Genomic DNA, 144,179 nt, shown 5'->3' on the forward strand with positions numbered 1-144,179 from the left:
CATCAATATGTTGGGACCAGGTTAGATCTTCAGAGATCTTGACACCCAGGAACTTGAAACTGTTCACTCTCTCCACTTCTGATCCCTCTATGAGGATTGGTATGTGTTCCTTTGTCTTACCCTTCCTGAAGTCCACAATCAGCTCTTTCGTCTTACTGACGTTGAGTGCCAGCTTGTTGCTGCGGCACCACTCCACTAGTTGGCATATCTCACTCCTGTACACCCTCTCATCACCACCTGAGATTCTACCAAGAATGGTTGTATTGTCAGCAAATTTATAGATGGTAGTTGAACTATGCCTAGCCACACAGTCATAAAGAGTAGAGCAGTGGGCTAAGCACACACCCCTGAGGTGCACCAGTGTTGATAGTCAGTGAGGAGGATATGTTATCACCAATCCGCACAGATTGTGGTCTTCCGGTGAGGAAGTTGAGGATCCAATTGCTGAGGGAGGTACAGAGGCCCAATTGCTGAGGGAAGTACAGAGGCCCAGGTTCTACAACTTCTCAATCAGGATTGTGGGAACGATGGTATTAAATGATGGTATTAAATAGCCGATGGACAGCATCCTGACATAGGTGTTTGTGTTGTCCAGGTGGTCTAAAGCCATGTGGAGAGCCGTTGAGATTGTGTCTGTCGTTGACCTATTGTGGCGATAGGCAAATTGCAATGGGTCCAGGTCCTTGCTGAGGCAGGAGTTCAGTCTAGTCTTGACCAACCTCTCAAAGCATTTCATCACTGTCGGTGTGAGTGTTACCGGGTGATAGTCATTAAGACAGCCCACATCATTCTTCTTAGGCACTGGTATAATTGTTGCTTTTTTGAAGCAGTGAGAGGTTGAAAATGCCCTTGAATACTCCCACTAGTTGGTTGGCACAGTTTTTCAGAGCCTTACCAGGTAATCCATTAGGACAGCCTAACATTGGCCTCGGAACCATTCATGCTATTGGGTTTTGCTTTGTTGGAAGTAATGTCTGTTGTAACATGACCATTGTAACATTGTCCTTTTGGCATGCATTTTCTATCTCCCATTGTAGTTTGTAGGCCACAACCTTACTATTGTTTGGGAGTCTGTATACAAATACTATCAGGGTCTTTTTATACTTGCAGTTCCTTAGCTCTATCCACAATGACTGAACGACTTCCAACCCTATGTTATCTCTTTCTGCTGATTTGATTTCATTTCTTACCAACAGAGAAAAGCTGCCTCTCTGCCTTCCTGCCCCTTCTTTCGATTCATTGGACATTAAGCTCCCAATCTTTCACCCATGTTTCCGTGATGCCTACAGCACCATACCTGCCCATCTTCAACTGTGCTGCAAGTTCATCTACCTATTCCTTATACTTCGTGTAAGTTCATCTACCTATTCCTTATACTGCGTGTGTTCAGATACAGCACCTGCAGTCCTGTATTCGCCCTTTTCGATTTTGTCGCACCCCACTCAACCTTTCGATTCTTAACTTTGTCTGAGGTCTTACCAACATCTGCCTCCATAAACTCTCCACTAACTACTCTGGCACTCTGGTTCCTATCCCCTTGCAACTCTAGTTTAAACCCCACTCTGCATAATTAATAAACCCTCCCACTGGGATATTAGACCCTCTCCAGTTCAGGTGCAAACCGTCCCTTCTGTACAGGTTCCACCTTTCCTGGAAGACAGACCAATGATCCAAAAATCTTATGCCCTCCCTCCTACACCAACTCCTTAGCCACGTATTAAACTGTATAATCTTCCTAGTTCTAGCCTCACTGGCTGCACATGGCACAAGTAGCAATCCTGAGATCACAACCCTGGAGGTCGTGCCCTTTAACCTAGCACCTAACTCCCTGAATTCTCTGTGCGGAACCTCGTCACTCATCCTACGACTTCTGGCTGTTCACCCTTCCACTTAAGAATGCTGAGGACTTGATCCAAGATATCCCAGACCCTGGCACCCAGGAGGCAACTTACCATCCGAATATCTCATTCTTGCCCACAGAACCTCCTGTCTGTTCTCCTAAATAATGAATCCCCTATCACCACAGCATGCCTCTTCTTCTCCCTTCCCTTCTCAGTCACGGAGCTGGACTCAGTGCCAGGGACCCAAACACTGTGATTTTCCTCTGTTGGGTCATGTACCCTGACCGTATCCAAAGTGATACCTGTTGTTGAGAGGGATGTCTCACAGGTACTCTGCACTGGCTCCTTAACCCCTTTCCCCATCCTGACTGCCACCCAGTTTTCTATGTCCTGTATCTTGGGTGTAAAATACCCTTCTATCACCCCTTCAGCCTCCCAAATGATCCAGAATTCATCCAGTTCCAGCCCCAACTCCTTAATGCAGTTTGTTAGAAGCTGCAGCTGGATGCACTTCTTACAGTTGTAGTGGTCAGGGATACTGGAGGTCTCCCTGCCTTCCCACATCCCACAAGAGGAGCACTGCAGCATCCTGCCTGTCATCTCTACCTAGCTGAACAGATATCAAAAAAGAGGAAAAAAAATTGAGCTGTTCTTTCCTTTGCTTTCTCTGAGTTAAGCCTCTCTTCATTGAAGCCTTGAAGAGCTAAAGCCTCAAGACCACCACTCTGACTATGTTCACTCGGACGATGGCCGCTGCACTTGCCCTGCCTTCCTTTAATTTGGTTTTATTAATTAATCCCAAATGCCGTTTGGCCGCTGGTCAAAGCTGCTGCGAACCGCTCCTACCCTTTATCCTTGGGTGGTGGACCTGATTGAAGTCCCCTCCTCTCCGAGCTTCCGATGTCCGGAATGGTGTAACATGCATTGTTCCCTTTGTCTCTGTGAAGTGCCTTTAGATTCTTTCTCTATGTTTAAAAATAAGATTTTTATTAAAGTGATTCTAATGAATGGGGAAAAAAACATAATCAAGGAAAGGAGTACAAATCTCATCATTTCACTATTGTTTTTAGTTTTTTTACATTAATTTGCGATAGCCAGTATTTATTCTCATCCTTGTGAACATAATAGTGGACCACATATTTGGACCGCAGCAGTTGTGAACATACTTAACTGATTTGAACAGTGACAATAATTATGACTTTATTGAAGAGTTTCCTGTATTTCGTTATGTCTTATATATCTGTTCCCTGTAAGTGGAAATGACATCATGAATGACTGTGCTCTAACTTCGTTATCAGCCTGCCCTTGGCAGGAGCTGGCATCTGCACAGTAACAGATCTTGCCCTCGTGACAAAATCAAACAAAAAGCAAAATGATTGCAATAGTGAGTGCATGCCCTTGGACACACCCTGACAACATTTGAGTTATCCCACAGAAGAAAGTGAACAGTCGCATATCTTATCTCAGGTCTGGTACAAATGGGTGTACCAGACACAACCCAGATGCCTCCAGTCTCAGTCGTCTTCTTTCAGCCGCAGTAAGTTAAAAATGAGAGCTGAATTGCTATTAGCTAGAAGAGAGCCATTTTGTATTAGTCACACATACTTGCTGGAACACATAATTCTAAAGCATGTTGGCAGCTTTCCAAGATGTGGAGTGAAACATATGTCTAAGGCTCTCTTACTCATCTGGAATTGTAGCAGAAATATTCTGCCTGGGTAATATGTTAAATTATGTCCCATGTTTTTCAGGGAACACAGTTGCTGCTGTAAGGTTAACTTATGGGAGTAATGTTTGACAAATGGATTAATTGAAGCAGATGACAGACTGCTGCACCCTATAGAGCAGACATATTTGCAGTGCCTTTAAAAGCTGGACTTGCTGACACATGCCAGGCCTGTGTTGGCCACAAAAGGAAAATCATAAGGTGAGTCAAAAGATGACACAGTTGAACACAAGCTTCCTGTGTAAATGAATGACTGATCCAACTCAGACCAAACAGCATTGTTCTTATCTAAAGCTGCCAAATAAATATAAGGTACCATCAATTCTGAAGCTGGTACTGAAGTGTGATTCACTACTTAAAAGTTGTTCTTTTGGCATAGGCAATGCTAAATGTAGTGGAATTTCATATCCTACCTGCCCTGGAAAAGTAATGAATTTTCTCTTTAATGATAAAACATTATCAGAAGCATTGACAGAGCAGACAGAATCAGAATCAAATTTATTATCACTGACGTATGTTGTGAAATTTGTCATTTTGCAGTAGCAGTACATAAAAATGCTATAAATTACAATTAGAATAAATAAATAGAGCAATCCATAGAGCTCAGAAAAATAGAGGGCTATGGGTAGCCCTAGATAATTTCTAAGGTAAGGACATGTTCGGCACAGCATTGTGGGCTGAAGGGCCTCTATTATACTATAGGTTTTCTCTGTTTCTGTATTCTCGATAGAGCGGAGGCTAGTGCCTGTGATGGAGCTGGCTGAGTTTACAACCCTGTGAAGCTTCTTGCAATCCTCTGTATTGAAATGTGTACAATTAAAGTTTTTTTTAATACAGTGAGTTGTAGGTGTCTGGTTTGGGCTGCTAGGGGGAGTGGTAGATACAGTAAAGGTGTTACAAGGCTGTTGGACAGATACAGTACATGAATTTGCAGGGAAAAGAATTAGTTTAATTCAGCATCATGTTTGACACAGGCATAGTGGGCTGTAGAGCTAATTCTAGGGCAGTATGGATCTAGAAAGCTGAAGTCAAAGTAAAATTTATTACTGTATCATGTCTCTGTATACTACATTGAGGATTGATTTTCTTGCAGGCACTTACAGAAATATATAGAAACACAACAGAATTTATGAAAGCAATACATAAACAATGACTGACAAACGACCAATGTGCAAAAGAAGACAAGTTGTGCAAATATAAAAAATAATACTGAGGACATGAGTTGTTGAGCTCTTGAAAATGAGTCTGTAGGTTGTGGAATCAGTTCAGAGTTGTGGTGAGTGAAGTTCTCTATGCCGGTATACACTCTACAATAGAATCTTCAGGCTGGTATTAGGCTGGGATTTCTGGGAATTTGATACATCAATAGAGATGAATGACAGTGGCTGTCCAAGGTAGGCTGGTGTGTAACTTGCTGGAAAGTTTACAAGGCTAGTTTTTTTTTTACACAAAGTGGCACGTGCTTGGAGCATGCAGCTGGTGGAGATGATAGAAACAGGTACAATAGTAAATTTTATGAGTTATTTAGACAGGTACATGACTAGTCAGGGGATTGAAGAACACAGATATATGCAGGCAAATGGGATTAGTTAAACTGGCATCATGGTTGGCGTAGACAATGGGTTAATCTTGTGCTGGACTTTTCCATGTCTCTCTGCTCGATAAACTGAAGCAAAGTACTTGCGTTCATATTTGTGGTTTTCAATTTACACCCTCCCTTGTTAAGCCTGGTAGTTAACAAGAATCATTGCAGGAATGACTTCAGTGGATGCAAACCTTGGAAGCTGTACACAATGTTACAGCCATTGCTACATCACACAGTTTGCAAAGGGACTGATCTCTAACCCTTACTGTTTGCTGATGCTAATTCAGAAAACCGCAGGTTAACTTTTCTCTTCATTAACTTTCTTCCATGAATACTGTGACTCACCAAGTAGTTGGAAGGTTATTAAGAACAATTTAGTGTTATGAAGAATGGTCTGGAATCTTTATAACGGATTTCAGAGGATTCAGAGGGCTTCACAATGTCTCCAGGGCAATAAATGTTGGGTTTGCTGGCATTATTCATATCTACTTCTAACAACAGCAAATCCTAACATTATCTTTACTATCAGTGTGGAAATCCTGGATTCCCTGAGAATTTGTGCCCCTGAGCACTTCCTGGAAAATTATTGTCATGTACTGTATTTAACATTTTAAAAAAACACTGATGCTCCATCTGTTGTTCAAGTGGGGGAACTGTATCTTGAGTTTTAGCAATTGCACTAATATGTGTGTGCACCACCACTAGGCAGAATTTACAGGAATCTTTGACATGAAAGATTATTAGCATATGAATAGCATTCTAACACGCAACTGTTTGGCTGTCTAAGTCTATGCTTCATAAACCTGAGGTCACTGAGAACTCTGATAACTGCTGCTTGTCTTGTCCACTCATCTCCTGCTCACTCTTGGTTGATTTAAAGTTTTTTATCCTTGTTTATCCAAATGCCCCAGGGCCTTGCTCCTCCTTAATTACATAATCTCTTTCAGCTATGCAGTGTTCCTTTGTACCTGGCCTTCAGATCATTTTATCACTCCACCATTATTGGCTGTGCCTTCAGCTGCCAAGTTCTGAAATTTCCTCCTCATAACTCTCTACTTTAAAATTAAACGTTCACCTTTGCCTGCCTGCCCGAACATCTTTAATTTGGCTCAGTGAAGACTGCAGTGAAATACCTTGGGAGGGTTTTGCTTATTCAAGTGCATGTAAACACAAGCTGTAATCAGAAGTTGCTGTTGAAACAAGGGCAAGGATTATAAAGAAAACAAATGAGTACCAGGTGATGGGGAGGGCTGGGTGAGAAGGGATGAGCTGACTAGGGAATTTCTAAGACAGGGAAGATGTAATGAGTGGTGGGTTTACATTAAACCTGATGAAAATGGTGAAGGATGATATGTTGAATGCGGAGGCTGGTTGGGTGAGAACCAAGAGATCAATTACTGCTCTGGGAGGAGGGAGATGAGATATGATGTGTAAAACATGGAGGAAGGGCCTGTGAAGGGTCCATCAACTATGACAGAGGGAAAGTCATGTTTCTAGAAGAGCAACATTTCAGAAACGCTGGAGCAGAAGGCCCTATTTTGAGAACAGGTGTGGTAGAGACAGTGAAATTGAAGAAAAGAGATAGCCTCCTACAGGAGGCAAGGTGAGAGGGGGTAGCGAAGGTTGCTGTGGAAGGTATGTCAGAGAAGGTCTAGGTGAGCGTGAGTGCAAGGGGGAAGGTCGGTAGCAAACATAATGAAGCTGAAGAGTTCTGCATGAACCCAGGAAGCAGAATCACCACAAGCGTCAGCCATGTATCAAAGTAAGACTTTTCTGAGGGGGAGAGGTTGAGAGTGTGGTGGAATAGGCTTAGAACAAGTGTTATTCTGGTAGACAGCAAAAAGACAGGCAGAGCTGTGCACATGGCTACAGCTTTGATCTGCAGAAAGTTGGAGGAATTGAAAACGAAGTCGTTGACGGTACAGCAAGACCTGCCAAGCAGATGAGAGTGTTCATAAAGAGGATTGTCTTGGGTCTTTTTAGAAGAAGGTTACAGAGTCAGGGATGTGGGCGGAGTTAATATGGCGCCAAGTGGCTGCCTCTTTGAGCTCATCTGCGGAAACAGCTTAAACTCCTGTCTTTAAATCTCTTTTATTCCCTTTTCATGGTGGCTGGGGTTTTATCAAGGTTCTGATCTTCAATGACACTCAAACTGTGGTTATTTTATGGTGGATGAACTCCCACTCCTGGAGCTCACCAGCCGACTGTTTTCCGGCATTCTCCAGGTGCGGCTTGGAAGAAGGTGCCTCTGGGGTGCGGGGATGACAGATCCCAGGCCGGTGTTGCTGATTGAGGCACCGTGGGAGAAGGAACATCAGGATTTTGCTGCAGTGGATGTACAGACGGAGATCTCTGTAGTCAAGCAATCACACTTTCTCTCTCTTTCTCGCGCTGGTGGGGAGAGTTTGCTGCTGATTCTTGAGTCAGAGAATCTCAGAATGAAAAGTGACACAGCAGACTGTAATGCTGTAATATTATAGTGGTTGTTAGTCCCCCCTTTTGCTGTGAAATGGGTGACATCTCTCTGTCGCTTGTTAGTGAGAGAGAGAGCCTATGGCATGTCAAACTGTCAGGTAAGCTATAGCAACACACACAAAATGCTGGTGGAACGCAGCAGACCAGGCAGCATCTATAGAAAGAGGTACAGTCGGCGTTTCAGGTCGAGACCCTTCGTCAGGACTAATGGAAAAAAGAGATAGTAAGAGATTTGAAAGTGGGAGGGGGAGGGGGAGACCCGAAATGATAGGAGAAGACAGGAGGGGGAGGGATGGAGCCAAGAGCTGGACAGTTGATTGGCAAAAGGGATACAAGGCTGGAGAAGGGAGGGGATCATGGGACGGAAGGCCTTGGAAGAAAGAACTGGGGAGGGGAGCACCAGAGGAAGATGGAGAACAAGCAGGGAGTTATTGTGAGAGGGAAAGAGAGAAAAATAAATAAATAAATAAATTAGGGATGGGGTAACAATGGGAAGAGGTAAGCAATAGTTTTGTTGACTGCAGATCATGGTCTTTCTTCGGATGCTTTGCTGTTGCTTGGTAGGTGGTGGAGGCTAACGCTTTTTCGCTGAAACGGGTGGGGGGGGAGGTTGATGCCTTGATGTTTGCTTGTGCTTGTGCAGTAGAGGCGGGAGAGGGGGCTTTGGGGTTCTAAAGTTCTTCTGTCGTTCATTCTTTTAGGGATCTTCTGTTTTTCATGGATGTCCATTCTCTGACAATAAACAGAACCATTTGAAGACCATCTTGGTTGAGAGAGACTTGACATTCAGGTTAAAGATGAGTTGGTTGGAAATTATGCAAGCATAGCATCATAGAGTAACACAGCATCGAACCAGGCCCTTCAGCCTAACTCATCTCTGATGAACATGATGCCCTATGTTAGCTCCATTTGTCTACATTTGGCCCATATTCCTTTAAGTCTTCCCTACACATTTGTGGAAGGAAATTATTAAGGAACTAAGGGAAAAAAACAAACAAGGAGATGGATCTAAAATAATATAACACAGTACATGCTTTTATATGGCTGGTAGTATTGTTACAATACTTATGAACAAAATTCAAAATTCAAAATTTCACTGCTTAATTCTACATCCTCAACACTGACTGCTTTCTCCCTTGTCTTAGCCCTTAGCTCCCTTGTCTTAGTCATAGAACCATAGAATCTTACAGCATGGAAACCGGCCCTTCAACCCACCAAGTCCATGCTATCCTTATAACCATATAACAATTACAGCACAGAAACAGGCCATCTCGGCCCTTCTAGTCCGTGCCGAACGCTTACTCTCACCTGGTCCCATCTACCTGCACTCAGTCCATAACCCTCCATTCCTTTCCTGTACATATACCTATCCAATTTTTTTTTAAATGACAAAATCGAACCTGCCTCTACCACTTCTACTGGAAGCTCGTTCCACACAGCTACCACTCTCTGAGTAAAGAAGTTCCCCCTCGTGTTACCTGTAAACTTTTGCCCCTTAACTCTCAGCTCATGTCCTCTTGTTTGAATCTCACCTACTCTTAATGGAAAAAGCCTATCCACGTCAACTCTGTCTATCCCCCTCATAATTTTAAACACCTCTGTCAAGTCCCCCCTCAACCTTCTATGCTCCAAAGAATAAAGACCCAACTTGTTCAACCTTTCTCTGTAACTTAGGTGCTGAACCCCAGGTAAAATTCTAGTAAACCTCCTCTGTACTCTCACTATTTTGTTGACATCTTTCCTATAATTTGGTGACCAGAACAGTACACAATACTCCAAATTTGGCCTCACCAATGCCTTGTACAATTTCAACATTACATCCCAACTCCTATACTCAATGCTTTGATTTATAAAGGCCAGCATACCAAAAGCTTTCTTCACCACCCTATCCACATGAGATTCCACCTTCAGGGAACTATACACCATTATTCCAAGATCACTTTGTTCCACCGCATTCCTCAATGCCCTACCATTTACCATGTATGTCCTACTTTGATTAGTCCTGCCAAAATGTAGCACCTCACACTTATCAGCATTAAACTCCATCTGCCATCTTTCAGCTCACTCTTCTAACTGGCCTAAATCTCTCTGCAAACTTTGAAAACCTACTTCATTATCCACAACGCCACCTATCTTAGTATCATCTGCACACTTACTAATCCAATTTACCACTCCATCATCCAGATCATTAATGTATATGACAAACAACATTGGACCCAGTACAGAACACTGAGGCACACCACTAGTCACCGGTCTCCAACCTGACAAACAGTTATCCATCGCTACTCTCTGGCATCTCCCATCCAGCCACTGTTGAATCCATTTTACTACTTCAATATTAATACCTAACGATTGATTAGATTAGATTATGAGGACACGCAGTCCTCCTTTATTGTGATTTAGTAATGCATGCATTAAGAAATGATACAATGGTTTTCCAGAATGATATCACAGAAACACATGACAAACTGACTTAAAAACTTGAGAAAAACCACATAATTATAACATATAGTTACAACAGTGCAAAGCAATACAGTAATTTGATAAGAACAGTCCGTGGGCACGGTAAAAGTCTCAAAGTCCCATCATCTCACGCAGACGGTGAACCTCCAGCGCCGCAAATTTTCCGATGCAGCATCCTGGAAGCATCCGACCACAGTCCGACTCCGAGTCCGTCTGAAAACTCCGAGCCTCTGACACCGAGCACCATCTCTGCCAAGTGCTTCGACCCCAGCCCTGGCAACAGGCAGTAGGCAAAGCCGAGGATTTGGGGCCTTCCCCTCTGGAGATTCTCGATCGCACAGTAGCAGCAGCAGCGAAGTGGGCATTTCAGAAGTTTCTCCAGGTGTTCCTCTGTGCTTCTCACGGCTGTCTCCATCAAATCAGGATTGTGCACGGCCCCCTAGTTAACACATATCGATATCATTCGGAATGGCCGCACGTGCTGCGTCGTGCCGCCATCTTCTCCTCCCTCCCTATTGATTGAAACTTCCTAACTAACCTTCTGTGTGGAACCTTGTCAAAGGCCTTACTGAAGTCCATATAGACAGCATCCATGGCTTTACCCTCATCAATTTTCCTAGTAACCTCTTCAAAAAATTCAATAAGATTTGTCAAACATGACCTTCCACGCACAAATCCATGTTGACTGTTCCTAATCAGACCCTGTCTATCCAGATAATTATATATACCATCTCTAAGAATACTTTCCATTAACTTACCCACCACTGACATCAAACTTACAGGCCAATAATTGCTAGGTTTACTCTTAGAACCCTTGTTAAACAATGGAACCACATGAGCAGTATGCCAATCCTCCGGCACCATCCCTGTTTCTAATGACATTAGAAATATTTCTGTCAGAGCCCCTGCTATTTCTATACTAACTTCCCTCAAGGTCCTAGGGAATATCCTGTAAGGACCTGGAGACTTATCCACTTTTGTATTCCTTAAAAGAGCCAGTACTTCCTCTTCATTAATCATCATAGTTTCCATATCTACCCTACTTGTTTCCCTTACCTTACACAATTCAATATCATTCTCCTTAGTGAATACCGAAGAAAATAAATTGTTCAAAATCTCCATCTCTTTTATCTATCTCTGCACATAGCCGTCCACTCTGATTTTCTAAGGGACCAATTTTATCCCTCACTATCCTTTTGCTATTAATATAACTGTAGAAACCTTCTGGATTTATTTTCACCTTGCTTGCCAAAGCAACCTCATATCTTCTTTTAGCTTTTCTAGTTTCTTTCTTAAGATTCTTTTTACATTCTTTATATTCCTCGAGCACCTCATTTACTCCAAGCTGTCTATATTTATTGTAGATCTCTCTCTTTTTCCAAACCAAGTTTCCAATATCCCTTGAAAACCATGGCTCTCTCAAACTTTTAACTTTTCCTTTCAACCTAACAGGAACATAAAGATTCTGTACCCTCAGAATTTCACCTTTAAATGACCTCCATTTCTCTATTACATCCTTCCCATAAAACAAATTGTCCCAATCCACTCCTTCTAAATCCTTTCACATCTCCTCAAAGTTAGCCTTTCTCCAATCAAAAATCTCAACCCTGGGTCCAGACCTATCCTTCTCCATATTTATAGTGAAACTAATGGCATTGTGATCACTGGACCCATAGTGCTCCCCAACACATACCTCTGTCACCTGACAAATCTCATTCCCTAACAGGAGTGTGATAGGGTCCTGAATTACCCCTATGAACTGTGCTTTTGACGAGAGAGAGAGTTATCTAACACCAACATGTCGTTTTGAAAAGAGAGAGAGAGAGAGAGTTATTTAACACCGACATGTTGTTTTGAAAAGAGGGAGAGGAAGAAAGAGAGAGAGAGAGACAAAGACTAACTTTTGGACTATCACTTTAAGGCACTGGGAGTAACTTTTGGATTTCTGCTGAGTTGGAGAGAGACAGCACCGAGCAGCTTGTAAGTTGTTATGGTGACCGAGGGCGGCGTTATTTGATGGACAATCGATGTTATGATTTTTCGGCAGCATGTTGATACTTCCCAAGGACTTGGCATGCTGGTGCATTTCTTACACAGTCAAAGGAAGGAGGAGTTATTTGAATGACAGTTGGTACCCAGTACAGTGAGATAAATATCAGATGATATAGACCTCAGACACATGCTTTGGGACACTGAATGAGCTTTGTTGTGCCCATAGAAAAAATGGGTGTTTGGAGGATTGCTTAGTCGCTCTTGCAGTGAGAAAAGGGATTGACCAGTGGGGAGTTGTCCATGTGTCCACCCTTGCCTGGGTTGATAGCTCCACCACAGAGAACCGGTCCCCTTTGTTGTGGTCACAGTCAGTGACTTCCAAAGTTTTTCGGAGGACAACGAGAAGATCGATGGTGTCAGCTCACCTGAAGACTCAAATCTCTCCCTCTCTCTCTCTCCATCACTAATCAACTCAACACCACAAACTGAACTGAACTTTACTCATCATTGTAAGATTGTATCTTTTTACCCCTAGACTTGAAGAAGCTTGATTTTCATATATTTTTCCACACTTACTTATATGTAATCATTGCTAACCTGTTTGATTTATCTACATTTATATTACTGTATTGCATAGTTACTACAGTAATAAATATTATTATTTGTTAGCAATACCGGACTCCACAGTGTTTTCTATTTCTGCTGATTCTTTATTCCCGTCACGGGGTACGTGACAGGAGATCCAACACTGCCCCTTCTCTATTTGGTACCTCTATGTATTGCTGCAAAAAACTATCCTGCACATATTTTACAAACTCCAAACCATCCAGCTCTTTTACAGAATGGGCTTCCCAGTCTATGTGTGGAAAATTAAAATCTCCCACAATCACAACCTAGTGCTTACTACAAATATCTGCTATCTCCTTACAAATTTGCTCCTCCAATTCTCGCTCCCCATTAGGTGGTTTATAATACACCACTATAAACGTTACTACACCTTTCCCATTCTTCAATTCCACCCAAATGCCCTCCCTAGATGAGCCCTCTAATCTATCCTGCCAAAGCACTGCTGTAATATTTTCTCTAACAAGCAATGCAACATTTCCCCCTCTTGTCCCTCCGATTCTATCACACCTGAAGCAATGAAGTCCAGGAATAATTAGTTGCCAATCACACCCCTCCTGCAACCATGTTTCACTAATAGCTACAACATCATATTTCCAGGTATCAATCCATGCTCTAAGCTCATCCACCTTTTTTACAATGCTCCTAGCATTAAAATAGATGCATTTAAGAAACTCTCCACCTCTTACTCTCTGTTTATCCCAAATGGTGCAAACAACTTTATTATCTTTTTCTTCCTTCTCCCCTACAACTTCAGTCTGAGTGCTTCCCTTCTCTGTCACCTGCCTATCCTCCCTCACACACTGTCTACTAGCTTTCTCTATTTGTGAACTAACCTCCTCTCTCTTAGTCTCTTCAATTTGATTCCCACCCCCCCAACCATTCTAGTTTAAAGTCTCCCCAGTAGCCTTTGCAAATCTCCCCGCCTTGGAGAATCTATTTATAATAATCCAATATTATTCTTTCCACACTCCCATCAGCTCTACTCAGATTCTATCCTTCACTTATATATTATTAGCAAATGGATAGTAACCAATTAACCTACCAACCTGCATGTCTTTGGGATGTGGGAAGAAACTAAAAGAGACACAGGATGAACTCCACATGAAAAGTCAGGATCAAACGCTGGTCCCTGGAGTGTGAATCAGAATTAGAATCAGGTTTATTATCACTGGCATGTGATGTGAAATTTGTTAACTTAGCAGCAGTTTAATGCAATACATAATCTAGCAGAGAAAGGAAAAAAATAAATAAAATAAAAAAATAATAAATAAACAAGTAATTCAATTACATATATTGAATAGATTAAAAAAACATGCAAAAATCAGAAATACTGTATATTAAAAAAAGTGAGGTAGTGTCCAAAGATTCAATGTACATTTAGGAATCAGATGACAGAGGGCAGGAAGTTGTTCCTGAATTGCTGAGTGTGTGCCTTCAGGTTTCTGTACCTTCTACCTGACGGTAACAGTGAGAAAAGGGCATGCCCTGGGTGCTGGAGGTCCTTAATAATGAACGCTGCCTTTCTGAGACACCGCTCACGTGCGTGACTGCCGAATTCTTTCAGCTACTTGCCTGCAAGAGCACCCTGACTCTGCGCCAGTGTCCGTGGTTGTGACGTATGTATCGATTGATAATTAGCATATTCATAATAATACAATATGAGAAGGGATTTTGTGAAGGACATATCTTAAACTGAGGAGAAGAACACAAGAAATTAATGCAAGACTTAACATTTCTCTGTGATGGCTAGAAAAGTAAACAGAAAATTAGTAATCGATGAGTAATATTGTTAATAGGAAATTGAGAAACATAGAAAATCATAAATCCTAAGATTCTCATGGGAACTTAAAATAATTAGCAGAAAAGTATTTGTAAGTTTTTGTGCTTTTGATAAAATGTTAAGATTTTACTTTCCTGTGATTAACTGCAAAACTGATAGTGATAATGTTACGCATGGTCTGAGAGGCAAAAGAGCCTAAAAGTAGCCAAGTCACTTCTGCACTAAGGACTCTCTATCAATACAGTTCATAAATAAATATTTCTATCAGATCCATTATTATATTGCTGTTCTGTTTGCCAATGAAAAGTGCAGCATGAAGTCAGAATCAAATATTTGATGTATTTCATATTCAGTTACAGTGTTGAAAAGGAAACTGGGTCTGTCAGAGAGTCTGTGTAGCGGGGCTGCCTGTGGGGCCTGGTATTGGATGGGAAGGTTGAGGTGGGAGATGTTGGGCTCACTGCTGCTTCCTGGCTGGCAGACTGAGTGCTGGCCTTTGCTGGGGTCTGATAGTATTTGTCTGTGTTTTGACAAACCACACTGACTCTCTTATTCTCTCATCCTGTTGGATGTGTTGGAACCTGCTGCCTTGCCTCCTGTTGCTTGGCTGCACAGACCTCCCCACACCCAGTGATGTCTATACTAACAAGATTTACAGTGATCATTGTTGATAGATTGTGTTACCATCAAGATATGTCTCGGCCAGGAAGGGACGTGCAGCTTCTTACAGCTCCAAAAGGCCCGTGGTCACCGTGCCAGCTTACTGCATGAACCCTTGGCCCCTCACCTTGGAACACATAACAGCAGCCTTCACAGAGAGAAAAAAGAGGCTCCCGATGCTGGAATCTGGAACAATAATCCATCAGCAGGAGGAAATCCACAGATCAAGCAGCAGCTGTGGAGAAAAAGGAATTATCAACATTTCCGGTTGAAACAGTGCATCAGGGACTGAGAGTGGAGGGTGGAGGTAGCCAGTATAAAGTGGAGAGGTGGAATGTTGAGGCAGCAGCCCAAGGTGATTGGTGGACTGAGGACCAGTGAATTGTGATGGACAGGCAAAGGGGAGAGGGTGTGTTTGGTGCTGGGAGACAGAGGCATGTGGATGTTAGATGGAGACAGTCAAAGGGAGAGAGAGAAAAAAAATGAAACAAGGTGGTTCGACCCGAAATGCTAACAATTCTTTTCCCCACAAATGCAGCTCCACGTGCTGAGTTCCTCCAGTGGTTTGACTGTTGTTTTGCAGAGAGCCTCTCTGCGCCAGAGCACAGAAAATTATTTGCTTTGTGATAGTTAACAGAGGGCAGGGGTTCTCACCAGAGTCCTGACACAGTAGCTCACAGGAAGAGCTGTTGTCTAAGTAAAGTACATAACTGTGTAGTGGAGTGGAGGACTAAGGGCATTACAACAACCCAGCAGTGTGTGGAGTACAGCTTAGGCGAGCCCCAATATATACATATAACAAACTGAGCCTAGGAAGTTAAATTAATTAAAATAAGACATTAATGAAAAATGAAAGGAGAATTAAAGACATACAGAGGGAATTTTACATTTAAAAATGTTAAAATGATTGCTTTGAACAAAATGAAAGGGGGGAAAATAAAAGATAACTTGATGTAGAAAGGAATAAAACATGATCTATCTGTGTAAGAGAAAAACCAGACGAGCTGTTGCCTGAGATGTACTTCAGATTAATTACCTATGATGCTTCAGAATCCTCTAATTGGTTATCATCGTAAGAAAGTCTCTTGGATTTGCAAACCTGATCTGATCAGTGAACCCACCATCTAGTGGCCAAATCATGACACCGCATGGCAAACGCATTCACTGAGAGGCAACATTTATTTGTCTTTTGTGTTTTTAAAGTCTTTTCTTTTGGCTGGATCCTTAACCTTCCAAATAGGATGCTGAAATATGACTTTGAAAAAAACGATAATTTATATTAGGAAAATATTCAGAGGATAATTGCTTCAAGCTACTTGCAAAGCTCAGACACACACAGAGGCCCTTTAAATAACAGACTGTAAGATGTGAAGTTTTTCCAGATTTGGCAACTGTACTGGTAAAGAATGTCTTTGAGATCATGGAGAAAGCAACAGTAATCCATCATATGGTGATTTCAAAACTAAAGGCTACACTGTAGATTCATAAGATACTTGCATTAGCTGGAATGTAACTAATCTTACGAATGAAGTGGAGACAGATGTGGGAAAACTGACTGACATTAGCAGTTCAGTGGCTGGAGGTGAGCCTGGAATGTTTTGTGCAATGTTAGACAGTATTATTGCCTTGGGTCTGGTGTCCAGGTCCAGGATGAAAGCAGATCTTTCGCTAAGTGTCCCAAGTTAACAACTTCATCATGCATGCTAGCTGAGCCAACTTGGACGGTCAGTGTGGTTAATCTAGAGACAGCACTGAGAACAAAGAAGAGAGAGAAATATAAAGTTTTGAATAACTTCAAAAGCATTTCCTCACCACCACCTGTTATTTGGCTATTTCATAAAACATTGGCATAGTCTGTGCTATCAAAATAACAGTGCACTCTTAAAACATGCTATTATTAAATCAAATATCAACAGTGCAACAATATTTTGACTTCAACCCCACATGCTCTTATATATTTTGACTTCAATCCCACATGCTCTTATCTTGTGCAGTAATCTTTTATGTGGCTCCTTACTGAATGCCTTTAGGAAATCTAAATACACTATATTTACTGGATCCCCTATGCCCACCATGTTGCATACTCAAAGAACTCCAGCAAATTAAAAAAAAACATTTTCATTCTTTAGAACCATGATGATTTTGTTTTGTTACTTTATGGTTTTCTAAGTATTCTGTCTCTTCCTTAATAATGGATGCAGGATTTCCCCAAAGATGGAAAGGAATGAAGGCATGCTCGATCCATGAAATCTAATAACATTAGGTTAGAGACAGGTAAATGATATCCTGCATATTGTTTGGACGTCTAGTATCCTCACAGCTCCATTTCACCTCATCTCTATAGCCTAGAGATGGAGTATTCTCATAAAGTCACCTTTCCCAACATTAGGATGTACTATTCCTCCGATCTTACCACCTCCTCTTCCAGATGTTCTTCCAAGTCTGGTGACACCAGACTAGGCCACGTCTGCAACCAGCTGCCCATCCACATTTTAGATGGGAAATACAACATAATGTAGAATGGTTCAGTATCTAAGCAGGAGCAATGCTAGTCAATGACTCATGGCCTCTTTAAACTTTTTGTGCAGTTTGATTTAGATATTGGTTTAAATGGAGATGTTAGGACATGTTGGATTCCATTAGAGAGAAGGATTGTGACAGACAGTATCTATGGAGAGGAATATTGCAGAGTTCCTCCAGCATTTTGTGTGTGTTGCCCAAGATTTGCAACATTGCAGAATTCTCGTATGTTTCTGACAGGTAGTGCCGACTTGTCGCATATCGGAAACCAATTGTTCAGGGATGTCATGTCACATAATCGGACCTCAGGAGCTCTATGTTCCACTCTATAAAGATACACTGCCCAAATAGTAACCATTTCCTGCTCTAAGATAGAAGAAGATGGACAGTCAAAGTTTTGCAATGGAGAAGCAGGAAGAGGTGGCCTGCAGTACAGATACACTGAGCAGGACTTCACCAGAGCTTCTATATCTTGCTCAATCCTAGACCCAGGCACAATGTAGAAACAGGGTCTGATTTTGGGCAGTCAGCACAGCTTTGTGCATGGGAAGTCTTGTCTGTTAAATTCCTTTGAATTATTCAAAGAGGTAACCAGGAGGGTAGATGGGGGTAGGGGGTAGATGTTGTCTTTGTCGACTTTAGCAAGGCCTTTGATAAGGTCCCTCATGGTAGGCTAGTCTGGAAGGTTTGATCGCATGGGGTCCAGTGGGAGATACCAGATTGGATTCATTATTGGCTCAGTGGTAGGAAGCAGAGGGTTGTTTCTCAGACTGGTGTGCCACAGGGGTCAGTGCTGAGGCCTTTGTTGTTTGCAACTTGGATAAACAATTTGGATGTGAATGTACAAGTCATGGTTTGTACATTTGTGGGTGAAACTAAAATAGGGGATGTTGTAGGCAATGTAGAAAGTTATGAAATATTAGAGATTGACCTTGATCAGCTAGAGATGTGGACTGAAGATTTGCAAATGGCATTCAGTCCAGATATATGTGAGGTATTGCATTTTGAAAGATCAAGTAAGGGTAGGACTTGTGCAGTGAATGGTAGGACCCTAGGGAGTAGTTTGAAACAGAGGGACCAAGGAGTGCCAGTGCATAGTTTGCTGAAAGTGATGTCACAGGTAGATAGATAGTGAAATGGGTGTTTACTATGCTGACCTTCATCCCTTGGGGCCATTGAGTGTAGAAATTAGGAGGTCATGTTGCAGTTGTATAAAACTTTGTTGAGACCTGACTTGGAGTACTGTTGGTGGGGGGGGGGGTGTCACCCTTTTATAGGAAAGATCTTAATAAACTAGAAAGAGTGCAGAATTCACTTATCAGGCTAATGCCTGGACTTGAGAGCCCAAGTTGCAAGGAAAAGTTATGCAGATTAGAGCGTTATGCCTTGGAACACCAGAGATTGAGGGATGATCTGAAAGAGGTATATAATACCATAGACAGAGTGAAAGCACGTAGTCTTTTTCTCAGTGAGGTGTGTTAAAAACAAGGTCAGTGGTGGGAGGTTTAAAAGGAACATCAGGGGCAGCTTCTTTGCACAAAGGTTGATACATATTTGGAATGAGCTGCCAGAAATAGTGGTTGAGGTGAGAATATTAGTAACATTTCAAAGTCATTTAGTTAAGTACATGGATAGGAATGGTTTAGAGGGCTATGGTCCAAATGCAGGCAGATATGACTAGTTTACTGGGCGACATATGAACAAATTTTGCAGAATGGCCTGTTTTCATACTTTGTGACTCTATATTTATTATATATCAGAGAAAAATGCATTGGGTGGCCTCATGGTGGATCCAGGCTAGCTATTCCTGAGACCTTGATCTTTAATGAATTTTGCTAGTGTTGGATGACAAGTAAATAGTGAACAGACGTCGCACCAATATTTTAAGCAAATGCTTGTCTGTGCTCTTTAATAAAGACCAATCTCTCCTTTCATGCAGAGGAACCAAATTTGAATGAGTACCGGGGCCTGGTTGGGGGGGAGGTATCTGGAGTTTGAATGGGCATTCTAGAGTGATTATTGTTGTTTTATCACCCTCCCAGGAAGGCAGTGGTGCATAGGGCAGTGTACTGGAGAATAAGACAATGAAAATAATAGTGAAATAACTAGCTTTGTTAAAATAAAGAATAAAATAAATGTTTAAGTACAGTACCCAAGGTTAGGCATTGGGTCCCATATTTTATAAAAGAATTGATCATTATTGTGAAAGGTTACAGGGAGAAGGCACGAAAATGGGATTGAGAAGGATAATGAATCAGCCATGATGGAATGATGGAGCAGACACAATGGGTCAAATGTCCTAATTCTGCTCTTATGTCTTATGTTCTTATTTAAAATGTAGTGTTGCTATTTTGATATGGCGATATTACCTGTAGTTGCAAAACATTTGCTATCTAAATGCATTTGTTCACTTGACTTAAACAAATACATGTAAAAATAGGTTCAGTTTGGCCAAGAATGAGTGGCAATCACCGGTGTTGGCTGGCAATTCCCAGTACTAGAATGTCACTGTTTTCTGAGAGCGAGGGTTAGGGTACTGCTATTTTTCAGAGGGAAGGTAGGATTTCTTCCAGATGTAGATCTGGTTTGTTCTCTGAGAAAGCAATATGAGATAATCTAGTCCGTTGAGGACATAGATTTAAATATTCCTGGCAGTTAGCGCACATTGAACAGTTTCATGTAACGATTTTACTGTCAATGTCCACACACTGTACAAAGATTCCAAAGTTACACATACAAGAGGTGGAGTTGGGATCGGGGTTACTTTATCATTCATTAACTAAATAAACAGAGATTGAACTGAACCAAAGCCGTAGAGTGACAGTGTGTGTGCTTGTGTCTGCGTATGTTCATGTGAATCCAGGTCCACAGAGAAGCTCGAGTTCCACTAAAAATTGACAACCAGTCACAACACAGCCAAACACGGTACAGGTGGCTACACTGACGGTAAGGTGGGGAGTATATCACTTCTTTGATTGCCTTTGCTATGTATTCTGTTGCACCTCTTCTGACTTCTATAATAGCAATTGAATCTAGAAATACTCCTATAGCAACCATTTGCTTTGCTGTTCATTTGGTTTCAACATGGAGGATTTGAGCTTTTTACATCTGTCATTACTGGTCAATCCAGCCAGCTGACACTGAATCCAAAAATTGTTATTTTTCTAATTGAATCTGGCTGAAGGTGACAGAGATGTGTGCTGAAGAGCAGCAATTGGTTTGTATTTAAATATCTCCAAAATCTTGTCCTTTCCACCTTCTTCAGCTTTAAGTCTCATTCCATGATATGCCCTCTTTGAATCTGGTATATTTTCTTACTTTGGTTGCTGTGCCTTCAGCTAACCAAAGTAAAGGTGCAGCAATGATTTATCTGTTTACTTCAATCTCTGTGAGACTCTCATAAAAACCCAACCTCTTTGCATCAATAACTTTCACCTAATGCTTTGCTGGCATCCATTTATTTTTATACTTCTATGCCTCAGGATAGTTTTCTACATTTGAAGTATTGTGTACAGGCAAATTATCGATGATGTAATCTACATGATTGTAGTCAATGGCTTTCAAACTGTTCTTCTGAAGAACATTCTGCAAATGGAAGCCATGCCTGCTAATGACAGTTGTTCTACTTGTCCAACGCCTGTCTCAGAATGTCAATTTTGGAAACTAGAAACAATTTTCAATCTTTCAACCCAGGTATAGAAAGCATTGGATGTAGAGTGGAGTGCCTCCATTGAGCCTTTCACCTCATGCTGGATTACCACGAAGATAGAGTGGTGGAGGAGTGTTGTTTTCTGACTGGGGGGTCCGTGACCAGAGGCAGTCTGCAAGGATTGGTGCTGGGACCTCTGTTGTCTGTAATATATGAAAATGATTTGGATGAAAGTGAGGGTGGGCCAATTAATATATTTGCAGATGACAGAGCAATTTGTGGGGTTGCAGACAGTGAGAAAGGTTGTCAAAGGACTCGGTAGGAAATCTATCAGTTGAGAATTTGGGTAGAGAAATAGTAGAGTGTAATTTGGGTATGAGTGCCATGCTGCATTTTGGGAGGTCAAATGCAAGAGGGAAAGCAGGACCTTCAGGATCATTGATGTATGGAGGGATCTTGAGGTTCAAGTCCATACCTCCCTGTAAGTGGCAACACAAAGAAAAGTTGATAATGTGTGAAGGGAAAATTGTAATGTGAAGCTCTGAATGAACTGGTTCTATATTGTGAATTCCTTTGATTTTAATGTACTTTAAGAAGACCCAAATATCACCTCATAGAATAACCATCAACGGCTGATAATTGAGATCATACCAACATCAACTGCATTTCGAAAGTAAGTGGGTAAATTGAATTGAATTGACTTTATTTCTTACATCCTTCACATACATGAAGAGTAAAAATCTTTGTTACGTCTCCATCTAAATGTGCAATGTGCGATCATAGTAAATTATAATAATTTATAATAAATAGAACAGTCAATGTAATATAGAGTACACTCAAGTCAGCCCGAGTTCATCAGTCTGATGGCCTGTTGGAAGAAGCTGCACCAGAGCCTGCTAGTCCTGGCTTTTATGCTGCAGTACTGCTTCACGAATGAAATAGGTTCAGCTGGAATAGATTGTGGTTGGGATGGCTTGGGTCCCCAATGATCCTACGGGCCCCTTTTACACACCTGTCCTTGTAAATGTCCTGAATCATGGGGAGTTCACAACTACAGATGCGCTTCTCTGCAGAGTCCTGCGATTAAGGGAGGTACAGTTCCCAAACCAGACAGTGATGCAGCCAGTCAGGATGCTCTCAATTGTGCCCCTGTAGAAAGTTCTTAGCATTTGAGGGTCCATACCAAACTTCCTCAACCATCTGACGTGAAAGAGGCGCTGTTGTACGGGAGAGGTTGTTTTCTTGACACCACTGTGTTAGAGAGATGACTTCTTCCCTGTAGGCCACCTCATTGTTGTTTGAGATGAGGCCAATCAATGTATGTCGTCGGCAAATTTAATTAGCAGATTGGAGCTCTGGGTGGAGATACAATCATGGGTATACAGGGAGTAAATGAGGGGACTCAGTACGCAGCCCGGAGGGGCTCCTGTGTTGAGAGTCAGAGGGTTGGAGGTGAGGGAGCCCATTTTTACTACCTTCTGGCGATCTGACAGGAAGTCCAGGATCCAGCTGCACAACACTGGGTCAAGGCTGAGGTCTCTGAGCTTCTTGTCGAGCCTAGATGGAACTATAGTGTTGAATGCTGAACTGTTGTCCAAGAACAGCATTCTCCAATAAGAATCCTTCTTCTCTAGATGTGTAAGGACGGAGGAAGGATGCGTATGGCGTCATCTGCTGATTGGTTGTGTCGGTAGGTGAATTGTAGGGGGTCCAGTTTGGGTGGTAGCAAGCTGCAGATGTAGTCCTTGACCAGCCTCTCAAAGCATTTGCTTATTATTGAGGTGAGTGCAACAGGACACCAGTCGTTCAGGCAAGTTAGCTTGGTCTTTTTTGGTACAGGGTCAATGGTGGATAATTTGAAGCAGGAGGGCACTCTACTCTGGGAGAGGGAGAGATTAAAAGTGTTGGTCAACACACCTGCCAGTTGTGCTGCGCACATCCTGAGTACTCGCCCTGGGATGCCGTCTGGTCCTGCAGACTTGCGACTGTCCACTGTTGGAAACATCTGCATTCCTCAGCCTCAGAGATGACCAGGTTGCAGGTTGTAGTGGTGGCTTTCCTCAAAGGCTCAGAGTTAGTGACATCAAACCGAGCATAAAATAGATTGAGCTCATCTGGGAGAGAGGCTGTGATGTTGGTGGCACCACAATGTTTGGCTTTGAAGTTTGTGATGGTGTGTAGCCCTCTCCACAACTCACGTGTGCTATTCGTTGTGAATCTTGACTCAATCTTCTCCCTATATTGTTGTTTCGCAGCCTTGATAACAAGTAATACACTAATCAAAATGAAGTTCTTTATATTTGCCTATCTCATTGTAACAATTTCAAGAAGCGTCTTCTGGTATGTATTAAATAGACTGTGGTCTGGTGAATATGACATTGTACATATCCTTATTCCTATGCATTCATTCTATATGGATAATTGGAAGTTAGAATTCAGGAAGAAAATAAAGAACATAAAGATGATATACTGTAACTCTATCAAATATCTACAAAACTCTTTATGAAACACTTCCAGTATATGGACTGCTGTAGTTCAAGGTGAATGTCAAATTTCAAAGCAGCAAGGATAAATGAACAATGAATGTCGACCTTGCCAATGAAGCCCACATTTGAAAAATGAATAGCAAGTGAGAAATTATTCCATCAGGATAAGTTATTAATAATTTGAACGTATAACACCTTGATACCTTTGACTTTTGCTTGCTGCATTCTAACTACCATTTGAAGACAGAGGCATCAAAATGTATGTGGTCTGACACGAATAATTACAAATCATCTCCGTAATAATTAATAGCTACTATTTATTATGAGTATTGAAGACAGACTGACATCATCCAAGTTCTAACGTAAGAATATAGAAAAAAATTGGAGCAAGATCCTTTGAACCTACTTTACCATTCATTGAGATCATGGATAATCTTCTATATTGCTGCCATTTTCACGCTTCCCCTCTACCACAGATGATGGAGCCCTTCACCATAACTCTAATTCCTGTGCCTTTGCTCTCACCATCTTGACTCCTGGCAGAGCAAGAACTGTATTCTCTTGGTCCTCACCTTTTGCTACACCAGCCTCAGTTGATCAATCTTCCCAATTTCTGCCAACTTCAACAAGATTCCATCACTGGGTACATTAGGGAGTATTCTGAAGTTAGGTGAATATAGCAGGTATTAATTCAAACAAGAGTAAGTCTTAAATTCTTAATGTAAATTGTAAATTACAAATAGTAAATTGAAGTTAAAAGTGCAGGTTGGCCCACAGACTAAGTATGGCTTACAAACTGGTGACCACAAGACCTTTGAATATGCATCAGCCAAACATTAAGACAATAGAGTTATGTTAAGTGGTTTGCATCAATCCAGGCAGCTATAGATTTAGGTAATTTCCACCACTGTAAACAAGTTCAAGGAAGCTTGCAGACCAGACTGAATATATTAATTAGTATATCAAAAAGCTGATCTATTGTGTACTCAAAGAGTGAGCTCACACAAACACCAATCTTGGGGTCTAGCTCTCTGTCTTCAGAAGGGTTTAGAACATCTGTATCAATTAGTTTGTTCCTACAAGTTTGAAAATTCAGAAATGCCTCCCACTATAGATATGTAATTCAAAGGAAGTATTGTCAACCCAAATATTGAAGTAAACCATGTGTTACATACCCCGTAACTGGGTTGCCAAACCAGCAGCAATGGACCACTTAGTTGGAGTCTGGATTACTGGAACTAAGAAAGTTTTATTAAAGAAATAGGTAACACAGTACTCTAATAGTAAGGATATAAATGCAACAGGTTAGCAATGGTAAAACCCACATGTACACAGAACTAGGATAATAGGATCAATCAAGCTCTATCGCAGTCTAAGGGTAAAATGATCAGTCTCAAGTGACGCAGAGTTCAGTTCAGCTTAGTATAGTTCGCAGTAATTGCTGTTGTGCCATTGGGGGCGGGGGGGAGAGAGAGAGAGAGGGAGAGAGAGCGCGCGCAAATGATGATATTCAAATCGGATTCAAACAGACCTCTGATATTCCTCACAGTTAGCTTTTGGGTGAGCCCTTTGTAATGTCTTCTGAGGTCACCGACTGTGACCCCTCCTTTCCGGATATGATCATTCTTCTGCGGTGAACCCGGCACCCAGGCAAGGGCGGACACACACACCAGGTTCCCGCTGATCGTACCCTTTTCACCCTGTGTGTCTATGGTCGGTCCTGCGACCAGACCTCCAAAACTCCCAACAACTTGTGGGGGGGCACCGCACTTCCAGGGTCTCGTTATCTCGTGGTGTCGTGGTGTCGTGCCTTAGCGAACCTGTCTCTTTTATCCCCCTGCTGGGGTATCGCCTGTCCATCAAACGTCAAACAGTTTAGGTTCAAAGCAACCGGTCTGACAATACTCGGAACTGTGTCTCTTTTCGTTAATCTCTCTCATCTCTCATTAACATTTGGAATGTTTCTCTCTTTGTCTCTCTTATCAGCATCAATCTTCTGATAACTTGGTCTTTTGTCACACGTCATTGTAACTATTGCAATTGTATTGAATCACCTACTGTTACCTTTAATCTTAAGGGTATAAAATACATAGAGGGTCACAGAAGAATGTCTGCTTGTTTAGATGAATAAAGACTTCTATATCACCAGTTTCAGTGTCTCTCCAGCAACTTAGATTGTAGTTACAATATAATACATCTTTCCCTTCCTTCTCTTTCAGTATTTTGAAGGAACCCTTCCCTTTGTGAATCCTTGGTCCACTCTTCCATCTAACAACCCATTCCCCTTCCTGCAGGACTTCCCAAGACATCAGCAGCAGACGTATCACCTATTTTACCTCTTCCCTTCCCACTATCCAGGGACCCAAATGTTTCTTCCTGGTGTAACAGTGATTCACTTGTGCTGTTTCCGATTTAGTGTACAACTTTTGAGGTTCATAATGTGGTGTCCTCTCAGTTGGAGGAACCAAACCCAGATTGTGGAGCAAGGGTGATTATGAGCTTCCCTTTGCTTTCATTTTGATTTTTCATCTCTGTTCCACTCTGACCAATCTCTATGTAAGCCATACACTGTCATAACAGAGCCAATGTATATTTGAGGAACAGCACTTCATAAGAACATAAGAAATAGGAGCAGGAGTAGACCATTCGGCCCATCGAGCCTGCCCCACCATTCAATAAGATCATTGCTGATCTGTCCGTAAACTCAGCTCCATCTACGTGCCTTTTCCCCATAGCCCTTAATTCCCCTACTATGTAAAAATCTACCCTACTGAATCTTAAATATATTTAGTGAAGGAGCCTCAACTGCTTCCCTGGGCAGAGAATTCCACAGATTCACCACTCTCTGGGAAAAACAGTTTCTCCTCATCTCCATCCTAAATCTCCTCCCCTGAATCTTGAGGCAATGTTCCCTAGTTCTTATCTCACCTACCAATGGAAACAACTTTCCTACTTCTATCTTATCTATTCCTTTCAAAGTTTTGTATGTTTCTATAAGACCCCCTCTCATTCTTCTGAATTCCAGAGAGTCTTGTCCCAGGTGAATCAATCTCCCCTGATAGGTTAACCCCTTCATCTCTGGAATCAACCTGGTGAACCTCCCACTGCCTCCAAAGGCAGTATACCCTTCCTCAAGTATGGAGACCAGAACTGCACACAGTTATTCCAGGTGCGGCCTCACCTGTACCCTGTATAGTTGCAGCATGACATTCCTGCTCTTGAATTCAACCCCTCTAGCAATGCAAGCCAACATTCCGTTTGCCTTTTTAATAACCTGTTGTACCTGCAGGCCAACTTTTTGCGATTCATGAACAAGCATTCCCAAGCCCCTCTGCACAACAGCATGCTGCAATCTTTCACCGTTGAAATAATAATCTGCTCTTCTATTTTTTTCTTCCAAAGTGGATGATCGCGCATTTACCAACATTGTATTCCATCTGCCAGATCTTGGCCCACTCACTTAATCTACCCCTATTCCTCTGCAGACTCTCCACATCCTCTGTACAATTTGCTTTTCCACTCAGTTTAGTGTCATCAGCAAATTTTGCTACGCTACGCTCAGTCCCCTCTTCCAAACCATCAGTGTAAATGGTAAACAGCTGCAGGCCCTGCACTGACCCCTGCGGCACCCCACTCACCACTGACTGCCAACTGGAGAAACAACCATTCATACCAACTCTCTGCCTTCTATTGGTTAACCAATCCACTATCCATGCGAATACACTTCCTCCAACTCCATGCATCTGTATCTTATTTATAAGTCTCTTGTTCGGCACCTTATCGAACGCCTTCTAGAAATCCAAGAATACGACATTCACCTGTTTCCCTCTATCCACTGCACTCATTATGTCCTCAAAGAACTTCATCTTTCTTTTTGACACGTTGCAGACTTCTGGACTCAATTTGCATTCTGTAATTTTAATCATCTTGTTTTCTCTGATTGTGTCAGATTTGGCCATTTTTGCTGCATCATTCACCTGTGATAATGGATCATTTATCTTTCAATGAATGTAATGAAGTAATATTGAAGCTCTGTAAAACTGATTAGACCGTACCTGGAATTTTGTGTTCAGTTCTGTTTGCCTCATTAAAGGAAGGATGTGAAAGCTTTGGTGGCAATGTGGGGTACTATTGGGCAGCCCTACGATTGGATATCTAATATAACATGCATGTGGCTTTGTCAAAGACCGTCCCACAGATTAAAGTTCTTATTCAAACTAAGCAACAGCAGCCTTCACACAAATACGTCTTTAAGAAAATAAAATTAAATTTTCCTATCTTTTAAATGTATAGTCTAGCTTTTTAATGAGTTATAAAGAAGCACACTTATTACTACATCAGAAGTTTGTTTCTAAAAAATATTTTGATAATAGTTTTCAAAACAATTGTCTTATTTTGTAATCAAATTATTTTATTTTATGTATTTAAATATATTATTCAGAGATGGGTCCATAGGCTTCACCGGACTACCAAAGGTGTCCATGGCATAAAAAGCAGGTTAAGAACCCCTGGGCTGGATTGATCTTGGAGTAGGTTACAAAGTTAATCATCATTGTGGGCCAGGGGCCTGTACTGTGTGTATGGCTCTTTGTTCTATGTTCTAGAGCAATTAGATGGCATCTTACAGCTTATGTCATTCTCTTTCCGATCAGCCGTCCTCATGGAAATTCTGAGACTCTTCTGCTCATGCTCTGGTCATACAGTATGTGTTGGAATGTCTTGATACACTGCCAGCTATGGCAAATAGCTTCCATGCTTTTAGCATGTGTTATTCAAGTCTGACTGTTTGGGTTGACAGATGATCTTGCACTCTATTGCTCGTCTCCTCCTTCATGCACTATGCTCACTCTACATGAAGTTAAGAACCCATTATGGCACAGTCCACAGATCCTGCAAACATCTTGACCATTTTGGTGAATACTTAAATGCAAGAAACTCAATGACTTCCTGACCAACCTCTTTCAATGGGACGGACATTAACCCAACAAAGTGGGTGGTTGCCCAAATTCATGATCCATCATCATGGGCATACATACCCAAGCATAAATGTCACAAAAGTTAGCTTTTTGCAGTAGCACTACAGTACATGAATAACAAAAAATAGACATAAATTAACATAAGTTATGCATAACTTACATGAGAATAGGGATTGCCTACCGGAGTCTCTGTGGGGGGTGGAAGTTAGGAACAGGAAGGGGTCAATAACTCTACTGGGTGTTTTTTATAGACCACTTAATTGGAAAAGAGACATCAAGGAGCAGATAGGGAGACAGATTCTGGAAAGGTGTAACAATAACAGGGTTGTCGTGGTGGGTGATTTTAATTTCCCAAATATCGATCAGCATCCCCCTAGAGCGAGGGGATCAGATGGGGTGGAGTTTGTTAGGTGTGTTCAAGAAGGTTTCTTGGCACAATATGTAGATAAGCCTACAAGAGGAGAGGCTGTACTTGATATGGTATTGGGAAATGAACCTGATCAGGTGCCAGGTCTCTCAGTGGGAGAGTATTTTGGAGATAGTGATCACAATTCTATCTCCTTTACCATAGCATTGGAGAGAGATAGGAACAGACAAGTTAGGAAAGTGTTTAATTGGAGTAAGGGGAAATATGAAGCTATCAGGCAGGAACTTGGAAGCATAAATTGGGAACAGATGTTCTCAGGGAAATGTACGGAAGAAATGTGGCAAGTGTTCAGGGGATATTTGCGTGGAGTTCTGCATACGTACGTTCCAATGAGACAGGGAAAGGATGGCAGGGTACAGGAACCGTGGTGTACAAAGGCTATTGTAAATCTAGTCAAGAGGAAAAGAAGAGCTTACAAAAGGTTCAAAAAGCGAGGTAATGATAGAGATCTAGAAGATTATAAGGCTAGCAAGAAGGAGCTTAAGAAAGAAATTAGGAGAGCCAGACGGAGCCATGAGAAGGCCTTGGTGGACAGGATTAAGGAAGACCCCAAGGCATTCTACAAGTATGTGAAGAGCAAGAGGATAAAACATGAGAGAATAGGACCAATCAAGTGTGACAGTGGAGAAGTGTGTACGGAACTGGAGGAGATAGCAGAGGTACTTAATGAGTACTTTGCTTCAGTATTCACTACAGAAAGGGATCTTGGCGATTGTAGGGATGGCTTACAGTGGACTGAAAAGCTTTAGCATGTAGATATTAAGAAAGAGGATGAGCAGGAGCTTTTGGAAAGCATCAAGTTGGATAAGTCACTGGGACCGGAAGAGATGTACCCCAGGCTACTGTGGGAGGCGAGGGAGGAGATTGCTGAGCCTCTGGCGATGATCTTTGCATCATCAACGGGGACGGGAGAGGTTCTAGAGGATTGGAGGGTTGTGGATGTTGTTCCATTATTCAAGAAAGAGAGTAGAGATAGCTCAGGAAATTATAGACCATTGAGTCTTACTTCAGTGGTCGGAAGTTGATGGAGAAGATCCTGAGAGGCAGGATTTATGAACATTTGGAGAGGCATAGTATGATTAGGAATAGTCAGCATGGCTTTATGAAAAGCAGGTCGTGCCTTACGAGCCTGACTGAATTTTTGGAGGATGTGACTAAACACATTGACGAAGGTAGAGCGGCAGATGTAGTGTATATGGCTTTCAGCAAGGCATTTGATAAGGTACCCCATGCAAGGCTTATTGAGAAAGTAAGGAGGCATGGGATCCAAGGGGACATTGCTTTGTGGATCCAGAACTGGCTTGCCCACAGAAGGCAAAGTGTGGTTGTAGACGGGTCATATTCTGCATGGAGGTTGGTGACTAGTGGTGTGCCTCAGGGATCTGTTCTGGGACCTCTACTCCTCGTGATTTTTATAAATGACCTGGTTGAGGAAGTGGAGGGATGGGTCAGTAAATTTGTTGATGACACAAAGGTTAGAGTTGCTGTGGATAGTGTGGACGGCTGTCAGAGGTTACAGCGGGACATTGATAGGATGCAAAACTGGGCTGAGAAGTGGCAGATGGAGGTCAACCCAGATAAGTGTGAGGTGGTTCATTTTGGTAGGTCAAATATGATGTCAGAATATAGTATTAAAGGAAGGACTCTTCGCAGTGTGGAAGATCAGAGGGATCTTGGGGTCTGAGTCCATAGGTCACTCAAAGCAGCTGCGCAGGTTAACTCTGTGGTTAAGAAAGCATACAGTGCATTGGCCTTCATCAATCGTGGGATTGAGTTTAGGAGCCGAGAGGTAATGTTGCAGCTATTTAGGACCCTGGTCAGACCCCACTTGGAGTACTGTGCTCAATTCTGGTCGCCTCACTACAGGAAGGATGTGGAAACCATAGAAAGAGTGCAGAGGAGATTTACAAGGATGTTGCCTGGATTGGGGAGCATGCCTTATGAGAATAGGTTGAGTGAACTTGGCCTAATTTCCTTGGAGCGACGGAGGTTAAGAGGTGACTTGATAGAGGTGTATAAGGTTATGAGAGGCATTGATTGTGTGGATAGTCAGAGGCTTTTTCCCAGGGCTGAAATGGCTAGTATGAGAGGGCACAGTTTTAAGGTACTTGGAAGTAGGTACAGTGGAGATGTCAGGGGTAAGTTTTTTACGCAGAGAGTGGTGAGTGCGTGGAATGGGCTGCCGGCAATGGTGGTGGAGGCGGATATGATAGGGTCTTTTAAGAGACTCCTGGACAGGTATATGGAGCTCAGAAAAATAGAGGGCTATAGGTAACCCTAGGTAATTTCTAAGGTAAAGAGATGTTTAGCACAGCTTTGTGGGCTGAAGGGCCTGTATTGTGCTGTAGGTTTTCTATGTTTCCACAATAAACAAAAGTGAATTTTATGCCATTAGTGAAACTTGTGGGAAATATAGTCTGAGGTAGAATTAGGATGCTTTAGGGCAATTCAAGAACCTAATGGCAGCAGGGAAGAAACTGTTGTTGAACGTTGAAGTGTTGATCTTCAGGCTCCTGTACCTCCTACCTGATGCCAATAACAAGAAGAGGTTATGGACCTGGTGGTGGGGGTCGTTAATGGTTGATATCACTTATGTGAGACATTGCTCAGGTATGCCCTTGGTGGAAATGACAGATCAATCTATATCAGCTGATTCAGTTCAAATCAATATTGTTTACTATCATTTCCAGTACACAAGTGCAAAGGAAAATGAAATAATTGTTAATCTGGATTTGTGGCAGCACACAAAACCACAATAAGAACATAATAATAGAAACACAATAAATATATACACATGATATAACATATATAGGTAAATAGATTGATTTGTGTCCATAAGATGATGGTAGGCACAGGAGTCTCTGTACATAAGGACAGGAAATGATAAAGTAGTGGTGGAATGGGACCGTGGAGGGGTGCCGATGGAGGTGTTGATCAGCCTTACTGCACGGGGCAAGTACCTGTCTGAGTCTGGTGGTCTGGTGGATGCTTCGTAGCGTCCTCCCTAATGGGAGTAGGACAAACATTATTAAGCAGGGTGGGTGGGATCCTTCATGATGTTACTGGCACTTTTCCAGCTAGTTTCTGTACACATGTCCTTGATGGTGGGTAGGTTGATGCTGGCTGATGCATTGGGCAGGTTTTGACTGCCTGTGCACTAGCAAAGCAATAACTGGAGTGATCACTTGTACCATCAGATTACTTTAAAATACTACACAATAGCATGCTCACTGACATTTCCTACTATACCTGAAAGCTGAGTTGTGAGGGAGCTGTTGACATCGAGACAAAAGTTAACTGAACGGGGTACCAGTGAGTTATACAGTTCAACAAGCAGTCTGCTGGAATTATCGATGATTTGGGTTAAAAGCCTGCATCAGGACTGTCAGAGTTCAGATGCAGGGCTTTGGCCCAAAACATCAACAGTTCCTTTCCTCCCACAGCTGCTGCTTGACCCGCTGAGTTCCTCCTTCAGCAGATCGCTGGTTGGTCCATAATGCGACATCTGGCGGTCTCCAGTGTCTCCAATGGAGTTCCCCATACAGGAAGGAAATAACAAATTCCAAACAAGGTCACAGACATTTAAGGGATTCTGCAAATGCTGCAAATCTGAGCAAATCTCACAAATGCTGGAGGAACTCAGCAGGATAGGCAGCATCAGTGGAGGGAAATGAGCACGTTTTGGGTCGAGACACTTAATGGTACTGTGTTAGACAATATAAAATATAAAAAAAAACATAGATGTTGGAAGGCAGCGTTTACTGGCTATGATACTGCCGCTCAGTGAGCAGTCTAGGTCTAATCTGTATCATCTGCTATCATAATTATATGTGTTTATCATGAGAAGTTTGGATTTTTTGCTAATTGCAGTCTTCTGTAGCAGGAACAACTACTCTGATAAATAAGCATCATACTGGATGTCAGCTACAGAGAATTCAGGGAGTATTTAATTAACAAAAGAATCTGTTCATTATTCCCAAAAACTCATCAGAACCAGAGTAAATGAATCTCACATCAGTACTGTCAGATGTTAAATCAGACTTTTTACATCAACGTGGAAATTGCAGGACTGCAAGGCACAGGCTGGGTAACGTTTAGTGATGGTCTAACTCTTGTCTCCGTACCATTTACAAGATACAGATCAATCATGGGATGAAACATTCATCATTCAGTGAGCTGGAGTTACGGATAAGAAGCCCCGTGTTAGCCAGGAAGGGTTTTTTTTTATTAGTGCACTTGTCACTGAATGCATTATGAAGTCAGAGAAAGTAGCAGGAAGGTAATTCCACTGACAAAGCCCCAAGCAATCTGTCCCTCCGTGACTGATGTACCTTGACTGCAGCATTTGCAATTATTTTCTGAGGCTACTCCATCGCCATTTCTCAGACCCAAGCTCTGTATCAGTAGGAAGGACAGGGACAACAGGTCTAAGCGGAACCCACTATCTGCTGCCCTTTAAGGCTCACACCATTCCATTATAGTTCCCTCTTTTCTGCCAGAGCTACACCATCGCAGTAAGTAGATATCGAGAATGGTGGCCTGAATGTGGTTGTGAATACTTCAGCCTTGTCTCTAGCACTCGTGCGCTAGGGTCCCCCGATGCTGAGTAATGGATGTTTTTGCATCCTCCGCCCATCAGCAATTTTGTCCAAGTTTCCTGCCTAGTCTGTTCCATCTCAGTTTCAGTATTGTAGTTACAGTACAACTGGATGTCTTGCTTGGCCATTTTAGAGTTAAACACGACAAAGGATAGCACATGTAAAATATATTAGTGGATCAGGCAGGCTTTAGTGGTTATCATCATTAATAATGCCTTAGTTTTCATTAAATGTTTCCAGATTATCAATTGAATTTAAACTCCATAGTGGCCATTGTGAGATTGAACTCAAGTCTCAGATATCGGTAGTTTAAGTTTCTTGGCTCAATAGGCAAATATCTTCATTGCTTCATTGCAACCATAGGTTACCTGTAGCTAACAAGTCTGTTCCCGTTGCAAAAGCAAACTGCATCTGTGGAAGGAAATGGACTGTCGACAGAAATGGACAGTCTCCAATCTGCTTCTGTTGCTGGGAGAGGCCAGTTTATCAAAGACAGAGGTTGAGGGAAAACATCAACAGGAAATGACTAACATTCTTTCTGAAAATCTGTTGAAACTCAACTGTAACAATAACAAGCTGTGTCATTCTGTATCACATGCTCAATGCATTTTTTCTATATATTGCATACTGCATTCACCTAATGAACATGTACACTGCCCTCCAGCAGGTTTGCCTGTAATATCAATATTGTTGCAAGCTGAAGGGGATTGTACAGAATGACCCTTGAACAGGTCGCATAGTTCTGACCTTATATGGAAATAATTTCACTGTTTGGTGATCGAGTGTTATGCATTTTCTGTGCCAGGAAAACTCTTTGTGTGCTGTACTCTCTCTCCTTCAGCAAACTGCTGCCATACTGAGACATATTTTGTTCATTTGTTTGGTTCTGTTTCTTACTCAGTATTTTGAAATGACTTTTAGTCAGCAGGCAGCAATTATTAATCATATTTTAATCCAATTTTTTAAAGTTTTGAAAGCACGCCATGGCATGCTATGTTCATTCTTACTCAGTAAATCACAGTTGGGATTGTTCTACCAATTGCATAATACCTTTATATCCTGTGGACCTTGTAACTCCAGAAATGACAACAACTATAATCCCCATCTCACTTTAGTGGGCTTTACAGCGTAGAAATTACTGCTTGAAATGTTCAAAATGGTCATTTGCTCCAGCTGCTGCTTTTCTTTTTAAATAACATGTTATTTTCTAAAGCCTTTCTTTAATGATTTCATATTGAGTAATTTATCAATGGAGAATTAATTAGTGTCATTGAGACGTGCAATATGGAAACAGGCCTTACAGTCCGCCAGGCCTGCACTGTCTGTCAAGTACCCATTTGTACTAATCTTAAATGAATCTCCATCAACTGCCCTCAGATTCTACCACTCACTCACACTCTAAGGGAAATTTACATTGGACGTTAACTGATGAAGGGAAACCAGATCACCCTAAGGAAATACGAACAGTCACTGCAAGAATAGGTGAACTCCACACAGACTGTACCAGAGGCAGACATCCCACCTCTCCTGGAAGTTCCGGGAGTCTCCCGCATATTAATAGCGGCTCCCTGATGCCCGCAAATTATATACAATATCACGGAAATCAATTTTTTGAGAGCGAGTGAGTGAGAGAGAGAGAGAGAGAGAGAGCGCGCGTGAGAGAGAGCGCGAGTGCAAGAGAGAGAGAGAGAGCGACCACGAGAGAGAGAGCGTGACCATGAGAGCGAGCGCGAGAGAGAGAGCAAGGGAGAGCGCGAGAGAGAGCAAGAGAGAGAGCAAGAGAGAGAGAGCGACCACAAGAGAGATCGAGTGTGAGAGAGAGAAAGAGAGAGCGAGAGAGAGAGCGTGTGAGAGAGAGCAAGAGAGGGAGAGAGAGCGACCACGAGAGAGAGAGAGACCGAGAGAGCGAGAGCAAGAGAGAGCGAGAGCAAGAGAGAGAGCGCGCGAGAGAGAGCAAGAGAGAGCGAGTGAGTGCGAGAGAGCAAGAGAGAGAGAGAGAGAGAGAGAGAGCGACCACGAGAGAGAGAGAGAGCGAGAGAGTGAGAGCGAGAGAGAGCGCAAGAGAGAGAGAGAGATCGAGAGAACGCCATGGGAGAGTGTTCCAAAAACAGAAAATATAAAACGCACATCACCCCAGACTACACTAAAGTGTACCCCTGCCTAATAGGGGTGAAAAATAATGACAGTGATGCTCGCTGCACTGTTTGCAACAGTGACTTTTCTATTGCCCGTGGTGGGTTAAGACTGTAAAAGACATGCTGAGGTGAGTTTAACAGATGTCATTCATTCATTAGCATAGCTAACATTATTTAAACTAGCTGGCCAGCTGCTCAGGAGCTACTGTATTGCAGACATCCCACCCCTCCCGGAAATTGATGGTGCTACCTCCCTGAAATGAGTTTTTGCAGGGTGGGATGTCTGCAGAGGTCAGGGGTGAACTTGGGTGATGGGAGCTGTGAGGCAGCAGTTCTGCTAGCTGTACCACTCTGCTGCACAAGTGATTCAATGCTGGAATAACGCCCTGTTTCAGGTGGCTCAGCTGGGATCAGGCTGGGAGGTGGTGAGGGGGGGAAATAAAGTCAACAACTGCTTTTATTGACCACATTTTATTCCCTCCCTCTTTCCTGGGTGCAAGCAGCATGTTTCATTTCCAGCTTCAGGCTCCCTCTCACATCACATGATGTCCTGCCCTGGACATGCTTTATTAATGATGGCCTTCTACCACCCTGGACATGCTCTGTTCTCATTACAATCAGCAGATTGATTCCTGAAATGGCAGGACTTTCATATGATGAAAGACTGGATCGACTAGGCTTATACTGGCTGGAATTTAGAAGATTGAGGGGGGATCTTATTGAAACGTATAAAATCCTCAAGGGATTGGACAGGCTCGATGCAGGAAGATTGTTCCCGATGTTGGGGAAGTCCAGAACGAGGGGTCACAGTTTAAGGATAAAGGGGAAGCCTTTTAGGACCGAGATTAGGAAAAACTTCTTCACACAGAGAGTGGTGAATCTGTGGAATTCTCTGCCGCAGGAAACAGTTGAGGCCAGTTCTTTGGCTATATTTAAGAGGGAATTAGATATGGCCCTTGTGGCTAAAGGGATCAGGGGGTATGGAGGGAAGGCTGGTACAGGGTTCTGAGTTGGATGATCAGCCATGATCATAATAAATGGCGGTGCAGGCTCGAAGGGCCGAATAGCCTACTCCTGCACCTATTTTCTATGTTTCTCTTTTTCTATTACAATCACCAGGGACTGGGTACAGCAGCCTGAAGACCTGTACTCAATCGTTTAGGAACTGTTTCTTCTCCTTTACATTAGGTTTCTGAACCCATGGACATTGCCTTATTATTCCTTTATTTTCATTGCAACTTGTAGTAATATTTATGTATTGCACTGTACCGCTACCAGAAAACAACAAATTTCACATTATACGCCAGTGATAATAAGCTTGATTCTGATTCTTTTATCATTGCTGGGTCAAAATCTCACAGTTAGCAGCAGCGATACACAGGCTGCAGCAGTTGATTATAAAGGTTTGCAGCAAGCTTCCACTACCAGGCCTTCCATTATTGCGCAGCCTGAGAAGGAATTTCTAAAAATATCACCCTTTGGGTTTTGTTTGTGCAAGAGTTTTACTCTAAAAATGCTGGCAGGATTTATGTTTCTGGGAGCTGTACAATCTGATTGTCTCTTTATCGGAAAACCCATCATCCAGCCAGGGAAGGTTGGATTGTGACCACTGATTACTTTAAAAACATTTTCAGACATTCTGCCCAATCTCCATTTTGGCTGAGGAAATGCCATTCACTTCAGGCCAGGATTAAACTAGGTTCCTTCCTGATCTTTATGGGTCAGTCCATCAGATACTCACTGCCACTCACCAGTGCTGTGAAATCGTTCATAGGGAAACCCCGCAGCCCTCACTGCGACTTTAGTCTGTACCCAGTTTAAAGGACGGCTCAGCCCTGCTCTGCACCTCAGGAGAAATACTTGGTTTCTTTCCACTTGGTCATGATTTTTGTCTGGAGAATGAGATTTCAACTGGATGCTGATTCCCCCAGTTGTGTACATTCTCCGCTCTTCAGACTTACTGAATTGCACACCCACACTCAATTTTGCTGTCCACCCTTCCTGTTTATGGCTTATTACATTCTGAGCATGGTTTATTTGATCTTTCCTAATTTTAGAGACACATTCTCAGAAATTTCTGTTCACCATGCTCCAATCTCATTGGCAGACATTATACCTGCAGGGGAGTTGCATATAGAATAGAACTTTGACACCGGCAGGTTGACCAAACACACATAAATAAACTCAATGAGCTCGAAAGACAATCTCTTATCAAGTATGGACTGTGCCATGCTGTTCATGTATTCTTTAACGCAGTACGGCGATCTATGAGGTAACTTCCTTGAAGTTAGTTCTAATCACATACCTGGAGTTTGAGACAAAATTTCCTTCTTTTACCAACAGAAACAAAATATTATGCATGATTTTTGAGGAAATTATACTAAAATGTGGGTGTCGGTACAGTTCAAATTATTTCAGGCAACATTAACCTGCCTTTACACAATAGGTGCCTTAATTTTTATTTTGAAAAATCTTCAAATCTTGCTAAGTTATATAGTGACCTCATCATGATTCAAATTGGCATGTATTGAAGTCCTGTGGAAGTGATGTCTGGTTAGGTCGGAAGTCCAGCTACCAAATATGCTTTTCTTTAGTCTGATAGACAACACTTAAATTAGATACTTAAATGTTTTATTTTTAATTTCAAAATGTTTGTATCTGGTGTAGTAGGATTCTGAAACCATGATATCTATAATGTTATTAATATAGCTGTTTGTTGAAATGACTGATAGAGCTGCCAAGATCAGAATGTGTCTCTTATATTTCTTTGGACAAGGTGCTTCCTCCTTTATCCAGACAAGAACCATCATAAGACAATGCAAACTGAATTCCAAATTAAGATAATGTAAAAATTGTTGAAAACTCTTAATTTTTACTTATATATTAGTTTCGGAAAATAAATGGATGCAACAAACCTTTGAAGATAAAATATTAGCAGGTGCACTTCATAAAGATTCCCAGTAATTTTGGGCTTGAGAGTGTTTGATAAGGGAAATTTATAAACATCTTTAATGCTTTTAGAATGCATTGGCCTTCATCAACCATGGGATTGAGATTAAGAGCCGAGAAGTAATGTTACAGTTTTATAGGACCCCGGTCAGATCCCACTTGGAGTTCTGTACTCAGTTCTGGTCACCTCACCACAGGAAGGATGTGGAAACTATAGAAAGGGTGCAGAGGAGATTTACAAGGATGTTGCCTGGATTGGGGAGCATGCCTTACAAGAATAGGTTGAGTGAACTCGGCCTTTTCTCCTTGGAGCGACGGAGGATGAGAGGTGACCTGATAGAGGTGTATAAGATGATGAGAGGCATTGATCGTGTGGATAGTCAGAGGCTTTTTCCCAGGGCTGAAATGGCTAACATGAGAGGGCATAGTTTTAAAGTGCTTGGAGTAGGTACAGAGGAGATGTCAGGGACAAGCTTTTTAATGCAGAGCGTGGTGAACATGTGGAATGCGTTGCTGGCGACGGTGGTGGAGGCGGATACAATAGGGTCTTTTAAGAGACTCCTGGATAGGCATATGGAGCTTAGAAAAATAGAGGACGATGGGTAACCCTAGGTCATTTCTAAAATAAGTACATTTTCACCACGGCATCGGAGCCGAAGGGCCTGTATTGTGCTGTAGGTTTTCTTTGTTTCTAACGCAACAAAGAGCTCTAGAGTTAATATGCTCATTATAAATGTGCAGGAGAAGCATCAGTTAAATTGTGTTCTAGGACACTCTCATAGACAGCAGTGTTAAAAATATACTCAGAGGCAATGAAAAATGCACTAACATTATGATGAAGTGTGCTTACTCGTTTCTAACGGGTTGAGGGGATGAACTTCAAGATAGATCAGCTTTTTAGGGATATTGACAGCAGGATAATAATCTGATTAGTTGGTAGTATTAACTCCTTTGGTCTTCTTTGAAATATTACCACAGGTTCCTTTATATGTCCTCAAGAGGTTCAACATCTCAACCAAATGCAAAGAATGGAACTTGGGTCATGTGACAAACCTGTCGTAATCAGTATTGAACATTCACAAATATATATATATAAACAGCAGAGCCAAAATAAACTGTAACAAGGAGTGGATGCCAGGCCTAAGTTTGAACCTGGACTGTTCTGGTGAAGTTCTGTATCTCTAACCAACGGACTACCAAGAGAGACTTACATTAGGTGGACCAAGTTGCAGAGGAGACTAGACACGAGGATAGAATTGAACAAAGATCTTTTCTTGTGAATTAGTTAGCAGAGAACACAGGCCAGGACTTGGAAATCACTGCATACAGGATACGTAAGCTCAAGTTGGAGTAAAGACAAACAAAATAAATAGAGAAATAAATAATTGAAATAGAGGAACAAAATATTGCAAGGGGGCACTGATAACTAAAATGAGATACAAGTGGAAATAATCAAGGGAGCATGAACATTGGAGCTTGGCGGACTCTGGCACCCCCTAGTGATCAGATCGAAGCATGACAGGAATCCCTCCAACAGCCAGCACCTAATGGCCCAGGACAATTGGGTGGCAACAGTGGAAGCCTCTGATCAGGTCTGTGTCAAGGACGTCACAGGAGGGAACTCACAACCTTTCCTCTGGTCATAACCCTCCCAATCCATCAAGTACTGGAGCCGGCCACAGATCACATGGGAGTCTAGAGGCTGATGGATAGTGTATGCCGACTGACTGTTGATAATGCAAGGTGCTGGGAGGCAGTCTTGGGACTGGCACCAGTGTACTGCACAGAAGGGGCCTCAGAAACGAGACATGGAAGGTGCAGATGATACGCATGGCGTGTGGCAACCGCAGATGGTAAGTTACTGGGTTGATCTGATGGAGACCCCTGAACTCTCTGATGTAGCATGGTGCCATTTTCTGAGACTCAACCTGGACAGCAAGGTCTTTGGTGAAGATCCAGACTCTTTGACCAGGATGGAACAAAGGCCCCAGCCACCTTCAGCAGTTGGCATGCCGCTGTTGTTGTGGAGAGAACTCTGCAGGGCTGACAAGCTTTCTTCCACTTTTGCAGGCAACAACAGGCCAGCTGTTCAGCAGGTGGGACTCTCACCTCAGACTCCTGTCTGAGAATCAAAGGACGGGGATAACCTAAATGACACTCAAAGGGAGACATTCCCATAGAAAAGCAGTGCAGAGTGTTATGAGCAAACTCTGCCAGGTGGTTGGGTTGCCTGACACAAGGCACTTCAGGGTCTTCTCCAAGTGCTGGTTGGTTCTCTCCATTCTCCCATTGGACTGGGGGTGAAATCCCAATGGGAGACTGACCATGGGCTGACAGGGAGGTAAATTGAGGGCCTTGATCAGAAACTATGTCCCAGAGGAAGCTGTACACTCTAACCACAGGTTGCAGCATAAGGCTGGCCCTCTCCCAAGCTGAGTGAAGCTTGGATAGGGGCACAAAAGGGCAGGCCTTGGAGAACGTGGAACTCAATCTTCTCCAGTTTGATGGATAGTTAGTTCTGGAGTAAACAATGAAGGACCCGTTGAACATGTTGGATGTGTTCATGTTGGATCTTGGAGAAGATGAGTTTATCATCCAAGTACACAAAGGCAAAATGATGTAGCATCTTTTGGAGAACATCATTGATAAGGGCCCAGAAGTCCGTCGGAGCTTTGACTAAACCGAATGGTATCAGGAAATACACGTAGTGGCGGTTGGGTGTATCAAAGGTGTTCGTCCTTTCATCACTCTCCTGAAAGTAGACCAGCTTGTTTGCATTTTGGGGGTCCAGTTTGATAGAATGGTTGTCCCTTGCAGCAACACAAAATCTGTGGGCATTAGTGGCAAGCAGTATCAGTTCTTCACTGTGATGTTATTGAGACCTCGATAACCGATACTGTACATGGTTGGAGTCCACCATCCTTTCTCGCCACAAAGCAGGAGCCTGCTCCAGCAGAGGATGTGGAGGGGTGGATGAACCGGATGCCAAGTCATCATGGATGTGCTTCTCAATGGACACCCTTTCTGGAGCCGATAGGGAGTAGAATCTTCTTCGGGGTGGACAGAATCCAGGCAACTATTCAATGGCACAGTAGCAGGTTCAATGAGGTGGGAGTGTTGTGTCCCTTTTTGACTAAAAACCTCTAGCAAGTCTGCGTACTTGGGTGGAACTGAGGGCAGCTTGGGACAGGTAGGAGGCAGCCCGGTAGAGGTGGGTAGGCAGGCAGCCTGGTAGTGAGAAGACAATCCATGGAGTGCACTGGTGGACCAGTCAATTAGTGGGTAGTGGATGGCTTACCAGAGGCAAGGAAAATGGCTGGGTGATCAAACACCCTCTTGTCTCCCTGGTGAAGAGGGATACATCTGTACAACTTGCAGAGTTCTTTCACCGGAGTGCCATAGCCCAGATGAAAGGTTTGCCAGAGAGAAGAGAAATAATATAGGCCACTTTGTAGTAGTTGGAGGGGAACGTGGTGGGTTGCAGCTCGAAAGCCAGAGAACACTGGGTTAGAAACCTGCTGCGTGTTTCAAGGTTGCCATGAAATTGCTCAGGTACCAGCAGGTTTGGAGCACCATCATGAGAACAAGTGGGTGATGCCTCTGTGTTGCCTGGAGACTTGGGAGATAGGATGGCAGCAGGGGTTTCCTGGCTCAGCCAGATGATGGCAATGAGCAGTTAGTATCTGTGAACACTTGGATGCTCAGACTCTGCTGGGTCCATGAATAGCTCAGGCTTGTTGTAACGAGGCGTGGTAGCCAGGGTGTGTTTGAATTGGGTTTGTTGTGGTGACGTTCCATATCTTTAGCCAGTGACTACCAGGAGAGACTTAGACCAGCTGGGCCCAAGTGCAGAGACGAGGATGGAATTGAGAAAAGAATCTTCTCTTGTGGATTGGTGAGTAGAGAACACAGGCTAGGACTCAGGAATCACTGCACACAGGGTAGGTAAGCTCAAGACCGAGCAAAGACAAACAAAACAGAGAATAGAGAAAAAAAACAAGTGTTAATGCATAAATGCAACATAGCAATTTACATTGTTGTTTCTTTTTATCAGATGGATTTGAAGCTTTACATAAGTACAATGCTGATTTGTTTCTGGATGTGGCAAGATCTTGCTTATTCAGGTAAAACTTTATTATTTCCTGACTATCTTGTACACAATTAGAAGTGTTGCCAGTTTTCAACCTTGCTTGTAAATTAGAAGCTCATGCGTTTAGATCTCAGCGCAGGATCTGAGCTGATAATCCAGTTTGATACATCATTGCAGAGTATTTGAGGTGTTTCTATTGTTAAGGATGTTTCTTTTCAGATCAGCTGTAAACTAAGTAGGAATTTGAACATCATTTAAACAAGCAAAGCAGAGTTCTCTTGACATCCTGACCAATTATTTCTCAAACAGTGTCAAATGACATGGGATTTGGAAGTTGTTTTACTTCCCTATGGATCAACAGTAACTACAACTTGAAGCAATTATTTGGTTGCCAAGTGCTTTGGAATCATGTAAGGATGTGATGAAATATTTTCAAATACATGTTCAAATGCACGTCAAGAATCATCTCATTCTCCAAATTCTGCTTTCCTGATGGTTCAAATGATCAGAGACCTTATATCTATATAAAACCTGCTTGTCTATATTAACTCCATTTCCTCTATGCCTTGCTCATTCAAGTACCTGTTCAGGTGCCTTTTAAACATTGTTACTATTCTTGTCTCCATCATATTGTTTGACAGCTTATTATAGATACAAAATAATCTGCAGATGCTGGGATCAAAGCAAAACTCACAACACGCTGGAGGAACTCAGCAGGTCGGGCAGCATCAGTGGAAATGATGAGTCAAGGTTTCGGGCTGGAACCCTTCGTCAGGACTGAAGAGAGAAGGGGCAGAAGCCCTATAAAGAAGTGGGGGAGGGGTGGAAGGAGAAGGCTGGTAGGTTCAGTTGAAAAACCAGTAATCTGAAAGACAAAGGGGTGGCGGAAGGGAAGCAGGGAGGTGATAGGCAGGAAAACAATGGGTAGTAGAAGGGTGGTTCCGCCTCCTTCTACTACCCATTGTTTTCCTGCCTATCACCTCCCTACTTCCCCTCCCCCACCCCGTTGTCTTTCAGATTACTGGTTTTTCAACTGAACCTACCAGCCTTCTCCTTCCACCCCTCCCCCACCTTCTCTGTGGGGCCTCTGCCCCTTCCCTCTTCAGTCCTGACGAAGGGTTCCAGCCCGAAATGTCGACTCATCGTTTCCACTGATGCTGCCCGACCTGCTGAGTTCCTCCAGCATATTGTGAGCTTATTATAGATACCGGCTACGATTTGTGAGAAAACTTTACCCCTTGGATCCCCTTTAAACCTTCTCCCTCCCAACTTAAATCAATGCTTTAAATCTCCAGCCTTGTATCCCTTTTGCCAATCAACTTCCCAGCTCTTAGCTTCATCCCCTCCCCCTCCTGTCTTCTCCTATCATTTTGGGTCTCCCCCTCCCCCTCCCACTTTCAAATCTCTTACTATCTCTTTTTTCCGTTAGTCTTGACGAAGGGTCTTGACCCGAAACGTTGACTGTACCTCTTCCTATAGATGCTGCCTGGCCTGCTGCGTTCACCAGCATTTTGTGTGTGTTGCTTAAGTCAATGCTCTCTAATTTTTGATACCCCTGCCATTTTAATGAAATTCTGTCTATCTTCTTTATCTGTGCCTCTCATAATTTTATCTACCTCTGTTATGTCACCTTCCAGCCTTCTTTGTTCTTCGGAAAACAGACCCAGTCTCTCCTTGTAGCTTAAACTCTTCAATCAAAGCAACATCCTTGTGAAACTTTTCAGCAGCCACTCTAGCTTGATCACATCCTTTCTATAGAGTGGTGAAGAGAACTTCCCGGGATACTCCATGTTCAAACTAGCCAATGTTTTGTGTAAATGTAACATGACATCCTAATGCCTATACTCACTACCTCAACAAATGAAAGGAAATACGTCATTTGCTGTCTACCTTATGGCCTCTTTCAGGAATTCTTTAATTGTATCCCAGGATCTCCTAGTTCAGCAACACTCCCTGGGGCCTTGATATTCACTGTGTATATCCTGTCTTGGTATAACTTTGTCACTTTGAATTTGTCTAAATTAAATTCCATCTGCTGTTTCCTTTTCCATTTTTACAATTGATCTATATCCTGCTGTAACCTTTGGTGTTATCTTCAGATTTACTAATCATGTCACCTATATTCTCATCCAAATCATTAGTATACATTCAAACAACAGAGGACCAGCACAGACCTCCAATCCTAAAGACAACTCTCCACTACCACTCTCATCCTCCTACTAAGTGATCTAACCTTCTGGACAAGTTTACCATGTAGGACCTTGTCAAAGATCTTGCTAAGGTCTATGTAGATAATTTTACCACTCTGCTCTCATCAATTCTCTTGGTCGCTTCAAAAAAGCTCAATCAAATTTGTGAGATGCGACTTCCCATGCACATAGCTATGCTGATTGTTGCTAATGTTACGAGAATACACATAAAATTAAGATGTTTGCTGGCCTGGGCTAGCATCAGTGGCATCAGCAGTTGGTCTGCCACCTGCCCTCAGGGGAAGGAGAGATAAGGAACAATGGAGCAGCGTCTGGAGATGTGTAATGAAGGGATGTGGGAGAGAGAGCTGTCTGGAGCGGCTCCCCCCTTTGAACCCTGAACTGTTTGAAGTGATGGACAGGCGATACCCCAGCAGGGGGATAAAAAGGGACAGGTTTGCTAAGGCAGGACACACACGCCACCCGAGGTAACGAGACCCTGGAAGCGGTGCGCCTCTCACGAGTGGGTGAGAAGTACCAGACAACGACAAGGGTGGAAAGGTACGATCAGCGGGAACCCGGTGTGTGTCCGCCCTTGCCTGGGTGCCGGGTTCACTGCAGAGGATCGACCGCATCTGGAGGAGGGGTCACGGTCGGTGACCTCAGGTGACATCACCAAGGACCCGCCCAAAAGCTGTTTGTGAGCCATCTCGCTGGTCTGTGAGTGAAGCAGTGTTCTGAATGATGAGTTGTTCCTGTTCTCTCTGTCTCTCTTCCCGCACGTTGTCCATCGCCATGGCAACGATTACTGCGAACTGAACTACTAACTGGACTGAACTTTGAGTCATTTTGAAATTTGGTCATTTACCCCTAGACAACGATAGAGCTTGATTGATGCTGTTATCTTAATGCTGTGCACATGTGTGTTTATCATCACTGAACTGTTGCATTTATTATCCTTTTGATTACTGTGTTGCTTGTTTCTTTAATAAAACTTTCTTAGTTCTAGTACTCCAGACTCCAACTGAGTGATCCATTTCTGCTGGTTTGGCAACCCAGTTACGGGGTACGTAACACTAAGCAGTGCTTGTCTTTCCAACAGCAAATCCTGTTCCTCAGATTCCCTGCCGATAATTCCCACCACTGAAGTAAAACTCACCAACTTGTGGTTCTCTGGCTTCAGATCAAATGAACTTTAATTATCATTCGACTATAATAGATACAGCAAATGAAACAGCGTACCTCTGGGGCCAAAGTGCAAAACAAACAAAATAACGAGCAAAGAAGCATATCGACATGAAATAAAACATATATATCTCCTGTAATTGATGGCACAGTCTCCAGCCTGTCATTCCACCACTCAAATACGGGAGGCAGCACCAATGGGAGAGGCCAGCCACCCACTCCCCCGCCGCTGCTTGTGGATGCCACGCTGCACCGCCTCTGGCATTTCCTCATTTGGTCTGCAGCAGTAGGCAAACACGCGGCTGGAGGCCTTGTCCTTGCTACAACCGAGGCTACACAGCTTCTATGTTGTCTGTCTTCCACAGACAAAAGAAAGTTCAAAGTAAAATTTATTATAAGAGTACATATATGTCACCACGTACAACCCTGCGATTCTTTTTTCTGCTGGCATACTTAGCAAATCTATAGAACAGTAACTGCAAACAGGATCAATGGACAACAAACTGCAAATGCAAATATAAATAAATAGCAGTAAATAATGAGTATGAAGTAACAAGATAAAGAGTCCTTAAAGTGAGACCATCGGTTGTGGGAACACCAGAAGTAGAAAGAGTGTAATTATCCCCTTTTGTTCAAGAGCCTGGCTGAGGGTTAGCAATTGCTCTTGAACCTGGTGGTGTGAGTCCTGAGGCACTTGTACCTTCTACCTGATGGCAGCAGCGAGAAAACTATGGTCTAGGTGGTGAGGAGCTTTGATGATGGATGTTGCTTTTCTGTGGCAAGGTTTCATATAGATGTGTTCAATGGTGGGAGTGTTTTACCCATGATGTCCCAGGTCGAATCCAATACCTTTTGTAGGATTTTCTGCTCAAAGGCTTTAGTGTTCCCATATCAGGCCGTAATGCAGCCAGTCAACACACTTTCCACCACACATCTATAGAAGGATGCCACGGATTTTAATGACGTGCTGAACCTCTGTAGACTCCTGAGGAAGTAGAGGTGCTTTCGTCCTTTCTTTGCAATCATATTTATATGATGGGTCCAGGACAGGTCCTTTGAGATAGTGACACCCAGGAATTTAAAGTTACTGACCCTCTCCACCTCTGATCCTCCAATGATTACTGGCTCATGGACCTCTGGTTTCTCTCTCCTGAAGTCCATAATCTGTTCATAGGTCTTACTGACATTGAGTGAGAGGTTGTTGTTATGACACCACTCAATCAAATTCTCAATCTCCCTCCTGGGTGCTGATTCATCACCACCTTTGATACCGCCCACAATGGTGGTGTCATCAGCAAACTTATATATGGTAACACACACAAAAATGGTGGACAAACTCAACAGGCCAGGCAGCATCTATGGAAAAGAGTACAGTTGACGTTTCGGGCTGAGACCCTTCAGCAGGACTGGAGAGAAAAAGATGAGGAGTCAGAGTTAGAAAGTGGAGGGAGGGGGAGGAAGAAACACAAGGTGGAGGATGAAACTGGGAGGGGGAGTGGTGAAGTAAAGAGCTGGGAAGTTGATTGGTGAAAGAGATACAGGGGGAATCTGATAGGAGAGGACAGAAGGCCATGGAATAAAGAAAAGGAAGAGGAGCACCAGAGGGAATGTGGTGTTCCTGTGCTGATGGAATTTCTGGGGAAGATGTTTTTGCCAATCTGAACTGACTGGGGTCTTAAAATGAGGAAATCCGGGATCCATTTGCACAAGGGGGAATTGAGGCCTAGCCCTTGGAGTTTACTTAATTAGTTTTGAGGGAATGAGGTTGTATAAGGCATTGGTGAGGCCGAATCTGGAGTATTGTGTTCAGTTTTGGTCACCAAATTACAGGAAGGATATAAATAAGGTTGAAAGAGTGCAGAGAAGGTTTACAAGGATGTTGCTGGGACTTGAGAAACTCAGTTACAGAGAAAGGTTGAATAGGTTAGGACTTTATTCCCTGGAGCGTAGAAGAATGAGGGGAGATTTGATAGAGGTATATAAAATTATGATGGGTATAGATAGAGTGAATGCAATCAGGCTTTTTCCACTGAGGCAAGGGGAGAAAAAAACCAGAGGACATGGGTTAAGGGTGAGGGGGGAAAAGTTTAAAGGGAACATTAGGTGGGGCTTCTTCACACAGAGAGTGGTGGGAGTGTGGAATGAGCTGCCAGACGAGGTGGTAAATGCACGTTCTTTTTTAACATTTAAGAATAAATTGGACAGATACATGGATGGGAGGTGTATGGAGGGATATGGTCCGTGTGCAGGTCAGTGGGACTAGGCAGAAAATGGTTCAGCACAGCCAAGAAGGGCCAAAAGGCCTGTTTCTGTGCTGTAGTTTCTATGGTTTCTATGAAATGATGGTATTAAATGCTGAGCTGTAATTAATAGAGAGCATCATGATGTATGCATCTTTGCTATCCAGATGTTCCAGGGTTGTGTGAAGAGACAATGAGATGGCATCTGCTGTGGACCTGTTGCTTTGTTAGGGGAATTGGGATGAATCCAATCACCATTGAGGCAAGAGCTGATATGCTTCAACACAAGCCTCAGAAAACACTTCATCACTGTGGAAGTAAGTGCCACTGGTGATAGTCATTCAGACAGGTTACAACACTCTTCTTGAGCACTGGCGTGGTTGAAGCCTGCTTGAAGCAGGTGGGTACCACACAATGCCAGAGCGAGAGGTTGAAGATATCCATGAATACACCAGCCAATTGGCCAGCACAGTTCTTTAGTACTTGGCCAGGACTCTGTACGGACTGGATACTTTCTTTTTAGATTCACTGTCCTTGAAGACAGCCCACATGTCGTCTTCAGACACTGAGACCAAAGGATCATTAGGAGACATTTGGGTGAGCACGATACTTCCTCCCTGTCCTGGTGATCAAAGCGAGCGTAGAAGGCATTGAGCTCATCTGGAAGCGAAGCTCTGCTGTCCTCCATGTCGCTAGATTTAAATTTGTAGAAGGTTATGGCATTCAAACCCTGTCACAGCTGTCGAGCGTCCCTCTTTGATTCCAGTCTAGTCTGGAATCTCCACTTTCGCCGGAGAGATGCCTTTCTGGAGACCATATCTGTACCTCCTGCGGCTCTTCTTAAATAAAAGCACAGGACTGATTGTTTCCACAGATGCTGCCTGACCTGCTGAGTTCCTCCAGCGTGTTGTAGGTGTTTCTCAAGATGATCAAACCTTTAGAATAAAGGCCCGACATTAGCTACCATCCAGGTCGTTTTCTCTCTTTCCCCTTTTTAAAAGTAGTGGGGTAACAATAGGTAGTCTCCAATCCGTAGCAGCTCCATAGTAACAATTCCAGAATGTATCAATGTGATAACCCAGTTCATCCACCATCTCTAAAGCCACATCTTTCAATACTCAGGATGCCAGTCATCAGGTCATTTTGATCCGTTATCATTGAATCTTACCAACTTCTCTGATTCCATCAATGTCATTCACAAGAGCCTTTATCCTCTGTATGGCAAGCTTTGTGCCTTTTCAGATGAACTGTAATTGTTTACTTACTCTGCTATTTCTTTATTCGTTGTTATAAATTCTTCTATTTCTGTCTGCTAGAGGCCCAACCTTACCCTGGTTTGTCTTTTCCTCTTAAAAATCTAAAAAAGTTTACAGTCCATTTTTATGTTTCTCACCAGACAGTTCTGATGATTTATTGTGCCTTTTTAAATAAATTTCTTTATCCTCCTTTGTTGAGACAAATTTTTTTCCTGTCAGGCTGCTGCTATTTCTGGCAACTTTATAAGCCTCTTGCTTGCATTTAATTCGACCTTTATTTTTTTCTTCTCAGCCATGAATGAATAGCTGTTTCTGGAAAATTACAAATGTTACTCCATTATTTAAGAAGGGTGGGAGGCAGCAGAAAGGAAACTATAGACCTATCAGCCTGACATCAGTGCTTGGGAAGTTGTTGGAATCTATTGTTAAGGATGAGATTACCTGAAGGCACATGACAAAATAGGCCAAAGCCAGCATGGTTTCCTGTTGCCTGACTAACCTACTGCAATTTTTTGAGGAAATTACAAACAGGGTAGGCAAAGGAGACGCAGTAGTTGTGGGGTACTTGGATTTTTCAGGCGGCCTTTGATAAAGTGCTGCACATAAGGCTGCGTAGCAAGATAAGAGCCCATGGAATTACAGGCGAGTTACTAGCATGGGTGGAGCATTGGCTGGCCGGCAGAAAACAGAGAGTGGGAATAAAGGGATCCTATTCTGGCTGGCTGCCAGTTACCAGTGGAGTTCCACAGGGATCAGTGTCGGGACTGCTGCTTTTTATGATGTATGTCAATGATTTGGACTATGGGATTAATGGATTTGTGGCTAAATTTGCTGATGATACAAAGATAGGTGGAGGAGTGGGTAGTGTTGAGGAAGCAGAGAGCCTGCAGAGAGACTTAGATAGTTTAGGGGAATGGGCAAAGAAGTGGCAAATGAAATACAATGTTGGAAAGTGTATGGTCTTGCACTTTGGTGGAAGAAATAAACTGGTAGACTATTACTTAGATTGCCAGAGAATTCAAAATGCAGAGATGCAAAGGGACTTGGGGGTCCTTGTGCAGGATACCCTAAGGGTTAACCTCCATGATGAGTTGGTGGTGAAGAAGACGAATGCAATGTGGCATTCATTTCTAGAGGTATAGAATATAAGAGCAGGGGTTTGATGTTGAGGCTCTATAGGCACTTGTGAGACCACACTTGGAGTATTGTATGCAGTTTTGGGCTCCTTATTTTAGTAAGGATATACTGACATTGGAGAGGGTTCAGAGAAGATTCACGAGGATGATTCCAGGAATGAGAGGGTTACCGTATGAGGAATGTCTGGCAGCTCTTGGGCTGTATTCCCTGGAGTTCAGGAGAATAAGCTGGGGGGGGGGGGGATCTCATAGAAACATTCTGAATATTAAAAGGCCTGAGCAGATTAGATATGGCAAAGTTATTTCCCATGGTAGGGGAGTCTAGGACAAAGAGGGCATGACTTCAGGATTGAAGTACGTCCTTTTAGAACAGAGATGCGGAGAAATTACTTTAGTCAGAGGGTGGTAAATCTGTGGAACTTGTTGCCACAAGTGGCTGTGGAGGCCAAGTCATTGGGTGCATTTAAGGCAGAGATAGATAAGATTTTGATTAGCCAGGGCATCAAAGGGTATGGGGAGAAGGCAGGGGAGTAAGGATGACTGGAAGAATTGGACCAGCCCATGATTGAATGGTAGAGCAGACTCGATGGGCCAAATGGCCCATTTCTGCTCCTATATCTTATGATCTTATGGTCTTATGATCCCCTTCATCAGCATACCTTCCAATGTGTTCTAATCAGCCACAGGATTTCTCCCCTCACAGGTTTGGAACCACAGGCTCTTCCACAGCTGGAGCAAGCGCAGTTTATGTCATGGTTTCCTTTGTTCAGATTTATGATCCCAGTCTCACGGTGAATCATATCACTTTCAAACTGAACGTCAAATTCAATCATATTAAGATCATTTTATCCCAAAGGCTCCAAGACAACAGGACATCAATCACTCTTTCTCATTGCACAAAATGAAATTCAAAATAGCCTTTGTGTGTAATATGCACCGTAGTGGTCTTAATTTTCCTTTCATCTTACAGACGCCAGTGAGTGTTTAAGAGCCAAAGCATGGTCATGTGGACAATGCATACAAAGTGGGAGAAATTGTGGATGGTGCACAAAAGATGTAAGTTATTTAATCTATCCTATGAAAACTAAAGATAGTTCCACTTATTACTTCTGTTGGGACTTCATTAGCACAGTCTGCTTAAATAAAGGGCAGGAAAATCATGGTACTTCTTTCAGAAAAATTGATGTACACTGACACCAGACTCCTTAAGCAGATGCTTTGTTCTGAGCTGTAAGAAATTAGCAGAGAAAAAGATTCAAGGATGTGTTCAAACAATCCTTCAAGAAATGCATCATGCCCACTGACTCCTGTGCAATGGAGGCACAAGATACTGCAGATGCTGGAATCTGGAGTAACAAGCGATGTGTTCTGGGGCTTTGACCCGAAACATTGTCAGTTCCTTTCCACCAGCAGATTGTCTGTGATTCCCGGGAATTGCTGGCTTGTAATCACTCAAAGCAGAAAAGCAACATTGCAATGGTATTGCCATGCAGCCTGAGAAGTCCTGTATGAGTAGTGGAAGGAATGAACTGACTTGCATGCTTCCCACTGTCCATCCCGTAAACTTACTTGCCTCCACTGTGGAAGAGCCCATAGTTCCAAACCTGGCTTTATCAGAACCCACCAAACCAGAGTGGGAGTCATCCTTTACCCTGAGGGACTACCTGAGGCAGGAGGAAAGGATAACTCTTATAATAAGCCACAAACTAACACTCAAGAGGATAAAACCCTTTGAAACGATGCATCTGAAATAATCAAACATTTTGTATTCAAGTCTGGGTTAAGTGTTCAAAACTAACTTGTTGCGAACTCTATTTCGAATTGTGAAAGTGTTTCAAGTAAAGCTAACATTTATACTGCCCTTCCCAGCTCGTGAGGCTGTGGAAATAATTAAAATAAATGAATACTGCGCCAGCTATGTGCACAGTGAAAATGTTCCAGGTATTGGACAAATTGCATGGACATTTAATAACTGGCAACGTTCAATCTTTAGTATTGTTACAAGATATTCCCTCAAGTGTCGAAGTACTTCTCATTTCAGCATCTTTCATTCAGGATGTAATACCCAATATCTAATGTCATGTCCCAGGATGTAACTATAGTACCCCCTTGTGATCCGAATCGGATATGGTGTATTTTGCCTGTGCCCTTGTGTTGGTTTCTACATTTCTTTCGAAGCAGACTGAAACATGTCAGAGAAACAAAAGCCACGGTCGAGTCATTAAACTGCTTTAGTTACAGACAACAAGTGGTCATGCAAACTAATAGATGTAATGCAATCTCAGTTCACGTCAACTAATTGCAGAGAGTCCAACAAAAACAAAAAAAAAATCTAATTTCAAAAAAGTCACGCTGCACCTATTTAAGTATTCCCAATCTGCATTTTTCTGATTCTGGAGCAAATTTCCCCTTGTTAGGCCTGAATACCCAGCCAGCGAAAGGGTGGCAGAATGGGGCAGCTAGTAGAGATTCATAAACACGAGAAAGTCTGCAGACGCTGGAAATCTGAAGCCACACACACAAAATGCTGGGGGAACTCAGCAGGTCAGGTAGCATCTTTGGAAATGAATAGATAGTAGATGGTTTGGGCTGAGTCCCTTCTTCGGGACTGAGAAGGAAGGGGGAAGATGCCAGAATAAATAGGTGGGGGGGGGGAGAGTGGAAGTAGACTAGCTGGAAAGTGATAGGTGAAGGCAGGTTGGCAGGAAAGGTCAAGGGCCGGCGAAGAGGAATGTGACAGGAGAGGAGAGTGGACCATAGGAGAAAGGGAAGGAGTATATTGAGGGGGAAGTAATAGGCAGGTGAGAAGACGTAAAAGGTTTAGTGAGGGAAATAGAGGAAGTGGGGAAAATATGTTTACCATAAGGAGAAATCAATATTCATGCCGCACTCAGATGGAATATAAGGAGATACACCTCCGCCCTGAGGGAGGCCTCATCATGGCACAAGAGGAGGCTATGGACCAACACATTGGAATGGGAATGGGAATAGGAATTAAACATTTGTCCACCGGGAAGTCCTACTTGAGGCAGATGATGCAGAGGAGCTCGACGAACCGGTCGCCCAGTTTACAGCAGGTCTCACCAATGTAGGGGAGGCTGTATTGGGAGCACTGGACATAATAGACTCACAGCTGAAGTGTTGCCTCAACTGGAAGGACTGTTTGGGGCCCTGAATGGAGGTGAGGGAGCTATTGTCTCACAGCTCTGGTGACTTGGGTTCAGTCTTGTCCTCTGTGGTTTCCTTGTGGCATTTGCACTTCTCCATTTGATTGTAAAGGTTTCCTTTGGGTTACTGACTGGAATGTGCTTATGGGGAGGACACTAACGGACTTGCTGATTGCATCTCTGGCTACATCAGCTTCTGGGTGGACACTGTAATACCATCAAGGGCTGTTTGCTGCTTCCCTACCAACAAACCATGGGTCACCAGAGATCTAAAGGCTCTTCGTTTTTTTTTTGCGTGTGCGTGCGTGTGCGATGTTGGTGGGACGATATCTTTTTTCATGCCTTTACAAGGTGCGGAGCGTGAGAGAGAGCCTGTGTGGCGCGCCACTCCTTGCACGGGCATTTCACAGTATTTTTCCCCTTTTTTTTATTTTACGAAGTCAAGTTGCGATCTCGACACTCAACCCGGCACGGATGGAAAGCGTACTCGGGAGCGGCTCCGACTGGATTCGAACCCGGGAACCTTCATTCCAGAGTCCGGTGCTGATGTCATTGCGCCACCAGCCGGCCCTTAAGGGCTCTTCTCAACCCCACAGAAAGAGAGCCTTTAGATCAGGAGACAGGGAGGAACTGAAACCTGCGCAGAGGGAGCTAAAGGAGAAGATCGAGGTGGCTAAAGAGGAACACAGGAGAGAGCTGCAGAACATGCTTGACCAGAGTAGCTCACGGGAAGTGTGGAGAGGCATGAAGAACATCACTGGCTTCAATCAGCTTAGCTGTAGAGGCTCAGAATGCAGCCATGAATAGGCTAGTGAGTTAAACCAATTCTTCAATAGGTTTGACAATTGACCTCCTGTTCACACACCCCCCCCCCCCCGTCAGCACACCAGCCCAGGTGCAGAGATATCCAATGCTCCCTCAGCACCATCACTTTCCCTGCACCCTCCTCCCCCCTCCAATTCACCACGTGCTTGAGCAACACAGGCTACCACTGTCTACACCCATTCCTTGCCCTGCACCTACCACCCACACCTCCACATACCAACTACTATCGTCCCAATCTTCACCTCCCCCAGCCCCCACCTTCCACCAACTCCCCAGTCATCCTGGACTCACCTTCCCTCCTGAGCAGGTGAGAAGGGCTCTGGGGAAGCTCAGACACCCCAAATCACTGGGGCCATATGGTGTGAACCCCAAAGGTCCTGAAGGAGTGAGCTGAGCAGCTGTGTGGAGTCCTCCAGTGCATTTTCAGTCTGAGTCTCGGCCTGGAAAGGGTCCTGACTGTGTGGAAAACATCATGTGTGGTCCCAGGGCCAACAAAAAGTCCTGGATGACTACCGTCTAGTGGTCCTGACCTCACACATCATGAAGACCCAAGAGAGGCTGGTCCTGGCTCACCTCCAACCCCTGTTCAGATCAGCCCTCAATCCCCTGCAGTTTGCTTACCAGGAGTACAATGGAGCCAATGATGTTGTCATCTACCTGCTGAACAGGGCCTACTCACATTTGGATAAAAACATCCAGCGAGTGGATTTAACAAGATGTTTTTGCTCACAGAACAGCCACTCGCTGGAGGTTTTTTTCATTTTTGGCACCATTCTTTGTAAACTCCAGAGTCTGTTGTATGTAAAAGTCCCAGGAGATCAGCAGTTTCTGAGATACTCAAATCACCCTGGGCGGCACCTAATTAATTAGCTTGTTTATTTCAGCTTTTTTCTTAAAGAGGACTGCAGTGCTAGCACTGCACCCCTGTGCATACTGGATAATGGACTACCTGACTAGCAGACCACATTATGTGTGGCTTTAGAGCTGTGTGCGAGACATGGTCATAAGCAGCACTGGGGCCCCACAGGGGACTGTATTGGCTCCCTTCCTGTTTACCCTGTATACCTTGGACTTCAGCTACAACACTGAGTTGTGTCATCTGCAGAAATTCTCTGATGACTCAGCAATAGTTGGGTGTATAAAGGGAGGACAGGAGAATGAATACAGGTCCCTGGTGGAGGACTTTGTCAAATGGTGCAAGCTGAATCATCTGCAGCTCAACATCAGTAAGACAATAGAGATGGTAATGGACTTTAGGAGGACTAAACCTGCATTGCTCCCTGTTGCTATTGATGGTGAGAACATGGATGTGGTGAGGATCTATAAGTACCTAGGGGTGCACCTGGATGACAGACTTGAGTGGAGCACCAACATAGAAGCCTCTACTTTCTGAGGAGGATAAGGTCCTTTGGAGTACGCAGGCCTCTCTTTCACATGTTCTACCAGTCTGTTGTCGCCAGTACAATCTTCTCTGTGGTGGTGTGCTGGGGCAATGGCATCAACATGGATGATGCCAACAAGCTCGCTAAACTGATTAGAAAGGCCAGCTCTGTTATAGGGCTCAAACTGGACACACTGGAGGCTCTGGTAGAACAAAGGACCCTACAGAAAATCCTAGAAATTCTGGTCAACGTTTCTTACCCTCTGCATGCCACCTTGGCTGAACAAAGGAGCACTTTTAGTAATAGACTAAGAAAATAGCGCTGCTTCAAAAAGCACGATCCTTTGGGATCAATAATGTATCTATCTACTGTATGTGTATCTTCCTCATACATCCTAGTGATGAGTGGGTTGGTAGGTTAATTGGCCACTGTAAATTTCCCTCAGTGTGTAGTAAGAGGTAGAAACTTGAGGTGGTGTTGGTGGGGGGGGGGAGTTGAAGGGAATATAATTCCTGTAAATGAGTGTATATGAGTGTAAATAGTCATTGTGGATTTTGTGGGTCAAAGGGCTTGTTTTCTGTTCTTTATGATTCCGTGAATACAGACAAGTTAAGTAAAGAGGCAAAGATATGATTGATGCACGTTGAAGAAAAGCAAGGTTATCCACTTTAATAAGAAAATTACAAAGTCAGAGAGCACTACCTGGTATGCAAAGGATTTACAGCTGTACAATGCTTTAATGAAACCCGACTGGGAATAGTGTACAGTTTCGGTCTCCCTATTTAAGAAAAAATAAATAGTAGAACTCTGATATTACTGTACTCTCAGAACTTTAGTAGCCCATAATCCAGATGATTAGATGCTATTCCATTATTAGATCTAAATTCTTCCACTTTTTTTGAAACACAGTATTATAACACATTGTCCAGTGAACCCTTTAAGTTGTTCACAGTTTACAGGGTCTTGTGTGTTTAAAGTGAGTCTGGGAAACAAAGCTCTGTTCAGGTTACAGTGGAAAGTGGGAAACAGATCCCCAGTCGGTATAAACAGAGGTCAAGAGTGAGGGCTATGAAAGGGTGAAAGGGTGTGTGAAGACTGGGGCCTAGTGAGCTCAAGGGGATCGCAGCAACCAGGACCCAGGTAGTTTAAAAGGGATGCAGCAAAACTCATCTTGCCAACTAGATACTGAACCTAGATACTAGGATTTCTACATCTTCATTATTGGATTACTGGAGTTTTATGTGAGCGTGCTCACCTCTAAAGTGGTACAATGAAGGTTTACTAGGCTGATGTGAAGATACTTCCCATGATGGGAGAAGTGCAGAACTGCGGCCGCAATGCCGGCAGAAAGGATTGTCAACTTAAATTCCGGTCGAGAAAGGGAATTCCTTCTCACAGATGGCTAAGAATATTTGAAATACTCTCTCCTCCTCTCATCGACCCCACCCCCCTCACCACCACCTGGCTGTGAATGCTGATTCTTTAAATCATTGAACTTAGTCATGAGTGAGATAGATTTTTTTGGAGCATAAGCTGATTAAATGTTATTGGAAAAAAGGAGTATGGAGATACAACCAAAGAACAGCTGAGCAGTCATTTTGTTGAATTTTATGAACAAGTTTCAGTTGTTTCTTATGCTATTGAGTACAGATGTATTGTAGTTGGTTGACATAGCTCTGCTGGCTTTCCCCTCTAAGTTCTGAGTTAGAATGGAGTGGTTTTCTGCTCTATCTTGGAAGCCATATACAAACGTTTGTAAATTTCCAGTAGCTTTGCCAATGAAATAGACTGATCACTTGTGCAGTGGATGTGAAACAAGAATATCTTAGTGTTCTATGAAACAACAAGATGTTCTGCTGAATGGCAAGTCCTTGGTAGTGGGAAATAGCTATGACAGAGTTTTTCCCTCTTATAGAATCCGTGTTTATTTCAGATGACATAAGGAAAGACAGTGGGACGCTCAGACGTATTGGCCATTCTGGGTCCAATCAAAGGTGTATTTGTTCGTGTTGTACATCTTTTTTATGGTTGCAAGTCACTGCTGGATACGAAGAACATCAGATACTGCTGTACTGTCTCATTAGTGAGTTGCTCAATAGCAACAGAGCTGCTGTTGCCTGGACTTGTTGCGTACCATTGGACGGTGCCCAGTGTGAGTGAATGCCTTGGACATTTTTATTGTGGTCACAAGACCCCGTTGGACCTTGGTAATGTACAAGTCCAGTTCACTGGTTCATTAACGAGACTGACGGTTTGGGAGCTGCCTTGCCTCTGTTATGGCGAGGATTAGGTCAAGGCTGTGGTGTTGCCTGTGCAGCCGACCAAGAGAGGAGATACTGTGGGCGCTCAGGAACCTGCTGGCAGCTGGCCCCTCTCATCAGTGCTGCTATTCTGTGTTCCCTTGTTGCTGCCTTCCAGTGTTCATTTCGTGGAAAAACAAGCTGGACCAGGCCAACTTACAGTCTACAATTCTACATTCATGCCTCTCAGGGACTTGGGCTGCATATTTTTTATGACTATGTTTTTCTGAAATTGTAACCATATGTGCTATTTGTGCTATGTGCAGTGTGCTGTGGTGATATGTTTCGCTCTTTGACCCTGGAGGAATGCTGTTTCATTTGGCTATATTCATGTATGGTTAATTAAACTTAATTAAACTTGAACCTGAAAGATTAGGATAAGGGGAGTAGATCTGTTTCATTCTAACTAATATTGGGAGCAGGTATCATGGACAGAGCAGTTCCTAACAAAAGGAAAGTTCTTTTGAAGTCCTGACGAATGGCCTCGGCCTGAAACGTCGACTGTACCTCTTCCAAGAGATGCTGCCTGGCCTGCTGCGTTCACCAGCAACTTTGATGTGTGTTGCTTGAATTTCCAGCATCTGCAGAGTTCCTCGTGTTGAGGTTTATTGCTGTTTAACCACATACATCAATCTAAATGGTCCATTTTTATTTATAGGATTTCTTGCAGCCAGGAGAGTCATCAGTGACACGCTGTGATGATATAGAAGAACTAAAAAGGAGAGGATGTACGATGGAATATATTGAAAATCCCGAAGGTTCATTGAGAGTAAATACCAATAAAAGCCTAACTGGCCATGTAAGTGATGTGAAGAAGCTGGAAGACATCATACAAATTCAACCACAGAGTCTAACCCTAAAATTACGATCAGGTAACTCAACCATATGACACGAGAGCGTCTGTTGTGAGTGAGTGTTAGTCATTATTAAGTATGAATGATTGTCAATTCTGCACCTTATAATATATTGGAAATTCTAAATGCTTTTTTATAAATGCTGACAAGAACTATTCTAACAATGAGTTAAAGCAAAGCTTTTAATCTATTATTCTCACTGAGGAAGTTGATCTGTAACATTTTATGCTATCATTTCAGTACCCGATGTTCACCGGATTTCCTTTCATGTTTATCTCTATGAAATTCCTTAGGTTACATTTCAACCTTCTGAATTAGGGGTTGTGCACTTACTGCTCCATTCAAGTAAGGTGACCCCACACTGACCCTATAAAGTCCAACAGGTCAGCACTGGAGGGCGTTATGGAGGGTGACCCGGCAGGGTTACGTCCAATGGAATTTCAGAGTTGTGAATCTGGTCAGTTATTAAGAATGCCAGGCAGACGTGATAGCTGTGGTTTCACAGTGCTGCAATATTAATTCCTAGACAATTTCAGTTCATGACCTCATTACTACAGCTCAAGAACCATGGTATAAAGGCATTTAAAGCTGCCTGTATGAAGCTTGATGACCTCTATGGTTAATAGTATATTTTCAGCTGTTCCTGCCTTTCCATGATGTCCATTATTGCCCAAGAATCAAACAGCACAGTTACAGCTGGGATCGGTCACTCAGTTGAATTATATCTATGGCAAGAGATAAAAAGAGTTTTAATATGTGAGATGATTCTTCTCTTACCTCAGTTTTCTAGATCTTTCTTTCCCATGCAGATATCTTTGCCTAATTCTGTTTGTTCTTTAACCTTCACATTTTTCAGTTTTCTTTGAGACAGCGCTTTCTGATATGTTCCAATTTATCTTGTGTTATTTTCTGTCTCAGCTTACATCGTAGGATGGTGGCACAGTGGTGGAACTCTTTGCAGCACCGGCCGCAAACTTGAGCTTCCATTTCCGCTGCTGTCTGTAAGAAGTTAGCAAGCTCTCCCCGTGATTGCGCTCATTTCCTCTGGGTGCTCCAGTTTCCCCCCAGTTCCAAGACAGAGGGGTTTGGGTGAGGAAGTTGTGGGCATACTATGCTGGTGCTGGAAGTGTGGTGACACTTATGGGCTGCCCCCGGCACATCTTGGACTGTGTTAGTCGTTGGCGCAAATGACACATTTCTCTGTACGTTTCGATGTGCGTGTGACAAATAAAGCTAATCTTTAGCTGTGCTGGCTTTGCATTCTCATTTAAAACTCTGGAATGATGATAGTCAACAACATCAAGAGCATTAATATAGATCCCTGATTGGGATCTAAAGAATTGTTCATTCAGAGCTGGTGAGCTAGGAAAGAAATTCAAATAAACATTGAGAGTTTCACAGTATACTCCGCCTTTCCCTTCCTCTGCTTAAGGAGAGGCAGTGCTCAGTAATCAAACTGCCAGTCCTTCCAGGATTTCAAGAGCTGCCTGATGTCAACATTGGCCCGCTATCTGCCTGTCATTGGCATCTCAGCAACATAACATCTGGAAATCAGGGGAATCAAGGGATACATAAATGCAGACAGATGGGATTAGCTTCAACGGGGCGGCACGATAGCGTAGCTGCTAGCTCCAGTGCATCCTGAGTATGTTGGTCGTTGACGCAAATGATGCGTGTCACTATTTCAAAGTACATGTGACAAAACAAATCTTAATCTTAGATTGGAATCATTGTCAGTGCAGACATGGTGGGGCAAAGGCCCTGTGCCTGTACTGTTTTGTGTGTTACGTTTTATGTTCTACCTGTTCCCCACTGAAACCTTCAGTGCGGCTTCCAATCTTCCCTACGATTTCTCTGGTGCTATTTCAATTCCAAATGGCACTCATCTCGAACAGTATGTACCAAGTGTGCATGACAGCAGGTTAAATATGTGTCCTACTCATTATGCTGTACGCACCAGAGCTTGTTCTTTATATCCAGCATCATTTATCAGGCCTGCAAAACAGCTTCACTTGTCTTTATTGGAGACAGAGTCCTCTTCAAAACTCCATTACGGTTTCTTGGGTCCTGCAGATTCTTAGTTTGTCATTGAAGTCAACATAAGACAAACTGGATACCAGGGAGTAGGGATATCTATTGGTAATACAAGTCTTTGCCTTCATGTATGTGACTCTTGCTTGCGTATACATTGCAGTTTCACACACAAAGTACTGGAGGAACTCTGCAGATCAGGCAGCTTTGAAAGAACAAAGTAAACAGTCGATGCTTCGGGCTGAGACCCTCCATCAGGGTCCAAATCCTCGGTTGTTTATTTCCCTCCATAGGTGCTGCCTGATCTGCTAAGTTCCTCCAGCATTCAGTGAAAAACATTGATTTGTGGCTGAAATGACTGCTTGTAATGAAGTAAACTTCATGATCCTGCAGTTATACATTCATCAGAACCATCCGATGATCTGTGCACATTCAAAACAATAGGTGTAACATCTTCTTCTCCACCACCTCAGAAGTGTCTGGACTCTTTGGATTCATCACCTTCAGGAAGAATCTCCGAGCTGGTTGCAGCGTAGCCTTGTGGTACACCGGCACCACAAAATCTGTTGGTTTCAGCCGCACTGCCTCAAGATCGACGGTTCGCTTTGTACAAAACCCGAGCATAGGTCGGTCTAATGAATGTTCCTTCCACTGACCTGAACTCATCTGGCATTTCAAATGGTGCTCTGAGTCTTTTACCCTGACTCTATGTCTGTATAGACTCCTGCAGTGCCTCCTCGGGGCCACACATGGAAACTGGGTAGCTTACGGCCGCAGGCTAAACTACAGGGGATCTCGGAGTAGCAGTGGGCCCTAGAGACGTGGCGTGCAGGCCCACCACTGTGTGGACACGCCCTGGCGCCCGTCAACCACTGTCCCAGCTATGGGAAAATAGCCCCACTGCCTTGTGGTAAGGCTAAGGGAGCACACCCCGACAGAAAAGCAATGTGCTGGAGGCATGCAGTAGGCGGGCCTTAACAGACAAAGGACCTGGCAGCCTTCTGCAGCCAAGATGTGGGACCAGTTGTCCTGGGATCACCCCTGCCACCGAGATTTACCTCATCATGGTGAAGATAGTGCTACTGGGGATGGCACACCCCCTGTGGCACTTTAAAATCTTCCTTGCACAGGTCTCCACCTCTGACCACAGTGAACAATACCTGGAATCAAGAGAGCCAGGAGAAATGCAGCCCTGGTTGCCACCGCTACCACCACCACTACTACATATACATGTCCCACCTGCAATAGAGCTTGTGGGTTCAGGATAGGACTGTATAGTCATCAAAGATCTCACCATTAAAGGAGTGGACGTTGCCATCGGATTTCGATGGACAACCGAAGAAGAAGAGATGTCCGCGTACTTCGCCTCAATGTCCTTTTCACTGTTAGAACGCAGAATCAGAATCAGGTTTAATATCATTGGCACGCTTTGTGAACTCTACTGTTCTGCAGCAGCAGCACAATGCAATACATAATAATAAACTACAAATTACAATTGAAAGTATATATTCAGTATACACTAAAAGTAGTGTAGTGTAAAAAGACAGCTAAGAAAAAGAAAAAAAAATGAGGTAGTATATATGGGTTCATTGTCCATTCAGAAATCTGGTGGTGGTATGGGAGAAGCTGTTCCTAAAATATTCAGTGTGTGTCTTCAGGTGGCTCCACCTTGATGGTAGCAATGAGTAGAAGGTATGTACTGAGTGATAGAGGTCATTAATGATGGATGCCGACATTTTGAGGCATCGCCTTTTGAAAATGGTCTCAATACTGGAGAGGCTAGTGCCCGTGATGGAGCTGGCTGAGATCGCTACCTTCTGCATTTTTTTCCGATCTTGTGCCGGGGCCCCTCCATATCAGACAATGATGCAACCAGTTAGAATGCTCTTCATGGTACATCTGTAGGAATTTGAGAGTGTCTTTGGTGATATACCAAGTCTCCTCGAACTCCTAATAAAATAAAACCACTGTCATGGCTTCTTTGTAGTTACATCAATATGTTAGGCTCAAGATAGATCTTCAGAGATGTTGACACCCAGAAACTTGAAACTGCTCACCCTTGATGAGGACTGGTGTGTATTCCCTTGACTTCTCCTTCCTGAAGTCCAAATTCAATTCCTTGGTTTTACTGACGTTGAGTGCATGGTTGCTTTCTGCAACCACTCAACCAGCTGATCTATCTTGCTCCTGTGTGCCTCTTCATCGCCATCTGAAATTCTGCCAACAGTAATTGTGTCATCGACAAATTTCTAGATGGTGTTTGAACTGTGCCTAGCCACACAATCATGGGTGTAGAGAGAGTAGATAGTGGGCTGAGCACTCATTCTTGAGCTGCACCAGTGTTGATTGTCAGCAAGGAGGAGAGGATATTTCTGATCCGCACTGACTATGATCTCCTGATGAGGAAGTCAAGGATCCAGTTGCAATGGGTGGTGCAGAGACCCAACCACTGCAGTTGATTGGTACTGAGGGTATGATTGTGTTGAACACCGATCTGTAATCAATAAGCAGCAAGTTGACGTAGGTGTTGCTATTGTCCAGGTGATCCAAGGCTGTGTGGAGAGCCAGTGAGACTGCATCTGTTGTAGACCTGTTGTGGCAATAGGCAAATTGCAGTGGGTTCAGGTCCTTGCTTAGGCAGTTGATTCTTGCCATGGCCAACCTCTCAAAGCACTTCATCACAGTACACGTGAGTGCATCTGGGTGATAGTCATTGAGGCAGCTCATCCTGCTATCCTTGGGCACTGGCATGATTGTCAGAACAGTACAGCACCAGGAGAGGCCCTCCACTCCATGACTAGTAATTAAATGCCTAACTAAACGAATCCCTTCTGCCTTCACAAGCTCCATATCTGCCCAGTAATGTGCCTATCTATGAGCCTTTTTAATGCCTCTATCATACTTGCCTCCTCTACCAAACACGGGCAGCATATTCCAGGAAACCACCACTCTCTCTGTAAAGAAACCTGCCCCACAATCCATCTTTTCTCTTCAACCACAATACTTACAACCTTTGGTCAAACTCTCTGATTTCTTCCTGTATCTTACGGTTCACTGTATAAACTGCCGCCGTTGGCATTTCCAGCCTGCCTTTGGATAGTTTGCACCTTTGTATTAATTAATTTGGCCTAAAATGGAAATTTTTCCCAGATTCAATATGTATCTAATCTCTGATAGCCAAACCTTTCAAATCTATGAACCATCAGTTATCTGCTTAATATGCTGAGACACACCAAAATGTGTGATTCATTTGGGAGAGGGCATGGCAGAATAAGTGACTTGTCATTGGATTTGCCAACAAGTCATTTGTCTAAAGAATAAATACAGTGGAAGGAAGTCCAAACTCTGTAAATAAAGTAGGAAAGGACTCATCCTGCTGCTCGCTATACGTGAAAGAAGAACTGCTTCACTTCCAGGCAGGTTGCGATGTGATTGCAACATAACTAATACATCCTCTAAAGTGTCATTTGAGGGCTTTTCCCTATAGTGCAATTCTCTTCCTTATAACTAACAAATTACAACTTTTGTCTGTTCTATGGTTAATCTACTATAGACGGCTCGATGTAGACTGTAAACTCTTCCTTCCATTGTCTTTATTCTTTAGACAAATTACTTGTCAGGAAATTCAATGTCTCGGACAGCTCAGTTTGCTCCATTATACCCTCTCCCAATTGACTCACACAGTCATAGATTCACAGAGTCACACAGCATGGAAATAGACCTTTTACTGTGCCAGTGCCAGCCATCATATACCTGCTCTTAGTTTCACATGAACCATCTCTGAATCTCCCCTTCCTGCTCTGAATCCCTCTGTCTCCACCTCAGCAGTCAGGTTAGCTGCTATCATCTATTTCAAGGCACTAAGATGCACAATTCCTCTTCCTTTTTAAGGGAAACATTCGAGAAACTTTGGCCTAGACTCTCCTATTAATGGAAGCATCATCTCTATGCCTACTTTTTCCAGGCCTTTCCGTATCTGCAGGTTTCATTGTCTTGGTATCTCTCTCTAAGAGAATTTAAGATAACAATACAGTACAAGCTAATAAATGAAGTAATAGCACACAAAATCAGAAGAGTATTCTTACTGGATGTGTTACGTACCCCGTAACTGGGTTGCCAAACCAGCAGAAATGGACCACTTAGTTGGAGTCTGGTTAACAGAAACTAATAAAGTTTTATTAAAGAAATAAGCAACACAGCATTCTAATCGTAAGGATATAAGTGCAACAGGTTAGCAATGATAAAACACACATGTACACAGAACTAGGGTAATAGGAATCAACCAAGCTCTATCGCAGTCTAGGGGTAAAATGATCAGTCTCAAGTGACGCAGAGTTCAGTTAAGCTTAGTACAGTTTGCAGTAATCGCTGTTGTGCCATTGGAGAGAGAGAGAGAAAGAATATGCAAATCTGATTCAGACAGACCTTTGATGTTCTTCGCAGTTGGCTTTCGGGCGAACCCTTTTAATGTCTTCTGTGGTCACCGACTGTGACCCCTCTGCTCCGGATACGACCGTTCTTCCGCGGTGAACCCGGCACCCAGGCAAGGGCGGACACACACACCAGGTTCCCGCCGATCGTACCCTTTCACCCTGTGCGTCTATGGTCGGTCCCGCGACCAGTCCTCCAAACTCATCACCAACTTGTGGGGGCACACCGCTCTTCCAGGGTCTCGTTATCTCGTGATCTCATGGTGTGTGTTGTGCCTTAGCGAATCTGTTCTTTTTATCCCCCTGCTGGGGTATCACCTGTCCATCAAACTTCAAACAGTTCAGGTTCAAAGCAACCGGTCTGTCAATACTCTGAAATGTGTTTCTTTCTCGTTAATCTCTCTCTTCTCTCTTGTTAGTATTTTGAATGTTTCTCCATTGTCTCACTTATCTCTCTCATCAGCATCAATCTTCTGATAACTTGGTTTGTCGTCACAGATGTTTCGCTGCAGAGAGAGTGAAAAACTACTAAAGCTTGGGAAGACTCATATGAGGAGTTTAGAAAGTACTTGGGGCACAGACAAAGTAAATAGCAAGGGCCATTTCTCTCACCAGAGGAGTCAGTAATGGAGGCAGAGGTCTAAAGTAAGGGGTGGTGGGGAACTTTTGCTTTACCTAGGAAGATGGAGGCCTGGAATACTTTACTGTGATAAAGTTGTGACCTATAGGGTTAAAGAGGTGGTGCTCAAAGATGGGGTTAGGTTGAACAGCCCTTTCCCACCTGGCATGCACACAATGAACCAAATGATCTCCCTCTGCTTCTTAGATCTTCAAAGGTTCTGATTCTTTTGTCTAAACACTGATAATATCAAGGAAACAAAAAACAATGTGTTACAGCATTACCAAGAGCCACGATTACTCCTAACCAAAAGTACATATGACACATAAGTAATATTGGTGTAACTGTGCGACTACTTCTGTAATTTTGTAGTGGTCAAGACTGCGTCCTTGAGAGATGATGTAAAAGAACTTGTTATAAGCCACAGAAATGTACAGAATCTTGTAAATGGTACTGCGCTGTGTTACAGTTGAAAACAGAGAAGCACAAGAGTTCAAGGAAACAGAAGCAGAAGGCCACTTGTTCTCTCAGTCCTGTCCCACCATTCAATATGCCCATGGCTGATCTACTTCTGCCTCAAGTCCTCTTGTGTGGTAGTTCCCCTTAGTCCTTAATTCCCTGATCTTTTAAAACTTCATCTATCCATAGCCTCCAGGACTCTCAGAGCTAGAGGATTCTGAAGGTGAGAAGAAATCCCAATGTTTGCATATCTTTTCTCTTTTCAGGAGAACCACAAACCTTCTCATTGCATTTTAAGAGAGCTGAAGATTATCCCATTGATTTATATTTTCTTGTGGACCTCTCCCTTTCTTCGGAAAATGATTTGGAAAACATGAAGACATTGGGAATTAAACTGAAGAAGGAAATGAGGAACATAACTTCTGATCTCAGAATTGGTAAAAAAAAATCCGTAGATTTTCTCCTCATAATTTAGCTGTTTGGCATACTCATAAGTTGTATGTGTATGCAATACAAAAAAAATCACGAGACAAAGCAAAATGTATTCCTTATAGAGTAATAGAATCTTACAGTATGGCCCAGCTGATTTATGCCAACCAAGAAGCCCAACAACGCTAGTCCAATTTGGCTGCATTTGGTCTGTATCATTCCAAATCTTTCCTATTCATTTAAAAGTTGTTATTGAACTTGCCTCAATCACTTCCACCAACAGCTCATTACATATATGTACCGTACCTCTGTGTAAAAATAGTTGCCCCTCAAGTTCCTATTAAATCCTTCCTCAACCCTGAGAAAAAGACTGAGTGCCTCCAGCCTACCTCTGCCCCTCATGATTTTAAACACCTCTCAGCTTCCTACGCTCCAAGAAAAAGACCTAGCCTTTCCCCTTTATAAGGTATCGAAAAGCAATTTTTTTTAGCAAAACATCTGAATAGATCTTAAATATAATCATTGATGATTTGCATGATATTTTCTTGTTCTCTAGTCTTTTGACAGGCTCGGCTTTGATAAGATTTTCTTGACTATAAGTGTGCTCATTTTTAGGGTTCGGCACAATAGTGAAAACTCCTTGCCCAGCTGGTAAAACATGTACAGGTCGATCCAGCTTCATAAACATTCTGCCATTAACTAACAATAGGGCAGAGTACAGCAAACTTGTTCGGAGCCAGACCATTGCAGCAGGTCAGAAATCTTCAGCAGGGGGTGTTGATGCAATCATGCAGGTTGCTGTCTGTGGGGTAAGTGAAAACACTTCAATGTTTAAATATCATGGAAATTATTTATAACTTTTTGCCTAAATTTAGATGCCTTTGAGTTCCTCACATCCTACTGGAAGCATCTTGGTGTGCAGCCAATCATGTTGAGTCACTGATTAACCACCAGACTTGCAGTTCCTGAATAGCACTTCCTGACAGAAGCAGTGGACTCTGGGAATTAGGTGGGAACACCTAATATAGGCAGAATCTACTGCTGTAATAAAATGCTTTTCACGAGAGTTAGCATTCATGGTACAATAATTAAACATAGAATAGAAGAAATATTTATATAAGTAAAAGGCAAACCTATGAGATGTTTTCAAGAGGATTCAAGTTTTCAAGAGAACTCATTTCAAGAGGATTAGAACATAAAATCAAGGATGTAATGTTGAGACTTTATAAAGCACTGGTGAGACCTCACTTGGAGTACTGTGAGCAGGTTTGGGCCCCTTATCTTAGAAAGGATGTGCTGAACTGGAGAGGGTTCAAAGGAGGTTCACAAAAATGATTCCAGGATTGAAATGTTTGTCGTATGAAGCGAGTTTGATGGCTCTGTGCCTGTATTCACTAGAATTCAGAAGAATGAGGGGTGACCTTATTGAAACCTATCGAATGGTAAAAGGCCTTGATAGAGTGGATGTCTAGAGGATGTTTCCTATGGTGGGAAAGTCTAGACCAGAGGGCACAGCCTCAGAATAGAGGGGCGATCTTTTAGAATGGAGATGAAGAGAAATTTCTTTAGCCAGAGAGTGGTGAACCGATGGAATTCTTTACCACAGGCAGCCGTGGGGGCCAAGTCTTTAGGTATATTTAAGGCAGAGATTGATAGATTCTTGATTGATCAGGGCATGAAGGGATATGAGGAGAAGGCAGGGGAGTGGGGCTGAGAAGAAAATTGGATCAGTCATGATGAAATGGCAGAGCAGACTTGATGGGTCAAATGACCTAATTCTGCTCCTCTATCTTATGATCTTAATAGAAAAAAGGATTTATGTAAGGACAAGGCAATTAATAGATGTTCAATTCATAGAATAGAAGGAATATTTATATAAGGAAAAGGAAAATTAACGAGATGTTTATCTCAAAATCTGGAGTCTGTCACATGAGGGAAAATTGAGTAGTCTAGGTCATTATTCTTGAAAGTTTAGAATGAGAAGTGACCTTATTGAGACATACAAATTTCTTTGAAGGCTTGACAAAGTAGGGAAGTTGAGGACAGTTCCTCTGACTGATGAGTCATGAATGAGCAGTCAAATTCTCACAATAAGTGATGTGCCACAATTTATGGAGGCACCAGAGACTGCAGATGTTTGAATCAGGAGCAATGAACAATCTGCTAGAGGAACTCAGCAGATCAAACTGTAACTGCGGGAGGAAAAGAATTGTCCAGTTTTAGGTCCTGATGCAAGGTTTCTACCCATGATATTGATGATTCCTCCCCCCTCCCAGATGCTACTTGATCTGTTGAATTCCAACAACAGATAGATGAATGGATTATCAGTACCTCCAGTTGAACTACCTTTTTGTGTGTTTTCCCCCTAATCTATGGTTTTGTATTGCCATGTGCTCTTGTTTGTTTTCATGCCTCATGTGCTCCCGTCCTGCTTCTGCTCTACTCCGGCCCCTGTATTACTGAGTACTCTGCCTCTCACCTGTTTCTCATTATTACCTGTATTGCTGCCACCTGTATCTCATTGTGCTCCACCTATCAGCTGCCTCTCTGTTTATTGCTCAGTGTGTTTTAATCCTGTGTTTTCACCTGTTTGTTGCCAGTTGTGCCAGTGAATTTTCCTGAGCCTTTCTGCATTTGTATCTGTACTCTGTCTGGGGATACAAATTGACAATAAACTGGGCTGGTCTAAGAACACTGAGGCTGCCTACAAAAAGGGTCAGAGCCGTCTCTATTTCCTGAGGTGACTGAGGTCCTTTAACATCTGCCGGACGATGCTGGGGATGTTCTACGAGTCTGTGGTGGCCAGTGCTATCATGTTTGCTGTTGTGTGCTGGGGCAGCAGGCTGAGGGTAGCAGACACCAACAGAGTCAACAAATTCATTCGTAAGGCCAGTGATGTTGTGGGGATGGATCTGGACTCTCTCACGGTGGTGTCTGAAAAGAGGATGCTGTCTAAGTTGCATGCCATCTTGGTCAATGTCTCCCATCCACTACATAATGTACTGGGTGGGCACAGGAGTACATTCAGCCAGAGACTCATTCCACCGAGATGCAACACAGAGCGTCATAGGAAGTTATTTCTGCCTGTGGCCATCAAACTTTACAACTCCTCCCTTGGAGGGTCAGACACCCTGAGCCGATAGGCTGGTCCTGGACTTATTTCATAATTTACTGGCATAATTTACATATTACTATTTAACTATTTATGGTTCTATTACTATTTATTATTTATGGTGCAACTGTAACGAAAACCAATTTCCCCTGGGATCAATAAAGTATGACTATGAATATCGACTCTGCCTGTTTCCTGATTCTGGTTTTTGGATTTCTCTGGATGTTTTGATCTCTGCCTGAACTTTGATGCTGACTTTGTTTGCAGCTTGAGATTTGTTACTCAATTACTATCTCTGTGTGCGCAGTACAGGGTCTGTGATTGGTTCCCTACTCCAGTGTCCTGACATGGATATTTAAGGAATGAGGAATTAAGGAAAATGAAATTGAGATAGATCAGGGCCTGGTGGATCTGGTGCTTGAGGTGATGAATAGTGTTCATCTGGTCCAATTTCTTGTGCTTTCATGCTCCTATGGACAGAGCTCAAGAGTTCCCAATATACAATGATCAAGTTCTAAGAAAAAAATAGCTTGGATTCAAGCTTAATTGAAACATTTGAATGTTGATGAAAGCTTAGTTGAAACATTTGAATGTTGATGAAATATGTTCAAATTAATTCAAATCTAATTGAAGGTCACTGAGCTGAAATATTAGCCCTCTTTCTATTTCTGCAAATATACCAGTGGAATATTCCCAGCATTTTCTGTTTAATTGTGCAAGTCCGTCACCATTTTCTCCCTGAGGGAAGCTGAATTTGATTTTCCATCTTCTGATCTTCAGAAAGTCCTGGATGATCCCTTGTGTTCCTCCACCACCCCTCTCTCCCTTTAAGATTCTCCCTAAAATCTGCCTCTTTAACCAACTTTCAGAAACTTCATTGACTGGGTTCCATTAGTTTGTAAGATGAAGTTTTTTTGGACACATTTATAGATGAAGGAAATTCTTTACATATCCTCTTGGGGGTTTTTATTTCCAATTATTTCTCCTACTGGGAAGATTTAAATTTTTGTTCAGTATATTTATTTTGGCACCTCAGCTTCAGGACATTAAAGTGGGTGTATTCCTTGTTTTGTGATCTGGGTCACTAAGTAGGTCTGTAGCTAGTGCAGGCCAAGAACAAGCTTAACAAGAAAGCTATCCACCCTGTCCCCTTCTTCCAGCTCTTGTAGGCCTACATGTTATGGGAGTAGCGGTCTGGTAATTCAGAGGAAGAGACTAATGACTCAGACACAAATCATTAACTCCAACATTAAATATAGGGAATTTAAATGCAGTTAAATAATTTGGAATTGGTTATCGACATCATGAAATTTATGGTGCAGGGGTTTGTAGTCCTGATTCAGGGTTTCAAACTGAAATGTTGATAATTTGTCCCCCTGCCCCCACACAGATCCTGCTTGACCAACGGAATTCCTGTAACACATTCCAACATCTCCACTCTCTTATGTGTCTCCATGAAATTCTTTGTTGGTCTGACTCTCCTTCCAGTTTACTATTGATCATATATTTTCATTATTTTATGTAAAAATATGGGAACGATAAGGACATGAGTTCCTCTGACAATAAGATCTATTGTCTCTACATATTGTGGCCTGTTTATGACTCCAGTCTCCTGAAAGTGTCCTTGTTGTACCAATGCTCTTTGACCTAAAAGTATTGGGCTTGATGGGATATGGGCTGAAGGATATGGGACTAGCTGGGTGAGCACCATGGCCAGTGTGCCGTGACTCTATATTCCTAAGAACTGCTTTATTCAAGATGACAAGAGATCATGCTCTACAAGGCAATGGGAGATGGTGACCCTTCAGGAGCAATTAGTTTCCATGAGTGAATGACAGAAAAAAAGGATGTCCTATTTACATAAGTTTCCCAATCAGCTGGCAAGCCCACTTTCAGTGGAGCCAGTGGTGTTAATGGGACTGTAATTTCACCGGTCCTATTCTGTGGCTGTTACTGGAGCATTAGTACCAGAGGAAGGGAGTCACCATTAATCTCCTTATTTTAGAACAAAACATCGGAGAGCTTATTTGACCCATGATGCCTGTTCTGCCACTTGATGAGATACTGACTGATCAATATCATCTTAGTGTCACTTTCCTGTAGTAACCGTGTGCCCCTGAATTATTTTAATGTCTAAAAATCTTCTTTGTGCCTACTCAATGACCGAGCTTCCACGGCTCTCTTGGGTCAAAAATTCCACTTATTCACTATCCTCTTGGTGAAGAAATTTCTCCCCATCTCTTCCCTGGACCCCTTATTTTGAGCCTTGACTCCTTATTCTAGGCACCCTATATGAAGAAAGAAGACATTGCACAGCTACCCTGTGAAGCTACATCAGCTTTTACATAAAAGCAGAACGTGCTAGGACCGATCAGCAGTTCAGCGAACATTTGTTAAAAGAGAAATAATTAATATTTCAGATGAGGGATCCTTCATCAGACTGCAGAGAAACATGTTAGTCCAGTTATCTGTGACAGTAGAGTAAAGTCTGTTTTTATATTCTTGTTTTTATGTAAGTTCTTAACTTTCTTGTACAAATCTGGCCCGATGGACAGATCCCACAAGCTTTCCATTAGCAACACCATTGGATGGAACACACCCAAAATGCTGGAGGAAATTAGTAGGTCAGGCAGCATCTATGGAAATGAAGAAACGTTTTGGACTGAGACACTTCTTCAGGACAGAAGGGAGAGGATGCCAGAATGAAAGGGTTGGGGAGGGGAAGGAGGCTAGCTGGAAGGTGCTAAGTGAACCAAGGAAAGGGCAAGGGCTAGATAAGAAGAAATCTGATAGGAGAGGAGAGTGGACCATGGGAAAAAGGGAAGGAGGAGGGGACCCGGGAGTGGGAGTAACAGGCAGGTGAGAAGAGGTAAAAGGTCAGAGTGGGGAATAGAGGAAGGAGGGGGATAGGATTTGTTTACTGGAAGGAGAAATTGATATTCATGCCATCAGTTTGGAGGCTACCTAGATGGAATATAAGGTTTTGCTCCTCCATCTTCTGTGTCAAGAGGAGGCCATGGACTGACACGTTGGAACATTACATGGACAACAAAAAGCTTAATTTGCATATAACTGTCTCAATGAGCTACTTCAAGTGATATTATCACAGACATTCCCTTTGTTCTATACATCCTTCCCCCACCCCACCCCGCCATCTTGTCTCCGACAAAAATCTAACTTTGCCAGCTTTCATCAAGCAACACAGACCTAAACTATGCACCACATTCACTTTCAACAGATTCTGCCTGGCTTGCTGAGTCTTCCCAACATTTTGTGATTTTATTTCAGGTTTCTAGCATTTAACGTTTTTATTTCAGGCTTCTGGCATTTGTAGAATTTTTAATGTTCATTTACTCTACCAATGTGTAGGCTTTTTTGAACTCTGGCGAACACAGAAAGTTTCAGGCACTCTTTTGACTAGGTTTCATTGCATCAAGCTAGTGGGGACTTCAATTTGGCAAGGGTATCCTAAAGCCTGTTCTTCATTTTGCTATCAAATTATGCAAATATAAATGGGTCCATGCTTCCCTGAGACTGCAGGAGATCTGCTGTGACAGTTGAATCTCACGCTGCCACTTGTACATATGGCTGCTTTGTTATTTGCTTGTATCAGGAAGGTAAAGCTATTTCACTTGAGGTGGAGCTGGTGGCGGGCGATGACGCTTGTTTCTCTGATGTTCAGTAGACTGATATGCAAGACTTTGTGAGGTCTACTGAGCCACCACTTAGCCAATGAATCTCTGCCAGCAGCTCTGACTTGCAGCATGTGGGGAGTAGCCCAGTGCGGCTTTCTGGAAACACTGCCGTCATGTTGGCAGCTGGTTTTTGCACAGCATGCCGTTTGTTTTTCCATTCTGCTTCCTCTAAACATTTTCCCACAACTTCTCCTTAGTTTTAGCTGGAGTTTTGAGACTGCAATAGGTTGGCCAATGCATGGCTTTTGAATCCAACATCTTCCTTGCTGTTTGTAGGAACTGTGCCTTATGGTTGGAATGATTTACAATGAGTTTGATTTACTGGCTTGGCTTCAATAGCTGTTAATTATATTTCCTATCTGCACTGAGTTATGTAGAACCCAGACTGAAGTGCTCACGTTTCTCCATTTGAAAATCTATGGTATATTAGTTCCAAGTTAAGCAACACTTCAAATTTAAACTCCGTTTACCTACCGTCTCTGCGTATTCTCTTTATGTTCAATATCCGTCTGAAGCCAAGTCATTTTATGTAATATTTCGTCAAAAAGACACTGATATATTCTCAGGAACAATTACATTTAAGAAATAAACTTATGCACCAAATACTTGGTTGGACATTTTGCACAATTCTATAACCCAGATCATATCCAAATACTTTTGTCTTTATGGGAGGTACAGTACATAATATGGAAGCCCATAGGCTGTATATTTAGATTGAATTTACAATTATTTTGCATCAACCTTAAATGAAAATACTGTCAATACAACAACAACACATGAACTATTCTTCCCAAATGTAAGTGTTATTCATACAGGGTAAATCAACTAGTAGGAAATGAAACCCTCAGCCTGAAACATCAATTGTTTATTCCCCTCCATAGATGCTGCCTGACATGCTGGATTCCTCCAGCATGTTGTGTGTGTTGCTCTGGATTTCCCAGCATCTGCAGAATCCCCTGTGTTTAGTAAGAAATGAATCTGTAAATTGAACTGAATTTTTAGATGTTGTAGGCCCCTGTTGTAACACAGACCATATATTGGAAACCCAATTGTAGATATGCCTTGTCTCTAGCATTCACACAATTTCCTAGTTGGCAAGGAGAGTACTTTGCCTTAATGTAAAATACAGTCCTCAAAAATCCATATTCTGAATTTCTACCTGAGCACAAAAGCGGTTCTAAATTTAAGATCAGCCATGAATTCTGGAACAAGCATAAGGGGGCAAATGTCCCATTGTTGTTTCTGTGTAATACCTTCTTTATTCTCCATGTATTACCAGGGCTGTGTCCAGGGTGGGGGTGGGAGGAGTCTACAAAGGGACCAATTATCTTTTAAGCACATTTATTCATTATCCTCATCTGTTTGAAGTTCCCATCAAGAAGCCATCAAGCAATCTGAATATTTTCAGAGAATCTAATACAGATTGACTTATTCGCTAAAATAATCACACGTATTTAGTGTACTTAATTCTGCTTTATCTTACAGGGTAATATTGGTTGGCGAACTGCCACTCGACTACTTGTCTTCTATAGTAATGAAGCACTTCACTTTTCTGGGAATAAGAGACGTGGCAGATTGTTGCCAAGTGCTGGGAACTGCCACCTTGACACTCAGGGTGTCTATGTAATCGGTCGCCATCAGGTAAGCTGGCTTTTGATATTGGCAACACACACAAAGTGCTGGAGGAACTCAGCAGGGCAGGCAGCATCTATGGAAAAGAGTATTGTTGACGTTTCTGGATTTCCAGCATCTGCAGATCTTTTCTTGTTATTGATTTTGATATTGAGAGATGGGCTCAACATAAACATTATAGACAGATAAGAACATTGTCAACAAAAAAGCTTCCATGTTTCATATTGGATTGTACAGCATGCAACAACTTATGCTGTCTGGTCGAACATAATTTAACTGTTGTCACTTAGATGGGATGTTTTAGATACCAGCACAGTACTAGTCTAATGCAGAGTTTCCCAACTTGGGGTCCACAGACTCTTTGGTTAATTGTAGACGTCTGTGGCATAAAAAAGATTGGGAACCCCTGGTCTAATGGGATATTAGATACTAGCTCAGCAAAAACAATCACTACTTAATACTTCTGTGGTATTATTTATACTTGTGATATGGGCAATGTTGGCAGGCCCGGGATAATCGATCACCTGAGAAGCTGGGGCATGGCTGTCATCTGCTTGAACCACAAGACTTTGTGTTGCTTGCCATGTAGTTTCAGGTTGGGGGACTCTAGGATTATGACTCAGAAACAATGAAGACGTGATGGAAGTGACTAGGTCGGAATGGTAGGTGAATTGATGGGAAGCTCAAATCGGTGTTTATCTTTACAGTGGAGGCATTGATATCACAAGCCTGGAGAACCTGAAATTGAATTGCTGCAGTAAACTGTGCTACAAATTCAAGGAGCATGCTGTAAAAGATCAACACAAACCTATCTTTATATTTACGAACTAATATCTATTTCTGTACTTAAAATTGCATTTCTCCTGGCTTCCCAGGGGTCTCCTGGAATGGGATGGCTGTTTCTATATCAAATATAAATCAGTTTGCGTTATTCTACTCGGAGATTTGATCTTTCACCAGGACTTTCAAATATCCTAAACTGAACTCAGTTTGAAGGCTTCTCTCCTGGGCACTGCTCAAATGCCCCAAATATATTTAATTGCCTTCTACGCTCACTCTCTCACCCCCACCGACACACGCACATCTCCCTCCAATTTCATAAATTAGAAATCAAAGTATCTCAGGCTTAATGTGGCCATGTACTACCATAAACAATAACAGAGTTGGTGTTAAACGTTTTCTGTTTTCCTTGTACTTTGCTATTATGTAATTTGGAAATGTTCTTAATCGCAGAATTATCCATCCATTGCTCAATTGGCACAGAAACTTAATGACAATAAGATACAGCTTCTCTTTGCTGTTAAGGATGAACTAAAAGATGCTTACAAGGTAAGAAAATGAACCATCCAGCTCACTCGCTGTGTTTGATGAAGCGAGTGACATATCCCTTGAAAAGAGACAGCTCAAGTTCTGCTTCAGTTGGATAATCTAAGCTTGTTGTGTTTCCAAACCTGAGGCATGAAGTTAAAGAAATTGGCCTTGTACTGGCAGAGACAAAAATACAAAATAGTTGCATTTGCGTAACTATTGAAATTTAACAAAGATCATCAAACATCCGCCGGTTAGAAGGAATCAGTCAGCAACTTCAATTGTGCTGATGGAAGTGCTTCGTCTTGCTGTTAACCATCAAAGGAAATAGAGTGGGAGCTTGGCAGTGTCACCAGTAAAATTACATTAAATGATGAATATTGCCAAGATCTGCATGCTCTGCATATTCCTACTGACGTTCACTTGACACTTACTAACACCAACATCACCTCTCTGATGATTCACTGCCCAAGATGTGCGCACAAGCTGCACCTGCCATTTCAGGACTCTGCTGCCCCGATCACCTACAAAACCAGGTTTACTGACTCCTAGTCTTGCTGATAAACGTTGAACAAAGTTTACTCCACTCTTTCAGTGCAATAAAAATTGCTTATAGGATCCATCAGCTTCATTTCAAAAAAAAATCAGGAAGGAAATAGATCTGATCATGCAGCCTAATAATTGCCTTGTTTTGGAATGAGAATATAGGTTATATGACTCTTTAGTTTGCCTTCATTACTCTAAATTCAGCATAATATATAAAGAGTAAAAGACAGGTGAGAGTAGATATAGGACCGATAGAAAATGATGCTGGAGAAATTGTAATGGGAGATAAGGAGATGGCAGAGGAACTGAATGAGTATTTTGCATCAGTCTTCACTGAAGAAGACATCAGCAGTATGCCGGACAGTCAAGGGTGTCAGGGAAGAGAAGTGTGCGCAGTCACAATTACGACAGAGAAAGTACTCAGGAAGCTGAATAGACTAAAGGTAGATAAATCTCCCAGACCAGATGGAATGTACCCGCGTGTTCTGAAGGAAGTAGCTGTGGAGATTGCGGAGGCATTAGCAATGATCTTTCAAAAGTTGATAGATTCTGGCATGGTTCCGGAGGACTGGAAGTTTACAAATGTCACTCCGCTATTTAAGAAGGGGGCAAGGAAGCAAAAAGGAAATTATAGACCTGTTAGCTTGACATCGGTGGTTGGGAAGTGTTGGAGTCCATTGTCAAGGATGAGGTTACAGAGTACCTGGAGGCATATGACAAGATAGGCAGAACTCAGCATGGATTCCTTAATGGAAAATCCTGCCTGACAAACCTATTACAATTTTTTGAGGAAATTACCAGTAGGCTAGAAAAGGGAGATGCAGTGGATGTTGTATATTTGGATTTTCAAAAGGCCTTTGACAAGGTACCACACATGAGGCTACTTAACAAGATAAGAGCCCATGGAATTATGGGAAAGTTACATACGTAGATAGAGCATTGGCTGATTGGCAGGAAACAGAGAGTGGGAATAAAGGCATCCTATTCTGGTTGGTTGCCGGTTACCAGTGGTGTTCCACAGGGGTCCATGTTGGGGCCGCTTCTTTTTACATTGTACATCAACGATTTGGATTATGGAATAGATGGCTTTGTGGCTAAGTTTGCTGATGATACGAAGATAGGTGGAGGGGCCGGTAGTGCTGAGGAAATGGAGAGTCTGCAGAGAGACTTGGATAGATTGGAAGAATGGGCAGAGAAGTGGCAAATGAAGTACAATGTTGGAAAGTGTATGGTTATGCACTTTGGCAGAAAAAATAAATGGGCAGACTATTATTTAAATGGGGAAAGAATTCAAAGTTCTGAGATGCAACAGGACTTGGGAGTCCTTGTACAGGATACCTTTAAGGTTAACCTCCATGTTGAGTCGGTAGTGAAGAAGGTGAATGCAATGTTGGCATTCATTTCTAAAGGAATAGAGTATAGGAGCAGAGATGTGATGTTGAGGCTCTATAAGGCGCTGGTGAGACCTCACTTGGAGTACTGTGGGCAGTTTTGGTCTCCTTATTTAAGAAAGGATGTGCTGATGTTGGAGAAGGTACAGAGAAGATTCACTGGAATGATTCCGGGAATGAGAGGGTTAACATATGAGGAATGTTTGTCCACTCTTGGACTGTATTCCTTGGAGCTTAGAAGAATGAAACATTTTGAATGTTGAAAGGCATGGACAGAGCGGATGTGGCAAAGTTGTTTCCCATGATGGGGGAGTCTAGTACGAGAGGGCATGACTTAAGGGTTGAAGGCGCCCATTCAAAACAGAAATGCGAAGAAATTTTTTTGTGAATCTATGGAATTTGTTGCCACGGGCAGCAGTGGAGGCCAAGTCATTGAGTGTATTTAAGGCAGAGATTGATAGGTATCTGAGTAGCCAGGGCATCAAAGGTTATGGTGAGAAGGCGGGGGAGTGGGACTAAATGGGAGAATGGCCAACTTTTGCTTCTTGGTCTTATGGTCTTGTCTTATAATCAGAGTATTGTCACTCACAGACAATACTGAAGGCTTACTGAAAATAATTTCTTCCTCCTGTCACAATGACGAAATTACATCTATATTACTGATGTCAGAGTTGCTGATAAAGCAAATGTCACTGACTAATTTTCAGTGGTGTTGACGCTTTTTGTGTAAGTGAACCTAATGTATATGGTAGCATTTCCAAATGGTAGTCCACTTTACAAGTCAAATATTGTTAAACTATACTGTTTGTATTCTTTGAAATGACCACATCCCTGTAATCCAAATTTTATTTCAGATATATATGATAAATAGAGTGCTTGATTGGTCTGGGCCTTTACTCTCCAGAATTTAGAAAAATGAGGGGGAATCTTATTGAAACCTGCCGAATATTAAAAGGCCTAGATAGAGTGGACATGGAGAGAATGTTTCCAATAGTAGGGGAGTCTAGGACTAGAGTGCACAGCCTCAGAAATCAAGGGTATCCCTTTAGAACAGAGATGAGTAGGAATTCATTTAGCCAGAGGGTGGTGAATCTGCAGAATTCATTGCCACAAATGGCTGTGGAGGCCAAGTCATCGCGTACGATTAAGATGGAGGTTGATAGGTTCTTGATTAGTAAGGGCATCAAAGATTACAGGGAGAAGGTAGGAAAATGTGGTTGAGAGGGATGGCGTATGGTCTTAAACTGGGCTTAATTAAAGTGGGTGGCATGTGGTGGGCTGACTTCTTAATCCCTGGAGTAAGATGGCAAGGTGCAGCAAGACTTTGGTGACAAGTAGACAGCAGGAGTATACAAACTCTGTGCTTCAATTTCTGAACTCCAGCTGCCCATTTACTTCACTAAACTCTCGTCATTTCAAGAATTTGTGCTCAAAATCTTGCAGGGGTCTGTTCCTTTCTGTCATTTAGGCCATAATGTCTCTCTTTCTTCTTTCTGCTATCCCCACACCCACCACACACACTGGAAAGAACACTCACTCATCCTGATCTGCCGAGTTGGGTTTAATCAGGAAAGTATCAAACTGTGAGTGGCAGAATATGAACAGTTCCCTTCAGAACCACTGGCTACAACAACTTTCATTCAGTACAGTGTTTCTCTGTCTGTAGATAATATTAGTTTGTGAATTAATTTAATGAATAGTTATGGTGAATAAGAAAATGAAATAGAAACTGCAGTTCTTGCTTATTGAGACAGGAAACAGCTTAATCCTCAGTGAGCAAAACAGCTCAAATTTTTTTGCGAACAGACAAGACAAGTTATTCAGTATAAAATGATCCTGACTGTCATAAAAATTCAAATATGACAGGATAAAAAGATAAAAGATAAATTCTGTGTGAGTTACTAATTTATAAGAAATAATTCATTGCAGTTGAACTGGTATTTCTGCAATTGTGGAGGAGATGGAATTAAGCATAACCATTTTGTGAAAACAAATTTATTGGTTTACATTACAGATTAATGTTGTTGACAAAATTGAAAACTACTATAAAAATGGTCGGATGTGGTCAGTGCACTGTCGACTTCCTGACATTGCTTTCGCACCTGCTTGGACCTTGCTCTGACTTCATACACTGAGATCAACGATCAAAAATGATTCATACTCTGTAAATGTTTGTACATCTTGGCAAAAAGGGTTATTTACAAAATGACCTGCTTTTGACATTGCTGAACTCTTATAATACCTTAAAAAATTCATTATTAGTTCAAGGTATACACAGCAGTTAAACTTAAAAGTTGATTGCTTTTAGTTAAGAAGTAATGAATTCTAGAGGGCTCAATTTTGAAGCCTATTTTTTCAAACTCTGCCTTAGAGTACAATATCATTCCTTTTCCATCATAATAGACAATATCAGCTAAAGAATTCTTGGGACCAAGGGTGTTTGAAATTAGAAGCATTAGATGATTGTGGTAATGTTAATGAACCATTAAAAGCAAGCACAAATGATTCAAAGATCAGACCCAACATTCCTTGTAATCTTTTGATAATGACTTGAATCAACATAAATTTAAACCTGCCTATAAGAGCATAAGACAATAAGATATAAGATAGGTATTAGGCCATTTGGCCCTATTGAATCAGCTCTGCTACTTCATCACTTCTGCCATCCTCTCCTCATCCACTCTATTAGGGCCTTTCACCATTCGAAAGGTTTCAATGAGGTCACCTCCTCGTTCTTCTGAATTCTAGCAAATGCAGGACCAGAGCTATCAAATGCTCTTCATATGACAAGCCATTCAATCCTGGAGTCATTTTTGTGAACTTCCTTTGAACCCTCTCCAGTTTCAGCACATCCTTTCTAAGATAAAGGGCTCCAAAATGCTCACAATTCTCCAAATGAGGCCTCACCAGTGCTTCAAAAAGTAACACTCTATCTCACACTCTAACTTCAAATACTGAGAATTTATACACTGTTTTCTACTTCCTCATTTGGTGACAAGTCTTGAATTTTATTCTTGAGCTCAGAAAGCTCCAATGCCATCTTCACTATTATCTTAACATCTGCCAACTTCATAAACTTACAAAACCGGATGGACATTTAGTATGGCGAATATTTTCCTGACCTTTCTGTAGGTTGGACAAATTTCTTCTCAAAACTCCATTGGCACGTTACCAAATTAGTAAATGTGCAGTGAGAGTTCCTTAAGGTTGTCATTTCAGGGTGGGGAAGAGGTACTAATGGGCATACGCTCATACTACCTAGTAAATGCTCCCAAAGACTATCTTCTCAAATTGCCTCTGACAACCAAGTCCAGCTCCTGGCCTTCACGTGTAGCTTAGCTGCTAAGCCCGGCAGAACGATTCTCATTGATAGGAGAAGGGACAAAGTCTGGTTACTGGCACCTTAAAACCAGTCACTTCAGGAAAATGGAGCTCATCAGCTCATCGAGGAAAACTCTGACCTCAAACCTCCGCTGTCTTGTGGCTATATCCACTCACAGGGAAGACTTCAGGAGTAAACCCTCAGAAAATATCAGGAGCTAGAGTCCTTACGTTTTGTCATGGTTCTGCCTTGAGTTCCATGTTCTTAGTTCTACACTCAGTTCTTCAGTTTAGTTCTTCATTGAGTTCAACATTGACTGGCAACTCCTGCGATGCTGCTGGTGCCAAATTGTATCGGTCTCTGCCTTTCCTTTAGATTCATCATCTGCGTGGAGAGGGAGAGACTGCTACATGGGCAACAGCTTGCTCTCCATGTTGTACTGCCCCGACTTGTGCAGTGGTTTGTATATGACAGCTAGGGTACAACATCTATGTTTGACTCCAACCAATAGTGAGGCCTTAAGTGATAAGGCCTTTCTGCCCACAATGTCTGTGTCACCCACAATGCCCATTAAACTAATCCTGTCTGGCTGCACATGGTCAATATCCCCCCATTTCCTGCATTTTAATGTATCTATCTAAAAGCTTCTTGATCATCACTATTATATCTGCTTCCACTCCCATCTCTGGCAGTGAATTCCAGGCACCATTCATCCTGAGTGAAAAACCCCGCCCAGCACACCCCTTTTAAATTTCCCCCCTTTCACCTTAAGGTAGTATTCAAAATTTCTTCCCTGGAAAATAAGATTCTGGCTGTCTACCCTGGCTATTGTCTCCCACAACTCCACAAACTTCAGCTTTTCCCTCAACATCCGATGCTCCAGAGAAAAAGTGGAATGAATATTGGTTCCAGGCAGAGATGATAATGCAGCAAACTACAAAAGACACAGATAGACTGGTTAAGTAATTTGCAGATTCAGAGAAATGCACTCTGCATATCAGGAAAGGAATTTTAATTGTAAAATCCTTAATGGAATGAGAGAGCAAGAAAATTGAAAGGACTTGAGTAGACCCTTAAAAGTAAAAGCAAGTCTAGAAAGAGTAATAGGATTCTGAATGTTTAAAATATTGTAACATTTAGCACAAAAACAAGTGATGTCTTATTAATTCGATGTGTTAGTTTGGGGACAATTGTAAATTGCTTGGCGATTTGAACACAACATTAATGGAATAACTTTAATGTCATGGAAAGCAATTATGAAAATTCATCAGAATGGCATGAGATACCGGAGGCAATTAGGTAAAGTAAAGTGGGCTTTTGCTTTTATTAATGGGTAAAGTTTGTCGGCCTTATCTAATATATAATTTCCAGAAGTATGAAAGCTTTTTAAAGTGATGGATTTTTAGATAGAGGAAAAGTAATAAGTGGTCTCAAACTTGGTATTATAGCTAAATGATTGCACTAGGAATTAAAATAATACACTATCACAAATTTGATTAGTTAAAAAGGGAACATTTTTGCTTAAAGGTGATTGAGATAGCGGCTGTAACTATATTCCAGAGGAAATTGCGTAACAATTTTAGATCTAGAATTTGAACCAGTAGAGACAATATAGTTTGAAAATCCTACATCTGTAGTGCAATTTGAATGACTTGAGAGCTTTAATATTCCCTTGTTGACATTGCAATTACCCTCCAGATCAGGCAGAATATTGTAGAAAATTTGGCTTCAAAATTTAATTGCACATTCCTAAAATGTGGTTCCAAAGTATCAGTGGAAAGAGAAAAAGAGTTAGCATTTCAAATTGATTAGCTTTTGTCTGAATAATGTAAACTTAGCAAACAAGCATATTTTAACATAGAACAATACAGAACAGGAACGGGCCCTTCAGCCCATGATCTGGTGCTGAGCTAACTAAACTAATGACACTTAATTAAACAAATCCCTTTTGCCTGCATATAGTCCATATCTCTTTATTCTCTGCATATTCATGAGCCTCTTAAATGCCTCTATCATACCGTCCTCCACAATTACCAAGTTGCAGAGAAGGGATTGAGAATAAAGGTAATGTCTGTGTTAAAGCAGAGTCCAAGCGAGATTGGCTGATTTAAATTATATTTGTGAAATCTACAGGTTCCTGTATTGTTTTCTGCCTCTTGGTTGTGGAAAAGCATTCACAGTCGATGGCCCTCTTCTGGTTACTGGTGAAGATGTTATTGGCAACTTCCAATGAATACACAATAACCTGAAGCCATGATACTAGATTGAGATGGTTGAAAGTTTCTCTTTAATGTTGCAAGGACAAATTTTTTAAAAAACTTTCCTTTGTAAATTTTACACACTGATTATATGCACACTTCTTCCAAAACTTCTTTTGTTGCTACTTGCTTGTCAAAAACAGAGCATTTTAGGAGGTATTTTCTTTATAACTGTAGCCACTTATACCCAGACAGAAAAAATAATATTGTTTCCCTATTTGCATAGGCACTCCAAGTTCACATTCCAAAGTCTGAAGTTGGAAATCAAACAGCAATCGAGTTAATCAAAGCCTATCATGTAAGAACTGACCCTTCTCATTAAAATCTGCACTGAATTACTCAATGCACAATATTTAGAAATTATGTTTCCATTTTATTTGTTTTTGCTACAGACCTTGTCATCTAAGGTTATCCTGGATAACAGCAAATTACCTGAAGGAGTTTCAATACATTATACAGCTTACTGCAAAAATAATATCATTCAAACAGGACAACATGGGAGAAAGTGTTCTGGTATTCAAGTTGGTGAAGAGGTAGGACATCAGTGCAAATTCATGAATGCAATGAATACACTCAGTAGCTTCTTTATTAGGTACACCTGTAAACTTGCTTATTAATACAAATATCTCTTCAGCCAAACAAGAGGCAGCAACTTTCATTCCAGGAATGGAAGGGTTACCGTATGAGGAACGTCTGGCAGCTCTTGAGCTGTATTCACTGGAGTTTAGGAGAATGAGGAGGGATCTCATAGAAACATTCCAAATGCTAAAAGGCCTGAACAGATTAGATATGGAAAAGTTATTTCCCATGGTAGGGGAGTCTAGGACAAGAGGGCATGACTTCAGGATTGAAGGATGTCCATTTAGAACAGAGATACAGAAGAATTAATTTAGTCAGAGGGTGGTAGACTGGTTTGCTTGAGTACCTGGGATTTTCACACACAGCAGTCTCTAGAGTTTACAGAGATTTGTGCAAAAAACAAAAAACATATCCAATTAAAAAAATCTAGTGCTTTCTCGGCGTATATGATGAATATACTGTTCTCGGACTTCCAGCCAGGTTCAGGTGTTGATTTTAACCGACATTTTGATGACAACTTCTGCTTTCTCCATCATGAAGTGGTGATCTTGTGAATTTAACTCTTTGAGGCTTCTACGAAGAGTGCCTTCTGTCAGAGAAAGCAAAGGAAATAAAAGATCTAGTTTTCTTGTTCTCTTCTTTATATCTGCTCAGCTCGGACAGTAGAGATGACAGGCAGGATAGTGCAGTGCTCCTCTTGTGCTATGTGGGAAGGCAGGGAGACCTCCAGTGTCCCTGATGACTACAACTGCACAAAGTGCATCCAGCTGCAGCTTCATAGGAACCAACTTGAGGAGTTGGAGCTGGATGTGGATAAACTCCGATTCATTCAGGAGACTGAGGGTGTGATAGATAGGACATATAGAGAGGTAATTATACCCAAGGTGCAGGACGCAGGAAGCTGGGTGACAGTCAGGGAGGGGAAAGGCATTAAGGAGCCAGTGCAGAATACTCTTGTGGCCATCCCCCTCAACAACAGGTATATCACTTTGGATATGTTGGGGGGGGGGGGGATGACCTAACAGAGGCAAGTGACAGTGGTCGAGTCTCTGGCACTGTCTGTCTCTGTGGCTCAGAAGGGAAAGGAGGAGAAGAGGCATGTTGTAGTGGTAGGGGATTCGTTAGTTAGGGGAATGGATGGGAAGTTCTGTGGGCGAGAACGAGATTACTGGATGGTATGTTGCCTCCTTGGTGCCAGGGTCCAAGATATCTTGGATCGAGTCCTCAGTATTCATATGAGAGAGGGTGAACAGCCAAAAGTCATGGTCCATGTAGGTACCAATGACATGGGTAGAACGAGTGCTGTGTTTCTGCATAGGGAGTTCAGGATATTAGTTGCTAAGTTAAAGGGCAGGGCCTGCAGGGTTTTGATCTCAGCATTGCTACCTGTGCCACGTGCTAGTGAGGCCAGTACCAGGGAGATGATAGAGTTTACTACTTGGCTAAGGAATTGGTGAAGGAGGGAGGGCATAAGATTTTTGGATCATTGGGTCTCTCCCAGGGAAGGTGGGCCCTGCACAGAAGGGATGGCTTGTACCTGAGCTGGAGGGGGACTAATATCCTACCGGGAAGGTTTGTTAATGCTGCACGGTGGGGTTTAAACTAGAGTTGCAGGGGGATGGGAACCAGAGTGCCAGCACAGTCAGTGGAGAGATAGTGGAAGCAGATGTTGATAAGACCCCAGACAAAATTAGGAATCAAAAGATTGAGCATGGTGTGACCAGCGTTCTGAGCTGCGGATATTTCAATGTAAGAGGTATTGTGGGCAAGGTGGGTAATAGTGCAGAAGATGAAGTACCCGGTTAACAAACGGAGGCAATGTGTAGCGAGGAGAGGCTGTCGACAGGGCAAAATTCAAAAGGGTGAATACAGGACTGAAGGTGTATTTGAATGCATGCAGTGTATGGATTAAGTTAGGTGAACTTGCAGCACAGTTGCAGATTGTGGATAGTCAGAGGCTTTTTCCCAGGGCTGAAATGGTTGCCACAAGAGGACACAGGTCTAAGGTGCTGGGGAGTAGGTACAGAGGAGAGGTCAGGGGTAAGTTTTTCACTCAGAGAGTGATGAGTGCGTGGAATGGGCTGCTGGCAGCGGTGGTGGAGGCGGATACGATAGGGTCTTTTAAGAGACTTTTGGATAGGTACATGGAGCTTAGAAAAATAGAGGGCTATAGGTAAACCTAATAATTTCTAAGGTAGGGACATGTTCGGTACAACTTTGTGGGCCAAAGAGCCTGTATTGTGCTGTAGGTTTTCTATGTTTCTATGATTGACAGGTATGATGTTGTAGGCATCACTGAATCATGCTGAAAGAAGATTATAGCTGGGGGTTTAATGTCCAAGGATACACATTGTATTGAAAGGACAGGCAGGAAGGCAGAGGATTAGTGTTGCACTGTTGGTAAAATATGAAATCAACTCATTAGAAAGAGATGACATGGGGTTGGAAGGTGTTGAATCATTGTGAATAGAGCTAAGGAACTGCAAGAGTGAAAAGACACTGATGGGAGTTGTATATAGACCCCCAAACAGTAATAGAATGAGCATACAAAATACAAAGGGAGCTAGAAAATGCATGCCAATAGGGCAATGTTACATTCATCAGGGGGTCTTCAATATACAGGTAGATTGGGAAAATCAAATTGGTGCTAGATTTCAGGAGGAGGAATTTCTAGAGTGTCTATGAGATAGCTTTTGAGAGCAGTTTGTGATTGAGCCTTCCGGAGGATCAGCTATTCTAGATTGGATGTTGTGAAATGAATCAGAATTGATTAGAGTTTAACGTAAAAGAACCCTTAGGGGAAAGTGATCATAATATGATCAAGTTCATGGAATTACTGAGGCATGAGAGAAAGGAGTTGGCCAGTATTGATTGGAAAAGAACACTGGCAGGGATGATGGCAGAGCAGCAATGGCTGGAATTTCTGGAAGCAATTCGGAAGGCACAGAATATATACATCCCAAAGAGGAGGAAGTATTCTAAAGGAAAAGTGACACAACTGTGGCTAACAAGAGAAGTCAAAGTTAACATAAAAGCCAAAGAGAGGACGTATAATAGAGCAAAAATTAATGGGAAGTTAGAGGATCGGGAATCTTTTAAAACCAACAGAAGGTAATTAATTAAGTCATTAAAAAGGTAAAGATGGAATACGAAGGTAAGCTAGCCAATAATATTCAAGAGGATCCCAAACGTTTCTTCAGATACATAAAGTGTAAAGGAGAGGGGAGAGTGAATATCAGACTGCTGGAAAACGATGCTGGAGAGGTAGTAATGGGGGACAATGAAAAGGCAGATGAACTGAATAAGTATTTTGCATCAGTCTTCATTGTGGAAGACACTAGCAATGTGGTGGAAGTTCCAGGGGTCAGGGGTCATAAAGTGTGTGAAATTACCATAACTAGAGAAAAGGTTCTTGGGAAACTGAAAGGTCTGAAGGCAGATAAAGTCATCTGGACCAGATGGTTTACACCGCAGAGTTCCGAAAGAGGTGGCTGATGAGATCATGGAGATATTAATCATGATATTTCAAGAATTACTAGATTCTGAAATGGTTCCGGAAGACAGGAAAATTGCAAATGTCACTCCACTCTTCAAGAAGGGAGAAAGGCAGAAGAAAGGAAACTATAGGCCAGTTAATCTGACCTCAGTGGTTACGAAGATTTTGGAATCGATTTTCAAGGATGAGGTCTCAGGGTCCTTGGAGGCACATGATAAAACAGGCCGCAATAAGCATGGTTTCCTCAAGGGAAAATCTTGCCTGACAAATCTGTTGGAATTCTTTGAAGAAATAACAAGCAGGATAGGCAAAGGAGAATCTGTGAATGTTATATACTGGATTTTCAGAAGGCCTTTGCTACACATGAGGCTACTTAATGAGCAATGAGCCTATGGTGTTACAGGAAAGACCCTAGCATGGTTAAAGCAGTGGTTGATTGGTAGGAGCAAAGAGTGGGAATAAAGGGAGCCTTTTTTGGCTGGCTGCCGGTGACAAGTGTTGTTCCACAGTGACTGTGTTTTAACCGATTCTTTTTACATTATACGTCAATGATTTGGATGATGGAATTGATGGCTTTGTGGCAAAGTTTGCAGACGATATGAAGGCTAATTGGAGGAGCTGGTAGTTTTCAGGAAGTAATGAAGCTACAGAAGGATTGAGACAGATTGGGAGAATGGGCAAAGAAATGACAAATGGAATACAGTGTCAGGAAGTGTATGGTCATGCACATTGGCAGAAGAAATGAAAGGGTTGACTATTTTCTAAATGGAGAGAAGATACAAAAAACCGAGGTGCCATGGGACTTGGGAGTCCTTGTGCAGGATTCTCTAAAGGTTATTTTACAGGTTGAGTCTGTGGTGAGGAAGGCAAACGCAATGTAAGCATTCATTTCAAGAGGCCAGAATAGAAAAACAAGGATGTAATGTTGAAATTTTATAAAACAGTGGTGAGGCCTCATTTGGAGTATTGCGAGCAGTTTTGGACCCCTTATCTTAGAAAGGATGTGCTGAAATTGGAGAGGGTTCCAGGATTAAATGGCTTGTCAAATGGTGAACGTTCGATGGCTCCGGGCCTGTATTCACAGGAATTCAGAAGCATGAAGGCTGAGCTCATTGAATCCTATTGAATAGTGAAAGGCCTTGATAGAGTGGATGTGAAGAGGAAGTTTCCTATGGTGGGTGAATCTAAGGCTAGAGGGCACAGCCTCAGAATAGAGGGGCGACTTTTTAGAACAGAGATGAAGAGGAATTTCTTTAGTTAGAGAGTGGTGAATCTGTGGAATTCTTTGCCACAGGAAGCTGTGGAGGCCAAATCTTTATGTATATTAAAGTTTGATAGATTCTTGATTGGTCAGGGCATGAAGGAATATGGGGAGAAGGCAGGAGACGAGGCTGAGAGGAAAATAGGATCAGCCATGATGAAATGGCAGTGCAGACTTGATGGGTCAAGTGGTCTAATTCTGTCAACACACATCAAAGTTGCTGGTGAACGCAGCAGGCCAGGCAGCATCTATAGGAAGAGGCGCAGTCGACGTTTCAGGCCGAGACCCTTCGTCAGGACTAACTGAAGGAAGAGTGAGTAAGGGATTTGAAAGCTGGAGGGGGAGGGGGAGATGCAAAATGATAGGAGAAGACAGGAGGGGGAGGGATAGAGCCGAGAGCTGGACAGGTGATAGGCAAAAGGGGATACGAGAGGATCAACCGTCTCGACTTCACCGCACCTTGTCCCCATTCCAACCTCACTCCTTCGGAACGCTCTGCTCTCCACTCCCTCCGCACTAATCCTAACATTATTATTAAACCCGCTGATAAAGGGGGTGCTGTTGTAGTCTGGCGTACTGACCTCTACCTTGCCGAGGCACAGCGACAACTCGCGGATACCTCCTCTTATTTACCCCTCGATCGTGACCCCACTAAGGAGCACCAGGCCATTGTCTCCCACACTATCAACGACTTTATCCGCTCAGGGGATCTCCCATCCACTGCTACCAACCTTATAGTTCCCACACCCCGCACTTCCCGTTTCTACCTCCTACCCAAGATCCACAAACCTGCCTGTCCTGGCCGACCTATTGTCTCAGCTTGCTCCTGCCCCACCGAACTCGTTTCTGCATACCTCAACACTGTTTTATCACCCCTTGTTCAATCCCTTCCGACCTATGTTCGTGACACTTCTCACGCTCTTAAACTTTTCGATGATTTTAAGTTCCCTGGCCCCCGCCGCTTTATTTTCACCATGGATGTCCAGTCCTTATATACTTCCATCCCCCATTAGGAAGGTCTCAAAGCTCTACGCTTCTTTTTGGATTCCAGACCTAATCAGTTCCCCTCTACCACCACTCTGCTCCGTCTAGCGGAATTAGTCCTTACTCTTAATAATTTCTCCTTTTGCTCCTCCCATTTCCTCCAAACTAAAGGTGTAGCTATGGGCACCCGTATGGGTCCTAGCTATGCCTGCCTTTTTGTTGGGTTTGTGGAACAATCTATGTTCCGTGCCTATTCTGGTATCTGTCCCCCACTTTTCCTTCGCTACATCGACGACTGCATTGGCGCTGCTTCCTGCACGCATGCAGAACTCGTTGACTTTATTAACTTTGCCTCCAACTTTCACCTTGCCCTCAAGTTTACCTGGTCCATTTCCGACACCTCCCTCCCCTTTCTAGATCTTTCTGTCTCTGTCTCTGGAGACAGCTTATCCACTGATGTCTACTATAAGCCTACTGACTCTCACAGCTATCTGGACTATTCCTCTTCTCACCCTGTCTCTTGCAAAAATGCCATCCCCTTCTCGCAATTCCTCCGTCTCCGCCGCATCTGCTCTCAGGATGAGGCTTTTCATTCTAGGACGAGGGAGATGTCTTCATTTTTTAAAGAAAGGGGCTTCCCTTCCTCCACTATCAACTCTGCTCTTAAACGCATCTCCCCCATTTCACGTACATCTGCTCTCACTCCATCCTCCCACCACCCCACTAGGAATAGGGTTCCCCTGGTCCTCACCTACCACCCCACCAGCCTCCGGGTCCAACATATTATTCTCCGTAACTTCCGCCACCTCCAACGGGATCCCACCACTAAGCACATCTTTCCCTCCCTCCCTCTCTCTGCATTCCGCAGGGATCGCTCCCTACACAACTCCCTTGTCCATTCGTCCCCCCCATCCCTCCCCACTGATCTCCCTCCTGGCACTTATCCGTGTAAGCGGAACAAGTGCTACACATGCCCTTACACTTCCTCCCTTACCACCATTCAGGGCCCCAAACAGTCCTTCCAGGTGAGGCATCACTTCACCTGTGAGTCGACTGGGGTGATATACTGCGTCCGGTGCTCCCGATGTGGCCTTTTATATATTGGTGAGACCCGACGCAGACTGGGAGACCGCTTTGCTGAACATCTACGCTCTGTCCGCCAGAGAAAGCAGGATCTCCCAGTGGCCACACATTTTAATTCCACATCCCATTCCCATTCTGACATGTCTATCCACAGCCTCCTCTACTGTAAAGATGAAGCCACACTCAGGTTGGAGGAACAACACCTTATATTCCGTCTGGGTAGCCTCCAACCTGATGGCATGAACATTGACTTCTCTAACTTCCGCTAGGCCCCACCTCCCCCTCGTACCCCATCTGTTACTCATTTTTATGCACACATTCTTTCTCTCACTCTCCTTTTTCTCCCTCTGTCCCTCTGAATATACCTCTTGCCCATCCTCTGGGTCACCCCCCCCCCCGTCTTTCTTCCCGGACCTCCTGTCCCATGATCCTCTCGTATCCCCTTTTGCCTATCACCTGTCCAGCTCTCGGCTCTATCCCTCACCCTCCTGTCTTCTCCTATCATTTTGCATCTCCCCCTCCCCCTCCAGCTTTCAAATCCCTTACTCACTCTTCCTTCAGTTAGTCCTGACGAAGGGTCTTGGCCTGAAACGTCGACTGCGCCTCTTCCTATAGATGCTGCCTGGCCTGCTGCATTCACCAGCAACTTTGATGTGTGTTGCTTGAATTTCCAGCATCTGCAGAATTCCTGTTGTTTGGCCTAATTCTGTTCCTATATCTTATGGTCTGATGAAGATGACAGAGTTTGTCATCGAAACATTGGTTAAAAATTGATACCTGTACCTGCTGGAAGCCCGAGAAGAGTTTATTCAACATCCAGTGAGTCGCAGTTCTTTGGGCAAAAATGCCTTATTAATGAGAGAGGTCAGAGGAGAATGGCGAGACTGGTTTAAGCTGACAGGGAAGTGACAGTAACTCAAGTAACCACATAGTGCAACAGAAGAGCATCTCTGAATGTACAACACTTTAAACTTGAAGTGTATGGGCTACAGCAACAGGAAGCAACAAACACACAGGCAGTGGCCATTTCATGAGGTACAGGAGTTACAGGGGATACCGAATAAAGTGGCCACAGACTGTACATATAATGTATGCTTACATTTCAATTGTGAATCATTGACTGTTCAGAGGAAATTCCATGCATGTGTTGACTTGCACAGCCATAGATTTCAGAATGGCATAGATAAGCTGAATGCATACAGTCTTTTTCCCAGGGAGAGGACATAGGTTTAAGGTGAGAAAGGAACCTGAGGGGCAACTGCTTCACACTGAGGGTGGGACAAGCTGCTTAAGAAAGTGGTCGGGGTCAGTAGAGTAGTAATAAAATGGGCCAGATGTGGGAAGCACACACAAAATGTCGGAGGAACTCAGCAGGCCAGGCAGCATCTAGGAAAAGAATACTCTCGACATTTCGTGCCGAAGACTGTACTCTTTTCCTAGATGCAGCCTGGCCTGCTGAGTTCCTCCAGCATTTTATGTGTGTTGCTCGGATTTCCAGCATCTGCAGATTTTCTCTTGTTTTGCAAATGTGGGAAACTGGGACTAGCTTAAATGGGTGTTTTGGTCAGCATGGCTAAGTTTGGCTAAAGGGTTCTATCCATGATGTATGACTCTAATACTCTGCTCTACAGATATTACTATCTCCTTGGATGTAGCACTGGAGACGCAAGTAATTAGAGTCATCATCGGAATTAGGTTTACTATCTAACTTAGGTTATTTTGTTGTTCTGCAGCAACAGTACAGTGCAAAGTTATGTATTTACCATAAATTACATAAATAAATAATTTGTGCAAAGAGGAATTACATGATGACTTCTCGGAAATCAGATGGCAGAGGGGAAGAAGCTGTTTTTGAACCATTGAGTGTCTTCAGCTTCCTGAACTTCTTCCCTGATGGAGGTAATGACAAGAGAGCAAGTTCACGGATAGTGAGGGTCCCTAGTGATGGATACTGCCTTCTTGAGGCACTGTCTCTTAAGATGCGCTCAGTGGTGGTGTGGGAAGCTGTCCTCTGTTCAAAGAGAGAAAGGAAATTCCCTTACCCTTTTCTCTATTCTCCTTCAGCAGCCGGAGCTGTTGTGTCTGGCCACATCTCTTCTTCCCATTCCTGACTAACTAGTGGGGACTGCTGGCCCATTACCAATCACATACAATGCAAAGATGTGCAGTTGACCAGAGCTCAAATGAAATTTTCATTTTAGGAATAAACGTTGGGGACTTTTTGATAAAAAGTCCCAGAAGGCTCTTAATGTTTTTTTCTCTCCAAAGTCCTTTTCAAATCCCCACAGAGACATAACTTTAAGCAGTGATTGAAATTTTCGGCATCTATGAATTTGATCCCAATCAACAGAGTAAGTGCATTATCTCAAGTGCTAATTACTAAAATGTTGAGCAGCCTTTTTAATGAGCATTCACAGGCAATTGAAACAGCAATTTGATGTTTAATGCTGCACCCAACAACTGCTTCTTGCATAAGCACTCACTTCTGCAAGATTGGTTTTCACTCAAAACATCATTTGAGGCTCTTTTGTGCCTGAACAGCCTACTCAGTAATTTCACCCCGCACACCCCCCCACCACCCAGACTTCCAGAGTCTCTTTGGGTATAAAATTAAAACCCGTCTTGATCATAACCAATCCAAGCCCAACTCATCTGAATATATAACATTTCCATATCCAACCTGTCCCTGTCTGCAAATGTAACAAGTTCCGGCACACTGTATTTATCTCATGAATTAATAAAAAACAATAGTCAGACTCAAAACAAACGTCCACATTGGCCTATACTGTTTGAGGTGGAATCTCAAAATGGATGCACCTGAAAAGAACAACATCCTGGCCTGGATAAAATACTTAGCTGGGTAAATACAGGATGGCCCAACCTGAACCCACCAAGACCCTGATACTTGTAGTACATTGTACTTCCTTCCTACAACTCTCTTCCTCTTGAACATAAACCTTAGCAGAATACTGAAGATTCTTGTAATCTGGATCTCGGCCTGCCATTGCGATGAAACTACTATTGACCACATTGGTCAATGCATTATAAAAGATGAAATTATGACACATCTGGATAGCAGTAACAGGATTGGTCCGAGTCAGCATGGATTTACGAAGGGGAAATGGTGCTTGACTAATCTTCTGGAATTTTTTGAGGATGTAACTATGAAAATGGATAAGGGAGAGCCAGTGGATGTAGAGTACCTGGACTTTCAGAAAGCCTTTGGTAAAGTCCCACATAGGAGATTAGTGGGCAAAATTAGGGCACATGGTATTGGGGGCAGAGTACTGGCATGGATTGAAAATTGGCTGGCTGACTAGAAAACAAAGAGTAGCGATTAATGGGTCCCGTTCAGAATGGCAGGTGGTGACCAGTGGGGTACCGCAGGGTTCAGTGCTGGGACCGCAGCTGTTTACAATATATATTAATGATTTAGATGAGGGAATTAAAAGTAACATTAGCAAATTTGCCGATGACACAAAGCTGGGAGGCAGTGTGAAATGTGAGGAGGATGTTATGAGAATGCAGGGTGACTTGGACAGGCTGGGTGAGTGGGCAGATGCAGTTTAATGTGGATAAATGTGAGGTTATCCACTTTGATGGTAAGAACGGGAAGGCAGATTATTATCTAAATATCTAAATGGAGTCAAGTTAGGAAAAGGTGAAGCACAACAAGATCTAGGTGTTCTTGTACATCAGTCACTGAAAGCAAGCATGCAAGTACAGCAGGCAGTGAAAAAGGCTAATGGCATTCTGGCCTTCATAACAAGGGGAACTGAGTATAAGAGCAAAGAGGTCCTTCTGCAGCTGTACAGGGCCCTGGTGAGACCACACCTGGAGTACTGTGTGCAGTTTTGGTCTCCAAATTTGAGGAAGGACATTCTTGCTATTGAGGGAGTACAGCGTAGGTTCACAAGGGATGGCGGGACTGTCATATGTCGAAAGATTGGAGCAACTGGGCTTGTATACTCTGGAATTTAGAAGGCTGAGAGGGGATCTTACTGAAGCATATAAGATTATTAAGGGATTGGACATGCTGCAGGCAGGAAGCATGTTCCCACAGATGGGTGAGTCCAGAACCAGAGGCCACAGTTTAAGAATTAGGGGTAGGCCATTTAGAATGGAGTTGAGGAAAAACTTTTTCACCCAGAGAGTGGTGGATATATGGAATGCTCTGCCCCAGAAGGCTGTGGAGGCCAAATCTCTGGATGATTTCAAAAAAGAGATGGATAGAGCTCTTAAAGATAGTGGAATCAAAGGTTATGGGTATAAGGCAGGAACTGGATACTGATAGTGGATGATCAACCATGATCACAGTGAATGGCAGTGCTGGCTCGAAGGTCCGAATGGCCTACTCCTGCACCTATTGTCTATTGTCTATTGCATGCAGCAAAAGCATTTTCTCTAGAAAATACCGGAAATAGGAAGTATTTTTAATAACACACATCAAAGTTGCTGGTGAACGCAGCAGGCCAAGCAGCATCTATAGGAAGAGGCGCAGTCGACGTTTCAGGCCGAGACCCTTCGTCAGGACTAACTGCAGGACTAACCAGTTAGTCCTGACGAAGGGTCTCGGCCTGAAACGTCGACTGCGCCTCTTCCTATAGATGCTGCTTGGCCTGCTGCGTTCACCAGCAACTTTGATGTGTGTTGCTTGAATTTCCAGCATCTGCAGAATTCCTGTTGTTTTAGTATTTTTAATACATCACTCCATTTTTTTTCCCAGGTGAGATTCACTGTAAGTATTACAACAGAAAATTGCCCAAACTATGGGCAGCCAACAACTATTGAAATTAAGCCACTGGGATTTAATGAGAATGTTGAAATTAAACTGAAGTTCCAGTGTGAATGCGAATGCCATAAACATGGGATCGCTAATAGTCTTGTATGTAACAAGGGCAATGGAATACTCGAATGTGGAGCCTGTAGGTATGTTTATTTCTCTAGGTAATAGCCATAATAAGAATGTGTGCCTGATAACCATTTCGCATAGAAACCAAAGCCAGCCAGGACAATTGATCCATGTAGGAGAGTTCAAATCCTTAAATGAGTGAAGTTGATATAGTTAAATAAATTTTGAAATGAAGAAGTTGTATCAGTAATGATAAATATGAAAGTGCTGAATTATCATTAAAAATCCATTCACTCCACTAATGTCCTTCAAGGAAGTAAATATGCCAGCCTTACCTAGTTTGGCTTATATGTCACTCCAGCATAAACCAATTCTGAACTCCTTGGTACAGGCAATTAGGGATAGGTAATCAACACCCCTATTTCTATTGTCATTTCATGAATTAATTACATTTGTAAAAACAAGAAGCAGATTCGCATTGGCCCATCTTGTGGTTATTACTAATCTAACTATGATGTTCTCATCAGTCAACCAAAGCTCAAATTCCCATGCAAGGTTACTCTAATTGAGGACATGCTCAACTGTTATGCCTGGTCTTTACATGTTGTCAACTTAAAGCTGTGTCCTACACACACAAAATGCTGGAGGAACTCAGCAAGTCAGTCAGCATCTGTGGAGTGGAATAAAGAGTCAATATTTTGGATCAAAACTCTTCATCGGGATGGGAAGGGGAGGGTACAGAAGCAGAATAAGAAGGTGGAGGGAGAGGTAGGAGCACAAGTTGGCAGAGGATAGGTGAACTCAGGCAAGGAAGATGGTGGGTGGTTGGGTGGGAGAGAGGGGGTGAAGTAAGTAGCTGAGAGAGGATAGGTAGAAGATGTAAAGGGCTGAAGAAGAAAAGAATCTAATAGGAGACGACGGTAGACCACAGAACAAAGACAAGGAGGAGAGGAACCAGAGAGAAGTGATGAGCAGGTGAGAAGAGAAGGGGTGAGAGGATATCTAGAATGAGGAATAGAAAAAGAGAGAAGGAGAGAGGGGAGAGAAATTACCAGAAGTTAGAGAAATCACTGTTCCTGCCATTAGTTTGGAAAGTTCAGGTTTCAAAGATCAAAGCGTAAATAAGTAATAGATATATTACCATGACCTATCATAAGATTCATTTTCTTGCGGACATTTACAGGAACAAAAAAATGAACACAACTGTTAAGTTGAAGGGTGAATAATTTTCTCAAAAGATAGTTTAGTGCTTTACGGTCATTGTTTGTAACTTGACCTTGCTTGATTTTCAGATGTAATGAAGGTTATATTGGACAATTTTGTGAATGCAGCCTTGATGAAGCATGGAGCGAGGACTCCGATGTTTCGTGTAGAAAAGATAATACATCTCAAATCTGCAGTGGCCATGGAGATTGCATCTGTGGAGCATGTGTCTGCAGAAAGAGAGAAAATCCTCATGAAACCATCTATGGCCGATATTGTGAATGTGATAATTTCAATTGTGATCGGTCTGGTGGTTTGATTTGTGGAGGTAAATACACAACTCAAATGAATAATCTCTCAAAATTTATTCTTCCTATATTGCACTTGCCTGTGGTTGGAGAGTTACTGTATTGCCTAGCTTTCATTATATAGCTGGTCATAGAATGGAATTCATTAGTGGAGAAATAACTTTGTTACTAATTGGGATTACTGTACCTTTTAAATGAGCAATTATCAGATAGTTTGGGGTAAATTTTAATGAAAACGGTGCATTATATTGACCTTTTATTTTTTGCAGGACATGGCATTTGTACATGTGGAACATGTCAATGCTTTCCCAATTTCACAGGCAGTGCCTGTGATTGTTCATTGAACACGTCGTTATGTGTTTCAGCCGATGGAATGTTATGTCATGGCAGAGGAATTTGTGAATGTGGACGGTGCAAATGCACAGACTCGAAGTATGTTGGGCCAACCTGTGAATATTGTCCAACCTGTGAAGGTGTCTGTACCATTCATAGGTAGGTACTCAGTCACCTTTGCAGGATGTGATATCTTAATTGATTCCTGGGGTCTTAAAGTGGTAACAGCATAGAGGAAATCATTGATCCTTTGAGTCCATGCCTGCTCTCTCCTGGAGAAACAACCTAGTCCTACGTCTTTCCCTAGGACATAGGAGCAGAATCAGGCCATTTGGCCCATCAAGTCTGCTCCACCAGTTTCCTTCTTAACCCATTCTCCTGCCTTCTCCCAATAACATTTGACACCCTTACTAATTGAGAACCTATCAACAACTGCTTTTAATATACCCTATGACTTGACTCCACAACTGCCTGTGGCAGTGAATTCCACAGATTCACCACCTTCTGGCTAAAGAAATTCCTCCTCATCTCTGTTCCAAAGGGAGGTTTTTCTGTTCTGTCTGTGCCCTCTGGTCATAGATTCTCCCATTATTAGAAACATCTTCCCCACATCTACTCTACCTTGGCCTTTCAATATTTAGTAGGTTTCAATGAGATCCAGTCCTACTTTTCTAAACACCAGCAGCCATCAAATGCTCCCCACACATTAACCCTTTCATTTCTGGAATAATTCTTGTAGACCTCCTTTTGACCCCCTCCCTTGCCAGCACATCCTTTCTTAGATATCCGGCCTAAAGCTGCTCTTAGTACTCCAAGTGCGGTCTGACCAATGCCTTATAAAGCCTCAGCATTACATCCTTGCTTTTACATTCTAGTCCTCTCAAAATAAATGCTAACATTGCATTTGTCTTCCTTACTACCGAATCAACCTGCAAGTTAATCTTTCGGGAATTCTGCACGAGGACTCCCAAGTCCCTTTGCATCTCTGATTTCTGACTTCACTCTCCATTTAGTCCTCCTGCCAAGGTGCATGATCATACACTTGCCTACACTGTATTCTGTCTGACACTTCTTTGCCCTTTTTTCTAGTCTATTTAAGACATTCTGCAAACTCCCAGCTTCATTAATACTACCTGCTCTTCCACTTATCTTTGTATCATCCATACACTTGGTCACAAAGCAATAAATTCTACAATCCAGGTCATTAATGTATAATATCAAAAGTAGCAGACCAAACATCGACCTCTGTGGAACGCCATAGGTCACTGACAGCCAACCAGAAGGCCCCTTTTATTCCCACTCTTTGCTTTCTGCCAGTCAGCCAATCTTCTGTCCATCTTTCCTATAATACAATGGACTCTTATCTTGTTTAGCAGCCTCATGTGTGGCACCTTGTCAAAGGCCTTCTGAAAATCCAAGTAAACAACATCCACTGACTCTACTTTGTCCATCCTGCCTATTATTTCCTCAAAGGATTCCAACAGATTTGTCAGGCAAGATTTCCCCTTTAGAAAGCCAGGCTGACTTTGGCCTATTTTATCATGTGCCTCCAGGTACCACAAAACCTTATTCTTAATAATAGACTCTAACATCTTTCCAACCACTGAAGTCAGGCTAACTGGTCTATAATTTCCTTTCTTCTGCCTCCCTCCCTTCTTAAAGTGTGGAGTGACATTTGCGATTTTCCAATCCTCCGGAACCATTCCAGAATGTAGTGATTCTTGAAAGATCATTACTAATGCCTGTACAATCTCTTCAACTCCCTCTTTCAGAATTGTAAGGTATAGTCCATCTCATCCAGATGATTTATCTACCTTCACACCTTTCAGCTTCCCAAACACCTTCTCCTTAGTGACAGCGGCTACACCCACTTCTGCTCCCTGACACCCTCAAATTTCTAGCATGCTGCCAGTGTTTTCCACAGTGAAGGTTGATGCAAAATATTATTCAGTTTATCCCCACCCCCATTACTACCTCCTACTGTTATTTTTCGGTGGTCTAATGTCAACCCTTGCCTCTCTTTTTCTCTTTATATATCTGAAAGTATACTCTTTAAATATCTTTCTGTAGTTCTGCAATTTTTTTCATTCGTGTGCTGTACTGACTCATTCCCCTGTTGAGATCCACAACTGAATTTGTCTGCCACCCCGAGAGTCAATCTATTCCAGATGCTAAACGTGCTCTACATCAGACAATAGCTTTTCCTCAGCTTTTGCCAATGATCTTAAATCTGTATCCTTTGGTTTTCAATTATTTCACCAGTGAGAATGGTTGCGCTGTCTCCATTCTGCCTAAATCTCTTGTTACTTTGAACAGTCTTATCTCTGTTTGAATTTTGTTTTGAAGTTAGAACTGAATTAGAAAGCAAGTATACGTAAATTACTCTGAAATACATGTCTAGAATGCAAAAACTCAAATGAAAAATATCTACACTGGTGGCCCCTCTATTAGGTACAGGAGTGGAACCTGTTGTGGTCTTCTGCTGCTGCAGCCCATCCACTTCAAGGTTTGACGTGTTGTGTGCTCAGAGATGCTCTTTTGCATACCACTCTTGTAACATGTGGTTATCTGAATTACTGTTGCCTTGTTGTCAGCTTGAACCAGACCAGCCATTCTCCTCTGACCTCTCTCATTAGCAAGGCGTTTTCACCCACAGAACTGCCACTCATGGGATGTTTTTTTCTCTCTTTTGCACCTTTCTCTGTAAACTGTAGAGACTGCTGTGCGTAAAAATCCCAGCGATCAGCTGTTTCTGAGATACTCAAGATGGCCCGTCTGGCACCAACAATCATCCTCTGGTCAAAGTTACTTCGATCACATTTCTTCTCTTTTCTGATGTTTGGTCTGAAAAACGCTGAACCACTTGACCATAGTCGCTTGCTTTTATGCATTGAGTTGCTGTCACATGATTGGATGATTAGAATTTTGCATTAACGAGCTAGTGTACCTAATAAAGTGGCCACTGAATGTATGTGACGGAATAGTCATAGTCATACTTTATTGATCCCGGGGGAAATTGGTTTTCGTTACAGTTGCCCATAAATAATTAAATAGTAATAAAACCATGAATAGTTAAATAGTAACATGTAAATTATACCAGGAAATAAGTCCAGGACCAGCCTATTGGCTCAGGGTGTCTGACCCTCCAAGGGAGGAGTTGTAAAGTTTGATGGCCACAGGCAGGAATGACTTCCTATGACGCTCTGTGTTGCATCTCGGTGGAATGAGTCTCTGGCTGAATGTACTCCTGTGCCCAACCAGTACATTATGTAGTGGATGGGAGACATTGTCCAAGATGGCATGCAACTTGGACAGCATCCTCTTTTCAGACACCACCGTCAGAGAGTCTAGTTCCATCCCCACAACATCACTGGCCTTACGGATGAGTTTGTTGATTCTGTTGGTGTCTGCCACCCTCAGCCTGCTGCCCCAGCACACAACAGCAAACATGATAGCACTGGCCACCACAGACTCGTAGAACATCCTCAGCATCGTCCGGCAGATGTTAAAGGACCTCAGTCTCCTCAGGAAATAGAGACAGCTCTGACCCTTCTTGTAGACAGCCTCAGTGTTCTTTGACCAGTCCAGTTTATTGTCAATTCGTATCCCCAGGTATTTGTAATCCTCCACCATGTCCACACTGACCCCCTGGATGGAAACAGCTTCAGATTTATTTATGTTCCTTTTTAAGTTCTGAGATATAATACTATCATGCCCTGAGCCTACTCTAGAAGCTGTGCTTGGCCAAAAAAAGGGGTGTTTTCTGACCATTATCAAAGTTGGCTTCCTTATCTAGCTGAAATGCGAAATCAGAAAATCAGAGTATTTGCTTTTGCTCATTTGGCTTTTTTTTCCCTCTATGCTCACATATTCCAGGGATTGTGTTCAATGTAAAGCCTTTAACAGTGGACCCAAGAAAGACATCTGTGATCAGTGTGGGTTTGAAGTAACCATGGTGGAACACAAGAATCAGTTGTCAAAACAGCAATGTGTATTTAGGGATGTGGACAACAGATGGTTCTACTTTTCATATGTTGTTAACGACCAGAATGTTCCGGTGGTACATGTATTAAAACTCTAGGTGAGAATGACAATGTGAATTTTACAGTGTGGATTTGCTTCAAGCTCAACCATTGTGATTCCATAGAGATCCAGCAGTCAAGTGGGAATTGGGAAACATGAGGGTAGGGTGTTGATTTGGAATCCTTGATCAGTCTAGGTAAATACTGTTATTTGTCAAAAGAGATGAAAGATTACTTAGCTAAATATTCTTTTTAAATTTGGTAATATATTTTAACAAATAACTTTTGGTTTACTATTAAGTGATTGTGTACAGGTTTTTTGTATAATGGAGTCTCACACGCAATAGAACATAAAACATTACTGTACAGGAGCAGGCCTTTTAATGATGAAGGTCTCGGCCGGAATCGTCGACTCTACTCTTTTCCATAGATGCTGCCTGGCCTGCTGAGTTCCTCCAGCATTTCGTGTGTGTTGCTTGGATTTCCAGCACCTGAGATTTTCTCTTGTTTGTGACAAGCCCCTTAGCCCACATTGTTGTGCTGAACCGACTAAATTAGTAATCAAGTAGCCCAAGGGTCCCCAACCTTTTTTGCACCGCAGACCGGTTTAATATTGACAATATTCTTGTGGACTGGCCGACCGGGGCGGGGTGGGGGGGTGTTAATCACAACTGGAATATGGGTGATAAGTCAACTATAAGTCACTTATAAGTGGCTAATACACTCAATTTCGTTTCTAAAAGGGTTTATCTAACGAATTTAATATTAAACACACAGTGCATATTTTCCTCACATGAATATAGTGATAAGTCAATTATAAGTCACTTATAAGTCAATAGCATCATAACATTTAAAGTAACATTTGGATATTAAACACACAGCGCATATTTTCCTCGTATGAACGTATAAAATCATTGCAACACAACAATATCGCTGAATCAGTGGGAGCCCTGGGCTTGTTTCCCTGCAACAAGACAGTCCCATCGAGGGGTGATGGGAGACAGCGATACTCGAAGGGGGTTCCTTATGTCCAGTCTATTCTGCAATTTAGTTTTCATTGCATTCATTGCAGAAAACCCTGCTTCGCAGAGATATGATGTTGGAAATGGAAGCAATATTTACATTGCTTTCGTGGCTATCTCAGGACATTCAGCCTTGACTTTGATCCAGAATGCCGGCAGAGATGCTACGTCAAACATACTTTTCAGCCCACCACCACTTGCAAGCTCGAGGAGATGATCTTCTTCCCGCGCTGACATGGATGGCGCGTGGGTAGTGACCTCGCGTGCGTTCAAATTCAACAGTGGGCGTGGCAGGGAATGAGGAAAGGTGCATATCATTTCATACCACCAAATCATATCATTTCCTTGCGGGCCAGTAGCACATGCTTTGCAGCCCGGTGGTTGGGGACCACTGAAGTCGCCAACTAAACTAATCCCTTCCGCCTACACAATGTCCATTTCTCTCACATTCATGTGGCTATCTAAACATCTCTTAAAAATCTCTAATGTATCTGTTTCTACCCCTACCCCAGATAGTGCACCGACCACCCTCTGTGTAAAACAACTTACCCTTCACAATTCCATTAAATTTAACTTCAAATGCATGTTCTCTTGTATGAGGCACTTCAACCCTGGGAAAAATATACTGTCTGTCTTCTCTATCTATGCCTCTCATATAACCTTATAAAACCTCTGTCAGCCTCTGTCCCTCTAGAGAAAACAACCCAAGTTTGTCCAGCCTCTCGTTATAGCACATGCCCTCTCATCCAGGCAACCTCTCCAAAGCCTTGACATCCTCCCTGTAATGGGGTGACCAGAACTGTATGCAATACTCCAGATGCGGCCTAACTGGAGTTTTATAAATGTGTAACATAACTTACTGACTTTTGAACTCAATGCCTCAACTAACAAAGGCAAGCATGCCATATGCCTTCTTAACCAGCCTATCAACCTGAGTAGCTACTGTATATGCAAACTTTAACTTAAGGGTACTGTTAATTTGCATACAGTATATCTCGCATTACACAGGATGCTACAATTTAAAACGCTCCCCACACCACTATATCCAAAAGAAGAAAAGCTATTTCTGTTGGGCTCGGCTTGTAAAGTCAAAATGATACATAAATGAATGAGGATCAGATTCACCAATAGGAACAACTAGATTAGACTTTCTTGGCAGGGTTTCCACTGATTGTAAGTTGCGGTTAGTTTTGACGGAGTTACATGTTTTTGACTTGTTATCAGAATCACATGTTTTTGGCTTGAAAGCAATCCCAGCCTATCCAGCCTCTCTTTATAATTCAAGCCCTCCAGACCTGGCAACATCCTTGCGAATCTTTTCTGCTCCCTTTATCATATACGTCCTATAGTGTGGTAACCAGACTTGCACGGAGTATTCCAGTTGTGGCCTCAGCCACATCTTGAACAGCTGTAACATGACATCCCAATGTTTGTATTCGGTGTCCTATCAGATGAGTGCAGACATACTTCATGCCTTCTTCTCCATCTTATCACCTTTGTTATTACTTTCAGGGAACAATCAATTTGTACCTCCAGGTCTCTCAGTTCTACTACAGTTGCCAAGAACCTGTCATTCACTGTGCATGTCCTGTCAGGCTTCAGCTTCTCAGAATGTATCACAGCAGGAGAACTACCACTGATCCTTGTGGTACGCTGCTGGTTACAGGCTCCAATCTGGAAAACAACCCTTCACTACCACCATCTGTCTCCTTCTACTAAGCCAATTGGCTTGCTCACCCTGGATCCCCTGTGATCTAACTTTCCAGACAAGCCTTCTGTATGGAACCTTGTTAAAGCTTTGATAATGTCCACGTAGACAATATCTACCACCCTGCCCTTGTCAGTCCTCTTGGTGACAGCTTGAAAAACTTAAAGTTTGTGAGACACAATTTCCTGTGCACAAAACCATGCTGACTATGGCTAATCAATCCTTGCCTTTCCAAATGCAGTTGGATTCTGTCTCTCTGAATCCCCTCTAGTAATTTTTGCACCATTGTTGTTAAGCTCACGGGTCTGTAGTTCCTCGGCTTGTCTTTGCAGCCCTTCTTAAAATAAGGCACAACATTAGTTACCCTCTAGTCTTCCATTACCTCACCTGTACCTGAGGAAAATACAAAAATCTCTGTCAAGGTCGCAGCAATTTCTTTCTTAACTTCCCACAGTATCCTAGGATCCACTGGCTCAGAGCCCAGGGATTTATCCCCCTTTATACACGTTTAGATTATCAATGCCTCCTCTTTCATGATATCAATATGTTTCAGGACTTCATTGCTTTTATCCCCCTGAATTCTTTCCTTCTGCACAAATGAATCTGTGCTATAGCAGAGTTTAGAGATTTCCCTCAGCCAAGCTAAATAAAGGGGAAAACAGTGAATGTGGTGAAATTTAATTTTTCAGAAGGCAATTAATAAGGTTTCAATCAAGATGCAGTTGCAGAGGGGGACATAAATATACACTGATTATGCACATTGCATACCTTTTGAGGATATCCCATGGGTATGATTTTTAATTCTACTCCAGCTTTGTGGGTTCTGATGAAGCTAGTGGGGCAGAGTGGAAACCATGGATCTTCCACAGAATGGGCAGATAGTGGCTGGCAGATGGGCATTTAAGAGGTGGTGTTCTCTTCCCACTGTTTAGGTAAAGACTCTGTGTGCTACCAATACATAGACTAGAAGTTTAAAATATCATGCTGAATGTGGTCATGGGCCAGACGTTCCCAGGAGCCAGTTAGGATGTTGCACATCTTCAAGGAAGCTTTGTACCCATCTTTGAATATTTTCCTTATCTGCTTGGTGATCTCTTCCATTGACATTGTCTGTTCTGCATGTCAAATGTGGGCATATGAATGTTGTGCTTTGCCCGATATCACTGACGGAGAGTGACTAGGCCTTGAAACTGGGGACATTGAGATTTGTTCTGTATTTCCACTGAGGCAAGGTGGCATGATTGTTAGTATAACACCATGACTGTGCCAGAAACCCGGGTTCAGTTCTGATGCTGTCCGTGCGTTTTCCCTGTGACCGCATGGTCTCTCCCAAATGCTCCAGTTTCCTACCTCATTTCAAGATGTATGAGTTGGTCAATGGGCTCATTGGGCCTGAGGGCTTGTTACTGTGCTGTATCTTTAGATAAACAAACAAACAAACATACCCTGTATTCCACATGGGCAGCAGTGTCCATTAACATCAGTGCCAATATTACGTGAAACATTTCTTAATGGGAAGGGAATAATAACTTTACTCCGAGGAATACAAATATCTTTTTATCCTTGTTGTTTGTCTTATATAACATTATATTCAGCAAAGGTTTTTTTTTTAACCAACTTGCAGTGGACAATGTTTTCTTCTTTTCACTGTCCCTGTTGATACATTGGAGACATTCTTATAAAGTCACAGAGTTGCTTTGAAAAGATGTCCTCCGACATTCAGTGTTAAGCTACTGTCAGTACTTATCTGCTGTTCCCTCAGACTGTTCTGCATAGTTGCTCTTCAAAGCATCTGGAACAAATCCATCTCCCCACCTGTTCAGGGCTCCCATCGTACATGGGGCGTTAATGAGGTTTTAAATGAGCTGACTTCATGAGGTATAACAAGGTCAGCAATACAAGCCTTCATCTGCTGGATGTGCCAACTCTGGAATGCCATTAGTAATCCAATTCAAGAGATTAGTTCAAAACAAATTGGCCCACACTGTTATTTATAGTACATTCAGACACTATGTAAAATTATTGTATTATGTTATGTGATTTGATTATAGAAACATAGAAACATAGAAAATAGGTGCAGGAGTAGGCCATTCGGCCCTTCGAGCCTGCACCGCCATTTATTATGATCATGGCTGATCATCCAACTCAGAACCCAGCCTTCCCTCCATACCCCCTGACCCCTGTAGCCACAAGGGCCATATCTAACTTCCTTTTAAACATAGCTAATGAACTGGCCTCAACAGTTTGCTGTGGCAGAGAATTCCACAGATTCACCACTCTCTGTGTGAAGAAGTTTTTCCTAACCTCGGTCCTAAAAGGCTTCCCCTCTATCCTCAAACTGTGACCCCTCGTTCTAGACCTCCCCAACATCGGGAACAATCTTCCTGCATCTAGCCTGTCCAATCCCTTTAGGATCTTATACGTTTCAATCAGATCCCCCCTCAATCTTCTAAATTATAAAATTATAATTGAAATTATAATTTCATTATAAAGATAATGAAATCTAACTCTTTTTAATTTGAACAAGGTACAGTTAACTGGATAATCCAGGCAGCTAGGTTGAAGTTCTGGTCTCTTTGCTCCATCAGTTTCGGGGCATTGAGCAGTCAAGAATCCTCTTTCTGATTGCTCGATACAAGCAAATCCCATTAACCACTGACTTGAGCTGGCTTGGCTTCATCCATCATGGTGTTCACCAAAGCACCGCCCTGCTGCACTAACAGGAGGACCCTACAGTTTTAAGAATTGAAAAAGATAAACAAATAGTTTTTTTTTTGTTGCTCAATTAGAGATGAGTATGTAGGACTTTTGAAGTTATAGTATGGCTCAATAAACTGACTCATGGATTGAATTTATAACCTTGTGCATTAATGGGAGTTGCACTCAACAGCAGTATGGACTGGGGAACAAACAGGATGGCAAAGTTGTTGCCCTGTGTCAAATCAGCATTTCCTTTGAACATTGTTTCCCCATGGGAGAACAAGATACAATAATCAGATCTTCAGCACAGGGAAGGGGTGGTTGAGGAAGACTCCGAGGAAGACTTTTCCTGTGGCACTCAGCAGGGTGACCCTTCAATAGTTATCATAGCTGGACTAGTCACGTCACTTTAAGATGATCACAATTATGGCTTTTCTGAGGTCCTAGAGTACAAAAGCAAGATATTCCATTATGTCTATGGCAACCAGCAACAACCTCTCCAAGCTAATTCCATTTACAGCACTTGGTACTTTGACTGACAATTCAAGTGCTTACTCAAATGCTTCTTAAATGGTGTGAGGCTAAACACGCCACCGTTTTTCTGATAGTGCATTCCAGATCTTGACTACCCTTTGGGTGAAAAATATTCTTCCTCAGATTCCCTCCAAACTTCCACTCCACACCTTAAAACTCGCTGGACTCAGTTACCCCTGCCGTGAGAATAGGTTTCTTATCATCTACCCTATCTCTGTCACTCATAATTTCACATCCCTTCATATACTCTCATCTTCTGAGACAATGCAGGTGATTTGTGATGGTGTGCCTTAAATTCCTCTCTGTCAAGTTTAGAATTTTAGTAGGAATACCAGCTGTTTATAAGACCTGGTTGACTTCCTATTGATGGCCACGTTGAATTAATTTTCTGTGGAGTGTAACCTAGGACATATCAAGGACAGAGTCAGGATTGAGTAGTTTTTTCTTCAAAGTACTCCTCTTATTGAGTGCTGACTGTCTTTCTCTTCCTGATAAATTCACCTCTGTTCCTATCCCTCATTTGAATAGGCCTGTGGGTGTTTGAGCCATGGATAGCCTTGACAGCACTAAAGAATCCAACAAATGATGGTTATCAGTGAATCTCTGGACCTCTTGTGCTTTACACGCTCACCATCTGTTCATTGGTCGCTGATTTCCTGTTGGACCACTGCCTCCACTTTCCTTTGGAGCTATTTCTGTTCCCTTGAAGCATTCAATCCAAGAATGTCATGTGTTTACCCTAATTAGCTCCTGAATCTTGTATTCATTCTCAGCAAACCAGCTGTGACTTTAAACAACAGATCCACGATGGACCCTTTCTCAGAGGACATTGTTGTCAAGGAAGGCCGCATCATTGCCTCAGGAGCTTTCTCAGTCCTGTCCACCTCAGTGCTGCACACATCCCTGGCCGGTTCCTGCCGGAGGGCAACTAATCTAAAGGACGAGTGGGAAGCTGTTTAAACAACATCACTTCCACTTCAAAACCAAGGTCACCTCTACTTCAGCATGCTGAGAACACTTGCATTTGGAGGCTGGAACTGCAAGTCATTGTGATCTCCTTCACTAAAACGCTTGAGAGATTGGTTTTTACACTTAACGGTGGCACACTATCCAGCAGCCAGAACCCCTTTATAGGGCAGCGCCCTCTGTTGAAGCGTCTGCAATGACTACAAACTGTGGCCTGTTTCTACAAACTGTATTTTTCAGGGGCTATCTCTCAACAAAGGTGGGCCTCACTGATGAAATACTTCGTCACCAGTGTTCCAACCTAGCTTTTGGATGGCTGAGGGAAAGGGTGTTTGATCACCCAAGACCTCAAGTGCAGAACAAATCCCATGGTCTTCCAGGTGGGGGTTCTCACTGCCTTCCTGAATGCTTCTAAGACTTGGACTACCAGTAGCAAACACTGCAAACTGCTGAGGGGATACCACCAGCACTATCTCTGAGGAATCCACCAGAATCTCAGAAAAGATAATTGAAACAACGTCAGCATTCTCTCACACATCAGCGTCCCCAGCATCGAAGCCCTAATTACACTTACTCAGCTCCGAAAGGAAGGCCATCTAATTATCATGCCTGGCACCAGCCTCTGAAAACATGCACCCTATTCCCATCACCATCATAGCACAAAATTACCAAATGTTCAGGGGAAACAATTCAAGGATGCAATCAAAGCCCCCTTGGAAAAGTGCAAAATCCTCACTCTCTTTTGCGAAGTGGAAGCTCATGAAAGCATGGTTTTGGGAAGTCCAAGGCCATTTACAGGGACTATGAAGAAGCCTAATGTAACCAATGAAAGGACTTCTCCATCTTACAAGTTACCCATGCTCTCATTCATTTCCTGCCCTATGTGTGGCCAGGTCTGTGGGTCTCTCGTTAGCCTCATCAGCCATTTCAGAAACCATAAGACTATTTGAAGTCAACCACTCTCAATCCTAAGGGATTGCCTACAAAGGGGGGTTTCCTGCCAGTTAAACCTTAAAGACATAGGAGCAGAATTAGGCCATTCAGCCCATCAAGTCTCCTCCGTAATTCCATTATGGCTGATTTATTATCCATCACAACCCAATTCTCCTGCCTTCTCCCTATGATCTTTAATGCCTTTACTAATCAAGAACATTTGGATAGACAGGGACTTATTAGGGAGAGTTAACATGGCTTTATGCATGGCAGGTCATGTTTAACCAATCTATTAGAGTTTTTTGAGGAGGTTATCAGGAAAGTGGATGAAGGGAAGGCAGTGGATGTTGTCTACATGGACTTCAGTAAGGCCTTTGACAAGGTCCCGCATGGGAGGTTAGTTAGGAAGATTCAGTCGCTAGGTATACATGGAGAGGTAGTAAATTGGATTAGACATTGGCTCAATGGTAGAAGCCAGAGAGTGGTAGTGGAGGATTGCTTCTTTGAGTGGAGGCCTGTGACTAGTGGTGTGCCACAGGGATCAGTGCTGGGTCCATTGTTATTTGTCATCTATATCAATGATCTGGATGATAATGTGGTAAATTGGATCAGCAAATTTGCTGATGATACAAAGATTGGAGGTGTAGTGGACTGTGAGGAAGGTTTTCAAAGCTTGCAGAGGGATTTGGACCAGCTGGAAAAATGGGCTGAAAAATGGCAGATGGAGTTTAATACAGACAAGTGTGAGGTATTGCACTTTGGAAGGACGAACCAAGGTAGAACGTACAAGGTAAATGGTAAGGCACTGAGGAGTTCAGTAGAACAGAGGGATCTGGGAGTACAGATACAAAATTCCCTAAAAGTGGCATCATAGGTAGATAGGGTCGTAAAGAGAGCTTTTGGTACATTGGCCTTTATTAATCATAGTATTGAGTATGAGAGTTGGAATGTTATGGTGAGGTTGTATAAGGCATTGGTGAGCCGAATTTGGAGTGTTGTGTGTAGTTTTGGTCACCAAATTACAGGAAGGATATTAATAAGGTTGAGAGAGTGCAGAGAAGGTTTACAAGGATGTTACCGGGACTTGGGAAACTGAGTTTCAGAGAAAGGTTGAATAGGTTAGGACTGAAGCGGAGAAGAATGAAGGAAGATTTGATAGAGGTATATAAAATTATGATGGGTATAGATAGAGTGAATGCAAGCAGGCTTTTTCCACTGAGGCTAGGGGAGAAAAAAACCAGAGGACATGGGTTAAGGGTGAAGGGGGAAAAGTTTAAAGGGAACATTGGGGCGGTGGGGGGGGGCTTCTTCACACAGAGAGTGGTGGGAGTGTGGAATGAGCTGCCAGATGAAATGGTAAATGCGGGCTCACTTTTAACATTTAAGAAAAACTTGGACTGGTACATGGATGAGAGGGGATATGGTCCATGTGCAGGTCAGTGGGACTAGGCAGAAAAATGGTTCGGCACAGCCAAGAAGGGCCAAAAGGCCTGTTTCTGTGCTGTAGTGTTCTATGGTTCTATGGTTCTAACCTATCAAGCTGTGCTTTAAATATACACAATGACTTGGCCTTGGTGACATCTGTGTATCCCAATGACTTATCAAAGTTATTGATATGGTTTTAGTTTTAATTATAAAATAAATTGTTTGAGTGCCTGTCTGAGCAAATCCGTAGCATGCTGGTATTATATGCTGATTTGATGGTTTGATTTGGACTATTTTATGCAGATACAGAATTCACCGTGCTGCTTAAAAGAAAAAATGTGGAAGTATTCCAAGTATTTGAAAAGGCAGGATTACCACTTGTATAGTTAAATCAACAAAATGGATGCAACAGTATCAAGATAAACCTAAAGCAAATGTTGATCAGACTGGTAGAGAACTATCATTGTATCACAGAATGCCTGCAGCTCAGACGGAGGCAATTTTGTCTGTGAAATCCATTCTAGCTCTCAGTAAGAACAGTTTAGTCAAGAGAATGCAACTCTCCTTTTCCCCTCTTAAAAAAAAACCACAATGATCAAGGATCAAGAATCTACTATATTTGCCATATACATTCACATGTATTAGTAATTTGCTGTGGTCCGTTAAATACAATTGAATCTGTCTATATTACAATAATTGGCAGTGGATTCCAGACCTTAACCACTTACTGTGTAAATATTTACTTTATAAGTAGGCAGAGCTAACAAAAGAAATTACTAACGCAAACACGAGGAAATCTGCAGATGCTGGAAATTCAAGTAACACACACAAAATGCTGGTGGAAAGCAGCAGGCCAGGCAGCATCGAAAGGAAGAGGTACAGTCGACATTTCGGGCCGAGACCCTTCGTCAGGACAAAGGGTCTCGGCCCGAAACGTCGACTGTACCTCTTCCTATAGATGCTGCCTGGCCTGCTGCGTTCCACCAGCATTTTGCGTGTGTTAAAAGAAATTACTGATCCATTATAAACAAGAAGCCTAGAAATCCAGGCATGTGGTGCTGCTTTCCTTCCATTACTCTTTGTCTGAATATCAATTTGTTTTTCTTGAGTGGAACATGATCTCAACCATTGTAAATCAACAGAGTTTCAGCCCACAGCTGTTGGCCCACCCTTGGTTATGGATGTTATTGAGGGCTGCAGCCAGCACTGAATAACACCTAAGGCCTTGGGCACAACTGGAAGTTGCAAAGGCTAGTCCACAACTGAGACAGTCATTCACATTCTGTGCAGCCTATAAGGGTACACATGAACTTCTTGGCCAAGAGTGACCAGAAAAGTTTGGTGCTGTGAGAACTGAATGGATCAGGGGTGAGCGACAGAGTTGTTACGTGAATAACAGGAATTCTGCAGATGCTGGAAATTCAAGCAACACACATCAAAGTTGCTGGTGAACGCAGCAGGCCAGGCAGCATCTCTAGGAAGAGGTACAGTCGACATTTCAGGCCAAGACCCTTCGTCAGGTCTAGGTCCAGACCCTAGTCCTGACGAAGGGTCTCGGCCTGAAATGTTGACTGTACCTCTTCCTAGAGATGCTGCCTGGCCTGCTGCGTTCACCAGCAACTTTGATGTGTGTTAAGTGAATACTTTGCCACAATTTTGATATCACAATTGAATTGAATTGACTTTATTTCTTACATCCTTCACATGCATGAGGAGTAAAAATCTTTACGTTACGTCTCCATCTGAATTTGCAAGTTGCAATTTATAGTGATTTGCAATAAATAGTATGTACAACAGGACAATCAATATAGAAAGAAATACAATTGTAACAGTGTGAATTAATCAGTCTGATGGCCTAGTGGAAGAAGCTGTCCCGGCACCTGTTGGTCCTGGTAAGGACAATTCTGATAACGACAAAGTACTAAAATTCTGCTTGGAGAATTAGTTTTAAATATGTAATTTTTTAAAAATATCAAAATTTACTTTATTCATAATAAAAAATATTTACAAGGGTAAACCATACAGTGCCTTTTCATTCATACATTTGTAGTCAATGTATTGTGTTCTATTATATTCCTTAAAACCAATAGGACTGTTGCCACACCTGCAGCCCCCTGGCTTGGTAAACTACTACAATAATTGAGGGGTTTCCTCACCCATCCTGCTCCCTCACTGTCCAGTAGTGGACGAACCCTGTATTTAGTTCCTTCCCCACTGAAAAAGCTGTCCCTTGGATACAAACCAACTACACGAAGAACAGAAAGATTTTGCAGAGGTGAGTGAACCGAATGGAAACATTTCCTCTTTTGCAATGAAGCGGCAGAGTGTCACTGCCGTCCTGCAGCTCCAGTGACCCAGCTCCGTCTGGCTTTGTCTCTGTGGCTTTCCTCCAGGTGCTCTGGTTTCCTGCCACACTCCACAGGCATGGGGGTGGGTGTGCTAACATGATAATTGCCAATTGTAACTTACCCCGTGAGTGTGGGGGACCGGTAGAGTCTGAGGAGAGCTGGTGCAAATGTGGAAGAGAACAGAATGTGATTAGTGTAGGGTTAGTGCACATGGCTGAAGGTTACTGCACTCCCCAGGGCTGCCTGCTGAGCCCGCTGCTGTTCACAGTGCTGCCGTGTGACCGTGTTGCAGGATTCAGCTCAAACCGTGTCATCAGGTTTGCGGATGACACATTAGTGGTTGGCCTCATCAACAACAAAGATGAGTCAGAATACAGAGAGGAAATCGAGTGGCTGGTGGTCTGGTGTGAGAGCAACAACCTCAGCCTTAGTCTGGAGCAGTCTGCCTTAAATATACCCAATGCCTCGGCCTCCACAGCTGCCTATGGCAGAAAAGTTCCACAGATTCACCTCCCTCTGAATAAAGAAATTCCTCTTCATCTCTGTTCTAAAAGGTCACGCCTCTATTCTGAAGCTGTGCACTCTGGTCTTAGACTCACTCACTGTAGGAAGCATCCTCCACATCCACTCTATTGAGGCCTTTCTATATTCGATACGTTTCAATGAGGTCACCCATCATTCTTCTGAATGCTAGTGAGTACAGGCCCAGAGCCATCAAACGCTCTTCATGTGATAAGCCTTTCGATCTCAGAACCACTTTTGTAAACATCCTTTCTTAGATAAGGGGGCCAAAACTGCTCACAATTCTCCAAGTGAGGCCTCATCAGTGCTTCATAAAACCTTAACATTACGTCTTTGCTTTTATATTAGTCCTCCTGAAATGAATGCTAACATTGCATTTGCCTTCCTCACCACAGACTCAACCTGCAAATTAACATTTATGAAATCCTACACAAGGACTCCCAAGTCCTTTTGCCCCTCAGTTTTTTGTATATTCACTCCATTTAGAAAATAATCTACCCTTTTATTTCTTCTACCAAAGTGCATGACCATACATTTCCCAACACTGTATTCCATCTGCTACTTCTTTGCCTATTCTCCTAATCTAAGTCCTTCTGTAGACTCTCTACTTCCTCAAAAGTACCTGCCCCTCCACCTATCTTTGTTTCATCGGTAAACTTGACATAAAGCCCTCAATTTTCTCATCCAAGTAATTGATATTTAGCAGACCCAACACAAACTCCTATGGAATACCACTAGTCCTGGTAGCCAACAAGAAAATGCTTCCTTTATTTCCACTCTTTGCCATGCTAGTATCTTTCCTGTAATACCATGGGATCTTAACTTGTTAAGCAGCCTCATGTGTGGCACCTTGTCAAAGGCTTCCTGAAAATGCAAGTACACATCATCCACCGATTCTCTCTTGTCTATCCTGCTTCTTATTTCTTCAAAGAATTCCAACAGATTTGTCAGGCAAGATTTTCCCTTGAGGAAACCATGCCGACTACAGCCTATTTTTTTTTATTAAGTGCAATCGTGAACAATAGCCAGATCAGAAATTCTGATCAAGTTAACTAGTTGCCAAAGAGAACTCTGATAGGCCAATCAGATGGTTCACTGCTGCTCAGCGATAGAACACAAAAAATTAGATGTACAATTAAGAAACATTAAAAAATAGTATTTTAATCATGTACCTCTAAGTACACTGAAACCACATCCTTAACAATCGACTCCAACATTTTCCCAACCACTGAGGTCAGACTAACTGTATTACAATTTCCTTTCTTTTGCCTCTCTCCCTTCTTGAAGTGTGGAATGACATTTACAATTTTTCATTACTGCAGAATCATGCCAGAATCAATTGATTCTTGAAAGATCATTTCTACAATTTTTTTAGCCACCTCTTTCAGAACCCTGAGGTGTATACTTCTTGGTCCAGGTGACTTATCTACCTTCAGACCCTTCAGTTTCCCAATAACCTTCTCCCTATTAATGGCAACTTCACACACATCTGACCCTGACACTCTCAATCTTCTGGCACACTGCTAGTTTCTCCACAATGAAGACTGATGCAAAATACTCATTCAGTTCATCTGCCATTTCCTTGCCCCCATTACTACCTCTTAAGCTTCTCCTTCTCAAATTTCACTGTGAGTTCTATTATATTGTGATCATGCACCTAAGTGTTCCTTTACCTTAAGCTCTCTAATCAACTCTGGTTCATTGCACAATACCCTATCCAGAATAGCTGATCTCCTAGAGGACTCAACCATGAGCTGCTTTAAAAAGCCATCTCATAGACATTGTAGAAATTCTCCCTCTTGGGTTTGAGCACCAACCTGATTTTCCCAATCTACCTGCATATTAAAATCCCCCATGACTATTGTAACATTGCACTTTTGGCATGCATCTTCTATTTTCCATTGTAATTTGTGGACCACATCCTTCCTACTCTTTGGGGGTCTAAATATAACTCTCATCAGGGTTTTTTTTACCCTTGCAGTTCCTTAAATCTACCCGCAATGATTCAACACCTTCTGACCCCTTTTTCTAATGATTTGATTTCACTTTTTACCAACCGAGCCTTGCCACCCCCATTGTCTACCTGCCTGTCTTTTGATACAGTGGTCCCGGCTACAATCTTCTTTCAGCCGTGATTCAGTGATGCCCACGACATCATTACGTCAATCTGTGACTGTGCTACAAATTCATCTACCTTATTCTGTATACCGCGCGCATTCAAATATAACACCTCCAGTTTTGTATTCACACTTTTCAATTTTGTCCGCTTTTACATTGCAACTTATCCCATTGACTGCAATTTTGCCCTATCATCAGTCTCTCCTTTCTAGCAGTCTCACTGCCTCTGTCTGCAGACTAACTACCCCATCCTGAGCCCTATCGCTCTCTTTCTGATCCCCCTGCCAAATTAGGTTAAACCCTCCTGATCAACTCTAGCAAACTTGCCTGCAAGGATATTGGTCCCCCTCAGGTTCAGGTGTAACCTGTCCCTTCTGTACAGAAGGGCTCCCAATGATCCATAAATCCGTAACCCTGCCTCATGGACCAGTTCCTCAGCCGCACATTCACCTGCTAAATCATCTTATTCTTACCCCCTCTGGCTTTTGGTACAGGCAGCAATCCAAAGGTTACTACCCTGGAGGTTCCGTTTCTCAGCTTTCTACCTAGCTCTCTAAAATCTCTCTTCAGGTCCTCACCTTTTCTACCTATGACATTGGTGCCAATATATACCAAGAGTTCTGGCTGCTCACCCTTTCTCCATAGAATGCCATGGACTCGATCTGAGACACTCCTGACCCTGGCACCTGGAAAGCAACATATCATCTGGGTGTTTGTACTGCATCCACCGAATCTGGTCTCTTTTCCTCTGACTGTGGAATCTCCTATCACCACTACTGGCCTCTTCACCTCTCTTCTCTTCGGGGCCACAGCACCACAGTCAGTGCCAGGGACCCGGTCACTGCGGCTCCCCCCTTGTAGGATGTCCCTCTCAAAAGTATCTAAAGTTATATACTTATTATTGAGGGGAACAGCCAGGGGTGTACTCTGCACTGCCTGTAAATTTCCCCTCCTTCTCCTAGTCACCCAGTTACCTGTTTCCTGCAACCTACATCCCTGTAGCTCCTATCTATCACCTCCTCATTCTCCTGGGTGTCGAAGGTTATCAAGCTGCAAACCAGTTCCTTAATACATTCTCTCAGAAGCTGCAGCTTGGTGTCCCAGAATTCCCACATCTCAAAAATTGCCCCTGGAGCCATTCTCCCTACACTTCTATGTTCTAACAGGTGAGGAATGAAGAATCAAAAACAGAAAGAGAAACTTTACCTCGCCCAAGCCTGATGAGCCAAAGCCTCTCGAAACACTGACCCACTTACGACAACGGTGCTGTGCTTGCACTTGCATTATTTTTTATTTTCCCTTTCTAATGAATCCCCCACTCGGTGATTGGTCGCAGTCCAACTCCGTAAAACTGATGCAAAGTTCTTTCCTTTTAATCTTGAGCGTGGACTTAATTGGGAAGGTAGCTCTCTTCACATGCTCCCGCTCGGTGATTGGTCACAGTCAAACTCAGGTGACGACACATAAAGGAATTGGGAAAGGAAGGTTGAAAATGGAGCCGTAAAGGTGCAAGGATGGAAGGGTCAAGAGTGCATTTTATTCTGAGTAGCTGGTGAAGCTGGCAGATTTGGTCAGCAGCTAAACTCGGGGAACTGGCAACACTGGAAACTCAATGATTGTCACTTTGATGTTGAGTTATTTGAGGGATTGAAGGTGTGCCTCATAAACCTGTAAAGGAAATCAAGAGCTCAGTGATTACAAATAATTCTCCCTGTATTTAATTTTTACATTTCTCTGGAGCAATATTGCCATGGGGCTACTTTTCCAGTGGTCAGAGCTCCCTCACGGGAGCACCCTTTCAAGAGAATGAAACCTTCAAATGGATGGCTTTTGAGATTTAAAAAATCTGGCACCATAGGGAGTACATTAAAAGAGTGATAATTTAGAGAATGGAAAGCCACAAAATTGACATCTGTAATTACAGTAAGTGTGTCTGAAAGAAAAATGAGCAAGGTGTAAAGAGAGTCAAAAGTAGAACAGTGCTTCAGTTTAAATCTGCCTCTAATGTACTGTGATTCCCATAATGGAGAAATTTTAAGAGTAGATTGTGATGCATTTCTGTCTGCCATTAATACTGATGATATTTATTAGCATATATTATAACCTTTGTCAAATGGGTCTGCTGTTGTAGATTTATAAAATATTATTGGATGTTATTCTGTAAACTCCAAACCCTCATTTTGTTTGAAGTCTGGGCTACATGTTAAGCTGAAGATTCGGATGATGCATTATCTACTGATTACACTCATTTCAGCCAGACCATTTCTTGCTCTTTCTTTGAATTATTGATTTAATCAAGTGAGCTGATTGCACAAGCGTAAAGTGAATATGTTGTTGATTTTCCATACACACTCCTTTGTTCTTTGTGCACATGATGAATGAGTGCAAATAACACATGGAGAAATGATTTTTCTAACGTCACATCATAAACAGATTTGGAACATGGAATCTTCCACTGAGTTACCATCTGATGCCAATGATTGTTTCAGAATTTTCAACTGTTTCGCCGTCTGTATGTTAAGGTACTATTGCTGATATGGACACCATCACAAATTTATTACTATTGTGATTATAAGATGCGTGTAATTAATATTAAACAAAAACCTTACTGCCTCAAAATTAAACTTTCAAAACAGTATTTTCACAACTTTTTTCAAATCATATTGATATTGGTCAGCATGATGCCAAAACAGAGCCAGTTACCTAGGTTCAATTCCACCACTGTAGGTAAGGTAGACGATAGCTCCATAAGGTATACCCAGAGTAAGTGGAAACAACAGGGATTCTGCAGATGCTGGAAATTCAAGCAATACACATCAAAGTTGCTGGTGAACGCAGCAGGCCAGGCAGCATCTGTAGGAAGAGTTTCAGTCGACGTTTCAGGCCGAGACCCTTCGTCAGGACTAACTGAAGGAAGAGTGAGTAAGGGATTTGAAAGTTGGAAGGGGAGGGGGAGATCCAAAATGATAGGGGAAGACAGGAGGGGGAGGGATAGAACCGAGAGCTGGACAAGTGATAGGCAAAAGGGGATACGAGAGGATCATGGGACAGGAAGTCCGGGAAGAAAGACAAGGGGGGGGGAACCCAGAGGATGGGCAAGGGGTATATTCAGAGGGACAGAGGGAGAAAAAGGAGAGTGAGAGAAAGAATGTGTGCATAAAAATAAGTAACAGATGGGGTATGAGGGGGAGGCGGGGCCTCAGCGGAAGTTAGAGAAGTCGATGTTCATGCCATCAGGTTGGAGGCTACCCTGACGGAACATAAGGCGTTGTTCCTCCAACCTGAGTGTGGCTTCATCTTCACAGTAGAGGAGGCCGTGGATAGACGCGTCAGAATGGGAATGGGACGTGGAACCAATATGTGTGGCCACTGGGAGATCCTGCTCTCCCAGGCGGACAGAGCGTAGATGTTCAGCAAAGCAGTCTCTTTGATGTGTGTTCCCAGAGTAAGTGGTATAGGAATCAAACCAAGAGCGCTTTTACTCTGCTCATGATAGAAAGGTATTATTACAAAGTGTGTGCAGCAATAATGAAGCTGAACTAGCAACCCCATGATTGTGAGTTTTGGTGCCTTTGACGTTATCCCCAAATGGCATGCAAGTCTCCAGGGTCCATTTTGCACAGAGGAAAAGCTTTGGCTCTCCTTGCACTAGTTGTCTGCCTTTCTCAGCTCCTGCAGCCTGAGGCTGCTCCAGGTGGCTGATGTCAGGTATGCCTGTCCGACATACCAGCAGAAAAAGGAGTTGGAGATCCCAACTGCACCATGATAGAGCTGCACCAGATCCAAGTAGGTTCCCACACTACTACCTCAGGAAAGATGTGAGTGACATAAATGAACAACCATTCAGCTTTATGGATCTACACATTTAGTTTCATTTATTATCAACGTATACAACTTTGAAATTCTTCTCCAGATAACCATGAAACCAAGAAAGAAAAGGCAGCCGATCATCAACCCCCAGATCCCCCTCCCCGCACAAAAAAATGAACAAAAACAGAACAGGCATATCAACCCCCAGATCCCCCTCCCCGCACAAAAAAATGAACAAAAACAGAACAGGCATATCAACCCCCAGATCCCCCTCCCCGCACAAAAAAATGAACAAAAACAGAACAGGCATATCAACCCCCAGATTCCTCCTCCCCGCACAAAAAAATGAACAAAAACAGAACAGGCATATCAACCCCCAGATCCCTCCTCCCCGCACAAAAAAATGAACAAAAACAGAACAGGCATATCAACCCCCAGATCCCTCCTCCCCGCACAAAAAAATGAACAAAAACAGAACAGGCATATCAACCCCCAGATCCCTCCTCCCCGCACAAAAAAATGAACAAAAACAGAACAGGCATATCAACCCCCAAATCCCCCTCCCCAACACACAAAAAAATGAACAAAAACAGAACAGGCATATCAACCCCCAGATCCCTCCTCCCCGCACAAAAAAATGAACAAAAACAGAACAGGCATATCAACCCCCAGATCCCCCTCCCCAACACACAAAAAAAAAGAGAAAATTCAGGCAAAATGCCCAGAATACAAAAAAAAACATAAGACTGAAAAAAGTGAGTGATCTCACCAGCGATAAAAGGCAGTTTCCCCTCTCCTTTGCAGAGTGATCTCACCAGTGATAAAAAGGCAGGCAGCCCGTGTTTCAATCTCCCTCATCGCTTTAATCAGCAAACAATGGAAACTTTAATCAGTGAAATAGAGTTGAACATTGGCTCGCAGCCTTCTTGCCACGAGTTTACTACACGCTGCCTCTGCCTTCCGGATTCCCCTTGGAGACCGTAGAGCGCTGAAACACCCAAATGATCTCCACACTGCAAATATCAAGCTCCAACAGTTCCAGAATCACATTCAGGATGAAAAACAAACGTAAAAGATATAAAAGAAAATGTCGACCGAAGGAGTTTCGTACACAGTGCCATCCTGACACCTACATTGATCACTGGAACTGTCTGTGTTTCATGACCATGTATAACAATAAAGCTCTAGGAAATAATCTCAATAAGATATTAAATTGCTTTAGAATGAGTGATTAAAGGCAAAATTAAAGAAGTACCTTTCATAGATTTTTCAAGCAAGTAAAAATAGTACCAAAACAAAGAGTTTTACTAGAATCATTCAGTGTGTGGGACTTATGAGGCTGAATAGCCTGTATGGAGGAAGTATAGGGGTGAAAGTGACAATGCAAGGATATATACAGTAATTAAAAAAAGACTAATTTGCAGGATGGGTGTATCACTGGCAGATCTGTATATATTGCCCAACATTTAGTTGCTCTTGCGAAAACGATGGCAAGCCTACTTCTTGAATCACTGCAGTCTTTCTTGTGAAGGTGTTCACGTAGGACATTACGCGACTTTCAGGGGAACCAGTAGGTGGTGGCGCTTCCATGTCCTTGCTCCCCTTATCCTTCCTAGTGATGGAGCTTGTGGGTTTGTGAGCTGCTGTCAGAGTAGGTTAGGTAAGTAACCCAAGGTTAATGCACTGTAAACAGTACATACAGTTCTAACCGTGAAGAAAATGATGATTAGAATGATTGACAGGGTGCTAGTCAAAAGAATTGTTTTGTTATAGATGGCATCAAGCTTCTTGGAACTGTACTCAAGTAGGCAAGTGAACTGTATTTCATCACCTTGACCTGTGTCTGGTACTGATGAGAAAACACTCTGGTGATGTAGATGCATTGAAAGAACAGAGATGGCAGGAAGTTAAACTTGGGCAAGCTCAAACCATGGACAATTTGTAGATGAGGACAGAAGTTTTGAATATTGAAATATTGGTGATAGTGAGCCAACTAAAATTGGCAAGGTAAATCTGACTTAGGGATAAAAATGCTTGGTAAAAGTATAATTGCAACTTTCTCAATGTAAACATTTAACTAGAGTTTACACTCTATTCAGGTCTTTTAAAGATGTTATAAACAATTTTTTCTTCATCGTTATAATGGCCAGCATGGGAGTTTGATTAGTGTGTGGCATTCTTATTCTCAACTTTTTGACATAATAGACCATGCAAAACATTTGATCTCCATTCTTTCACAATTTAGACTCTCCCTATCTAACTTGCCATATCCCAAATATCCATGAATATATATTTTATCTGATTTTCTCTCCTAACTACGCACAATTTATTTTTGCAAATATGTATTTACTCTCAACTAATGAGGGCCAGACATGGGGCAACCATTGGATATTGTGTACTGACTTCCAGAATGGAAGATGCCAGGTAAGAGTTTATTAACCTAGAAGTGGAGCATATTTGGGCACAAGAGACGGCACATGCTGGAATCTGGAGCAATAGCCATTCTGCTGGAAGAATTCAGGACACAGGGCGGGCTCAGAGGCTGGCATGGATGAGGATATAGTTTGATTAACTGACAGAAAATAGTAAGCTGGAATAAACAGGGTTATTTTCAGGCTGGGAGATCATGTCCAGTGAGATATAAATAATCATGCCGCAGCTTTTCACAAACATTATCATTGATATAGATCAGGGGACCAAGTGTAATATATCCCTTTTTGTTGATGATACACAGCTGGATGAAGATGTAGGTTGTGAGCAGGATGGAGAGAGACTTCAGTTGCTACAGATGGACTAAGTGAAAGAGTGAGGAAATGGCAAATTGAATATAATATAGTAAAACCTGTGGTCATACCATTTGTTTGAAAAATTCAAAAGCAAAGGTAACAGTAAGAGATGGAAATAGGCTGGTGTTCTACTTAGACCATAAGATAATAAGATTGTAAGACAGAAGAGCGGAGTTAGGCCATTTGGCCTATCGAGTCTGCTCCACCACACCATCATGGCTTATTTAATACTCCTTTCAACCCCATTTTTCTACCTTCTCCTTGACACCCTTAACTAATCAAGAACCTATCATCCTCCACTTTAAATATACCCTATGACTGGAATCCACAGTCATCTGTTGCAATGAATTCCACAGATTTACCACGCTCTGGCTAAAGAAATTCCTCCTTATCTCTCTTCTAAAGGGATATTGTTCTATTCTGAGGCTATGCTCCCTGGTTCTAGACTCCCCCACGATAGGAAACACCCTTTCCACATCTACTCTATCTAGGCCTTTCAATAGTCAATAGGTTTCAATGAGATTCCCCCAACCAGCAAGTACAGTCTCAGAGCCATCAAATGCTCCTAATACATTAACCATTTCATTCCTGGGATCATTCTCATGAACTTCCTCTGGACCATCTCCAGTGAGGGAACACCCTTCCTTATAAAAGGGACCCAAAAAATGCTCATAACACTCTATGTGCCATCTGGACAATGGCTTATAAAGCCTCAGTATTACATCCTTGCTTTTATATTTCAGTTCTCTCTAAATAAATGCTAATGTCAAATTTACCTTTCTTACCATCAATTCAACCTGCAAGTTAACTTTTGCAGAATTCTGCACAAGGAATCCCTTTGCAACTTTGGTTTCTGAATTTTCTCTCCATTTAGAGAATAGTCTATGCCTTTATTCCTTTTACCAAAGTGCATGACAATATGCGGTGCCACTGTGGTGTGACGCTATTACAGCTCGGAGCATCAAAGTACGGAGTTCAATTCTGATGCCATCTGTAAGATGTTTGTACATTTTTCCTGTCAGCATGTGCATTTGTTGAATGCCTATGAGGTGGCTTTTTACAGTAGTTTGTCATTGGACCTACTAGGGGATCAGCCATACTGGATTGGGTGTTATGTAATCAACCGGAGGCAATTAGGGAGCTTAAGGTAAAAGAGCCCTTAGGAGCCAGTGATCACAATATGAATGAGTTCAACTTGAAATTTGATAGGGAGAAAGTAAAGTCTGATGTAGCAGTATTTCAGTGGAGTAAGGGAAAATACAGTGGTATGAGAGAGGATTTGGCTAAAGTAAACTGGAAGGAGCTTCTGGCAGGGATGACAGCAGAGAAGCAATGGCATGCGTTTCTGGGAAAAATGAGGAAGGTGCTGGATAGATGTATTCCAAAAATGAAGAAATAATCAAATGGCAAAATATTACAACCATGACAAACAAGGGATGTCAATGCTAATGTAAAAACAAAAGACAGGGCATACAACAAGGCAAAAATTGGTGGGAAGACAGAGGAATGGGAAGCTTTTAAAACCCTACAGAGAGCAACTAAAAGAATTATTAGGAGGGAAAAGATGAAATATAAAACCAAATCAGCAAACAATATCAAAGTGGATAGTAAAACTTTTTCAAGTATGTAAAAAATAAAAGAGTGATGAGAGTGGATATAGAACCACTAGAAAATGAGACAGGAGAAATAATAATGGGGACAAGAAGTTGGCAGATGAACCAATTGAGTATTTTGCATCAGTTTTCACTGTGGAAAACACTAGCAGTGTGCCAGATGTTGTAGTGCATGAAGGAAGAGAAGTAAGTACAATTACTATTACAAGGGAGAATGTGCTCAAAAAGCTGAAATACCCAAGGGTACATAAATCACTCAGACCAAACGAACTGCACCCTAGGGTTCCGAAAGAGGTAGCGTTAGAGATTGTGGAGGCATTAACAATGACCTTTCAAAAATCATTGGACTTTGGCATGGTGCCAGAGTACTGGAAAACTGCAAATGTCACTCCACTCTTTAAGAAGGGAGGAAGGGAGCAGGTAGGAAATTATAGACCAGTTAGCTTGACCTTGGTGGATGGAAAGATGTTGGAGTCAGTTGTTAAGGATGAGGTTATAGAGTACTTGGTAACACAGGACAAGATAGTACAAAGTCAGCATGGTTTCCTTAAGGGAAGATCTTGCCAGATGAACCTGTTGGAATTCTTTGAGAAGATTACAAATAGGATAGATAAAGAGGATGCAGTAGATGTTGTATATTTGGACTTTCAGAAAGCCTTTGACAAGGTACCACACATGAAGCTGCTTACTAAGTTAAGAGTCCATAGTATTACAGGAAAGTTACTAACACGGTTAGAACATTGGCTGATTGGTAGGAGGCAGTGAGTGGGAATAAAAATATTTTTGTCTGGTTGGCTGCCAATGACTAGAGGTGTTCCACAGGGGTCAGTGATGGGACTGCTCCTTTTTATGCTGTATATAAATGATTTAGATGATGGAATAGATGGCTCTATTGCCAAGTTTGTAGATGATATGAAAATTGATGGAAGGGCAGGTAGTGTTGAGGAAACAGGTAGGATGCAGAAGGACTTAGACAGATTAGGAGGATGGGCAAGAAAGTGACAAATGAAAAAAATGTTGGAAAATGCATGGTCATGCACTTTGGTAGTAGAAATCTATGTGTAGACTATTTTCTAAATGGGGAGAAAATCCAGAAATCTGAGATGCAAAAAGACTTCGGAGTCCTTATGCGGAACACCCTAATGGTTAACTTGCAGGTAGAGTCAGTGGTGAGGAAGGCAGATGCAATATTAGCATTCATTTCAAGAATGGTGAGGCCTCACCTTGAGTATTGTGAACAGTTTTGGGCTCCTCATTTATGAAAAGATGTGCTGGCATTGGAGAGGGTTCAGAGGAGTTCTCAAGGATGATTCAGGGAATGAAAGGGTTATCATATGAGTAACGTTTGATGGCTCTGGGTCTGTACTCACTGGAATTTAGAAGGATGAGGGGAATCTCATCGAAACCTTTCAAATGTTGCACGGCCTAGTCAGAGTAGATGGGGCAAGGATATTTCCCATGGTGAGGGAGTCTAGGACAAGATAGCACAGCTTCAGGATAGAGGGGCATTCATTAAAAAAAGAGATGAGGGGAAATTTCTTTAGCCAGAGGGCGGTGAATTTGTGGAATTTGTTACCACAGGCAGAGATTGATAAATTTTGATTGGACATAACATCAAAGGTTATGGGGAGAAGGCCGGGGAATGGGCTTGAGGAGAGAAAAAAAGGATCAGCCATGATTGAATGGTGGAACGGACTCGATGGGCCAAGTGGCCTAATTCTGCTCCTATGTCTTATGGTCTTATGGAAGCCCCATCCTTAATAATGGACTCCAATATCTTCCCAAATATTGAAGTCAGGCTAACTGGCCTACAGTTTCCTGTCTTTTGCCTCCCTTCCATCTTAAAGATTGGAGTGACATTTGCAGTTTTCCAGTCCTCTGGAACCCTTCCAGAATCCAGTGATTCTTGAAAGGTCACTACTAATGCCTTTAACATCCCTTCAGCCACCTCCTTCTTCAACCTGGATGTAGTCTATCTAGTCCAGGTGGGTTGACTACTTTCAGACCTTCCTGCTTCCCTAGCACCTTCTCCTTAATTATAGCAATTACACTCACTTCTGCCCTGTGATTGACCTGGCTGTACTTGGTACATAGTTCTATGAAAATTCTTGTGCAGAAATAGCAAGCAATTAGGGAGACAAATGGCATGTTGGCCTTTATTGCTGAAAGCTTTAAGTGTCAGTTCAAGGAACCTTAAGGAAATTATATAGGACCTTTATGAGGAAATAGTGAAGGCCCTATTTTCTTCACAATTAACTAAGGAAGGAGATATTCAGAGGGAATACATCAAAAGGTCATTAAAACAATTTCTCCGAAAGTGGTTGGGTGGAAGGATGTGTCTATGAGAAGAGGTTAAGCAGACTGGGCCTATACATTCTGAATTTTGGAAAGTGTCTCCTTGAAACATACATATTGGTCATGAGGCTATGTGGAGAATATACAACGACGAATTTCCCATCTGGAATGTCTGGAACCTTCACGCATTACATTTTGGCCATTCAGAATGGAGGTGACAAGAAATTGCTTCACACAGGCAGCAAAGAATCTTGGAAATTCTCTAATCATGTGGGTCCAATCATCTGGCTTACTAAGTTGCAAATTAAAGATTAATGTATCTATTGCTATGAAGGAAATCAAGGAATACTTGGTTAGTGCAGGTTAGTTTTGCTGTGGGTGGTAGGATAGAAGATACGTCTCTACCAAAGGAAGTGTAAGGCGCTCACTCCTTTCCTCTGCTAGAATGCAGGTCACCCTTGGGCAAGGTGTAGTACAGTATCTGCTTAGTTCCCAAATAGAAGATCAAGTAAAGTCATGGGAGCAGGTGGTAGGTCATCTTATGAGCAACTGCTTCATATCACAAGTCCGGATTATGTGGCCACTGATGTCATGCAGACAATCTCTGTAGAGTATTGATAATGGCTGAGGTCACCCATTTTGTAAAGACACTGCCCAGAAGAAGGCAACGGCAAACCACTTCTGTAGAAAAATTTGCCAATGACAATCATGGTCATGGATAAAGAAAAGAATAAGATCAGCAGCATGAAGGGGGTCTTCCCCACAGGCAAAGATCAATGAAAGACCACGATCGTCCATGTCATACAACACAGTATATAATGATGATGATGTGTTTTACTGAGGTAAAAGAACAACCACAATCCTATTAAACATGACTATACAGCAGAGAAGGCAAGAGGAACAGAATGGTCTGGTATTGCTCCTATCTCTGATGCTTTTGTTTTATTTAATGTAAGGGTTAACTTGATATTACAATCATACATTAGTGACCTTACTACTATTACTACTACTACTACATCAACTCAGGCCTAGGGGGCCGGCATCGGGCACAATGATGGATTCTCCACTTCTCCCTCTCCCTCATCAGTGTGTTCAATTCATCTACATTAGCCGCGCTGCTGTCTTGTAGGAGTGTGTTGATCATCGTCTTGGGAGGGTGCCCAGGGTTCATCCTCTCATGCTTGGTCTCCCATATGATGACTAGGTGGCAGGTAGCTCGAGGTGGCATACACAGTGCCCCACTAGTTGCAGTCTTCTCGCCTCGATTTTAGTGCTGAGCATCGGTAGGTCATTATAGAGCTCGACGTTCGTCATGTGCTATTGTCAACTCACGTCAAGAGCCATCTAGAGCATTCGTGTGTTACAACCATCTAGAGACTTTCGCATAGTCTTGGTGAGTGTCCACATCTCGCATCTGTACGTGAGAATGGACTCTATCACTGCTATGAAGATCCTCTTTTTAAGCCCTCTGGTCAGGTTCGACATCCAGATTTCCTTCATGTCGTTCATAGCCCTCCACACCAGTGCCTTCCATATCTTTATGTCCTTCTCTGAACTCATCATTCTTGACCCGAGGTACTTGTAGTCAAAGATTTTCTTAATGGTGTCATTCTTTACGGTCTTGAGAGTACCATATTCGCAGTTAAACACCATGTACTCTGTCTTTTTAGCATTTAGGTGAGGTCCAACCTCATTGCACTCAATTTCCACTCTTGTCAGTAGCTGCTGCACTTCCTCTATCTGGTCAGAGAGCAGGACTATGTCATCTGCAAAATCGAGATCTGTGAGCGTAACTGGTCTGACCCTTTTGGTTCGTCCTGGTTTTATGGTAAAACCAAGCTTGTCATGATCTTTGGTAGCTTGACGTAGAGTGTAATCAAGGACGATTATAAAGATGTAGGGTGTCAGAGTGTCTCTTTGCAGCACACCAGCTAGGAGCTCGATCACTGGTGTTTCTCCATCTGGCGATACAACTTTTGCCATGGTAGGTGCAACGATTAACTCTTTGGCTGGAACTTTCTACTTAAAAGTTATTTGTTTCACATTTTCTGTATCCTTTTATACAATAATTGGAATTGTATCAAAGAGCTGAGTCTACAGTAATTACAATCTTATACAATGAATATACTGCTTGGTCTAGAGTTAGTTGTGAGGAATAATGTTTGAAATCATTATTCTCAATCAAATGATTGAATGTTTAATGCTCTAAGGATTGTATTTTTCAAAGGAAGGCCATGCTTGCCAAATTTAATAGCATGTTTACTTGATTAAAGAGGTGACTTTCCAAGAAAGGATCATGTCGAGAAGAACTTTAATAAGTAATTTAACAAAGTGTCTGTTAAGAAGCTGATACAAACTAAGTTGACTTATACCATAGGAGGATATAATTCACCATGAAAAGGGAAGTTTATAGTTGCTCTGTTCATGAAACAATGTTAGATTTATCAGGTGTGTTCTAGATTGGTAAATGGTTGAAAGTTGTTTACTCTATGAAGGGAGTGGGAAATGGATACATCGTTATTAATGATTTTATATCTTAATTGATTTGAATGGGTGGAGGAAGAGTACCATTAAAAATAGATCTGGAAACAATGTGAAATACGAAAGGTCTCAGAAGTGCTTTAATCAAGGGTACTTTTGAGGTACTGGAGTTTCAGTGTACACCAAATGTAAGGATACTGATGAATTGAAATACACATGTCCTTAGAAGTTTCAGTGTTGCAGATACAGCCATTGAGGTGTTTTATAGTTCATCTCTTGTACTGTCTGTAATGTTTAATCATAGGCAGTTTTTGGGATAGAGACTTTTATTTATGTTAAAGATCTGAATGGAATTATTTTTGGATTGCTTTAGCAAAGGGCCAACAAAGATACTATCACTAAATGTTTCCTTTAATGCCATAGATATATTGTTTATCTGATGTATATGATATGCTTCTCTGGTTGACTATGTACTGAACACAGACAGGGTGTATATATGAATCACAGACATAAATGGAAATTGTTAGAGTGAATTTTTTTGGGTAGATGATTTGTTTACATTTAAGTAACTTTGGCCACCAGACTTCTATTTGACAAAGTACTGTGGATTGAGTCCACAACAATGTACTTCCTAAAACGGTGTGAATACCAGACGCTTCTGGTGCCGTAGTTTGACCTAATGCTGTAGTTTCAAAGACAGTATTATCTAAACATTATAAATATTAATTGTCTTCTATGTTAGCATGTAAAATGCCAAATAAATGTATTGTGGATTGAACTAAAGGCTGTGGATACCAACCCAGACATGTTGGCGTCGGAAGGAAAGGATGAAATCCGAAGGTGTGATGTTTGTATGTAACTTCAAAAGGAAGCATTGTCTAAGTAGCTATTGCCTTTGTGTTTAGCATATAAATATCGAGCCCACATTGGGCTGGCAGACCCTTCTACCGAAAGCGTCTCTGTCGGTATGATGCCTGCTGTACCTTGTTGTGTCGAATAAAGAAGCTGCTTTGTATCTATCAGTGACTCTGTCTCTCCAGTGATTTCATCCACGCCACAACAGAAATGAAAAACATAAGAGCTTCTGCAGATGCTGGAAATCCAGAGCAACTCACACAAAATGCTGGAGACACTCAGCTGGTCAAGCAGCATCTATGGAGGGGAATAAACAGTTGACGTTTCAAGACTGGAAAGGAAGAGCGAAGAAGTCAGAATAAGAAAGTGGGGGATGAGAAGATGTACAAGTTAGAAGGTGATGGGTGAAACCAGGTGGGGGGGGAGGTACATAGGTGGGTGGAGGAGGGGATGAAGTGAGAAGTTGGGAAATGATAGGCAGAATCATCTGCCTGACCTGCTGAGTTCCTCCTGTATTTTGTGTGTGTTGCAATAAAGGGAAATGGATTGTTAGCTTTAAACTGTTACTCAATCTGAAGATTGAAATATGGAAATATGAATAAAGGAGACTTTTCATTAGTTTGAGTAGGTGTATATAAACAAAGAAAGAATTTATAAAAGAAGTTGTTGATATTTATAATAATGATCAGTGAAAGGGGCAAGTTAGATCACAAGGGTACAATTTTATTGCCATTTATATAATTCTCTTGTCTCCTTTCAGCTTTTTTTGAAATAACAACCCAGATTTTGCTGCGCTACTTCAGCTACTTTAAACATAACCAATATCATTAATTCTTTGCTGAGTATCTTGTACAATGTAGATTGAAATATACTTTCTATCTTTTTCAAAATATTGAACTTTCAGGTTGTTTCTTATAGATTAAATAAATTTGTAGTCTTATGATATATTTTGAGTAGATGATTACAGTGGAAGCAATGAAGCTGATTTAGAAAATCATCCCATTGATTTAAAGATCTGCATTAAGTGAATTAATTCCTCTAACTTACAAAGTATTTAACTTACTGACGTGACAAAACACTTCAATACAACAATTAGCTTAAACTGCAATTCAATATCAAAAGCTATCAATTGTACTTCAGATCAATCCTAAGTCTATTTTCAGAGCTGAACAGCTTAGATGCTGTGTATAATATTACCTGCATTCTTATTCAAGTTGAATTTCACAGCATTGGTGCTCTCTAATCAGACCATATTTCTTAGACATTCCCTCTCCTTCACTGTATTTAAGAACCAAGTTGTAAGGCTTGAGAATTCAGCTATGACTTTGACAGGATCTTTAAATTGCATAGTAATCATTATGTCACAACCTTCTGACTTAAGATGCTGAACTCATGTGTTAGTGAAGAACCAGAGGATGTTTACACAGGGCTGACCTGAATTCTTATTTTCAACTAAATTGACTCTTGGTAAGTGCACAGATTTGATGAGAAAAGAAGTCATTTTGACTCCAAGTTGAAGACTAAAATAGACAAAATCACTTCAGTTATAAATTATAGATATGCCTTGGTTTTAGTTCAGTAATGAAAAGGGTAGAGGTGTATAATGAATGGCTGTTTCAATATTGCCTGTTTTTTTAAGCTATTACCAGAAGACGTAATTATCCCCAAGGTGTTTGTGAAAGTGTCTTGTTAATAGTACTGCCGCAAAAATATCTGACAACCAGCATACAATTTATTCTGGCAGCTCCTCACTTCAGTGAACTGAATTTGATTGTAGTATTGCAGCTGCTGGAGATCTGGAAACCTGGAAACAAAGTGAGAAGGTGCTTGGAGAGGTGAGGTGGTTCTTTCATATAGGCCTTTTGGTGCAAGTAGTCCATGCTGACCAAGATGCCCATCTAAGTTAGACCTACTTGCTTGTGCTTGACCCACATCTCTCTAATTCTTTGCTATCCATGCACCTGTCCGAATGTCTTTTAGAATGTCTTTCAGGATGAGACTGGAGTGCATAGTAGAGGTAGGTATCTATCCAAGGAGGTGATAAATGGATCACTGGGTTAGCTCTTCAATAGTATGGATTATTTGTCCTGACATACAATTGGCCCTCAGATGAATAAATAGTCTCAAGGTATTTTGAATGAAATAAAGTCATTATGCTCTGCCCAAGAAAACAATCCAGACAGCCCTTTGAAACCAGCTGCTCAATGCCTGCCAAGGTGAAAAATACAAGCAGGCAACCATAGTTTGTGCCCCTTCTGGTAGATTTTCAAGCAAATGAAGCAGGTGGTTGGTAGAGCACAGCAGGTCAGGCTGCATCTGTGGAAGCAGGGGATCAATTGAAATTCCAGATCAAGATCCTGCAAAAGGACTGAGGAAAAGCGAAGGGAGGGACATTGGTTAATGTATGTATGAGGAGTGTTTGATGACTCTGGTCCTGAACTCGCTGGAGGTTAGAAGAATGAGGGGGGATCTCATTGAAACCTATAGAATATTGAAAAGCCTAGATAGAGTGTACCTGAAGAGGATGTTTCCTATGGTGGGGGAGTCTAAGACCAGAGGACACAGCGTCAGAATACAAGGACATCTCCTTAGAACAGAGATGAGGAGGAATGTCTTTAGCCAGAGGGTGGTGAGTCTGTAGTATTCATTGCCACAGATGGCTGCAGAGGCCAAGTCATTGGGAATATTGGAAATGGAGGTTGATAGGTTCTTGATTAATAAGGGCATCAGAGGTTACAGGGAGAAGGCAGGAAAATGGGGTTGAGAGGGAAAATAAATCAGCCATGGAGATCGGCTAGCGAGTAATAAGTGGGACCAGATAAGGAAGGAGAGAGGCGGAGTTGGAAAGCAGTGACTGGAGATTGATAGATAGATGAGGTAAGGAGAGAGAAAGAAAATGGGGAGATGGAACCAGGTGGGTGGAGGGGAATCTGGAGCTAGAGTCTGAGGAAGAAAAGTGATAAGAGGAGAGTCAAGAGGTTAGAATCAGGTGTTAGAATCAGGTATGTGAGGAAGTTGATAAGTGAAACCAGATAAAGAAACGAAGATGGGCAGATGGAACCAGTTGGGAAGAGGAATAGGAGACCCAGTAGGCATTGTGTGTGGGTGATAGGCAGATGGAATCGTCAGGGGAAGAGAAGATCTGTATGGATCAGGAGGAGAGAGAGAAGGGTATATAGAGTGCTGGTTATATGAATTTGGAAAATTCAACCTCTGTCCCACTGAGTTGTAGACCAAACCTGAATATGAGGTGTTGTTCTTCTAGTTTATTAATATATGCTTTGAAAATACAAATGCTGAAGGGCAGAAGCTGAAAGTTTTACACTTGCATGCAAAAAAACGGTCAGTAATAGTCAGGAACTCTCATTAGAATGAGTAACTTAGATAAATGTACAATTCAAAGCGGGCAAATTTTTCCAAAGGATATGTTACTTCAGTGCCCCTCTATTATGACAAAGTGAAAAATATGAATAGTTAAAAAGGTGGATATTTGGAATTAAAATGTGACAGGATAAAACTAGAGACATTTTATTAAATTTGTCTATTATTTCTGCCCTCACTGTTTTAAATTTGCTATTGCCACCATTGAAATGGCAGAGGATTTTTTGGCAGTGCATGATTTTACTACGCCAAATAAAAACACCGGGCTGAAAATATTCAGCATCTCTATGGAGGGAGGGAGAGAGAGAAACTGGGGAAGATGTCATTTTAGATAGTAGACAATAACTCTCAATGTGTTATTGAAGTATCATCATCTCTACTTCTTCTCCATAGATGCCATCTGACCTGATAAGTGTTTTCAATATTATATGCTTTGATTTCATATATTTTTTAAACCTTATAATACCCAAATAAATTCTTTACTAGACTTGTTTTTTCAAATATTTGTCATCTATATATATATTTATGAGCAGTGTTGTCATCTGCTCCAAGCTTTAGCATATTATAAGCAACCATATGCATGTCATTTGGACTCCAGGAACGTCATCCTCCTTAATATTGACCTTGACAGCCATGCCATCTCTCTCGAATTTTCTCAATTATAGAGTTAAAAAGCATGCAGGCCTCTTTTTTCGAGTTTTTTTCCTCTACCTGGGGTGTCAAAGTCATTTTAGGTCATGGGCCGGATTGGGCAAAATGCGACTTCATGCGGGCTGGATCAGTTGTGCACGTGCACGTGCTCCCACAGCTTTCGTTGCCTTTGTTTTTTCAACTTGCTCTCATGTGTCTCAGTCTCTGCTATAACTACAGAGTGTTTCACTTTACGAATTTCATTTCTTATGAAGAAGATTGCCTGCAAGCATTATTTTTATGATTGGTATTAACTTACAGTCGTAGGCTACAAGAAAGTTGTGATGAGAGACAGAGAAAAAACAATGCTATTTTGGCTAAGATTGTTTTGGGAGCCACACCCTTTCCATTAATAAACCATTTGAAATCGAATATTAGCAGACACAAATGTAGACCTAACGAAACAAATTGTAAATTGTGGGCTACACAATTGCACCTAATTTTTATTAGCCTGCTTCCAGCAATCAAATTCAGACAATAAACACAGTTAGCCACTAATTTTTATTGAAGTGATCACATTTACAATAATAGAATAGTCAGAAAATGAATGAACCACAATATTATGACACTCAATATTTCATAATGCATTTTGCTTACATGTCACAGTGCATCGAACAGTGTCACTCATTTTTCACTTGCTGCTTCCAGACACCTGACATCTCTTGGCTTTAACCAGTCTGTCAATATCAGGGACCAGTTTCTGGGCAGTTGTGTTTTCATAATGTCATTTAGATGTCTGTGTGTCAGCTGCGAGCGCAGTTTGGATTTGTTAATGTTCATCATGGAGAACACCTGCTCACAGAGATATGTTGTCCCAATCATGCAAAGGATCTTTGAGGCAAAGTCTGTCATCTTGGGGTACATTGGTCCCAGGTATTGATAAAATGAGTCCAGGCCCACAGTCTCAAATTTATATTTCAATCCTGAGTTACACTGAATTTCAATTAGTTCCATTTGGAGTTCCTCCGGCACATCTGATGCTGTGTTGACAGCAAACCGTGAGCAAAATAGTGAGAATTCCTTCTCGAGCTGAGTGAAGACTTGGAAACGATTCTGAAGCTCACTTTTCTCCACAAACTCCTCGGTGACAGTCAAAGATGCATCAACACCACGAATAAATATTCCCAATTGAGCTACATCAGTCATGTCGGTGCTCTCATCAATTGCAATAGAGAAGGCAATAAATGACTTCACTTTGTCTTTTAGTTGACTGTTCAAATCTCCTGCAAGGTCCCCGATTCTCTCTGCCACAGTATTTCTTGACAAGCTGATATTACCAAAAGCCTGTCTCTTCTCAGGGCACACCAGCTCAGCCACCATCAGCATGCATGCTTTGATGAATTCTCCCTCTGAGTATGGCTTCGACGCAGCAGCTATTTTGTTGACAATAATATGGCCGGCCTTGTCAGCTCCATCACGAGTCTCTCGACTTTTGGTGGACACTGATTGCTGTTTTTTCAGAGCTGCTTCAAGCTCATTTACCTTTTGCGTTCTGAGTCGTCCTGCGTACTTGTCATATTTTTCTCCGTGTGACGTCTCATAGTGTTGTTTGATATTGTACTCTTTTGCCACAGCCACTTGTTATGAGCCTATCAGACACACAGGTTTGCTGTTGACCTCACAGAAGAAAAAACGATCTTTCCAATTATCGTTGAATATCCGACCTTCGATGTCAACTTTTCTTTTCTTGGAAAGCATTTTGAACCACAGCAGCAAACAGTCTCAGCCTTGTTACAGGTGTTACTGACCTGAGTACTCTGTGTGTTTATACTGTGTCTGACGACGTAAGTGGGGCCCTAGTGGTTTTCAGTGCAGGGTGGTAGGTGCTTACGCACAGCGGGTGGTTAACTGCCGCAACAAGCTGCCGGTGCAGCAGACGGCAGAGACAGCGGTGGGAGAGAGAGCGGCTGTCGTACAGATACAGAATAAATGGTCATGAATATACTCTTTTTTCCCCCAAATCATCCTGCAGGCCGGATTGGACCCCTGCTCTACCAAAGATATCTTGAGAGCTGTACTGGAGAAATTTAGTACCTGCTACTACATATGTCTTGTCATTTCTTGCTGAAGATTTCTCCCATCGTTGCACAATTGCTTACAACAATACTTGCAGACAACAAACACTGCTGTCAGGTCAACCAGGAAAGATTATTTCCTGTTATTGAGTACTATGTTAAGAAAGCATAACGGATGCAATAAAGTTCTTGTTCTGTTCCTGCAGCACTCTGATCTGTGCTGGAGGAACAGAGCCGACAAGTACACCAGAACAATGAGCACTGACCCCACACATACCAAATTTAGCACATGGTTTCCAGCATAAATCTTATGAAGAATGGGAAAGCAAAGCTGATCAGCATACCCTGGAGAACCACAGGAACTCTGACTTCAGTTGTGCACCTCTTTAATACACTTATTAGGACATAGAACACTGTAGCTTAGTACAAGGCATTTGACTGACAATGCTTTACCGACCTTTAGTTATCCTAATATGCGAGATTCCTCCTTCTGCGCACTTTGCACATGAAAAATTAAAGATTTACTTTATTTGCCACACGTACATCAAAACATCGAAATACTCCAGTGAAATGCGAAACTTGCGTCAGATCAAGTCAACAAGGGTTGTGCTGGGAGCAACCTGCAATTGTTGCCAAGCTTCTGGCTCCAACATAGCATGCCCAAAACTTAGTGACCATAACCGTGTGTCCTTGGAACGTGGGAGGAAACCAGAGCACCCGGAGGAAACCCACGTGGTCATGAGGAGAATGTGCAAACTCCTTACAGCTGGCAGCGGGAATTGAACCGTATTAGTGATCGCTGGTGCTGCAAAGTGACTGCGCTGTGAAACTACTATGCTGCCACGCTAATTATACATTCATCATAGCTTCAAAACAGCAAAATGAGTAAAATCGCTTTTCTCTGGTACCTTTGTCCTGAGTGAATAAATGTAGTAAATCAGCTTCACACATGATATCATATTTGGCTGTTTATCACATGGAGCCTTTTCACTGATTCAGCAGATTCTAAATTTGTCCCACAGCTAGAGGTCCTACTGAGATAGATATATTATGCTTTAGTCTTTAACGAACTTAAAGAAAATACCTATGCAGTGCCAAGAACACTGCATCAGTCTCTGGGGATCTGTTTAAACATTGCCTAGGGGCTCCGACTCAAGATCACCATCTTTAACAGCTGTACAGGTCATACACATTTCATGACACCTTACAAACGAGACATTTCTTGGCATTCAGCAGAATGAAAAGGAAATAGATAGAAAGAAGAAGAGAAATGTCATCTGGTTTAGTGAGAGGAACCATTCTAAAGGTTAGCAACGAAGCTGACATATTGGCATAGTACCAGCAATGCATAATATTGCCTCCAGGCGCATGATTTCTTAGCTGGAGACTAAATTCAGAGCTTCAAAAGCCTGCGAGGACTACTTATACATTATTAATGACCGGAGTCTAAACCAGTTTTAGTGTTTTCTGCCTAAAACTAAAGAAATTCAAGGGAATTACTCATCTGACGGTACTAGTGTTTATCCGTTTCAAATTACCTTCTTATTTCTTCCAGCCAATTCCATAGGTCACAAGCACAAGAAAATCTGCAGATGCTGGAATTCGAAAGCAACACACACAAGATGCTGGAGGAACTCAGCAGGTCAGACAGCATTTATGGAAAAAAGTAAACAATTGACCTTTCAGGCCGAGATGCTTCTTCAGGACTCATAGGTCCTCAGATGTTGCTGAGGCCGTTGTGAACAGTCTTGAGCCCCGTATCCGATTGTAAGCAGTTTTAGGCCCCATATCTAAGAAAGGATGTGATGGCATTGAGAGGGTCGAGAGGAGGTTTACTAGAATGATCCTGGGAATGAAAGGGCTAACACACAAGGAGTGTTTGATAGCTCTGATTTGTACTCACTGGAGTTTAAAATAATGAGGGGACCTCATTGAAACTTAGCGACTGTTGAAAGGTTTAGATAGAGTGGATGTGGAGAGGATATTTCCTATAGTGGGGGAGTTTAGGACCAGAAAGCACAGCTTCAGAACAGAAGCAAATCCCTTTGGAACAGTGATGAAGAGGAATTTCTTTAGCCAGAGGATGGTGAATATGTGCAATACATTGCCAAAGACAGCTGTGAAGGCCAAGGCTTGGGTGAATTTAAAGGGAGGTTGATAGGTTCTTCACTGATGACTCTAATCATTCTACTTCTGGTGTTCCCACAACTGATGGTCTCACTTTAAGGTCTCTTTATCCTGTTATTTCAAGCTCTCGTTATTTATTACTATTTATTTATACTTGCATTTGCACAGTTTGTTGTTCATTGATCCTGTTTATAACTACTGTTCTATCGATTTGCTATGTATGGCAGCAGAAAAAAGTATCTCAGGGTTGTATGTGGTGACACGTATGTATTCTGATAATAAATTTTACCTTGAACTTTGATTAGTAAGGCTGTCAAAGTTTACTGAAATGGAGAAAGCAGGTGAATGGGCTTGAAAGGGAAAATAAATCAGCCATGATTGAATGGTGGAGTTCACTCAAAGGGCCAAATGGCCAAATTCTGCTCCTTTACCTTATGGTCTTATGTTAGTAGTCACTTTCTCATATGGAGCAAGAGGTGCCTGTCAGGCTGGGTTAGTAGGTTCCTTCCACCATTATTGCTGGCCTTCTGTGTGATCTTTTTGCATGAATACCAGGTTCTCAATCCATCCTCCTCTTCAATAAACCAGATCTTCTCTGGAGTTGGTTGGAATGTTTGATTTTTTTTCAACCAGGACCTTAGAGCATCCTTAAGTTTTTTTTTCATCTTTATCTTTTTTTTTGCTATTCTCGTGATCATTTTCTCTTCCCATAAAAGAATTTTGAACAGAGTGACTGCCTTAGGGGTCTGTTACCATACCTGTAAACAACACAGCCTGCCTAAAGAAGCTGACTGAGTATAATTAGAGCTTTAATACTGGGAATACCTGCTGACACAGTCTCCCTGTGTTCGTGTAGGTTTCTGTTTCTGTTGATGGTCTGGGTGGGTTAAATTAGCCCAGAGTGGGGTAAGTGGCTGCAGACGGTTGTAGACCCAGCCGGCTCCATTATGGGCACAATCTTCGCTGCCGTTGAGAACATCTTCAAGAACTGGTGCCACAAGAAGGCTGCATTCATCATTGAAGACACTCTTTTGCTGGGACCTGCCCCCCTTTTGCAAATACCATCAGAGAGGCACAACAGGAGCCTGAAGACTCACTCTTAACATTTTAAGAACAGCTTCTTCCTCTCCACTGTCAGATTTCTGAACGGTACATGAACCCACGAACATGATCTCATTTTTTGTCTTTTGCGCTAAATAAATATGTGGTATGTTATGCTAGTTTTAAAGTCTTGCGTTGTACTGCTGCTGCACAGCAACAGCTGTCATGACATACAATACATTAGTAATCATGAATCTGATTCTGATTTTCACACTCAAAACTGAGTTGGGCATGTGAGAGAGAATAAGTTGCAGGGGTGCAGGGAAGTAAAGAGGTGGGGAGTGGGAATGTTGAGATTCCTCAGCTTGAACCAGGCATAGACCTGATGGGCCATACTGCATCATTTAAAAAACAAGAGGAGTGATGAAACTATTATCATGTTGAAATCTGGAAGCCTCTAGCTAAAGGAGATGGTGAAGAAACACTGTATAGACATATGATTCTGATTCTGAAAGAGAAATACTTGTAAGCTTATGGTGAATCTTCTGCGAAGTGGGGCTGATTAGAATGTTCATTCAAAGAGCTGGCATCGGTATGGTAGGCCGAACGGCCACATTCCATGCTCCAGGATTTCATGACTCTATGACAAGCAGTGACGCGCCACCAATCGATAGTCACAGGAAACTCGGATAATGAAAGGTTTTCCGCTTCCCAGCTGATTAGTTCTCACTAGACATCCTGTTTTGAATTCCAACTCACTAAAAGTACCACCTAATCTCTTCGCACATATGATGTCACAAAACATAAACATCCTCACTGCTGCAAGACTATAAAGGCTAAACTCTACCACACCCATTGCATTGCCTCATGTAGACTTCCAGTACCACTCTGATGCTGCCTTCGTCAGCGGACTTTCTTCATGGCATTAAGTTATTTGAAGTTCAAGGTGAGGGATTGAGTGGTGTGAGTTGAGGGAGGATTTGATTTAGGCTGCCTGCCCGAAGTAGGTATTTCGCCTTTCCAATGTGCTAATGCAATCTGTACACCAGTTTTAAAACACTCATGCCTAAGGAAAGTACGCAGCATTCCAAGCCAATGTTCTACCAGCAAAGGCCATTACAACTGGATTCTTGGATCTTTCAGGAATTTGAAAATAGAAAATCTGACTCAAGAATGTATAACCAACACAGCAAGACCCAATTTCAGAATTCTTTGGGAAATCTGTGATGTGGATGAGAAACATAGATACCAGCAGTCTCTATTCACCTTTAGTGCATTTGAGGCTTACCAACAAGACAGCAGCAATGCATGAGGCCAAGTATCATGTTACTAAACACTAGGTGGAACCAAGGGAACAGGATTTGGCACTGGAATGTCTGGTGCCAATTGTGGGCTGCCCGCCAGCACAACCTTAGATTGTGCTGGGTGTTAATGCAAATGCTGAATTTCACTTTAGGCTTTGATAAATACATGAATCTGAATCTGAGGTAGAACACTCCTGCACATGATGGCCAGAACTGAGACCTCCTTCCACCTTTGAATTGAATTGAACTGAATTGACTTTATTACTTACATCCTTCATATACGTGAGGAGTAAAAATCTTTACGTTACATCTCCGTCTAAATGTGCAATGTGCAATTTATAGTAATTTGTAATAAATAGTATGTGCAACAGGACAGTCAATATAACATAGAAATACAATTGTATCAGCGTGAATTAATCAGTCTGATGGCCTGGTGGCAGAAGCTGTCCTGAAGCCTGTTGGTTCTGGCTTTTATGTTGCGCTACTGTTTCCCAGATGGTAGTAGCTGGAATAGATTGTGGTTGGGGTGACACGGGTCCCCAATGATCCTTTGGGCCCTTTTTCCATACCTGTCTTTGTAAATGTCCTGAATCATGTGAAGTTCACAACTACGGATGTGCTGGACTGTCCGCACCACTCTCTGCAGAGTCCTGTGATTAAGGGAGGTACAGTTCCCATACCAGGCGCTGATGCAGCCAGTCAGGATGCTCTCAACTGTGCCCCTGTAGAAAGTTTTTAGGATTTGGGGGCCCATGCTAAACTTCTTCAACTGTCTGAAGTGAAAGAGGCACTGTTGTGCCTTTTTCGCCACATAACTGGTGTGTACAGACCACGTGAGATCCTCGGTGATGTTTATGCTGAGGAACTTAAAACTGTTCACCCTCTCAACCCCAGATCCATTGATGCCTGTCTCCATTCCAGCTCCTTTGTTTTTGCGACATTGAGGGAAAGGTAGTTTCCCTTTTTCCTTCTTCGGATCTTTATCGCACTCTCCTCCTGAGGAGCACATTGTTCCACCAGCAAATACTCAGGTGGAGCCTGAAGTCCTAATTGAGGCCTCATTCATCCAGATCAGGCACCCATTGTGGCTACACTGGCAGTCTGAGGCCCAGCATCTCTATCCTCTTCTTATGATTTCACCTTGGGAAGGAGTCCATTGCTCCAAAAGCCTGTGAGGAGATCTGAGAACGTGAAACAAAACTGGTGATGGGGCGGGGTGGGAGGGGCGTTGGCTATTTAAAGCTGGCGTGTTCAGGAACATCTTGCAGAGAGTGTTGACTCTGGAATTAACTACACTAGTGAATTGTATTGGTTAGATTGTTGGAGTAGTTAAAGAGGAAGTATGTAAATTTATGACAGATCAGGGAACCAGGGGTTATATGGAGATGGTACAGAGGAAAACCTGAGGCCAGGGACAGATCAGCCATGATCATATTGAATATAGGGCAAGGTTAGAGAGGCTGAGCGGCCTAGTCCTGCTCTGATTTTCCTGTGTTTTAATATGAGTACAAGTTTTTTACTTCTCTGTAGCTTCTACTGAGCTCAAGTCAGATATGCAATGAGGTTGGAGCCAGTTATTCATCTTAGTTGGCAAGAAACGATTTTCCCACCAACTAAACTTACATGAAAATATTTTGTGAACCTGCCACATACATATGAAGATGGGGGTTGTCTTCAGCTCTGCCAAGCTGTTGATACTTATAGAGCTCGTGGGTGGCCATACTGTGGGAACCTTGAGGCCAATGCAAAATTGAGAGAGATGTTTTCCAAACAAAAGAAAACAAACCCTGGATTCCCTATGCAATATAACTTCCTGTTAGGCCTTTGCATTGCTTTGTGTCCAGATATTGTCCGGCTGTCTATTATTGCACACTATTCCTTCCATTTTGATGCTGATATTAAACAGTTCCTTGTAGATGTTGTGTCGAAAATATTATGTCATTATTTACTTCCAAGAGCTCTGTTTCATTACGTTTCCTATGTTACATTAGTGTAAAACCTGAAGGCAACAAAACAAATATTTGTAATGTGAAGTAGTTCGAAATAAAGAACAGGAAATCATCAATAACCCATGTCATGTTGGTGTGTAATGTTCACACCTCATTGTGATGAATTCAGCTTCTGGCAGAAACCAAGCATAATTAAGTCCTGTCATCTGAATAATGAATGTGCCAAAATTCTCCATCAAATGCACGGCAGAAAGGTCAAACTAAGTCAAGGTAAAACTCCTGTTATTCAATTGGCATTATCTTAACCTAGAACTCACTATTGTAGTTGCTTTGAATGAAAAAGGGGGGAATATATTAAAAGGGAGATAAACCTATTTAATTGCCATTTTGATTGCTTTAAAGGTGGGGATAGAGAGCGAGTGAGGAAGTGAGATCTGCTGGCTGTGGGGAATTGGTCGAAGTATTCCAATTGATATAATGTGGGGTTAATGTCTACAGAAAGTGGACTTCTGGGGGACGACATTGTGGATTTTCTTTTTTTTTTGCCCACAGTTTTGCTTCATTTTCTCTCTTTCAATGCCCTCCGGTACACAAAAAAGACCTAATCAGATTGTTTATGAATTTGACCATGTGGAACAAAGTCAAACAAAGAAGGCTCGTGTAAAAATAAAATCTTTCTCATTCATTTCA

At 42.4% G+C, this 144,179-nt stretch overlaps 1 protein-coding gene and 1 long non-coding RNA gene across 6 annotated transcripts; one reads left to right on the top strand and one right to left on the bottom strand.

Annotated features, from left to right (window-relative positions):
- The first annotated feature begins 3,230 nt into the window (after positions 1 to 3,230).
- LOC134344477 (integrin beta-1-like) lies at positions 3,231 to 103,505 on the top strand. Of its 5 annotated transcripts, XM_063044355.1 has the most exons (15): positions 3,231 to 3,378; positions 3,593 to 3,768; positions 42,944 to 43,013; positions 51,956 to 52,041; positions 59,318 to 59,531; positions 67,319 to 67,489; positions 68,097 to 68,290; positions 75,774 to 75,929; positions 77,154 to 77,249; positions 84,972 to 85,043; positions 85,138 to 85,278; positions 96,875 to 97,077; positions 98,293 to 98,531; positions 98,781 to 99,003; positions 102,721 to 103,505. In XM_063044355.1, exons 2-15 carry the CDS (start codon positions 3,730 to 3,732, stop codon positions 102,923 to 102,925), a joined length of 2,109 nt encoding a protein of 702 aa, XP_062900425.1. In that variant the 5' UTR covers positions 3,231 to 3,378; positions 3,593 to 3,729; the 3' UTR covers positions 102,926 to 103,505. The 5 variants fall into 5 exon arrangements, with proteins under 5 accessions (XP_062900425.1, XP_062900426.1, XP_062900427.1 ...); XM_063044356.1 differs by lacking the exons at positions 3,231 to 3,378; positions 3,593 to 3,768 and adding an exon at positions 20,483 to 20,615; XM_063044357.1 differs by lacking the exons at positions 3,231 to 3,378; positions 3,593 to 3,768 and adding an exon at positions 20,493 to 20,620.
- On the bottom strand, positions 8,337 to 15,414 carry LOC134344479 (uncharacterized). The gene is made up of 3 exons (XR_010017445.1): positions 15,277 to 15,414; positions 13,756 to 13,838; positions 8,337 to 10,529 (listed from the first exon to the last, which is right to left on the bottom strand). It is a non-coding gene; the product is annotated as an uncharacterized LOC134344479 (long non-coding RNA).
- Positions 103,506 to 144,179: the final 40,674 nt, after the last annotated feature.

This window comes from Mobula hypostoma, chromosome 3 (assembly GCF_963921235.1).
Source record: "Mobula hypostoma chromosome 3, sMobHyp1.1, whole genome shotgun sequence".
NCBI classification, from domain to species: domain Eukaryota; kingdom Metazoa; phylum Chordata; class Chondrichthyes; order Myliobatiformes; family Myliobatidae; genus Mobula; species Mobula hypostoma.

Bases quoted from the DNA above. Each gene is read 5' to 3' on its own strand.
- LOC134344477 (XM_063044354.1), top strand. From the start codon at position 40,698: ATGGAAGGTGCAGATGATACGCATGGCGTGTGGCAACCGCAGATG. The intron at 67,490-68,096 runs GTAAAAAAAAAT...GCTCATTTTTAG, and splicing joins AACTTCTGATCTCAGAATTG to GGTTCGGCACAATAGTGAAA. The intron at 98,532-98,780 runs GTAAATACACAA...TATTTTTTGCAG, and splicing joins TGGTGGTTTGATTTGTGGAG to GACATGGCATTTGTACATGT.